Source organism: Chenopodium quinoa, unplaced genomic scaffold (assembly GCF_001683475.1).
Source record: "Chenopodium quinoa cultivar QQ74 unplaced genomic scaffold, ASM168347v1, whole genome shotgun sequence".
Taxonomy (NCBI): domain Eukaryota; kingdom Viridiplantae; phylum Streptophyta; class Magnoliopsida; order Caryophyllales; family Amaranthaceae; genus Chenopodium; species Chenopodium quinoa.
The window spans coordinates 545278-689456 of record NW_018743218.1 but is presented as its reverse complement, the minus strand read 5'-3'; positions in this window follow the sequence as shown (position 1 = coordinate 689456).

Genomic DNA, 144179 nt, shown 5'->3' with positions numbered 1-144179 from the left:
ACTCGATGAAAAACTACTAGAAGCGTAGTCCAATGCTACCAAAATCGCATGGCTAGAAACTTCAACAAAAAGGTTAAGACAAGAAACATCAAGGAAGGAGACTTGGTGTTGAAAGCTCTTAGAAAGAAGGTTCTAGACCCAAGGGAGAAGATTAGGCCTAATTGGTCTGGACCATATATAGTCAAAATCATCCTATCTAGAGGTTTAGTTAAGTTAACATATATGGACGGTAATGAATTCTCCAATATGGCAAATCATGACCAACTCAAGAAGTTCTACCCATGATGCAATGAGTTCCGTACTTAAGAGAGTTACGTATGGCCTGATTCCTTAACAAGGATACGTAGGCAACCCTTCCGAAGGGTGCATCCACTTTAAAATTTCAAAATTCTTCCTTTGAACGCAGTACAAAATTAAAATATCAAGTCGAAGCTTCAGTATCGTCACAAATCAGACTACAGTGCCCCGCGATAGGATTATCGCGCCGTGTTAGAGTTATCACGTCGCGATGGACCCATCACGCCGCGATGTAATTCGTTTTCCTCCGAGACAAGTTGCAATTAATTGCGACAGTTTCAAATTATTTCGAAAATTTTCCGACTTCCATACTCAGATTATTTTTGAAAATTTTCAAGTTGTTTTCATTGCTTGAAAAATTATTTCAATTAAAGGATTATTATAGAAATAAAGTTAATTTAATTAAAAGCTAAAATTGCATTAATAATTGAATTAATATTGAAATTACGTTATTGATGAGTTAAAAGCTTAACTTGAAATTAAAATTGGTCTAAAAATTTAAAGGCAAAGCAATATTCTAATTCTAATCTTCCTTTTCCTTCCAAGCCCTTTTCCAGTTCTTGTCTGTGTCTTTTGCTTCCGACAATTCCTTTACCAAGAGTGAACCCAAGTCTTCTTTTCTTTCTCTATAGGAGTAGCTTTTCTTTTCCCTTTGTCTTCTAGAACACCTTTTTTCTCAGGCATGATAGGAGTCTTGAATTCAACTCTTGAACCCAGATAATCTTAAAGAGAAACCTTCTTGTCCCCTAGGCGGTTTTTTATGTTGCTCTTCTCTGCACCCTTTCGAACCTTGTTCTTATCCTTTCAATCTCGAAAAAGTAACCAAGATACAATAGTCCATAAGGGTCTACCGTACCAACAATCGTCGAACCTTTCAATACTCTCTGATACGGAATATTCGTGAGGATGACAATTGTCACCAGAAGGGATGGTTTGGGTAAGACCATACTGCCTCATTACTCTAAAGGGGTAATAAAAGGTCAACTTTGATTAGCTTGGAGCACGATAAAAAACTTGAGTATTGACTCCAATCATTTTTTCGATCTCCCACCAAGGCACAACCCACATGATGGAGAAATTGTGAGCTTCAAATATTTTGCTCCACTCTCGGCGTCCCCTCTTTATGGAAAATCTCTTCTTCCTTCTCACAAGGCAATTAGACGTATATTTTTCAATATTATCTGGAGGATTGATTAATCCAAGCCTTTCCATTAGCCAAATCTGCAAGAATAAAAATAAATTGTTATTACACTACAAAATTAAATATTTTGATTTCTAAAATTAAAAGTATCGATTTTCTACCTGTAATAATATTGGAGATCCTCGAATTGTTGCTTCGGGATCCTTTTTCAATTTATCTAAACTCATCATTGTTTCTCCTAAAATTTAAGGCATTGGATTTCTACCAACATCAATTTGTTCCATAACTGATGCTAGTATAACTTGACCCGTATGGATACTACCACTAGTGAGCAAAAATTGACTAAACATGCAGAATAAGAAAGCTCTTCTTCTATACATGTGAAAAGAATTAGACTTAGGTCTATTAAAGAAAAAAGATGCAAATTTTCTTAAATCTACTTCTTTTCCACGAACTATGGATTTTAAATCGGTTTCCCTTATAATAATATTCGCATATTCTGGGGATTACGGCAAGATGTAAAGAGGGAAAGCCAAATTAGCACCAAATTCTTCCGGCATGGGGCTATTTTTATCGTTTCCTAGTCTAACGTAGTGAGTGTTGGGGTCCTAATATTCTATGGCAGTATGGATAAAATCACTATCAAAATATACACCCTTAATACCCAATGACCATTCATTTTAAGGTATTTAAATTATTTCCTCTCACTAAGAGTCAAAGACCAACACCACTCATGAGTGATTTCACAAAAATTCTTAGACATGATTACTAAATTATGAAACTAGAAGAATATGAAAGCTAGAGGTTCGAATTATGATGAAATATGACGACCTTAGGGGCTTTTTATAAACAAAATTGAAGAAGAAATTGAGTTTAATTCGGAGTTGGATTTCCTAGAACCATAGCGCCGTGATGGACCATCGCGCCGCGATGAGGCTGTCGCGTCGTGATGGTACCTGACGCTCGAGATATAAGAGCGCGTCATAATGATTCTTTGATTTGATTTTGTTTCAAATTCATACTTCGATCATCTAGATTTTTAGCCAACTTATTTTCATTTTTCTTACCTATCCAAAAATTATTCACCTTTTCTATGCTATTTCAACCTTTTAGTTTAAATCCTTATTTATTTGGAATTTCATTTTTTTAAGGAATTTCAAATTAATCAATTATAAACTTATGTTTTCCTCATTTTCTTATTTTCATTTTTCTTTTTCGGGGAGAAAGTCGGATACCCTCCAATGACAATAAAAATGACGAATTTTTTTTGCAAAATTTGTCACAAAATCACACACCCATATGCACATAAAGATAGTGTAAAAAAAATAAAGACTAAAAAGGGTACAAAAAATGAATAGATAGAGTCTAGTATATACATGAGTCTAATATATGTACATAAATTTCAATAAAATGTATAACGCATAAAAAGCAAAGTCCAAATAGTCTAGAAAAGAAGATATAATGCAGGTGGAGGACGAGGCTCTTGAGGAACTCTCATCGTATCATAGAAGTACACAGATTGAGGGGTCAACACCTAAGTAAAATTAGCACCGCCCGTCGTAGGGATCACGATCATGGGATCGGCCCACTGAGTACCCCCTTGAGAGACGTACTGAGGAAAGCTTCCACCAGCGAATGAAGTAGGTGCAGAATGTTGCGATGACAAGCTGACGTTGTACGTCCTACTACCAAACTAAGACGATGGACTGGCCCCTAACACGTCCGGATTCACGTGAGTTTATACCACCGGAGTGCTAAAATCGAGTAGGAACACCTCCGTCGACGAGGACCTGTGACTAGGGTTGTCGCCATCATCACCCTTTGCCTTACCAGGCGCCTCCTGCCTGCCTAGGATGTCCAACGAGGTGTGGCAACGCCTCGAATAAGTGCGTGACTGAGGATTAGTGTAATACCGTGGAAATTTCTTTCTTTTAAAATACTCATTTTACTAAAAAATAAAACCCTTTTTAGTGAAAGGAATGGTGTCCTTCCAAAAGTGTATTATTCCGATAGAGGGTTCGGAATTATTAGAAAGCTAGTTCTTTAGTGAGGTCAAGTGATTAGAATTCCTAGGTGGAGGCCGCTTCCGATTAGTAATATTAATGTATAATTAATATTACAGCTTAATCTTGACTGAACCCTTCGGGTCACACCCAAATCGAATAACCGATCCGAGGCTACAAATTAATCCGAAGGATTAAATGAGTCATTAGAGTATTACGAACAAAGACGTCGGATATCGAGCTTAGAGCGTCAAAACCGAGCGTCGTAAGTCGAGTCGAATTTAGAATTCGACGAGACGAGAAATCAAGAAAATGAAAAGTTTAAGCTAGCTTAGGGCACCAATTGCATACTTGGCTATGCCATAAGCCAAGCATGCATTTGCGTGCTAGGCTTGCTGGTCGAGCATGCTTGCGAGGGTTGGTGCACCTGGCGGCACACAAGCTAGCTGTTGGCACGCCATGCAAACTAGCGTGCCAGCGTGTTGGGCCACGCACACAACAACAACCATAGTAGCAGCTAGGCTGCGCTTAGTAGGAGCATCGCATCAGGGCCTAGCATAAGCAGTAGCGCGCTATGTGTGCGAGTGTTGTGGGTTGTCCATGCTTGCGTGCTGAGCAGTGCTTAGCACAAGCAGCAGTTTGCCAGCAACTGCTAGCCGCAATGGCAACCCACAAGCGAGCAACACCCAGCAGCAAATATGCGCGCCTGTTGTGCTTGTTGGCCCAGCTGTGTGCTCAAGGGCAGCCCACATGGCACCCTTGTTGCCCATGTCATAGGGTTACCGCATGGCGCATGATTAGAGGAAGAGCTTTTGCTTGAAGAATAAGGGGACATGTGGTCCTCCCTTATGGTCCTCACCTAACCCCTCCCTTGTGTGTGCCAAGTGTTGTTTTATTATTTGTCATGCTATTTGATTTAATTTGTAATTAATTTAATTGCTTACTTTTGTCACTCTATCATTTCTCCTACATGGAAAGATGATTGAATATTTGGGAGCCTTTGCCTATAAATACCAACTTTAGAAGTTGGTCTTAATCACTTGAGTTGAACTCAATAAGGCATCTCCTAATAGGTGAGAAAACCTTTAAGTTCGTAGTACTCTAGTATTATTTTGGTCTAGCCCCGGCTAACCTTCGGGGTATGGACCGTTCGGGTCAGGTCTCGAGGGTGAGAGTCGTTGGAGGCATACACATTTGCGGAGCTAACGCTTTCAAGTACGAGCTCTAAAAGAAGTGAAGCACGCGTCAAGGGTATGATCATCTTTCTCTCTCTCATAGTTAATTAATTATGTGATTGTTAATTAATATGCATGTTTAGTAAAATTAATTTGTGTGCGGATTTTTGGAGGGTTTCATTCCGTGTACTGTCGGACACTACGAAACCTAACATTTAGGAAATAACCAAAATATTACCGCCACCGTGATAACGGCTAAGGCTATTTTTCAAAGTCACACAGCGGAAGTCTAAAAATAAAAACTAACTTTCAAAATAAAATTTTAGTTCACAACAACAAAACAAAGAAGAATTAAATCATTCACAAACCAATTCAATCATGGCCCTTTTAAAAACCAATTCAAAAATAAACATAACAAAGTTAGTTCATAAACAATCAACCATCAATTCGAAACATAAAAGTAAGAAAGCATAACAAGTAGCTCTTAGCACTCATTCCCTTTATGCTCTTCACGCTTCAAGTACCTGTCACTTTCTCTATATTTCAAACCCTCTACTCACCATATAATGGGTCATAGTAGGGCCAATCCAAAGGAATGCCAAACACAAACAACAAAGTACGAATCAACAAAATCTGAGTACATATGCACCACACTAACTTATTTTTTTTTAGGGGAAAAAAATGAATATCCTAGGATCAACAAAATTAATTAAAGCATGCTCTCCATACAATCACAAGTCAACTTACCTTTGACTCATAACTTACAATATAAATTATTAAATAATAATTTTAGATTACACATTGAATGAGTTTCCTTCCTTGAAAATATAGCCCATTAAATATTAAGCTTCCAATTAGGGAGCTACCTCAATTGGCACCTACTATGTCACACTTGTGACGGAATTCCAGCGCATTAATAATAAAAGAAAGTACAGCGTCCTATACCTCTGTAGAAGCTATGGTTAAATATAAAATCCCATAATTCCCCACCATATGTTCTTACTCCAAGTGTATACGTTCCAAGAGTTTTGTTGCGTATCCTCTTACATTTTACGTGACTTACCAATTTAACATGTGATGACTCCAAGCAATCAATCAAGAACAAAAATAGCAACATTTATCTCATACTTCCATTTCATTCTTAAAGTAATTAGTGAGCACATACTATTTATTTAAATTAAGTTTCCTTGACTAGTTTTGTGTACAAGATTGTACGATTACTACCTTGGTGCATAAGATCACTATTAAAATTCCTTGACTCAAACTCAACTTACATGAGTGAGTAAATAAATAAACTAACTTGTTGACTCAACACCAATAATAAATGGGTGAGAAATAAATTCTTGAATCATGCTCAATAATTCTAACTTTACCTCTTTTAAACACAAATAAGCTTTGCTTATTAAATTCATGCTTTCTTGATACTTGAAAATAAAACATACTTCCATGATTCATACATCTTCAACTTGTATCATACCTCAAATAACATATTCACATGCTTACATAATAATTCATGCTCAACCAACAACAAATCCAAGCATATTGAAAGGAATGATGACATTCCAACAAGTGTATTATTTCGATAGAGGGTTCGGAATTATAGGAAAGCTAGTTCTTCAATGAGGTCAAGTGATCGAAATGCCTAGGTGGAGGCCGCTTCCAACTAGTAATAATAATGTATAATTTATATTACAGCTTAATCTTGACTGAACCCTTCGGGTCGCACCCAATCGAGTAACCGATCCGAGACGATGAATTAATCCGAAGGACTAGATGAGTCATTAGAGTATTACGAACAAAGACGTCGGATATCAAGCTTAGAGCGTCGAAACCGAGTGTCATAAGTCAAGTTGAATTTAGAAGTCGACGAGACGAGAAATCAAGCAAGCGACAAGTTACCAACCGTGGCCTCGTATTGGCCTCATGCGAGTGCTAGGCTAGCCTAAGCTGCCAATCGCATCGCAAGGCATGCCGCAAGCCTAGCATGCATTGCATGCTAGGCGGCATGCTTGCAGGGCTGGTGCTCATGGTCGCAAGCAAGCTAGCAGCTAGCGCGCCATGCGTGCTAGCATGCTGGGCCTCGCACCTAGTCTCTCGCAGCCTCGCCCAGCACTCGCGCAGCATAGCTCGAGCATCGCAAGCAGCATGCTATGTGTGCGTGTGTTATGATTGTGCGTGCTTCTTAGCATAGTAGCACCAGCCACAAGCAGCAGTTGGGCCTTGCTAGCACACGCAACACAGCAGCAGCATCCCGCATTGTGTGTGTGGCTTGCTTGCTGCGATCTTACGTATGTGGAATCACCTGTGCCAGGTGCCTGCTAAGCAGCCTTAGCAACGCATGGCAGGCTGACAACCAGCCATGTGTGAGGTCAGCACCGGTCATAGTGCGGACTGGTCTTGGTGGCCTGGCTTGGGGAGCAAGTGGTGTTTTGGTTCCCCCCCCCCTTCTTTTTGTGGTCCTCACCTAACCTTGCTCACCACATGCCACTTGGCTCTTGTTGATTTATTTGCATTTTATTTTGTTTTAGATTAATATAAATGGAGTAAAATGCAATTCTCCCACATTAAAGGGAGATGGGAAATCAAGACTCCCTTCCTTGTAAATACCAATGTTTTGGGTTTGGGAAGAAGCACTTGAGTTGAACTTAATAAGGCATCTCATTATAAGTGAGAGAACCTTTAAGTTCGTAATACTCTAGTATTTCCTTGGTCTAGCTCTGACTAACCTTTGGGATAGAGACCGCTGGGGTCAGTTCGAGCGTGCGAGCCGTCAGAGGCTTATGCACTTGCGAAGCTAGAGCTTTCAAGTAAGAGCTCGTAAGCGAGCGAAGCAGGCGTCGAGGGTAAGATCGTCTTTTCTCTTTCTCTCTCTTTTGTTGTTTAATTATGTGTTCACATGTTTAGTTACATTAATTAGCGTGCAAGTCTTGGGCGGGCTTCATTTCGCGTAGTGTCGGACAGTACAAAACCCAACAGCAGTGTCGATGACATATTGCTCACTGGAAACAACATTCCAATGATGGATTCTGTAAAGACTTGGCTTGGAAAGTGTTTTTCAATGAAGGACTTGGGAGAGGCACAATACATATTGGGCATCAAGATTTATCGGGATAGATATAAAAAGATGATTGGATTGAGCCAAAGTACTTATATTAATAAGGTACTGGCACGATTCAACATGGAAGGGGCCAAAAGAGGGCACCTACCCATGTCACATGGCATAACTCTCAACAAAAAAGCAGTGTCCGCAGACATCTGATGAGTGAGAGAGGATGAATCAGATTCCATATGCTTCGCTTATTGGATCGATCATGTATGCCATAATATGTACAAGGAATTGTGTCCTTCCAACAAGTGTATTATTCTGATAGTGGGTTTGGAATTATTAGAAAGCTAATTCTTCAGTGAGGTCAAGTGATCGGAATGCCTAGGTGAAGGCCGCTTCCGACTAGTAATATTAATGTATAGTTGAGATTATAGCTTAATCTTAACTGAACCCTTAGGGTTGCACCCACATCTAATAACCGTTCCAAGACGACGAATCAATCCGAAGGATTAAATGAGTCATTAGAGTATTACGAACAAACACGTCGGATATCGAGCTTAGAGCGTTGAGACCGAGCATCGCAAGTCGAGTTGAGTTGAGAATTTGATGAGATGGGAAATCAAGAAAGCGACAAGTTCGAGCTAGGCCGTAGCACCAAGGCTGGGCAGCCCAGCCAACCAGCACCCAACTAGCCAGCACACAGCCAACCAACACACGGCCAGCCAGCACAAGCATGTGTGCAGTAAGGAGACCACGCATACGTTGTTGCGATGCTGCGATGCTGCTTCTTAGTGCGTTCTGCTGCTACGCTGGCATTTACACATAGCATGATGCAATGGCTAGTGCTGCTTGGCTAGCAAGCATGCACAACCACATAAACGCATGCATGGCTTGCGATGTTTCGTGCTACGCAGTGAAACATCTAGCATGCTGCGATGCTCATGCTAGCCGCTGAATTCCTTGTAGCTGGGTGCATGGCCCAGCACACTAGCACGCTAGGCCTAGCACGCAATGCATGCTAGGCTTGCTGCATGCTTTGCGATGTGCTTTGTAGCTTAGGCTGTTGTGTTTCGTAGAGTCCGACTCTACGCTGAAGAGAAACCCGCCCAAGACCCGCCCACTAATTAAGGCAACTAAGCATGCAATCACAAATTAAACAACAATTAAGAGAGAGAAGGAAAATACATTCATACCCTTGGCGCGTGCTTCGCTCGATCCCGAGCTCTTACTTCAAAACTTAAACCCCGTAAATGCGAAGGTCTACAACGACTCGTACCCATGAACACGACTCGAACGATCCTAGTTCCGAAGGTTAGTCGGGACATGACCAATAAAAACTAGAGTTTTACGAACTTAAGGTTATCTCACTTTTCAAAGGATATGCCTTTAAAGTTCCACTCAAGTGTTCTTCCCAAATTCCAAAACTTGGGTGTTTATAGGGAAATGAACCTTGATTTCCCATTCTCAATCAATGTGAGAGATTTGCATTTTCCCTATTTTATTTTAATCAAAACAAAATAGAAATGCAAAATCAATCAACAAGTTACAAGTGGCAATGGGAGGAGAGGGAGAAGGTGAGGACCACCAAGGGAGGGGACCAACCCGCCTTGCTCCCCAAGCAAAACACCAACCATTGGTCCCCACATAAAAACGGTACACACTCTCACTTGGCTGGCTGGCAGACTGCCTTGGCTGCCAAGGCTGCCAGTTGGCGCCTAGCACCAAGGCTGGGCATCCCAGCCAGCCAGCTAGCACATCGCTAGCCAGCTCGCAATGTATGCGCAGCCAGCCAACACGTATGCGTCGCTGCTGCTTGGTGTGTTCTGCTAGGCGTTGCTACGCAAGGCTTCTGGCTGGTGCGTGGTGCTGTGCGATGTGCGAGGCTGCTGCTAGCTATGCCCCAGGCCCTAGCACGCTAGCAAGCTTGCAAGGCACCATGGTTGTGTTGCTTGCGATAGCAAGGCCTAGCAAGCCTAGCAGGCTAATGGCCTTGCGATGCTTACGAGCTACCGAAGGGGTTGGCCTAGCATGTTGCGATGGCTAGGGCTGCTATGCTTGAAAGGAATGGTGTCCTTCCAACAAGTTTATTATTCCGTTAGAGGGTTCAGAATTATTAGAAAGCTAATTCTTCAGTAAGGTCAAGTGATCAGAATGCCTAGGTGGAGGCCGCTTCCGATCAGTAATATTAATGTACAATTAATATTATAGCTTAATCTTGACTGAACCCTTCAAGTCAAACAAAATCGAACAACCGATCCGAGACGACGAATCAATCAGAAAGATTTGATGAGTCGTCAAAGTTTTAAGAACAAAGACGTCGGATATCGAGCTTAGAGTGTCGAGACTGAGCGTCGCAAGTCGAGTCGAAATTAGAATTCAACGACACGTGAAATCAATCAAGTTACAAGTTTGAGTTAGGCAGTAGCCTCGCATTGGCCTAGCCATGCAAGGGCTAGGCTATCTCGAGCTAGCATGCGCATCGCAATGCTAGCCGCAAGCCTAGCGTGCTAGGCGTGCTAAGGCCATACGTGCTAGCTAGCCATTGCCTAGAAATCGCAGCCACGCACCAAGCTTGAGCATCACACAACTCAGCACACAGCATCGCAAGCAATGTGTGTGTGCGAGGCTGTGCGTGCTAGCTGGGCCAGGCATCGCTCTAGGCTATGCGTGCTAGGCCTCGCATGGCAGCATCCTAGCACCTCGCAAGCAACACACATAAGGCAGTAGCATGCTAGGCATGCTCGGCTGTGCATGTGTGATAGAAAGCAGCACTACGCCACTCGCATAGTAGCATGCACCAAGCTGCAGCGATGTATGCGTGCTGGCTGACAATGTGCTGGCTGGTGCGCATGTGCATAGGCCGGCTGGCCAGCAGCCCAACCTTGGTGCTAGGCACTAGCTGGCTGCTATGGCCACCAAGGCAGGCTACCAGCCAGCCACTTGGAAGGGAGGTCTTGTTTTGCTAAGTGGGGACCAATGTTTGGTCTTTGCCTTGGGGAGCAAGGTGGGATGGTACCCTCCCTTGGTGGTGCTCACTTTCTCCTTCTCCTCCTATTGCCACTTGTAACTTGGTGATTGAATTGCAATTTTATTTTGCTTTAAATAAAATAAAATGGGGAAAATTGCAAATCTCCCATGTTGATTGAGAATGGGAAATCAAGGTTCATTTCCCTATGGATACCCAAGTTTTGGGATTTGGGAAGAACACTTGAGTGGAACTAAAAAGCCATCTCCTTAGAATAGTGTGAAAAACTTAAGTTCGTAAAACTCTAGTTTTTATTGGTCCTGTCCCGACTAACCTTTGGGACTAGGACCGTTCAGGTCGTGTTCGTGGGTACGAGCCGTTGGAGACCTTTGCATTTGCGGGGTTCATGTTTTGAAGTAAGAGCTTGGGATCGAGCGAAGCATGCGCCAAGGGTATGAATGTCTTTTCGTTCTCTATCTTAATTTTTGTTTAATTTTTGATTGCATGCTTAGTTGCCTTCAATAGTAGGCGGTCTTGGGCAGGTTTCTCTTCCGCGTAGAGTCGGACTCTATGAATCCCAACAACCTAAGCTATCAAGCACATCGCAAAGCATGCCGCAAGCCTAGCATGCATTGCGTGCTAGGCCAAGCATGCTAGCATGGCTAGTGCTGCTGGTTGCAAGCATGCTAGCGTGCTAGTGTGCTAGGCCACGCACCCAGCCGCAAGCAATGCATCAGCTAACATGAGGATCGCACAGTACAACACGCAGTATCACAAGTTATGCGTGCGTTTGTGTGGTTGTGCATGCTTGCTAGCCAAGAATCACTAGCAATCCAGCATGCTGTGTGTGGGTGCCAGCGTAGTAGCACCAAGAAGCAGCACGCACTAAGAAGTAGCATCGCAGCATCGCATAAACGCATGCGTGGCCTGCTTACTGCACGCATGCGTGTGCTGGCTGACCGTGTGTTGGCTGGTTGTGTGCTGGCTAACTGTGTGCTTGCTGGCTGGGCTACCCAACCTTGGTGCTAGGCGGCAACTGGAAGCCTTGGCAGCAATGTAGGCTGCCAGCCAGCCATGTGGCGTGGTCAACCCAGTTAAGGGAGGGGACCATTTGCTTAGTGTTTGGCTTGGGGAGCAAGTTTTTTTTGTTGCTTTGCATATTAATTTGTTTTTTATTAAAATAAATTGGTGGAAAAATGCAATTCTCCCACATTGATGGGATAAGAGAGATCAAGTCTCCTTTCCTTATAAATACCCAAGTTTTGGGTTTGGGAAAAATGACTTGAGTTGAACTCAATAAGGCATCTTATCATTAGTGAGAAAACCTTGAAGTTCCTAATACTCTAGTTTAATTTGGTCAAGTCCCGACTAACCTTCGGGATTAAGACTGCTCGGGTCGGGTCGAGGGTCATTTAAATGCACATTGAATATTTCATTCGAAAATTATCCCTAATCAAGGTTATTTAAATGATGGACGATTAATGACCAATTGAGATTAGTGTGTTAGTGTGTAGTATGATATATAGCAACGTTTCTTGTGCTACGAGGACATGATTGTCATAAATCATTTTCGCAGGTATTAGTTTAGAACTATACCGGATCGACCTATGAGAATTCTTTAAGAGATTTAAAATCGTCATAAGTATATTTCTCATTATAGCTATCGGAACCTTTTTTCTCGACCATGAGTATTGTAAGTTCTTTTTTTTAAGTACTAGTCCGTTTTGATATTATCAAACGTCTGCCGTAAAAGGGGATTATAACAGCAACACTCGGGCGACTAGGTCCTCTTAGTAAGGGAAGCTAAAAATACAAGACTGGGAATGTCCCCCTATTAACTATAGGGAACATGTATTTGTTGTTTACAAGGCCTCTCAAAGAGCGAGATTGTGAAAATGCATGGCCGTGCTCAGATTGATTTTAAAAATCATCTTCTTATCAACAGTCGAACCCGGAAATTGAGAAACACTTCTGGACGTAATGAGGATGACGAAGAATCTTACCTTATAGTTCATGAAGAGACATCAAGTGACATAGGAAATGGTCTATACACTAACTGCACAATTGTCCGGAAGGAAAAGTGGGAGATTGAAAGGAATGGTGTGCTTCCAACTAGTGTATTATTTCGATGAAGGGTTCAGAATTATTAGAAAGCTAATTTTTCAATGAGGTTAAGTGATCGGAATGCCTAGGTGGAGGCCACTTCCGATTAGTAATGTTAATGTATAATTAATATTACAGCTTAATCTTTGACTTAACCCTTCGGGTCGCACCCCAATTGAGTAACCGATCCAAGACGACAAATTAATCCAAAGGATTAGGTGAGTCATTAGAGTAATACGAACAAAGACGCCGGATATCGAGCTTAGAGCGTCGAAACTGAGCGTCATAAGTCAAGTTTAATTTAGAATTCGACGAGACGAGAAATCAAGCAAGCGACAAGTTCGAGCTAGAGCGTAGCCTCGCATTGGCCTAGCCATACGAATGCTAGGCTAGCTTAAGCTACCAACCGCATTGCAAGGCATGTCGCAAGCCTAACATGCATTGCGTGCTAGGCCGAGCATGCTTGCAGGGCTGGTGCTCATGGCCACAAACAAACTAGCAGCTGGCGCACCATGCGTGTTAGTGTGCTAACATTCTGCGCCCTGCACTCAGCTGAAAGGAATGGTGTCCTTCCAACAAGTGTATTATTTCGATAGAGGGTTCAGAATTATCGGTAAGCTAATTCTTCAGTAAGGTCAAGTGATCGGAATATCTAGGTGGAGGCCGCTTCCGATCAATAATATTAATGTACAATTAATATTACAGCTTAATCTTGACTGAACCCTTCGGGTCGAACCCAATCGAACAACCAATTCGAGACGACGAATCAATCCAAAGGATTTTGATGAGTCGTCGGAGTTTTATGAACAAAGGTGTCGGATATCGAGCTTAGAGCGTCGAGATCGAGCGTCGTAAGTCAAGTCAAATAGAGAATTCGACGAGACCTGAAATCAAGCAAATGATAAATACAAGCCAAGCCATAGCATCGCATTGGTCAAACCATTCGAGTGCTAGGCTAGGCAAAACCCATCGCAATGCTAGCCGCAAGCCTAGCATGCTAGGCATGTTAGGACTATACGTGCTAGACACCATTGCATGTGTGCGAGGCTATGCGTGCTGGCTGGACCAAGCATCGCTGCGCACCATGCGTGTGGGCCTCGCATGGCAGCAACACAATGCTTCGCAGCATCGCAAGCAACACGCACCAGCCAACAGCGTGCTAGGCATGTTAGGCTGTGTGTGTGTGTGCATAGCATCAGCGCGCAGCAACATGTGCTGGGGAGTGCTCTCGCATAGCAACATCTCGCACCCAACAGCAACATGCTAGGCATACTGGGCAGTGCATGTGCGCCAGAGAGTAGCACCAAGCACCACACCTTACTCATAGCATCGGCACGCAGCAGCATGTGCTGGCTAGTTGTACGCATGCTGCGTGCTAGGTGGCTGGGCAGCCCATCCTTGGTGCTAGACGCCAGGTGGCTGCCTTGGCAGCCAAGGCAGGATGTCAGCCAACCAAGTGGCAAGGTGGTGCGGTTTTTTGTGTGGGGACCAAGGGATGGTGTTTTGGCTTGGGGAACAAGGTGTAATGGATTCTCTTAAAGTCCTCACCTAACCTCTCCTCACCATGTGAAACTTGTTGATTATCTACTTCTTGTCATTTTATGATTGAAATGCATATTCTCCCACATTGGTGTGAGAATGGAAAATCAAGTAATATTCCCTTATAGATACCCAAGTGTTGGGCATATGGGAATCCACTTGAGTAGAACTCAATGAGGCATCTCCCTTAAGGTGAGAAAACCTCTAAGTTCGTAAAAATCCAGTTTTTATTGGTCGGGTCCCGACTAACCTTCGGGACTTGGACCGTTCGGGTCAGGTTCGTGGGTACGAGCCATTGGAGGCGTTCACACTTGTGACGCTCGATCTTTCTTTGTAAGAGCTCGATTTGCAAGCAAAGCACGCATCAAAGGTATAATCTTTTATCCTTTCTTATGCCTTAAATTATGTTTTGCTTGTTAATTGCATTTATTATGGGGGCGGGTCTTGGCGGGTTTCATTCCAAGTAGTGTGGGTCACTACGAAACCCAACAGTGGTATCAGAGCCACGCTTCTTTTAATTATTGTAATTCTGGTTTTGCTATTCTAATTAGTGTAGAAGCTCGTTTTAATTAATTTTAAAACTCATATTTTTATCAATTTGGCTGTCGAACACAGATTTTGGCTCAAAAATAGTGATTTTTAAGTGGAATCGACATTCTGAAACAGATTCATCTCTTTCCAGGACTGTCCAGAAGCCAAATTCGAACCAGAAACCCAAGTTTTTAGGGTTTTTACGTTTTTCAACGAAAATTTTAAATCTTTTTAAGCCATGATTAATGCAAGCATTACAAGGTGAGATTAAATGCATTATTGCATCCCTAATCTACTGCTTTTTTAATTATCCTTGAGCATAATTATGGAGTTTTAATTAGTGCTTGAGTTGATATGTTCTTTTTTCACATAAACTTGTTTTTCACAATTATGCAAATAAATTGCATTAATGTGTGAATACTTGTTGTGAATGTGTAATTTTAAGTTCCCAAGTATGTTAAAGTTCTAATTTTTAAAGGTTTAAATGATTGGAAATCTAACCCTAAATTCCATATCGAACAAAGTTTGGATTTTTCATTATTGGTTGATTAAAATCCATGAAGTTCAAATACTTGTGAGTAAAATTTTGATTAATCTTCATATTGGAATACGTAATCTTGGTATTTTACACAAGTATGAAAGTTGGAAATTTTTTTATCATTAGATGGTTAATTTATTTTTCCAACTCCCATTTGTCAAATCCATTATTAATTTATATATTGGTGAAAATAATTATGGACATAGCTCTTTCAATTTTAAGCATCAAGAAAGATCTAAAATGTTCCAAAGTAAGTTTGGAAAATTAGGCTTATGCACCGTTAAAATTGAATTTAATTAAGTTGGACTTGTTTTATTTTCAATTTTGCCCTAAATTAATTCTAAAATAAATTTAGATTAATTTTACGTCGCACGTTAATCGGGATTAAAATCCTGAGAAAAATGCACTCAAATCGAGGCAAAAACCCCAAGCGTCACCAAGGCCAGCCGGGCTGCTCAGTAGCCCGCATGTAGGCTGCCTAGGGTGCGCACAGGGGGGCCAAGCCATGATGCTGGTGTGCGATGCGTGCGAGGGCTGCTGTCGTGCATGGGCCTTAGGCTACTAGCGTGCTTGTGCTGCTGCTTGGCAGCGAGGCAACAAGCCCCAGCCAGCCAGCCCACTCCTGCCTACGCCAGATAGCAGCTAGCATGCGTAGCGTGCTGCTGGTACTAGCTAGTAGAGTAGGCTGCGCTAGGCGTGCTTGCTAGCAACCAGCACCACACGCACAGGCCATGGGCTGCCTGGCAGCCATGGTGCACAGCCCACTAGGATGCGAGTGGGAGGTTTTGGCTTAATTTTGAGCTATGCAATTTTGCGAAAAGTTGTGCCGTTTTAAATTATTCATGTAATTAATTTAACGAGGTTAGATATCGATTTTTCCGGCTTTTGCAAATTTTTTGTTTTGACAAATTATGGGTTATGCCGACTTAATTAATCGGATTAATTCGGTATGGATGCAGAATTTAGTGGGAGCTTAGTTAATTACGTGAGCACTTTGCTTTTAGAAATAATGAATTAAACAACTTAGACTAGTTTTAATTAGGCGCGTTAATTGGATTAACCACCTAAGTTACTGGATTTGCGTGTTTAATTATGTATTTCGTAATTTGCATGGGCCATTCACAAATAGTGAATGGGTGAATGGAAGATTGTTTTCAAAACAGGTTATTGAAAATGGCAGCTAGTGGGGCCCGACTAGAATAGAAAATACGGACTGCGCTCCGTTATGTATTTTTGTAAATCTAAATACGGTCTGCGAACCGTTAAGTATTTTTGTACTTTAGATTAATCTTAGTTGTACTAGCTAGTTATTTATTTTGGCCAAGATGTCTCCAGACGGCGTTTCGATGAAGACGAGCCAAGATGAAGACCCATGGAAATTGAAGATTTCAAGGGGTCATGCTAGTTGCCAAATGCATCTATTTTATGCTTTATATATATTGTGATTATATATATATATTTGAATGTTAGATGCATGTCTAGGATTTCAAATGTTTCGGTGATTAGTTAAGTTCATTTAAATCAACCGACATAGAAACCCTAGGTCCCTAAAAAATTGAGCTAAAAATTTGTCGTTCCAAGAACAACACTTACCGAACCAATGCGCGTATGTGATGGGCTACGCCAAAGCGAGGCATCACTACTTCCCTAGGAACGTAAGGTATACTAGGTATACAAGTTGTCTTGGTTAAGCTTAACGATATCAGTAAGGAGTCCTTAGATGTCGTGGCAAAAGAGATAAAATGTCAAGGATGCATTAGATGCGACATTTTATCAAACCGAGAGTAGCTTGGAGCTATTAGCAATTGGATTGCTTACCCTAAAATATTAAGTGTTAAGACAAGCCAAAGCATGCTTAATCACTTTCTGATTTTTGGGATCTTGGAATCGTCTTATTCTCGCCTAAAAGGGACAATTTTTTAATGCATGGATAAGACGCGTAATAAGATTGAAAGTTTGCATGTATGCTTTGAATTTCAAACTTATTATGATCTTGATAAATAGATAAACTTTGCACTTATATTTGTAGAATTCGTAATCAAATTATATTGTTTCCATTGATTGGTAAAAGAGATCTTTTGAGAATGGTTCTCAAAGAATGGAAAGATATTTTTAAAATACAACCTCTCATAATTGACTTTTATGACTTAAGTCCGAAAGGATGGTTGGATATCATGTATTAAAAATACTGGGTAGTTTTGATGAACATGAAATAATTGAGTTGAAAAATTCAAACTGTTAATAGTTGACAACCAACATATCTTTTCACTTCATACGATTATGAGTAGGACTCATTGACGAAGTAATTCAGGTACGAATTAGTTGAAAAGATAGAACTTTGTTTTGCGGCGCATTAGATGCTTAATTATGCCTAAAAAAGTGTAAAAGTCGAGGAACTTAAAGAAATGATTCTTAAAGTTATGAGATGAAGTACTATAAGAAATATAGTAAACAAGGAACAAAGAAAAGAATGAGATTCCTTTTCTACCCTCGAGTTCATAGCCAACTTAGCAACTCGTTAACTTCACAAGTATTGGATACTACTTGAGTGTTCCACTCTAAAAGTGACCTCAAACCGTAGAAGACAAGCTAAGTTTTTGAATTACAAGCTTAGAATGAAGCAAGTAATGCTACATCAGTTGTAAGGTCACTTGTTTTGTTTAAAGTCCTTTTAAAACTAATGCTGGAACAAATAATGGTTATTATGTTCCATAGTCAGCAAACGATCCGTTTACACACGGAAATACTCACATTCAAAAGTAAAAGCAATAGTTGCTAGGTTTACTTGAATGACATGGTCGCATGAGCCATGAGTCAAGAATGCTTGATTATAAACAAACATTTCACTGGCATGAAAACTCAAAAGTTCAAGTCATGAACATGATTTGTGTTCCAAACTTTTTTAGTAATGTCACATCTACAAGAACATACTCAAGGCTCTATTAGATAGACTCTTGATAGTTCGATTCAGAATCGTTCTAAGGCAAGCCAGTCTAACTTGTTGAAATTGACAAAAAAAGGAGCTATTGTGCTTGGCATAGACAATTGACTCCAAAAGCTAAAGAGGATTCCATTACTTCAACATCTCACAAGAATTTGAAAGAATGTGGCTACATTCATCAAATGTGAGCAAACTAGACCTTGAGTAGCTCAAATGTTCAGTGAAGTATAGAATCGACTTGGCAAGATATCACAACGTCTAGCTAGATTAGATTGAGCGATGTTTTCTTGAGCCAAGTGTGATCACATCAAAGTTATGGAATTGAAACTTCATAATTAGCTCCACAAAGAACATAGTGTGTCTTGACGGAGAACTCGATGCCATTTGGAAATGACTCGAATGATGATGGATCACATCCCTTCCTATAAAGTTCTTAAAGATTTGCACAAATGACTAATGTTACACTAAACCAAAGTGTCGAAGCTAAGAAAGGACACCATATTCAATTATGGATAGAAATAGTTTCTAGCGTCTTTTCAAGTATATGTCTAGGGCTCTTAGCTCAGTGGGAGTTCATTAACTCAGTGGGAGCTAAGTGGCTCAAGAAGGGCTAAGATAGCTCGAGAAGGAGCTAACTGTTTGTTTTACAACGAACTTTTACCCAAAGACAATATACATGTCTCTTTGTAAGTATTCAAGTGAGATTACGGGCATTACCTACACAACCTAATTGAGAACATAGTATTTGTTGCTCTAAATGATATCTTTCTGGAAAGTAACACCTTTCCAAAATGACAAGTGGGAGGAAAATCAAACTCAACGAAGTTCGAGAGGACGAGCAACCGTGTCAACCTGATAAAACTGACAATCAAAATGCTTTAGAAGAAGTTGATAAGATTGGTCAGAATCAAACAAACAATGTAAATGCTCAACCTATTACCCCGTATAGGTATAGAATTCACCAAACGCTTGGATTGAATCCTATATCCTATAAACTTAAGACTTACAAGCATATTATTCACCATCGGATGGTGAGGGAATATTGTCTTGTAAATTAGCTACGACAAATCCTAATTCCGAATAATGGTTAGAGGCCATAAAATCCGAAATAGACTCCATGTTTGTAAATCATGTTTGGAACTTGATTCATTTGCGTAAAGGGTGACAGACCCATCAATCGCGAATAAGTTTTGAAGAAGAAAACTGAAAAATGTGGAAATTCACAAGCATACAAAGCTAGATTGGTTGAAAAGGATACCGTTAATTCACGACGTTGATTTTAATAAAAACCTATTTCACCAATTGGAACGCTAAAGTCTTTTCATTATTGTTCTAGCAAAATTGCGCATATGAAATATGGCAAAATACAAAACCGCCTTCTTAAAATTGGATTTTGGAAGAGACTATGAAAATAGTCTAAGGTTTTTGCAATTCTAAGTAATGCTAGATTTGAAAGCAAGCTCAAGAAAGCCATTGTGGGATTAAATGAAGCATTGCATGAAGGAATTGAAACATGTATTCTCATAAAAGTCAATAAAAGGTTTGGCTGAAGGAGAACAATAAAATTTCTTATTAACAAGAAGTTTAGTGGGAGCAAGAGTCAATCCTGTATGGTCCAACAAGAAGTTTGTGAACTTGTGAAATGACTATCAAATGCTAAATACTTAGATTTGAAAGGATTTTCGATAATGGACCAAGCAAAAGGCGACACTTAGTACGTATGGGAATTAAGATCTATTGGATAGACTTAATGAAATGTTTAAACGAGTAAGGGAATTTACCGTGTTAAACATGAAGGACTTGAAAAGGCTTTCGACCCATATGTATAAAACTAAGTAAATGTTTGAACTAAGTATAAGCTGGGAAAATACTAAGTCAAACAAGAAAGACTCTGGTAGAGACTTTCAACCTTATCACATAGCAAACAGTTTAGCAAGACTCAGTGAAACAGGATGAGCTTAAAGGTCACGTGAATGGAACATATTAGGAATAATTCTGCGATTGAAACCATCATGTATGCTATGATATGGAGTCGTCACTGAACTTGCATGCTTAAAGCATGAGAAGTATAAAATACCTATCAATCTAAATCTAAGTAATGTATCGTTAGATTATGGTCAAGAAAATCCAAAGTGCTTTGATAAGTAAAAGGGGACAAGTTCTTGACGCATAGAAACAATTGCAATTTGAGAATTGATGTAGCAAGCACATCCTTAGCAAGGATTAGATCCTTAATAAGGAAGCCGTTTATAAGCACGAGCTAGAATTCGTCGTGGCTTTAGAATGGTAACATGGACACGGATCCATATATAATGTGCGGAAATTTAAGGTGAATTTCCATAATCACAAGTTATTAGGGCCTCCCAAATCATTGTGAGACATTCGGAATAAAATCCGAGCAAAGCAACGTCAGAATATCTACTTAAATATACGTTGAGAATATTGTTGCCTGGAAGGCAATAAAAGGAAAGTGTTCAATGGAAAGTTCGTTGTCGAACATTGATTGTAGGTTGTCAAGTTGGAAGATCTCAAGTCATGAAAATGAGTGGGAGCCATTACTTGGACAATAAATCCTAAATCACATATAATCCATAACACTCTCAAAATCTTGTTATCTTACTATGAAATTTTTCGATAATGGAGATGCTAAGATTTGCAAAATAATAGTGGCTAAACCTATGCAATAAGTGAACGACAACATTCGCAGTTGCATAAAAGAAATCAAGCATATTAGATATGGGTGTGATTTCTATAAATGTTCAATGAAGAGTATTACTCTTGAAACATTTGAAGAAAACCATTTATCATAAGATGAAACGTTGAAAAGTTTCATGGTGGAATAAAATTCTACTAATAAATTCCACAAACTATTTGATTTTGGTTTAGAATCAAACAATGAGTCCATTCAATTTATGGAAATATTCAAAACAGGGTATCAAGACCATGTCTTGGATAAAGAAACACCTGTTAAGTGAACACTAAATTTTTAAATCGAAAATTATCCCTAATCGAGGTCATCTAACTGATGGACGATTGATGACCACCATAGATTAGTGTGTAGTATGATTTACAGCACCGTTTCTTGTGCCGCAAAGACATGATGGTCATAAATCATTTGCACAGGTGCCAGTTTGGAACTGCACTGGATCGACCTATGAGAGTACTTTAAGAGATTCAAAATTGTCATAAGTACATTTCTCATTATAGCTATCGGAACTCGTTTCCTCGACCATGAGTATTGTGAAGTTTTCTTGTTCGAGAACTAGTCTCTTTGATGTTGCCTAACGTCTGCCGTAATTGGGGATCATAGTAAGAGAAACTTAATATGCAAGACTGGGAATGTCCCCCTATTAACAATAGGGAATATGTCTTCGTTGTTTACAAGGCCGCTCGATGAGCGAGACTGTGAAAATGCATGGCCGTGCTCAGATGGATTTTAGAACATCTGCTTATTGACAGTCGAACTTGGAGATCGAGAAACACTTCTGAACATAATAAGGATGATGATGAATCTTACCTTATAGTTCACTAAGAAACATTTATAGACATAGGAAATGGGCTATACACTGCATGCACACTTGTCCGGAAGGACAAGTGGGAAATTGAAAGGAATGGTGTCCTTCCAACAAGTGTATTATTCCGATAGAGGGTTCAGAATTATCGGTAAGCTAATTCTTCAGTAAAGTTAAGTGATCGGAATGTCTAGGTGGAGGCCGCTTCCGATCAGTAATATTAATGTACAATTAATATTACAGCTTAATCTTGACTGAACCCTTCGGGTCGAACCCAATCGAACAACCGATCCGAGACGACGAATCAATCCAAAGGATTTTGATGAGTCGTCGGAGTTTTACGAACAAAGGAGTCGGATATCGAGCTTAGAGCGTCGAGATCAAGCGTCGTAAGTCGAGTCAAATTTAGAATTCGACGAGATGTGAAATCAAGCAAATGACAAGTACAAGCCAAGCCGTAGCATTGCATTGGTAAAACCATTTGCTAGCCGCCAGCTTAGCATGCTAGGAATGTTAGGACTATGCGTGCTAGCCACCACATGTCACTAGGCACAGCCTATAACTGCTCGCAAGCAATGCGTGTGTGCGAGGCTATGCGTGCTGGTTGGACCAAACATCGCTGCGCACCATGCGTGTGGGCCTCGTATGGCAGAAACACAATGCTTCGCAGCATCGCAAGCAACACGCACCAGCCAGCAGCGTGCTAGGCATGCTGGGCTGTGTGTGTGTGTGCTAGCAAGCAGCACGCACTGCTCTCGCATAGCATCAGCGCGCAGCAGCATGTGCTGGGGAGTGCTCTCTCAAAGCAACATCTCGCACCCGTTAGCAGCATGTGAGGTATATTGGGCAGTGCATGTGCGCCAGCGAGTAGCACCAAGTACCACACCTTAGGCATAGCATCAGCACGCATCAGCTTGTGCTGGCTAGCCGTGCGCATGCTACGTGCTATGTGGCTGGGCAGCCTAGCCTTGGTGCTAGGTGCCAGGTGGCTGCCTTGGCAGCCAAGGCAGGCTGCCAGCCTGCCTAGTGGCAAGGTGGTGCGGTTTTTTGTGTGGGGACCAAGGGATGGTGTTTTGGCTTGGGGAACAAGGTGTAATGGATTCCCTTGTGGTCCTCACCTAACCTCTCCTCACCATGTGACACTTGTTGATTATCTATTGCTTGTCATTTTATGATTGAAATGCATATTCTCCCACGTTGGTGGGAGAATGGAAAATCAAGTAGCATTCCCTTATAAATACCCAAGTGTTGGGCATATGAAAATCCACCTGAGTAGAACTCAATAAGGCATCTTCCGTAAGGTGAGAAAACCTCTAAGTTCGTAAAACTCCAGTTTTATTGGTCGGGTCCCGACTTACCTTCGGGATTTGGACCGTTCCGGTCGGGTTCGTGGGTACGAGCCATTGGAGGCGTTCACACTTGTGACGCTCGAGCTTTCGAAGTAAGAGCTCGATTTGCGAGCGAAGCACGCATCAAAGGTATAATCTTTTATCCTTTCTTATGCCTTAAATTATGTTTTACTTGTTAACTGCATTTATTATGGGGGCGGATCTTGGCGGGTTTCATTCCGCGTAGTGTAGGTCACTACGAAACCCAACACCAGCCTCTCGCTGCCTCGCCCATCATTCACACATCGTAGCTCGAGCATCGCAAGCAGTGTGCTATGTGTGCGTGTGCTATGGCTGTGCGTGCTTGCTAGCATACCAGCACCAGCCACAAGCAGCACCTAGGCCTCGCTAGCACACGCAACGCAGCAGCAAAAGCAGCCCGCATTGTGTGTGTGCCTTGCTTGTTGCACTCTTGTGTATGCAGGCTGGCCTGTTTGCCTACCCAAGGTGTTTGGAGCCAACTAGGCAGCCTTGGCTGCCAGCCAGGCATGCGTCAGGTCGGTCAAAGTGGGGACTGGTCTTCTTGGCCTTGCTTAGGGAGCAAGTGGTGTTTTGGTCCCCCCTCTTTTAGTGGTCCTTACCTACCCTTGCTCACCATATGCCACTTGGCGCTTGTTGATTCATTTGCATTTAATTTGTTTTAGATTAAAATAAATTGATCAAAATGCAATTCTCCCACATTGAAGGGGGATGGGAAATCAAGACTCCCTTCCCTATAAATACCCATGTTTTGGGTTTGGGAAGAAGAACTGGAGTTGAACTCAATAAGGCATCTCATTATAACTAAGAAAACCTTTAAGTTTGTAATACTCTAGTATTTTCTTGGTCTAGCCCCGACTAACCTTCGGGGTATAGACCTCTCGGGTCGGGTCGAGGGTGTGAGACATCGGAGGCTTACGCACTTGCGAAGCTAGAGCTTTCAAGTAAGAGTTCGTAAGCAAGCGAATCATGTGTCGAGGGTAAGATCATCTTTTCTCTTTCTCTCTCTTTTGTTGTTTAATTATGTGATTGCATGTTTAGTTACATTAATTAGTGTGCGGGTCTTGGGCGGGTTTCATTCTGCATAGTGTCGAACACTATGAAACCCAACACATATAATCAACCAAACATGCTAACACCATAATTAAAAATTAGTGTATATGATTAAAACATCACTAATATATTAGGAAATCATATTTAAATCATTAAAGTCTTTTTCCCTTTTATGGGTAAACAAACCCTAATATCATAATTATAAATTAGTGTGTATAATTAAATTCCAGCATTAAATTGAGGGCTTTAAACTCATTACAAAGATGTTTAAACCATTAATTTAACAATCACAACAACTTAGGATCAAACCCTAACCATAAACATTAAATTCCCAAATTCTAGGGTTTGTAAATTGGGGTTTTTAATTAAATTAAAATTTAAAAATTAATTATAGGAATAATTTAACTATATCAAATACCCAAAATCAATACCAAAACATAATAAAAAATCATGCTTTAAAATAATAAAACAACTAGAATTAAATTAGGAGAAAGAAAGAGTTTTTTATATTTATTTTTAATATAAGAAATCTGATTCGAAAAACAAAAGAGAGAAGGAGGGTAGCCGGCTACTGTTGTTGGCCACTGGTGGTTACTGGTTGTGGCAGCGGTGGCTGTCGGCCGTGAGGGGAAGAGAAGAGGGAGAGAGAGACGTGGGAAAAGAGAGAAAAAAAAGAGAGGAAAAATAAAGGAAATAGGAGGAAAACTTTTGGGGGTTTTGTGAAATATGACAATTATGATTTTTGAGTGTAAAATTCTTGAGGTTTTAAAGTATTTATACTCCCCTTTTAAAACAAAAACACTTATTTACAAAACTGTCATTACTAATCCTACTCCCCCTTAACTTCTCCTATGAGGCCAGCTTGTTGGGGTCTTAAGTGTTATTGAATTTCCAACAAGTTGATCCATCAATTTAATTGATGTTGACCCAAATTAAAAACACTTTATTTCCTCAATCAATGACTCATATTATTTTATACACACTTACTTAATATTTAAATAATTAAATTCTTTTAAAATGAAATGAATCATTTTAATTTACATGTAAAATAAATAGTTTATAATTATAAAAATATTATAAAAATACCGAGTATTACAACCATGCTACAACAAACTCAAAGAAATATGAGTTAATAGTAAAAAAAAAAAAGCAAAATAGATAAACAAATAGAAATGCATAAAAACATACCGGCGCGACATCGTCCGTACGTCGACATGACGCCCAATGGCTCCACCTCGCTAGCTGATATCGACAGGCATCGACAATAACTGCCATCTGCACCATCACCTGTCTAGAGAACTACAATAATTAGATAAAGTTAGAAAATAGAATGATACATGCACGAAACTAAGGAAAGGATAAAAATTGACCTATCTCGTCGAGCGAGGGATGGATCGCTCCACCAACCGCCACTCCTCCGGGGCTGGAAGGATCGTCTCCACGATAGGACCGTGAACTCCTTGATAGCGAATAGACAGGCAAGGGGGCTCGAATACCTCAGGCTCTTTTTGCTCCTACAACAATAATTATTGTCGCTGGGGGTAAAGGAAAGATGAACTAAATGATATATGATCCACAAACCTCTTCGCCGTAAGGTGTACGAGCTAGTCGAGGGAGCAGTTCCTCCTCTTAAGAGCGGACAGGTTAGGTATGCCTCCAAAAATCCACACCTATGGCACCATCTAGAGAATGCAACCGGAGTCTCTCTTGACTCATCATCGAAGTAAGAGGATCCTCGGGAACCAAAGAAGCATCTGAGGAGTGATGGATGGCCACTCTCTCGTCCAGGTACCACACTATCAGGTAGGTACCCCATCAGAAATGCCTCTCAGCCGTGTATTGGGACGCCAGCCGCAAATTGTCCAAATCGATCCATGGATGATATCAAACATTTTGGCGTTGAAATGAAGGTATAAGTCAAGAACTCATGCTAAAACCTAGTGAAATTAGAAATAAGGAATATCCTTACGTTAAAAATAGCGGCCTTGACAACAGCTGAGAAAAATGACTAGCACGGCGGTCTTGCCAGCTGGAAACTGTTGGGAGCCCTCCAGCCCTAGGCCTTGCCGGAGCCAATGAAGGAGTGTACTCATAGAGCCAGACTTGTGAAAAATCAAGAAATCTAAGAACCAATAAACATCAAGACTTGAGCTGAAATTACAAGATTAGAGAAAGATAAACCTCAATGACCATCCAAAGGCGAGAATCGGAAATCTCTGCTCTGCTATGCTGTTGGCAGCGTCCCAGACGCAACCCAAGATGGAGGTCAGCGTAGCTAACGCTTGCCCAGTTAAATGTGTTGACCCGCTAAAGGTTGCGCAACGCATGCAAATAGCGCAGCAGAGCACGACTCCCCCTGTCAGTAGAGATGGTCCTCGACAGGAGTTTGAGAACAAAGATGCAAACCCACTGCTCTGGCGTAGTCGCATCATCATCGAAAGCATGAACCAACAGCCGAGTACGAATCGATCTCATACTTGAGGCTTTCTCCTTGGCATTAATAGCAGCCCTATGTATAATTGGAAACAAAAGAGCTGCAGTCTCTAGAGAAGTCAATGACAATGGCTTGTCCGCAGAAACTCGAGTCGGGCGGAACTCGAGCCCACTAATGTCAGAAAAGTAGAGTGAGGTGCTAGTCATATCACCCCACGGAAAATGGAAGGTGTTCGTGGCCCAGAAGAACTCCAGGGCATCACGAACAATGAAACGGCTCTCCCAGAAGGTCAGGAAAGCCTCATCAGCTCGTAGCAAGGGAGTCAACCCACATGACTCCTAAAGAACTCTCACCGCCTCAGCCCTTGCAATGTGGTTCCAGTACAAAGACAAGATAGTGTCGTTGCCCGAACCATGGCAACGCACATAATCCTCGGTCTAACCCAGAACCCGTTGGGAGATGTGATGAACAGGCTGAAAAGCCAGGGTGTGCTCATCCCAAAGAGTAAGAGACCACGTCCAACTGGTAGAGGTGCGTCCCTCATCGCCTTCACCATCTCGAACTAACTCATGCTCTCGGTGAGAAGAGCGAGAACGTGAACCGGAGCCTTGACGTCGAGCCATACAATTTATTGTTTGCATAAAAATAGTAAATTAAATGTTCTATAGTATCTAAGTTCGCCTAACCGCATGATACTATGTTCGTCAAAACCAGAGAACAAAAATGCAAAAACAAAGCATGATTTTGATTCACACAAAAACAAAGATTTTGAGTACCAAAAAAATTTCTTGCAAGTCTATGACACCTATGGAAAAAATTAAGCACAAAGAGTAAGAAAAATGACCAAGAACAAGCTACATTGTACCCACGAACATAGAGTGTTCAACAATGGAAAAATGCTTGTTTCTTAACCAAATCAAGCAATTATAGTCTTAAATTTCTCACAAACCAACGTACAAACACATACTAGAAAATTTATGACAAGAATTTCAACAAAAATTAAGCAAATAAAGAAAACCCATTTCGGAATTCCCAGAAATTCATGAGAAATATGCTCAAATTTCACCCAAATTGAGAAAAGATTGAGCAAAACTTACATATATCGATGTAGGTGAGTGAAAATGCAACGATTTGACGCAAATTTGAGTTCATTTGGTTGAGAAACGAAGGAGAACAAAATCCTTGAAGTTGCAAAAACGGGACGAGTGAAAATGAAAACCAGAAAAAATGAGGAAGAAGAAGGGTTTAAATCTGTGATATCGCGAATTTAACGCTGCGCGATAAGCCTATCGCCGCGCTATGGTTCTGATTTTGCCTACCTGAGCATTTTGTGGGTCCCACAAATTGATTTTTTGGTCCATGATTATTCACTTGAGCCTCTTGATGAGCAGATGAGCTTTGAGCCTCGTGATGAGCGATTAGCAAATAAATGATTTGATTAGTAGTCAGCCCGATTACAATTTTATTGATGATTGGCCTGGTGACGATCACCTTATTGATTGATTGAGTACATTTGAGTATTGATTGAGTAGTGATTGATCATAATCGCAAAGGATTCCTAAGATGAAAGATTTCTACGGAAATCAATTTGAAGCTCGGTAAGATTTTAAGGAATAAGGTTTTACGGTAGATTTTCTAAGACGCGAGAAACTATCACTTCTAAGGCGTGAAGACGAGAAGATTTGAAGACGGCTCAAAGAGAAATGCTCTTCGCTAGCGTTCCCTGATAATTTGGAGGTTGTCCCCCTTTATTTGATGAGATGGCACGAGGTGTAGCGGTCTTCGATAGTGCTCCCTGATAATTTGGAGGTTGTCCCTCCTTGATTTGAGAAGATGACATGAGGCGTAGAGGTCTTCGACGGCGCTCCCTGATAATTTGGAGGTTGTCAAACAAAAAAAAATTAATGTCAGCTAGAGACGTGAACGGTTTACAAGTTCCTAAAACTTGTTGGAGACTTTTTTATCTCTACCTCCTTTCCCTTTGGCTGCCACCATGCTTAAAAACATGTTCACAGTGGGGCTCAAAAGGTTGAGTTCGTAAAATTCCCTACAGAGAGGAACCTTTGTTAGGCATTTTTCCCGGCCATTCAATCTTGCCCTTTTTAAGGGCCGAGCTGCTATATAATTGCAAGCAATCTTTGTTCACTTTTTTAGGGGGAATTTCCACTTTAATGTTAGTTAGACGTACATAATGTATATGCGAAGAATTTAATAACAATTTTCTACTTTTTTAATTAATTTCGTCAAAATTACAATTTTTTTGGCTGTACGACTTTAAATACATTGCTCGGTCGTTAGACTTAGTTGTATATACAACTTTAAGGATAAGTACAAAAACTTTATACATAATCTTTTTCGAGATTGTTCGTATTCCACGTATGTGGAATAGGACGGTCATCCAATGCTTTAAGACAGTAGGTACCCTCTCGTACTTCTTCTTTAATTCGGTAGGGTCCTTCCCAATTAGGGGTTAGCTTACCATGTTCTTTTGCTTGGTCTACCGCTTCTATCATTCTCAAGACTTAAGCGGCCACTTTGACACTTTTCGATTATATGCCCTTGTCATTCCAAGACGATATATTCCGTGTCTAAGCACCGCGTTGCCCCTAGCTTCTAGAAGGAAGTCCAGGGCGGTCTTCATGGCCTCCCAATTGGCCGATTTGTCATATAACATCACCCGCAGACTGGGTTTGTACATTTCAATTAGGAGAAAAACCTGAACACCATCGACCAAATATAATGAAGTCTCTGCTGTTGAACTTTTTGCTATTGTTCGAATGGACCATAGAACGTTAACCAACTCATCAGCCCATAAATCGCCTGCTCTCTCAAGCTTCAGCTTGATGCCATTGGAGATTAATTTGTTGTAAGCTTTAACTTGGCCATTAGCTTTTGGCTGCCAACTGAAGCAAATTAGTGTAATATCCTTAGCCGGTAAGCCAATCTCTGAGATGGTTGGTCATGAATTGTGCCCCATTGTTAAACACCATTGATTGAGGAACACAAAAACGTGTGATTATTTTCTTCCAGATGAAGGTAGATACAGCTTTCCACTTGATTCCGGGGACGACCTCAGCCTCCTCCCACTTTGTGAAGTAGTCCACTGCTACTAGCACATACCGCCGTTGCCATGATGCAGGAGTATACGACCCCAAGATGTCCATTCCCCATTTTACAAAGGGGAATGGACTACCTATGGCCGATAGGCTATTTGCCGAATAGTGGATGAGGGTTGCGAATCTTTCGCACTTATCATATTTTTTCACCATTTCTCTTGCGTTTGAATTTATGGTCGGCCAGTAATATCCGAAGTAGGTCACCATTTTAGCTAAGGCCTGTCCGCCTATATATATATGATCCACAATGCCCCTAGTGGCTTTGACAAATGATCTTTTGAACAAGTTCTCTCCTTTCATCTCTAACCATGTCGCCTTTTTCTTCATCACCCAACTTTCCTTTTGGTCGTCCGGATGAACTCCATCTTTGAGATAGGGGATTATTCCATCCATAAATGTGGAGCTTCGGTCAATGATTTGCACAGGCTCGACATCAATGCTCCGATTTTCCTTAAATTCCCAGAACATAGATCTTAGAGTATCACATGATGCCGAGAAAGCTACCTTGGACAAGGCGTCCACTTTTTTTTTCTCGGATCGTGAAACTTGTTGCAACATGAAGTGCTCTAGGATCTTGGCCTCATCCTTCACCATTTTAAAATATTTCATTATTAACGGCTCCCTAGCTTCGTAGTCACCATTCACATGGCTGACTATCAGCTGGGAGTCCGAGCAAACATTTACTTTTGTTGCCCCGGCTGCCTTAAACATTTGAAGGGCGGTCAGGATGGCTTCATACTCTGCCTTGTTGTTGGAGGCTTGAAACTGAAATCTTAAGGCACATTCAAACTTATCTCCCTCTGGAGAGAGAAATATGATACCAGCGCCACATCCGGTCGCTGTTGCACTTCCATCAACAAAAACTTTCCAAATTTAATCCCCTACCGGCTGTTGGTCCGCCCATGTTATTTCTGCCAAAAAATCGTTAAAGGCATGACCCTTCATTGCTTTTCTGGGTTCGAATGTAATATCAAGTCCCCTCAATTTTAAGGCCCATCTGAGCATTCGGTCGCTGGCCTCCAATGTTGTGAACGGCTTCTTCAACTGTTTGTCTATGTAGACCACTATCGAATGAGCAGAAAATATGGCTTTAGCTTTTTTGATGCCATGAATAATGCTAAGCCGAACTTTTCAATGGGTGGGTACCTATGCTTGGTATTAGGCAAAATATGGCTGATGAAATACAAGGGGATTTGTTGGCCGTCTCTTTTAGCAAGTAGGATGACACTTAAGGAGTGATCAGAAATGGCCAAATACATGTATAGCTTCTCATATTTGAATGGATCCTGAAAGTTAGTGGGGTTAGACAAAGAAAAGAGTATAGCATTACGAATTAAAAGGTTTTCTCACCTATAGGGAGATGCCTTATTGAGTTCAACTCAAGTGGTTTTTCCCAAACCCTAAACTTGGTTATTTAAAGGGAAATGAGACTTGATCTCCCTTCTCCCATCAATGTGGGAGAATTGCATTTTTCCACCAATATATTTTAATAAAAAACAACTTAAAAAGCAATGCAATTAACAAGCTCCAAGTGGCAAAGGATGAGCAAGGGTAGGTGAGGACCACTTAAAGGGGGTGACGAAATTCCCCTTGCTCCCCAAGCAAAGCCACCAGGCATCGGTCCCCACCAAAATTGTTGCTGACCTCACGCATGGCTGGCTGGCATCCTGCCTTGGTTGCCAAGGCTGCCCAGATGGCGCCTAGCACCAAGGCTGGGCTTGCTGGCCAGCCTGCTATCGCATGCGCGCAATAAGCAAGAGACGCATTTTGGGCTTCTACTGCGATACGTTGCGTGGCTGCTGCTTGGTGCTGCTACGCTAGCAAGCAAAAATAGCACACGCACACACATCACGCTGCAACGTTGCATGTGTTGTGCGAGTGCGCTGCTTGGTGCAAAGCTGCGAAGGGCTTGGGCTAGTTGGCTAGCAAGCATGCACATCCACACACACGCATGCATGGCTTACAATGCTGCGTCCTGTGCTGTGCGATGCCAAACATGCTGCGATGGCTGGTGCTGCTTGGCTAGCAAGCACGCACAACCATGCATGCATAGCCACAACACACACACGCATGGCATGCAGCTTGCGATGCTCGTGCTGTACGATGTACATGTGCTTAACGATGCTTTGCTCGCTAGCATGCATGCGGTTGGTACCCTCGCCTAGCCTAGCACTCGCATGGCTAGGCCAATGCGATGCTACGACTTGGCTCGTACTTGTTATTGCTTGATTTCTCATCTTATTGAATTCTAAACTCGACTCGACTTATGATGCTCGGTTCAATGTTCCAAGCTCGATATCCGACGTCTTTGTTTGTAATACTCTAACGACTCATTTAATTCTTCGGATTAATTCGTCGTCTCAGATCGGTTACTCGAATAGCTGTGACCCAAAGGGTTTAGTCAAGATTAAGTTTTCATATTAATTACACATTAATATTACTGATCGGAAGCGGCCTCTACCTAGGCATTTCGATCACTTGACCTCACTGAAAAATCGCAATAATACACTTGTTGGAAGGACACCATTCCTTTCAATCTCCCACTTGTCCTTTCGGACAAGTGTGCAATTAGTGTATAGCCCATTTCCTATGTCGCTTAATGTCTCTTCATGAACTATACGGTAAGATTCTTCATCATCCTTATTACATCTAGAAGTGTTTCTCGATTTCTGAGTTCGGCTGTCAATGTACAGGTGATTTCTAAAATCCATCTGAGCACGTCCATGCATTTTCATAGTCTCGCTCTTCGAGAGGCCTTGTAAACAACAAAGACATATTCCCTATTGTTAATAATAGGGGGACATTCCCAGTCTTGCATTGTTAGCTTCCCTTACTAAGAGGACCTAGCCGCCCGAGTGTTGCTGCTATAATCCCCATTTACAGCTGACGTTTGATAAAATCAAAACAGACTAGTACTCAAACAAGAGAACTTGCAATACTCATGGTCAAGGAAAAAGGTTCCGATAGCTATAATGAGAAATATACGTATGACGATTTTAAATCTCTTAAAGTATTCTCATAGGTCGATTCGGTATAGTTCTAAACAAATACCTGTGCAAACGATTTATGTTAATCATGTCCTCATAGCAAAAGAAACGGTGCTATAAATCATACTAAACACTAATCTCAAGTGGTAATTAATCGTCCATCATTTAAATGACCTTGATTAGGGATACTTTTTTATTGAAATACTTAATGTTCACTTCCATTGAACACTTTCTTATTATTTTCTTCCAGGCAACAATATTCTTAACATATATTTCAGTGGACATTCTGATGGTGCTTTGCTCGGATTTCATTCCAAACGGCTCACAATGATTTAGGAGACCCTAATCACTTGTGATTGTGGAAATTTACCTTAAATTTTCGCACATTATACATGGATGCGCGTCCATATTACCATTCTCAAGCCACGACACATTCTAGCTCGTGCTTGTAAACGACTTCCTTATTAAGGATCTAATCCTTGCTAAGGATGTGCTTGCAACATCAATTTTCAAATTACATTTGTTTCCATACGTCAAGAACTCATCCCTTCTACTTATCCAAGTACTTTGGATGTTCTTGATCATAATCTAATGATCCCTTACTTAGATTTAAATTAATTGGTAATTGATATTTCTCATGCTTTAAACATGCAAGTTGAGTGACAACTCAATACCATAGCACACATGATGGTTTCTGTTTCGGGATTTTTTGATGTGTCCTGCGGGAGAGTTACAATTCCGAGAATGCCCTTCGCCGCCTGTACCTGCAAAACCACGAAGACTCCGGTTGGTTGGAGCTCCGCCTCTGACGATCAAGTTAGTTACGTACAGGAGGTAGATAGTGCGTAAAATAGTGAAATTACTTCTCGCGTGATGGGAGAATTCCGCAATTAATATTGCTCGGGTTGTGTGTAAGTATTTATGAATATTCTGCATGCCCCATTAATGAGGATTCTCCCACTATTTATAGTGGGGAGACTTGGTTCCCCATTTAGGGTATCTAGGACACGTGTCAGTAGGGGATTGGAGCCCTGCTGACCAATGGCTGGGTGCCACATGTCGCTTAGCCATAGGGCCACGTGCCTGGGGTATTTTTACCCCAAACAGTTTAAGTTACAAAATTATTCCCAATTTATTCCATTCATGTGACCTTTTAACTTATCCACTTTCACCGATTCTTGCTAAACTGTTTGCTATATGATACAGTTGAAATTCTCTCCTAGAGTCTTTCTTGTTTGATTTAGTATTAGCCTAGCTCTCACTTAGTTCAAACATCTACTTAGTTTTATACATATGGGTTGAAAGCCATTCAATGTCCTTTATGTTTAACATGGTAAATTCCTCTACTCGTTTAAACACTTCATTAAGTCTATCCAATAGACCTTAATTCCCACTATGTACTAAGTATCGCCTTTTACTTGGTCCATTGTAAAAATCCTTTCAAATTTAAGCATTTAGCATTTGATAGTCAATTCAGAATAGAGTTCGTAAACTTCTTGTTGGACCATACAAGATTGACTCTTGCTCCCACTAAACTTCTTGTTCATAATAATTTATATGATTCTCCATAAGCCAAACCTTTTATTAACTTTATGAGAATACATGTTCTAATTCCTACATGCAATTCTTCAGTTAATCCCACATTGGATTTCTTGAGATTGATTTCAAATCTAGCATTATTTAGATTCTCAAAACCCTTAGACTATTTCCATAGTCTCTTCCAAAAATCCAATTTTTGGAAGGCGGTTTCGTTATCTATTTTTTCATATTTCATATGCGCAATTTTGCTAGAATAATCACGAAAAGACTAAAGCGTTCCGATTGGTGAATAGATTTTTTTATTAAAATCAACGCCGTGAATTAATTGTATAACTTTCAACCAATCTAGCTATATATGCATTATGCATTTCACATTTGTCAGAATAATGGGTGGCCTCGTAGTCACCATTGTACAGGCTAATGATCAACTTAGAGTTTGAGCAGGCGGTGACTTTCCTTGCCCCTGCTGCCTTACACATGCGTATACCGGCTAGCAGGGCTTCATACTCTGCCTCATTATTTGAGGCTTGGAACTGGAACCGTAGTGCATATTCAAACTTATCCCCTCCCGGAGAATGGCATATAACGCCTGCACCACAGCCGTTCACTGTAGAACTACCGTCTACAAATAACTTCCAAACCTGATCAGGATTTTCCGGTTGCACCGGTCGAGTCATCTCGACAATGAAGTCGGCAAACGCCTGACCTTTCACTGCCCTCCTGGGTTCAAAAGTTATCTCGAGGCTCTATAGTTCAAAAACCCACTTGATCATTCTTCCGGATGACTCGATGGTAGTCATTGGGCGCTTGAGTGGCTGGTCTGTATATACAATCATCGGATGATCCAAAAAGTAGGGCTTTAACCGCTTGACTGCGATAAACAGGGCCAACCAAAATTTTTCGATCATAGGGTATCGGAGTTCAGCATTTTTAAGTACATGGCTGATGAAATACACCAGGACCTGATTACCGTCTCTCTCAGCGAGGAGAACGGCACTAAGGGCATGATCAGAGACGTCAAGATACATATAGAGGACCTCCCGGGGCAGGTGGCTCACTAGCCTTGGCAAAGAATGCAAGTGTTGCTTTAGTTTCTGAAATGCCATTTCCGCCTCTTCTCCCCACTCAAATCTAGACCTCTTCCGGATGGCCTGGAAGAAATAGAGGCACTTGTCGCCCGACCGGCTGAGAAATGTTCCCAACGCCGCCAGGCAACTAGTCAGCTTCTGGACTTCTTTTACAGTGCGGGGAGACCGCATGTCAATGACCGACTGTACTTTTTCCGGATTAGCCTCTATGCCTCTTTTTTCGATCAAATATCCGAGGAACTTCCCAGACTCAACACCAAATACACACTTCTTTGGGTTAAGCATGACCCGGTGCCGCCTGAGTGTGGTGAATGTTTCTCGGAGGTCCAGTAGGTGATCCGTCTGTAGCTTGGATTTGACTATCATGTCATCGATGTACGCCTCTACATTCCTGCCAATTTGGCTGATGAAAACTGTGTTTATCATGCGCTGGAATGTAGCCGGTGCATTCTTTAACCCAAACGGCATCACCTTGTAACAAAATAACCCCAGATCAGTGACGAAGGCCGTCTTTTCTTGATCTTTTTTCCATAGGGGTATTTGATGGAAACCTGAGTAGGCATCCATGAAACTCATCAGACCATGTCCGACTGTGGAGTCGACCAGACTGTCGATCTTTGGAAGCGGGTAACTGTCCTTGGGACATGCTCTGTTCATATCTGTGTAGTCTACACATATCCGCCAGGTACCATTCGGCTTTTTCATGAGGACAACGTTTGCTACCCAATCCGGGTAGTAGCATTGCCGGATGAAGCAAGCATCCAATAGTTTTTTGACCTCAGCCACTGCCGCCTGAGATCTCTCTTCACCGCGATCCCTCTTTTTTTGCCTGACCGGCTTCTTTTTAGGGTCCACGGCGAGCTTGTGGACAGCTAGATCCGGGCTGACGCCTGGCATCTCTTCCACTTCAAAGGCAAAAATGTCTTTGAATTCTTTTAGAAGTTGAAGCAGGTCTGCTCCCAACCGTTCATAAGCAAACGTCCCAACCTTGACGGTTTTGTCGGGACGGCTATCGTCTAGGACGACATCAAGGCAGTCACCAGTCGGTTGAGGTCACCAGTCGGCTAGTGATTGCTATTTTTCTCGCTTGACGGTTCCCGTTTGGTCCGCCATCCTTTTCTTACTGGCTGCCCTTGGAGCCGGGACTGCTGTATCGCAGTTATCAAGGTGTATGGGCTTGCCGTCTCCGGCTGCCCCCATAGTAGGTTTGACGTCAGAGATATAGCACTCCCTAACCGTCCTCTGGTCCCCTTTTAGGGAACTGACTGTACCATTGTCCTTTTAAAATTTGACGAGCATGAGTGAGGGGACGATGACAGCCTTGGATTCGTTGAGGGTCGGACGACCAAAAATCATGTTGTAGGCGGCAAGCTCTTCTACAACCAAGAATTTTACCACCATGTGGCGTCCTTCCTCCTTTTCACCCAGCCGGATGGGAAGATCTATGCTTCCTACCGGATGCACTACGCCTCCCCCAAAACCAACAAGCGGGTGAGGCGCCTGGTGCATGTTACTGGATTTGTACTTGAGCTTGGTCAAGCACTGATAGCTGATTAGGTCAGACGAGCTCCCGGTATCTATTAGGATCCGGCCGACCCTCTAATTGGCAATTTTACATTCGATGACTATGGGGTCACGGCCGCCTGACCTTGCCTTCGTCCTTTTCAGAAATAAGGACCTCAGGAAAAGTTGTCTTTCGATGCCTGGCTCTCATCAACTGAGTTGAGCAGCTTCCTGATGTTATCTTTGGTGCCCCTAATAGTGGGACCCCCTCCGGCAAAGCCGCCTGCTATGGTGAAGATTGTCTCTTCATCCGTCTCAGAGTTGGCAAGCACAGCTTTTGTCGTCTGCCCCTTCTTGGCCAGGTTGCTATTGGTTTTGGGCAGATAGGTTTTCAGGGCCCCCTCATCGGCCAGACGGTCTAATAGCCGCCTAAGGCTATAACAACCATTAGTGTCATGGCCAACATCTTCATGGTACTGGAAGTATTTGCTTCTGTCCCGGCTGCTTACGGGGCTTTTCATCATAGCCGGTTTGTCGAAAGACATCTAGTCCTTGATCTCCATGAGGATGGAGGGGCAGCCCTTTGTGAACTCGTACTCGGGTACATACAGTTCTGATTTCTGTCTGAGCTTCTAAGCCGGCTGACCAGATCGGTCTGCCGCCCAGACCTCTTTTCTCTTCTTTTCTTCCTTTTTAGCCGGCTGTTGCTGTTGCCGGCTGTCTCTCTTGTCGGATTTTTTGGAATCCGATGGCTGCTTTACAGCACAAAGCTCCGTCGCCTGTATATAGGCTTCAGCTTCCATTAACGCCTCTTAGAGGGTGGCTACCCTTTTCCGGACGAGATCGAACTTGAAGGTTGACCCATTCTTCAGACCCTTAAAGAAGTCTGTGTAAGCAACTTTGTCAGAAAGTCCTTGAATCTGAATTCTCATCAGATTGAACCGCCTAACATAGGTACGGAGCCCTTCTCTGTCACCCTGCTGTATTGCCCCTAGATCGAGGCTAGTCTTTTTGGCGGGGATATTAATTGAGAAATTTGACGTAAATAAGTACGCCAAAGTCTTGAAGCTGTTGATGCGGCCGGCTGGTAAATTACCAAACCACCGTTTGGCAATGCCTTTCAGGGTAGTCGGGTAGCATCGGCACCAGACGACATCATCCAACCCCTGTAGGTACATGAGGTTGGAATAGGCCATTAGATGATCTTCTGGGTTGGAGGTACCGTCATAGGCGCCTACCAACACGTTTTTAACCGCCGCTGTGCCGCTTGGGTTATCTCAGGGGAGAACGTCGTGGGCTGTTCTCCCAAGATCAGCAGGCGCTGCTGCCAGTCCATGAGCTGGAACGGCTGCTGCGCATTCCTGCCAAACGGACCTGTTTGGGTAAAAGGGGATCCACCCAGCCCATTTGGCGAACTCCCTAGGCTTGTTCTCGTGCGCCTGTTAGAGGTGTCACGGAAACTGTCCGGGAAGGTCGACGTTGAAGCCGACGTAGACGCCAGACTTCTCTTTTCTTGGAGAAATGTCTGGGCATCAGAGAAAGTCTTCTTGGTGCCATCCGGCTGTAAGTGCCGGATGGGTTTTTTGAGTTCCGCATGCGAGAAGTGGAGCCTGTTTTGATCAAACCTGATGCCATCCCCCTCCTTCGGCTTTGGGCGAGGGGTAGGGACCCGGTCTTTTATCGTCTTCTTCCCAGAAGAAGGCTTCCTGGCCGGTTGACTCATCTTGGGAGTAGCTGACCGAATAAGGTTCTGGATCTCGCCTTTGAAACTATTCATGAAGGTCATGAGTTCGTTCCTTGTGACGGGAGCAGAGCCTTCTGCCGCATAAGTAGCTCCAACCGGGTTGCCGGCTGGGTTACCTGGAGCAGTTTGGATGTTATCCCGTTCCTTCTTATCCCTGGAACGGGTGTGCTTTTTTCTGAAGGACCCGTCTGGGGCCACATAAGTGTCGATTCTGTAATCATCACCACTTTCATAGTTCCTCTAGACCTCAGGCTTGGCCGACGGCCGCCTGTCCTGATCCGGTGGTACAGGATTAGAAGTCATCTCAGAAGTACTCTCCCCACAAGCGGCGCCAAATGTTTTGGGGTTTTTTGATGTGTCCTGCGGGAGAGTTACAATTCCGAGAATGCCCTTCGCCGCCTGTACCTGCAAAACCACGAAGACTCCGGTTGGTTGGAGCTCCGCCTCCGACGATCAAGTCAGTTACGTACAGGAGGTAGATAGTGCGTAACATAGTGAAATTACTTCTCGCGTCATGGGAGAATTCCGCAATTAATATTGCTCGGGTTGTGTGTAAGTATTTATGAATACTCTGCATGCCTCATTAATGAGGATTCTCCCACTATTTATAGTGGGGAGACTTGGTTCCCCATTTAGGGTATCTGGGACACGTGTAAGTAGGGGATGGAGCCCTGCTGACCAATGGCTGGGTTCCACGTGTCGCTCATCCATAGGGCCACGTGGCTGGGGTATTTTTACCCCAAACAGTTTCAGTTACAGAATTTTTTCCAATTTATTCCATTCATGTGACCTTTTAACCTATCCAGTTTCACCGATTCTTGCTAAACTGTTTGCTATATGATACGGTTGAAAGTCTCTCCTAGAGTCTTTCTTGTTTGATTTAGTATTAGCCTAGCTTACACTTAGTTCAAACATCTACTTAGTTTTATACATATGGGTTGAAAGCCATTCAATGTCCTTTATGTTTAACATGGTAAATTCCTCTACTCGTTTAAACACTTCATTAAGTCTATCCAATAGACCTTAATTCCCACTATGTACTAAGTATCGCCTTTTGCTTGGTCCATTGTAAAACTCCTTTCAAATTTAAGCATTTAGCATTTGATAGTCAATTCAGAATAGAGTTCGTAAACTTCTTGTTGGACCACACAAGATTGACTCTTGCTCCCACTAAACTTCTTGTTCATAATAATTTCTATGATTCTCCATAAGCCAAACCTTTTATTAACTTTATGAGAATATATGTTCGAATTCCTACATGCAATTCTTCAGTTAATCCCACAATGGATTTCTTGAGCTTGCTTTCAAATCTAGCATTATTTAGATTCTCAAAACCCTTAGACTATTTCCATAGTCTCTTCCTAAAATCCCATTTTTGGAAGGCGGTTTCGTTATCTATTTTGTCATATTTCATATGCACAATTTTGCTAGAATAATCACGAAATGACTAAAGCGTTCCGATTGGTGAATAGGTGTTTTTTGTTAAAATCAACGCCGTGAATTAATTGTATAATTTTCAACCAATCTAGCTATGTATGCATTATGCATTTCACATTTGTCAGTTTTCTCCTTGAAAACCTATTTACGATTGATGGGTCATTCACCCTTCATGCAAATGAATTAAGTTCCAAACATGATTTACAAACATGGAGACTGTTTAGGGTAAAATTACCCATGACAATTTGACCAATCCGGACCTGCCATGTGTCCACCATGTGGGCCAATCAGCGTCCGACACTTATCACCCTGAGAGGTCCAACATGGACTAATCAGGCCACGCCATGTGGCCCATAATCTGCCAACCTGAAAAGCAGCCGCCAAAGGCCCAAATCCCGAGGCAAGCCCAATCAGTCCTATTTTTTCCCAGAAAACCTAGTATTGGGCATGTACTTCGAGGCTATATAAACAGGTCATTAGCCTCCATTAAACAACAGAATTAACTACTCTCACCTAGAGAAACCTAAACACACGTGCTCTCTGATTGCTAGACCTAACTTAGCAATTAATTGCACTTCCTTATCACTCCTCCCCTAGAGGAACTAGATCGCCCCTTACTTTCCGCACCTTTTTTACTCCACATACAAGTTCTAACTTTATCGTCGGAGGCGGAGCTCCCACCACCTGGAGTCTCCGTTGTTTTACAGGTACAGGCGCAAGGATACCTGTCCCGGAATCGTAACTCTCCTGCAAATCATCAAAAAACCCCGAAACATTTTGACGCCGTATGTGGGGAGAGTACTTTCGAGATTGAATCACAGTCTGTACCGATTTTAAGTGACAAGCGTCCCATGGACGACCCTTAGGTCTACACTGACCAGGATACGGATAATGATACCGAGGTCGAGACTCGCACGACCCCTGACGGGACCCTTAGAGCTCGACGCACTCGTCCCACCGAAAGGAGGGAACGGGAGGACTGCCTGGCTGGATCTAGTAAACCAGCTGGCCAGCCACTTGATCATCAACATGCGGTCGAGGGATCTGCCCCCATCACCAGAATCGAACTTATGACCTTTATGAATAGTTTCAAGGGGGAGATCCAGAAACTTATCAACAAAAGGGCGACTGATCCACCAAAGGAACAGTCGCCCAGAAGACCCTCCCAGTCTTGGAGGAAGAAGCCTGTAAAGGATCGAGAGGCGACCCCCTACCCTAGATCTCGGGCGAGGCAAGAGCCTTTGATCGATTTGACTAAGTATCGCTTCCCCTCACCAGGAAAGTGGAAGCCTATCTGGCATGTTCATCCAGATGGATCAAAGAAGACATACTCTAATGCTCGAATGATAATCGAGCAAAAGAAAAATCAACAACTATCGGAGTCGCCCTCAACATCCGAATTCAAGGACAGTCCCTGGAATTCCTCAATGAGGTGTTCTAAGCCATGTTATGAGGACCGGACGGGAGGCACCCCCTCTCGCTTGAGATCTTGAGATCATACGTGTCCCATGCTTAGACAGGAGGCACCATAAGCAGCCAGCCTCGTCTAAACCACCCCCAATTAGAGTTACATGTGCCTAGCATGACACTCAATGGGTATAGCCGGCAAGATAGCAGCCTCCCAGCATTCGACCTGACAGCCAAGTACTACAAGCATCGTACGGTCGGATGCCAAGAGTCGTATGGATAGGCTTGTAAGCTATTATTAATTATCAAATCATTATTATGATATTGATATTTAAAAAAAAAAAAGGAAAAGGGTGCCGCCTAACTACTGATTTTACGTTTACTCATTACAAGTAGCAAATGCCAGCCATGCTGCTTGGGCTATTATGGTGCGCCTAGCACACCTAGTGTACTTAGGCTTGCGCCTAGCCATTCTAGGTGCATGCTAGCTCGAACTAGCCTAGAATCCACATGGTTAGACCATTGTGGTGCTACGGCTACGCTCGTACTTGTCGCTTGGTGATTTTGCGACGCTCGATCTCGACGCCCTAGGCTCGATATCCGACGTCTGTATTCGTAAAACTCTGTCAAGTCATTAAATCCTTTCGGATTAATTCGTTGTCTCGGATTGTTGATTCGATTGGGTTCGACCCGAAGGGTTCAGTTAAGATTAAGCTTTAATATCAATTGTACCTCGATATTACTGATCGGAAGCGACCTCTACCTAGGCATTCCGATCACTTGATCTTACTTAAGAATTAACTCTGTAATAATTCTGAACCCTCTATCGGAAGAATACACTTGTTGGAAGGACACCATTCCTTTCAATCTCCCACTTGTCCTTCCAGACTAGTGTGCATACAGTGTATAGCCCATTTCCTATGTCTCTTAATGTTTCTTCGTGAACTATAAGGTAAGATTTATCGTCATCCTTATTACGTTTAGAAGTGTTTCTCGATCTCCGAGTTTGACTGTCAATAAGTAGATGATTTCTAAAATCCATCTGAGCACGACCATGCATTTTCACAGTCTCACTCTTCGAGCGGCCTTGTAAACAACCAAACATTTTTTCCTATTGTTAATATGGGGACAATCCTAGTTTTTCATTGTAAGTTCCTCTTACTAAGAGGACTTAGTCTCCTGAGTGTTCCCGTTATGATCCCCAGTTACGGCAGACATTAGAAAACATCGAAGAGTCTAGTACTCAAACAAGAAAATTTCACAATACTCATGGTCGGAGGAAACAGGTTCCGATAGTCATATAGAGAAATGTACTTATGACAATTTTGAAATTGCTTAAAGTACTCTCATAGGTCTTATCCAATACAGTTCCAAACTGTACCTGTGCAAATGTTTTATGACTGTTACGTCCTTGCAGCACATGAAACGGTGCTGTAAATCATACTCTAAACTAATCTATGGCGGTCATCAATCGTCCAACTATTAGATGACCTCGATTAGGGACAATTTTTGATTTAAATATTCAATGTTCACTTAACAGGTGTTTCTTTATCCAAGACATGGTCTTGATACCCTGTTTTGAATATTTCCGTAAATCGAATGGACTCATTATTTAATTCTAAACCACAATTAAATAGAAATGGAGTGAATGATAATTTTGCACAAAAATTAATTACTCTATAAATGAATGGTTTCATTACAATGTCTGACACTAAACATCGTATTTAATTAAAACACATGTACATGGAATTTCAAAGCCAGTCTCCAATGTGCTTGATTCCCATCGCCTCAATGTGCTTGTTGTGTTTCACCTGAGGCAGCGGTATAGTCAAAGGATCGGCCACATTATCATCTGTGCCAGTCTTACAAATTCTGATTTCACCTTCGGATTTCCATTCCCTTATCATGTGAAATTGCCTTTGCACGTGTTTGACCTTCTGGTGTTCTCTCGGCTCCCTGGCATGAGCGATAGCTCCATTGTTATCACAATAGAGGTCTATCGACCCCTTGATTAAGGGTACAACACCAAGTTCGCTGATGAACTTGCGAATCCTAACAGCTTCCTTGGCAGCTTCTAAAGCGGCCAAGTACTCAGCTTCAGTTGTAGAGTCTGCAGTGGTGCTCTGCTTGGCACTCTTCCAGCTGAACGCTCCTCCATTCAGACATAATACGTATCCTGACTGTGACTTCGAGTCGTCTCTGTCAATCTTAAAGCTAGCGTTGGTGTAACCCTCACCAACCAGTTCTTTGTGACCTCCATACACCAGGAATTTATCCTTGTTCCTTTTAAGGTACTTTAGGATATTCGTGGTCACAGTCCAATGCGCCTCTCCTGGGTTCGATTGCTATCGGCTCGTTGCACTCATGGCATACGATACATCTGGCCCTGTACATATCATGGCATACATGAGCGATCCGATCAGCGAAGCATATGGGATATGATTCATTCTTTCTCGCTCAACAGGTGTCTATGGACACAGTTTCTTGCTGAGAGTTATGCCATGGGACATGGGTAAATACCCTCTCTTGGCATTCTCCATGTTGAATTGAGCCAGTACCTTATCAATGTAAGTACTTTGGCTTTATGCAATCATCCTCTTAGATCTATATTTTTAGATCTTGAAGCCCAATATGTACTGTGCCTCTCTTAAGTCCTTCATTGAAAATCACTTTCCCAACCAGCCCTTTATGAACTCTAGTAATTTTGTGCTGTTTCCAATGAGAAGTATATCATCGACATACAGGACTAGGAATGCAATATCACTCCCACTGACCTTGCTAAAACCAAACTGGCTTGCTTAAGTCATCTGGATTCTTGATAAAACCAAACTTGCTAATGGCTTCATCAAATCGCAAATTCTAACTTCTGCTGGCTTGCTTCAGTCCATAAATGGACTTCTTCAGCTTGAAAACCTTTCTAGCGTTGCCTGGATTGACAAAACCTTCTGGATGTGTCATATACACAGTTTCTTCCAAAATTCCATTTAGGAAGGCGATTTTGACATCCATCTGCCATATTTAATAATCATAATATGCAGCAATCGCTAAAATGATCCGGACGGATTTTAGCATTGCAACTAGTGAAAAAGTTTCATCATAGTCTATACCCTTTTGCCACCAGTCTAGCTTTGTATATCAATACATTTCCATCCTTGTCTGTCTTCACTTTGAAGATCCATTTGCAACCAATGGGTGTATAACCCTCGGGCAAATTCACCAAGTCCCAGACTTGATTTTCATCGGATCTCATGGCCTCTTGCCATTTTGCAGAGTCGGGGCTCGTCATAGCTTGCTTGTATGTCGCTGGCTCATCACCATCACTGACTAGGATGTCCTGATCATCGGCTAAGACGATACCGAGGAATCTGTCTGGTTGAGATCTTTGCCGTTGCGACCTACAAAGGGTAATCGGTTGAGCATTTTCATTGTCAGTTTGATTTTGACCAATCTTCTTAGATGCTTCCAAAGCATCTAGATTGTCATTTTTATCAGGTTGACATTGTTACTCGTCCTCTCGAACTTCGTCGAGTTCGATATTCCTCCCACTTGTCATTTTGGAAAGGTGATCCTTCTCCAAAAAGACACCATCACGAGCAACAAATTCAAATGCAGTCTTTTCAACAGATATGAAGTTTGTAGCGCATGTCCTCAGAAAGAGATAGGGAGTTCACTAAGACCCATCATTGATCGAACCATGTCTAACAAGGTTCGATTCCTCCGTTCGGACACTCCGTTCCATTGAGGAGTTCCGGGAGGTGTCAACTCTGAAAGAATACCATTTTCTTTCAAGTGATCGTCGAATTCATGGCTCAAATATTCGCCACCTAGATCCGATCGAAGTGCTTTAATTTTCTTGCCAAGTTGATTTTCAACTTCTTTCTGAAATTCTTTGAATTTCTCAAAGGATTCAGATTTATTTGACAGTATTGTAGATATAGCCATATCTTTTGTTGTTAATGAAAGTGAATTCTAAGATGGCTTAGTTCATTTGGTATCTATCCATTGTCTTTACGTAAAGCATGCAATTTAATTTGAACATATGTTGAAAGACATTCTTTGAAACAACTACGTTAGAAGTCTTTCATTTCTACTCCCGACAACAAGAATCGCCTGAGCCAATTAGCCTGAAGGAGATACCCAACTTCTTTGGCTTTCGTTTAGCCAACTAGTTTCAAACATCTTGGTGTCCAACACCATCGATCAAAATATTTTTCAAACGGCATGACAAAACTAGGATTAGTTTCAATTACATCTCAAAGACAAAATAGTGCATGCAAGCACGGCCTAAAAAACATCTTCGTCGTCCACTTGTACATGCACCAACACTTGATAAGCTTCTCACTTGGTCCCTGAAAAGGCAACATAAAGTGAGTCATACTTGGTATCCAATACCTATGATAAGCTTAATTCACAAGTGTTTAGGAAGAAACCTGAGGTAGTCGGAATGTTCCCCTCTACCTTGAAGAGCATGCATTTTCTCTTGAAGTGGCCTTGCCCACCACAATAGAAGCAACGCATCTTAGCCTTAACCTTGAAATCCCTCCTTCTTGGCGGTCTTTTGGTTGCCTCAAATGAGTTGGCTCGGTGAAGTAGCTCCACCACATTCTTTAAGGAATGTGTCTCCTTCGATTCAGAAATATATGCCTTTAGCACATCATATCCTGAGTGGAGTGAAGTGAGCATAATATGACCAGCCATTCCATCTTCTAGTGGAATTCCGAGGAGTTCCATGTGCTTGAAGAGCTTAGTCATTCTTGCCCCATGGGGTCGGAGGGGCATACCCAGTCTCAACTTGGTGTTGCAGACTGTAGACCAAAGATGGTACCTCTCTTTCGCAAGACAACCTTGATCTGATGGCTTTACATTCATGTATGTAAGTGACCTAGTCACTTCAAACCAGAGTCCATCATTGTTGTCGTTGAAACTCTTAGAGAATCTCACACCGACAACATCCCTTAGTACTCCAAGGAACAAGTCCGGGAAAGAGAATGGAAGTTTCTCTTTCCATTCTTCCGGGATGGAGTTGGCCATGAGTTGTGACACTAATTTGCAATCTTTTGAACATGCACAATAAGTTTTGTCACTCAAGAGTTTCTTGGAACAGAGGGTTGGGAGGGAAGTATCCTGAACATACTCTTTGGAACAACTCTAGAGAGTTTTCCTGAGTTCTTCTTCCCATTCTTCAAGATTTGTTAAGTTAAGCTTGATAGCTAACTTTTCAGGGAGTTCTGGGCACACATGGTTGTTGTTGGAGTTACTTGCTGAAATTGTTCTACAATTGATGAAAAACCATTCAAAAATCAATAAGTTGAAATTTTTAAAAGCGTTCATGCATATTTTCAATCTTATTGAGCATTTTATCCACGCATTTATAAAATTGTCCCTTTTAGGCGAGAATAAAATGATTCCGAGATCCCAAAGATCAAGAAATGGTTAAGCATGCTTTGGCTTGTCCTAATCATTAAATATCTTAAGGTAAGCAATCCAATTGCTAATAGCTCCAAGCTACTCTAGGTTTGATAAAATGTCGCATCTAATGCATCCTTGACATTTTATCTCTTTTGCCACGACATCTAAGGACTCCTTACTGATATCGTTGAGCTTAACCAAGACAAGTTGTATACCAAGTATACCTTACGTTCCTAGGGAATTAGTGATGTCTCGCTTTGGCATAGTCCATAACGTACGCGCATTAGTTCGGTAAGTGTTGTTCTTGGAATGGCAAATTTAAACTCAATATTATTAAGGGACCTAGGGTTTCTATGTTGGTTGATTTAAGTGAACTTAACTAATCGTCGCAACATATAGAAATCCTAGACATGCATCTAACATTCATATATGACAACAATATATAAAACATAAAAATAGATGCATTTGGCAACTAGCATGACCCCTTGAAATCTTCAATTTCCATGGGTCTTCATCTTGGCTCGTCTTCATCAAAATGCCGTCTTGAGACATCTTGGCCAAAATAAAATAAACTAGATAGAACGACTAAGATTAATCTAATAGTACAAAAATACTTAACGGTTCGCAGACCGTATTTAGATTTAAAAAAATACATAACGGAACACACACCGTATTTTCTATCCTAGTCGAGCCCCACTAGTTGCCATTTTCAATAACCTGTTTTGAAAACAATCTTCCATTCATCCATTCACTATTTGTGAATGGCCCATGCAATTTTACGAAATACATAATTAAACACGCAAAACTAGTAACTAACTTAGGTGGTTAGTCCGATTAACGCGCCTAATTAAAACTAGTCAAAGTTGTTTAATCCATTATTTCTAAAAGCAAATTGCTCACGCAATTAATTAAGCTACCACTAAATTCCGCATCCATACTTAATTAATCCGATTAATTAAGTCGGTATAACCCATAATTTGTCAAATTTTGCAAAACAGAAAAATTGAAGTTTTAACCTCGTTAAAATAAATACATAAAATTATTAAAATTGGAAAAATTGCAAAATCATAGCTCAAACATTAAGAAAAACGTCCCACTAAAAACCCTTAGTGGGTGCGCACCATGGCTGCTAGGCAGCCCATGGCCCTGCGCCATGGTGCGTGGTGCTGCTCTGCTGTGCCCAACAAGCCTCGTTTCTTAGTATCAGCAGCCTGGTAGCATGCTGCGCATGCTTTCTAGCGTGCTGGTGCCTTCCAGCATATGGCGCGCTGGGTAGCATGCTGCCAGCAAGCATCCACAGGCAGCCCTTGCCCAGCCATAGCCCCACGCAATGCTGCGCCCAGCAACCTTCCTGCCACACAACCATACGCATCAATGCATGGCCCTTACGTGCACCATGGGCAGCCTACATGTGGGTTGCTGAGCTGCCCGGCTAGCCTTGGAGACGCTTGCGGTTTTGCATCGATTTGCGTGCATTTCACTCGGAATTTTAATTCCGATTTGTGTTTGACAAAAATTAATTCTAAATTACATTTTAGAATCAATTTGAGGAAAAATTAAATAAAATAAAAAAAAGTCTTAAATAAATTTAATTTTATTGGTGCACAAGCCTATATTATCAAAAAAAAATATTTTTGAACAAAATTAGGTCTTTCTTTATGTTTAAAATAAAATGAGCTATGTCCATAATTAATCTTGCAAATATGCAAATTAATAATGGATTTGACAAATGGGAGTTGGAAAAATAAACTAATCATCTAATTGTGTAAAATACCAAGATTACATCTTCCAATATGAAGATTAATCAAATTTTACTCTTAAGTATTTGAACTTCATGGATTTTAATCAACCAAACATGAAAAATCCAAACTTTGTTCAATATGGAATTTAGGGTTAGGGTTCCAATCATTTAAACCTTTAAAGATTAGAACTTTAACAATATAGGAACTTAAAATTACAAGTTCACAACAAGCTTTCACATTTTATTGCAATTTATTTGCAAAATTTGTGAAAAACAAGTTTATGTGAAAAATGGTATATCAACTTAAGCACTAATAAAAACTCCATTATTATGCTTAAGGATATTTTTAAAACTAATAGATTAGTGATGCAAATGTGCATTTAATCTAACCTTGTAATGCTTGCATTAATCAAGGCTTAAAAAAAAGAAAAACCCAAAAAAAATGGGTTTCTGGTTCGAATTTGGCTTCTGTACAATTCTCAAAGAGGGCTGAGACTGTTTCTAAAGGTCGATTCCACCCAAAATTCACTTTTTTTGAGCCAAAATCTTGGTTCGACAGCCAAATCGAGAATAAAACCGAGTATTAAAATTAATTAAAACGAGCATCTAATCTCATTAGAAGAACATGGCTCCGATACCGCTGTAGGGTTTCGTAGTGACCCGACACCACGCAGAAGGAAACCCCCCAAGATCCGCCCCTTAATTAAAGCAATTAACAAGCATAATAATCATAATTAAGCAAGACTAAGAACAAGAATTATACCTTTGTTGCGTGTTTCGCTCACGAAGAGCTCTCACTTCAAAATCCAAAAACTACGAGATCTCCGACGGATCTTACCCTCGTCCCGACCCGAGCGTCCGAAATCTTGAAGGTTAGTCAAGACCCGGACAAACAAAACTATGAGTTTTATGAATCTAATTACAAGAGTTGCCTTTTTAATTCCACTCAAGGTTGTTCATTTCCCAACACCTTTGAAGGGTATTTATAGGGAAATGGGTCCTTGGTTTTCAATCTCCCACTAATGTGGGAGAGTTGAAAAATCAATGATTTATTTAATTTCCAAATTAAATAAATAATCAATTAAATCATATTGCGACAAGTGGCACAATCACATGCTAATGAGTGATGGCCAAGGCTAGGTGGGGGGACCATTTTCCTTGCTCCCCAAGGCCCTTGATTGGTCCCCACAAGCAAGCAAAAAACCGGCATGTGGCTGCTGGGCTGGCAGCCAGCTAGCGCTGGTAGCTAGCACTGCCCAGTAGCATCCCAGCCAGCCAGTGTTTGCTGGGTGATGCTGGCGTTGGTGCTGTGTGCTAGCGCCTAGTGCTTCTAGCACATTGTGCTGGTCCTGGCCCCAACAGCCCACGCACTGGCTGGCAGTGCACATCCCACGCACCACACGCATCCCCGCTGCACCTCTCGCACACGCACATGCTTTGCATCATTCGCACAAGCCTTGCACCCCACGCACTAGCCTCGCACCCCACGCACCAGCCTCGCACCCACGCACCAGCCTCGCACCCACGCACATGCGCCACACGCATTGCTAGCCCAGCTAGTGCGCCTACGCAAGCAAGGGCCTAGCATGCGTGCTGGGCGATGCTGCCAGGCACCCTCGCACTAGCTCACACACGCCAGTGCCTAGCACTGCTATGCTTGGTGCGAGGCATGCACATACACACATGCACATGCGCCAGTGCCTAGCACTGCGATGGCTGTGTTTGGTGCATGTGTGGCTCTGCCATGCATACCCAGGCATCCAGGCAAGCACGCTGCTGTGCTGCCATTGGCTGCCTAGTGCTCCTGGTGTGCCTAGTTCTTGCAATGGGAAGCGATAGTGCCCAGGAATCATGCTAGGGCTGCGATAGCGCCTAGGCATGATAATGGTGCCCAACCATCCTAGGGCACGCATGGTGCGCCTAGGTATGCTGCTTGGGCTGCGATGTTGCCCAGCCATCCTAGGGCACGCATGGTGCGCCTAGGCATGCTGCTAAGGCTGCGATGGTGCGTCTAGAACACCTAGTGTGCTTAGGCTTGTGCCTAGCCATGCTAGGTGCATGCTAGCTCGAACTAGCCTACCATTTACATGGTTAGACCATTGTGGTGCTACGGCTAAGCTCGTACTTGTCGCTTGGTGATTTTGCGACGCTCGGTCTCAACGCCCTAGGCTCGATATCCGACGTCTGTATTTGTAAAACTCTGTCGACTCATTAAATCCTTTCACATTAATTCGTCGTCTCGGATCGGTGATTCGATTGGGTTCGACCCATAGGGTTCAGTTAAGATTAAGCTGTAATATCAATTGTACCTCGATATTACTGATCGGAAGCGGCCTTCACCTAGGCATTCTGATCACTTGATCTTACTGAAGAATTAACTCTGTAATCATTCTGAACCCTCTATCGGAAAAATACACTTGTTGGAAGGACACCATTCCTTTCACATCTGCACTCTTTTCCAAGGCTAGTGAGCCCCCTGTCCCATGAGGTTCTCTACATGTACCTAGCCGTCTCATATCACTCCCTTAGTTCTGTTCTTCTTGCTGAGAGGGACGGCAATCAGCTCCCGGTGTATTTCATCATCCATGTTCTCAGAAACGCTGAACTCCGATACCCAATGATTGAAAAATTTGGGCTAGCTCTTTACAAAGCAGTCAAGAGGTTGAAACCCTACTTTTTGGCACATCCGGTGATTGTGTATACTGACCAGCCACATAAGCGGCCAATGACTACAATAGAGTTATCTGGAAGAATGATCAAATGGGTTGTTGAAATACAGAGCTTGGAAATAACTTTTGAACCCGGGCGGGCGATGAAAGGTCAGGCGTTTGCCGACTTCATTGTCGAAATGACAAGGCCGGTGCAGCTAGCAAATCTGGATCAGGTTTGGAAGTTATTTGTAGACGGAAGCTCCACTATGAACGGATGTGGTGTAGGCATAATCTGTCATTCTCCAGAAGGAGATAAATATGAATATGCACTACGGTTTAAGTTCCAGGCCTCAAACAATGAGGCGGAATATGAGGCCCTGCCAGCTGGTATACGCATGTGCAATGCGGCAGGGGCCAGGAAAGTCAATTCCTGCTCTGATTCTAAATTGATCGTTAGCCAATTTCATGGGGACTATGAAGCAACCCATCCGGCTATGATCAAATATGTGCAGGCGGTCAGAGAGGAGGCTGCGACACTTGACGAATTCAATCTACGTCAAGTGCCACGGTCCGAGAACAATCAGGCGGATGCACTGTCCAAGTTGGCATCATCCGCCTCGTGTGATACGCCTAGGTCAGTCTTTTGGGAGGTCATGGAAAAAAGAAGTATTGAGCATGATCCCATTGGAGGTTTTGACCGAAGCTCGACCTGGATGGACCCCATCTGGGCTTATCTGACAAACAACACCTTGCCGGATGTCCCTACAGAAGCGGCTGCTCTTAAGAAACGAGCTTTGAGCTTTGTTTGCTCCGGTTATGAACTAGTGTGATTCCATTTATTGGCTACCCCTACCACCGTTTTAACCGCAACACTTGGGCTTTTTTCTAATAGTGTTAGTTTTTGAAAAATTATATTCTAACTTTGTTAATTGATTGGTAATACAGGGTGTACATGTACTTGGAAGAAGATATATATTCCAGACAAAGACGAAGACTTGATCAATTAGCACTTTAGATTATTTATAGTCATTTGAACAATTTCCCTCTGTAAACGTTGCATTTTATCCCGTATGTACTGTATCAGAATAAAAAGTAAAACAATTAATGGTATTAGAAATATACTAGATAGTGAATCATAAGTTATTTATTATGATTTTTAAGAGTAGATATATTGTGTAGTGAAATTTTATTGTATTTTGTTTTTTGGATTTTAATGAGTACACATGAATTTTTTTTATAAAATCAATTTTCTTCTATATTGATGTCATGTTTCCTATTAGATTAATTATTGTCTATTGTTAAGTTCACATGTTGATTCACCTTTATTCATTCAATATATAATTTCACATATAATCGCTTTTTAGGTGTTGCTTTTAAGATATTTGGCATCACTTTTGTATTATTACTAACAAATACAACAAGTGAAAAGGTTGTTGTATATTATGGAATAAGGTTACAATTTTAAATTGTCTCCTAAGGTGGCAACACTTTTAATTTGTTTCCTTTGTAAAATTGTTGCCTTAGGTATCATTATACCTTGACTTTTAAAAATGTTGCCTTTGAACTAAAAAATGTTGCCTTATGAATAGACAACGGGGGCATAAACTATGCCTCATATATGTTGCCTTAGCTATAAGTCAACACTTTTTTAATATTAGGCAATGGTTTTTCATTGTTACCTTTGCTTTGTTTTGTTGTAGTCCAAAAGTTCTTAAACCGGGTACCTTAGCATATAGTATCCTAAAATCAACCAATAACACTCTCAAATTGTGCACACATTAACCACATTGGAAGAAATACATTCAAGGATACAAGTCCAAAATAGTATGTCCAAAACAAGAACTAACAAAACACATTTTGCCAAAATTACCCTGAATGTAAACAAAAATCTTTTTGGATTTTTAAATATAAGAAAATACATGGAAATGCATAAACTCAAGTGCATGACATATATGAATCAACATCCCGCCAAACATAATAGAATACCCTCCCGCAAGCTTGAATGAGATATCATACTCAAACATAAACAAAAAAAATCCATGGGAGGGAAAAAGAAAGAAATCAATCCAATAAACCAACACATGTCCAACAGTCACAAACCATTAGAGAAAGAGCAAGGAAAGATATTACTAGATATAAGTGGGTGTAAATACCCGCAAATGACCTAATTTAACCTTTCAAAGCCAATTTCCTCCAAAGCCATGCCTCATATGCCACATGCTAGAATAGAGGAGTCAATCTTTCTTGATTCTTAGATCCAAACAAATGCAACAGAATATATCAAGTCATGTACCTAGCAAAGGGTACACAAACATTCCCATGAGAGAAAATCTATTCTAAAAAGAAAAGAAAATGAAAGCAGTAAAACACGGGTTACTTCCCGAGAAAGGCTTGCTTAAGGTCCAAGCATGACCGCCCTAGTAAATAATATTGCAACAAACGCAAGAGCTTGACAAATGCACTACTACACACTTCATAGGATAAACGGTAGGCAAATGACGGGAGGAGGACGTGCAACAAGATTATTGCACGCAAGTGAGGAGGGAGTTGCCAAAAGAAAGAAAAAAAATCAAAAGAAAAATTAAGAAAATAAGAAGAAGAAGACGAAGAAGAAGAAAAAAAAAAAAGAAGAAGAAAAAGAATAGAAAGGAAAAACCTCCTCAAAATCTTTTTGGGTTGCACAATCACCCAATTCCTCAATAATGGGAGGATGAGAAGGGAGAAGCTCATCAAAGAAGAGAGGGTCCTCAATAGGCTTTATGACAAAAGAAGGGAGGAACATAGGATAGTGGGGGATGTGGTCAAATTTTCTTGAAAAAGGGACATAAGATGAGGGTATAGGAGCAATGGTGTCACAAATGGTCTCATCTTCACCACCATTCCTTACATCACCAATGAGATAATGGACATCAATCATTAAGTCTTGTAAAGAAGAACACTCATGATCTCCATCTCCCACAAACATCCAACCTCCAAGAGAAACCGCATCTTCTCCTCTATCACAACGATGACCAACAATTCCCTCAATAATCTCAAAGCCCAAAGTATCAAAACCATGCATGAAAGGATGAAGGTTTCTCTCAAACGCATCCCTTTCCCATGAAGCATTACCAATGAACTCTCTCAAAAGACTATGATTTTTCTTTACACCTTCAATGAACACACTAGTCATAACCTCAAATGATTCCAAATACTCATAGATAGAAGGGTCACAAACATGCAAGGTAGACTCATCAAGATGAGGAAGGGGGTTAGGACCCACAAAATCAAGATTTTCTTCATTTTCAACTCCTCCACCATCATCCAAGGGACTCTCAATCTCTCTTAGTTTCTCAAAGTCATCATCATCATCCTCATGAAATCCCTCATTCAATATGAAAGATGGTTCACTTACATCCTCACCAAAGGAAGCTCTCAAAGGTGGTGAATAAGGGGAAGGAGAGCGCTCAAGCTCAAAAGGGGATGAAAAGGATCAAAATACTCAAAAATCCTCTCATCACAAGAAAATCACCCCTCGCCTTTACACCCTAAAACACTCTCACACTTCAAGTGAGGTTCCTGGCAACCATTTCAAACAACCCCTAGCACTCATAACTTGGGCAAGTCTCACATCTCTCAATTTTTGTTCCACTTGAAGTTCATGGACTTATTGAGTAAGATATTGTACTTGGGCAAGAATTTGGGCATCAATGTTATTAGGGTGAGGTTCATGGTAAAAATCAAATTCCATATAATCAAAATTAGCAAAAACCTTATCACAATGAGCATATAAGGGGGAGGGGTTAATATGCATAATAGGTTCTTCATTAGGGGCATTTGGCACATCAAGGGAGTTCATGCAAAAATTAGAAGAATTTTCAATATTCGCATCAAGACTAGAAACATGAGAATCCCTATCATAAGTATCCCTAGCAAACCAAACGATGAAATTCCAAGAATCATCCAAGGACAAAGCACAAAATTCACTATTGAACATACTTTCAACCATAACCCTATTATACTCATTCATACCCCAATAAGCTATTTCACATGCTTCCCAAAGAGAACACCCATAAAAACTAAGGAAACCATCTAGTCTTTCAAAGTAAGCATAGAAGGGTTCATCATCAAATTGAGGAAAAGATAAGCATGCCATTTTTTTATTACACAAAGCAAAGAAAAGAAAACAAAAATCAAAACTATACACAAGAATGTAGCTAATTTAATCAACACAAACTAATGAGCGCCTTAGTCCCCGGCAACGGTGCCAAAAATTTAATCGTCGGATAATAGATCTTGTCTACTATCCTAAATCAACTCAACAATTTATATTCCTAATCATACTCTATCAAGTTTACACAAGATAGTGGAAAGCTAGGGTCGAACCACAAGGACTAAGTGTATCAATTTGACCTAATTAAACTAGTAGGAAGGTTTTAAGATAGAGAGAGTACAAATAAAACACCACTTAAAGCAATTAACAAGATAATAGGGAAAGGGGAATCCAATTACATTAATGAATATAATAACAAATTGCAATTAGATAATCATGATTTCAAATAAGAACGATCAACACACTCAACTCACTCCCGCGCAATTAAGCATGCTAATTATCCTAATAAGATAATTCACTCCTGTGCAACTAGCCTAGCATAGGCATGGAAGAATCTAGACTCTCAATCAACTCACTTCTGTACAATTGATTGAAAGCACAATTAAAAACCTAGAATCAATTAGCTAAAAAGATTCTAATCAATGTAAGTATCATCCATACACAATAATCAAGAATCAATTGCATACTAATCATAATCAATCACTCAATTCATCAACATAACCTTCATCCATTTCCCTAGAACAAAATCTAAGCAAACACAAAGAAGAAAAACATGGAAAACAAGGTAAAACAAGAATTAAAGCGAGAATTAAACAAGTAAACTAATTATCTTCTCTAACTGACAAAGAATTAAGAAAAAATAAGAAGTAAACAAAGCAATAAAGGTGAGAGAAAGATAGGAAAGCTCATCGAATACATGAGAAAAGAATACATAAAATTGCTTCTTCAAGCTCTCAAATCTCCATTGAAATCCTAAGCTTTATCACTCTAAAACTACTCCAAAACTAGAGAGAGAAACTCCTAATCTAAGCCTAATCCTAATTAGAGGAGAGAGAAAATGTAAACACTTCCTTAGAGAAGTCTAAAGAAGTCGTCGTATTTAAATTACAAGAAGAGAAAGAAGGATCCGAAAATTAAGATAAAAAAAATCGAAGGAAACAGTCATCTCTGTAAATCATTCGATGAAATAATGCAAAAGGTGTAAGCCAAAAATAATAAATCATAAATTTCCAAAGCATCTGTACCACTCTGAATGAAATGGCTCTGGCTCACTGGTAGATTTTAAACTGAGATGGAATCTCCAGCTCTCTAGCTACTTCTTTTAGTATAGTTAATGTTATAAATTGAAATTTAAATTGATGATACACAATATGGTATAGGGCATTAGTTTGTAGTTAAAATTACAAATCTATGCAGAGTATCAATTTATTATTCAACCAATCTTCCAGGTAGAAGTCCATGCCACTCAAATGACAAAGAAGCAAACAAGTAAAAGAAAGCCAATAAGAGGGAAGTTCATTTGCAGTAAAAAAAATGCATGAAAAAAACATTAAAAAGGGCATTTCATCATCATTTAGAGTACATTATTAGAAGCCATTTAGCACATACTACCTTCACTACAGAAACCTTTGCCAACCAATTTGGTATCGATTTTTGTGGACCATACTACTTAGAATTTCACAGTTCTTCTAGGGATTTTATAGAACTTTTTTTTTACTATAAACTTTTATTTTCTTGAAAAATCCTACATGGGTTTCTCCAATAACTCAGAAGGTTAAACCCACACAAGATACCAAAAGGAGGTATAACATGAAAAATCCTGTGCAAAAGATGCACATACCAAACAAGTTCAACAAAAAAAAGAACAAGAAAGACATTTGCAGAGCTTAGTATGCAATACTCGATGATAACAAGGATACCTGTCCAAGCTTATCTTTGATCCTATCCTCAACGTTAGCAAACTTTTGCTTCTTTCTCTTAACAGTGACACACCATGGATCCCTCCTATTAGCTGCTTTCCTCACTTTTCTCTCTCTTAACCTCTGCATCTTGAGCCTCTTCTTCGTCTTCCACTTGTCTTTCTTTGGAGGATCTACTTCTTGAACTTCCAATCTAGGTTTTCCTTGAGATATAACCAAATTCACTGTGCCATAACTGAGATTTCGAGAAACTAAAAAGTGATTCAATGGGTTTGAGAAACACAATGATCTAGAAAGTCGAGGGTTATGCACTGTCAACCTGGATGGAGAAGAAAGAGGTTAGAAAACAAGGAAAGTAGAGGGTGATGCTTTTTGGAGAATGAGGGTTGAGAGGGAGAAAGTACCTAGGAGAAAGGTATTCCATTTGAGAAGAATTCAATAGTGACACAGAGAACCTAGCAGCCCGTCTGAGGCAGTGAAAGCAAGAGCTTGCCATGTGAGACATCTACTGCATAGTCATGTTCCTAATGAAGTAATCTTCCCATCCTCAAAACTTTATTAACCATCTACTGCATAGTCATGTTCCTAATCAAGTAATCTTCTCATCCCCAAAACTGTATTATCCATCTACTGCATAGTCATGTTCCTAATCAAGTAATCTTCCCACCATCAAAACTGTATTATCCATATACTGCATAGTCATGTTCCAAAGCATTCCTGTCCCTCTCAAACTTCTCACGCAACCATACTACCAGAAATCAATCTGTATTCAATTAAAGGATATTATCAAGGAAAAGAGACTTAATTTCATATTCTATTATCTTGAAAAATACATAATTTAAAGGATATTTCATTCAATAATCAAATTAAACTCATAATTTTCTTTTCTTTAGGATATGATGTTTCATACTCTAAGAATTAGGAATCCTAAACTTAAAGCACTAATAATTAAATTAGATTAGATCAAATATAAACCCTAGATTGTGAAATTGATGTGATGATAACAACAACAAACAACTTACCTTAGAAGCTGCTTCAATGGGGGATGCAAGAATTAGATTCAACGAGAGAACGCTTCAATGGAGAACTCTTCAATAAAGAACATTGAGTGCGCTTCAATGAAATAACTCAGAGACTTAGGAAATAGGAATGGAGGCCTTTAATGGAGAAGGAGATCGAAGAAGAGAGACGGAGTGTTAGGAAAGCTTATAAGCCCCTTCAATGGAGAAATTCGAGTACGCTACAATGGAGGAGAAAGAGAGGCAGATCAGATGAGAACTTTTGAGCCAAGAGTGCTCATATCAAAGTCATGAAATTGAAATTTCATAATGAGCTCCACAAAGAATATAGTATGTCTTGATGGAGACCTCGATGCCATTTGGAAATGACTCGAATGATGATGGATCACATCCTTCCTATAAAGTTATTAAAGATTTGCGCAAAATGACTAGTGTTACACTAAACAGAAAAAAAAATGTCGAAGCTATGAAAGGACACCATATTCAGTTATGAATAGAAATAATTTCTAGCGTCTTTTCAAGTATATGTTTAAGGCTCTTAGCTCAGTGGGAGCTAAGTGGCTCAATAAGGGCTAAGGTAACTCGAAAAAAAGCTAATTGTTTGTTTCACAACAAACTTTTCCCAAAGATAAAATACATGTCTCTTTATATGTATTAAAGTAAGCCTATGGGCATTACTTCCACAACCTAATTGAGAACATACTATTTGTTGCTCTAAGTGGTGTCTTTCTGGAAAGTAACACATTTCCAAATCGACAAGTGGGAGGAAAATGAACCCAATGACCATCGAAATTAGCAACAAACTAGAACTGAGAATCTCTGAAGACTTTAGAAGGGCTTCATGAGAATGATTGATCAAGAATACACAAAGGACTTTACAAGTGCCTTAAATGAGAATTCAATACTCACAAAACTTTAGAAGTGGTGGAGTAAGATCAATATAATCAAAGAGCTTTAAAAGTACCTTATTACTCAGTATTTGATGAAATTACCCCGTATAGGTATAAAATTCACCAAAGGCTTGGATTGAATCCTATATATAATAAACCTAAAACATGTATACTATTTCCCGTTGGATGGTGAAGGAATAGTGTCTTGTAAATTAACTACGACAAATCCAAATTCCGAATAATGGTAAAAGGCCATAAAATCCGAAATAGACTTCATGTTTGGAACTTGATTCATTTGCATGAAGGGTAAAAGACCCATTAATTGAAAATAAGTTTTCAAGGATAAAACTGACAAATGTGAAATGCATAATGCATACATAGCTAGATTGGTTGAAAAGGATACAAGTAATTCACGACGTTGATTTTAATACAATCCTATTCACCAATCGGAACGCTGAAGTCTTTTCGTGATTATTTTAGCAAAATGGCGTATATAAAATAATGCAAAATAGATAACAAAACCGCCTTCCTAAAATGAGATTTTAGGATCAGACTATGGAAATAGTCTAAGGGTTTTGAAAATCTTAATAATGCTAGATTTGAAAGCAAGCTCAAGAAATCCATTGTGGGATTAAATGAATCATTGCATGTAGGAATTGGAACATGTATTCTCATAAAGTTAATAAAAGGTTTGGCTTATGAAGAATTATAGAAATTTGTATCAGCAAGAAGTTAGTGGGAGCAAGAGTCGATCTTGTATGGTCTAACAAGAAGCTTACGAACTCTATTGTGAAACGACTGTCAAATGCTAAATACTTAGGTTTGAAAGGATTTTAACAATGGACCAAGCAAAAGGCGACACTTAGTACATAACTGGTAATTAAGATCTATTGGATATACTTAATGAAATGTCTAAACGAGTAGTGAAATTTATCGTGTTAAACACGAAGGACTTTGAAAGGCTTTCAACCCATATGTATAAAACTAAGTAGATGTTTGAACTAAGTATAAGCTAGGCTTATCCTAAATCAAACAAGAAAGGCTTTAGGACCAACTTTCAATCGTATCATATAGCAAACAGTTTAGCATAACTCGGTGAAACATGATGAGCTAAAAGGTCACATGAATGGAATAAATTGGGAATAATACTGCATATGAAACCATCATGTGTGCTATGATATGGAGTCGCACTCAACTTACATTCTTAGAGCATGAGAAGTATCAAATACCAATCAATATAAATCTAAGTTATGGATCGTTAGATTATGATCAAGAACATCCAAAGTACTTAGATAAGTAGAAGGGATGAGTTCTTGACGTATGGGAACAAATGTAATTTAAAAATTGATGTCGCAAGCACTTCCTTAGCAAGGATTAGTTCCTTAATAAGGAAGTAATTTATAAGCACGAGCTAGAATGCGTCGTTGCTTGAGAATGGTAACATGGACGCGCATCCATGTATAATGTGCGAAAATTTAAGGTACATTTCCATAATCAGAAGCGATTAGGGTCTCCCAAATCATTATGAGCAGTTTGGAATGAAATCCAAGCAAAGCACCACCAGAATGTCTACTGAAATATATATTGACAATATTGTTACATGGAAGGCAATAATAAGAAAGTGTTCAATGGAAAGTTTGTTGTCGAACGTTGATTGTAGGTTGTCAAGTTGAAATATCTCAAGTCATGAAAATAAGTGGGAGCCATCACTTGGACAATAAATCCTAAATCACATATGATCCATAACAGTCTCAAAATACTATCATCTTATTATGAGATTGTTCGATAATGAAGACGCTAAGATTTGCAAAGTAATAATAATTATACTTATGCAATAAGTGAACAACAACATTCACCAGAATTGCATGAAAGAAATCAAGCATATTAAATATGGGTGTGATTTCTATAAATGTTTTGTGAAGAGTGTTACTTTTGAAACATTTGGGAAAACCATTTATCATAAGATGAAACGTTTGGAAGTTTCATAGTGGAATAAAATTTTACTAATAAAATTCCACAAACTATTAAATTGTGGTTTAGAATTAAATAATGAGTCTATTCGATTTTTGAGAATATTAAAAATAGGGTATCAAGACCGTGTCTTGGATAAAGAAACACCTTTTAAGTGAACATTGAATATTACAATCGAAAATTATCCTTAATCAAGGTCATTAAAATGATGCACGATTGATTAGCACTTGAGATTAGTGTCTAGTATTATTTATAGTACCGTTTCTTGTGCTACGAGGACATGATTGTCATAAAAATCATTTGCACAGGTATTCGTTTAGAACAAACCGGATCGACCTATGAGATTTCATTAAGAGATTTAAAATCGTCACAAGTATATTTCTCATTATAGCTATCGAAACCTTTTTCCTCGGCCATGAGTATTATAAGTTCTCTTGTTTGAGTACTAGTCTGTTTTGATATTGTCAACGTCTGCCGCAAATGGGGAATATTGCGACAACACTCTGGCGGCTAGGTCCTCTTAGTAAGGGTAGCAAACAATGCAAGACTAAGAATGTCCACCTACTAACAATAGCGAATACAACTTTGTTGTTTACAAGGCCTCTCGAAGAGCGAAATTGTGAAAATGCATGGGCGTGCTCAGATGGATTTTGGAAATCATCTCCTTATTGACAATCGAACTCGAAAATCAAGAAACACCTCTAGACGTAATAAGGATGACGAAGAATCTTACCGTATAGTTCATGAAGAGACATTAAGTGACATAGAAAATGGGCTATACACTAATTGCACACTTGTCTAGAAGGACAATTGGGAGATTGAAAGGAACGGTGTCCTTCCAACAAGTGTATTATTTTGATAGAGGGTTCAAAATTATTAGAAAGCTAATTCTTCAATGAGGTCAAACCTAATCGATTAACCGATCCGATTAATAATATTAATGTGTAATTAATATTACAGATTAATCTTGAAAGAACACTTTGGGTCAAACCCAATCGAGTAACCGATCTGAGACGACGAATTAATCCGAAGGATTAAATGAGTCCTTAGAGATTTATGAATAAATACGTCGAATATCAAGCGTCGCAAGTCGAGTCGAATTTAGAATTTGACGAGACGTGGAATCATGTAAGCGACAAGTTCGAGCCTAGCCGTAGCCTCGCATTGTCCTAGCCATGTGTGTGCTATGGTAGGCGAGGTCACCAACCTATGCGTGCCTAGCATCGCCTATCACACGCACATCGCATGGCCCAAGCATCACAAGATGCGTGCCATGCGTGTATGCGTGATGTGGCTGTGCAAGCATGGTTGGGCGTGCTTGCTAGCATAGCAGCACCAGCCATCGCAACATGCTGGGCATGGCTAAGCACAACCCGCAAGCATCGCAAGGCCAGCAGCACGCAAGTGCTTGATGGGCCTTGCTACCGCAAGCAGGCAGCACATAGCACACGCACCGCAGCGCGCTATACGTGCTAGGTAGTGGCACGCACCAGCACCCCTAGGCATCACGAACTAAGCAGCAATGTTCTAGGCATGCTAGGGTGTGCATGCGTGCTAGCAAGCAACGCCAAGCAGCACGCCACTCGTACAGCCGCACGCACCAGGTAGCAGCGCATGCGTGGCTTGCTGGCTGTGTGTCCTGGCTGGTTGCGCATGTGCGTGGGCAGGATGGCCAGCAGCCTAACCTTGGTGCTAAGCGCCAGGTGGCAGCCTTGGCAGCCAAGGCAGGCTGCCAGCAAGGTTATTTGGTCCCCCCCCTTTGGTGGTCGTCACCTACTCTTTACCTATATGTGACACATGGAGCTTGTTGATTGCCTTGCATTTTTATTTTGTTTCTGATTAAAATAAAATAGAGGAAAATGCAAACATCCCACGTTGATGGAAGAAGGGAGGTCAAGTCTCCATTATCTATAAATACCCATGTTTAGGGTTTGGAAAATATCACTTGAGTTAAACTCAATAGGGCATTTCCTTATAGGTGAGAAAACATTTAAGCTTTTAATACTCTAATATTTTCTTGGTGTAGCCCCGACTAACCTTCGGGGTAGAGGACGTTCGGGTCGGGGCTTAAGGGTGGACTTCGTTGGAGGCTCTTGCGCTTGCGGAGTTAACGCTTTGAAGTTCGTGCTCTATAGGAGCGAAGCACGCGTTGAGGGTTATAATGTCATTTCCCTTTCTCTTTCTTTTGTTGTTTAATTATGTGATTAAATGCTTAGTTACTTAAATCAGTGAGCGAGACTTGGGCGAGTTTCCCTTCCGCGTAGCGTTGGACGCTACGAAACCCAACATCAGTATCGGAGTCGCGCTCATTTTAATTATTGTAATTAATAATTAATTAAGGTGATTTAAAATGGATTCAAATTCTGGTTTTGCTTTCTAATTAGATTAGAAGCGCGTTTTAATTAGTTTTATTCTCGTATTTTACTAATTTTGGCTGTTGAACTCAGATTTCGACTCAAAAATAGTGATTTTTGGGTGGAATCGATTTTCTAAATCGTTTTTTATCTTCTTTGAGAACTGTCCTGAAGCCAAAATTCACGCGGAAACATGTTTTTGGAGGGGTCTTTCGTTTTTTACGACAAATTTTAAATCTTTAAACCTTGATTAACAATGGCATGTTAAAGGTAGATTAAATGTATGGTTAAATCACTAATCTGCAATTTTAAACCTTATTAAGAATGTTTATGAAGTCATAATTGGTGCCAGATTTGGTAAGCTCATTTTTCATATAAAATTCAAATTTCACAATTTTGCAAATTAATTGCTTCAAGTGTGAATGTTTATGGTGAATGTGTAGATGTCCCTAATATATTAAAGATCCAATCTTTAATTTTTTATTTGGTTTGAACTTTGATTTCTAAATTCCATGTTGAACTAATTTTTCGATTCAATCATTTTGAGTTGATTAATGTCCTAAAAGTTCAAAATGTGTGATTGAAATTTAATTAATCTTCATATTGGAAGATGTAATTTTTCAATTAATTCACAAGTTAGTGTTGGAAATTTTTCATTAGATGAATGGGTTTGTTTTTCAAACCTCTTTAATTTTGTCGAATCTCATTATTTATTTATGTATGGTTAAATTATTTATGAGTATAGCCCTTCAATTTTGTAGCATCATGATAAACCGAAAATTTATTTAATGAATGGTTCTTGAATAATGTTGGTTTGTGCACTAAAATTGAATTTATTTAAGTTAGACTTGTTATATTTTCATTCTTGCTCAATGTTGGTTCTAAAGTAAATTTAGAATTGATTTTAGGTCACACAAATCCCGAGATAAATGCACGCAAATCTAGGCAATGACCGCCAAAGCACACCACATGGCTAGACAGGCTACTCTCGCAACCCACATATGGCTGCCATGGTGTGCATGGGCTGCTTATGTCTCAAAATGATGCTAATGTGTGGCGGTTTTGGGCTTGGTGCACGCATGTTGCTACACGCATAGTGCGGTGTGTGCTTGTTTAGTGCATCGAGGATGCAAAGGCGATGCGCACAAGGTGCTACAATAAGGATGCCTTTGGGCTGCGACGTGTTGCTAGGCAACATAAGCTCGCATGATTTAGGACCTTTGAGGCCATGTCTTGTGTGTGTGCAAGTGCGTTGTTGTGGCCGGTGTAATGACGAGCGCTAAATCGGTCGCACAATTTAGGCTCATTCAAACACATTTATAACAAACACCTCACTCAAACAAGTACAATGGCAAGCAAAGGTTCGGTCCACGGAGAACAGGAATCAAATGCTAAATAATCTTAATGCTCAAGCTAAATCGAAATCAAGGTATAAGTGGTGATTAACTAACAAACTACAACTAAAGGTTGAATTCAAGGGATTAAAACACTAGGGGAATGGGATTCACTCAACCAATAGAAATTAGGCAAATAGGGAGGAATGAGGGTAATGGAATAGCAAAGACCACATGTAAGATCAACATCAAACGATATGAAAACAACTCAGATTACTAAGCTTAGATCCCTCATTAACTTAGCAACAAAAGATACATAATCATATTGCAATAGGTAATGAAACATTCAACTCACATTTCCATGTCGAACCAAACATTTCATGCCATCAAGTTCAATAATCTAGGTTAATTACTCCTATCATGAAGAACTAACAAGCAATCCCATATAATCAAGTTTAGTCGCAATCCATCATCAAAATCACTCCCAAACTCACATAATCACCAATATGTTGAGTTTCACCTAACCCCTAGCCAAGAGGACTACTCACAATTCATTGTGAGTACATGCAAATTCCAAGTTTGGATTATAAGCGATTCTAAGATTTGGAAAAACAAGTGATTATCTATGGACAAAGCTAACATGCAACAACAACATATCAAGATTGAGAGAAAATCAAGTGGCTTACAAAACAAAAAATAAAATCAGAAAATAATGAAGGACAAATGAAAGAAGTTACTATTGAAACTTCAAAAATGTTGGATAATTGCTGAAATTCTTGAGATAAATCTTGAAATTTGCTTCTACAATGATTAGATTTGAGAGTTTCTAAAACTAAATCAACTAATTTAATGAAGTTGCTAACTAAGAGAGAGTATCTTTTTTGCTGAAAACTATTCTACTGTTTTTCTTCTCTCTCCCCGAAAAACGATCTCAAAAGGACCTTAAATAGTCCGTACAAAATTGGCTGAGATCGGGAAAAGGTCCGACCGAACTCTGGGTAGGTTCGGTCAGACTCAGGGTAGGTTCGGTCGAACTCAGTGTAGGTTCGGTCGAACCTCCCTGATCCTTGTTTGGTCGAACTTTTGAGGTTCGACCTCTCCTGCAAAATTGCTGAAAACTGGTTTGACACTGCCTTCACTGCACCCAGGAGGTTCGGTCAAACTTTTCAAAAGTTTGACCACACCTAGGTTCGACCGGACCTTTCAGAGGTTCGGCCACACCTCCTCTTGCACTTCCTTTTCTTGCTTCCTCTCCTTCCCTTTTGCTCCTCTTGCCTTTGTCCATGGCTTCCATACTTGGCCAAGGGGCCTCCCACCGTGCATAGGACCGTCATGGAACCTGCAGAAGATACCAAAGTTCACGAGAGCATGGGGATGATAAAATAATGCATAAAGATTATCAAAATAAGCGCAAATAAGCATTACTTTTCATCAATACATAAAGAAGCCATAAGAGGATAAATAAGGTGGAAAAAACTAAGAAAAATAAGAGGAAAAAGACCTAATGCTACCCCTAAGAGTGACATAAATGTCACTCATCAAACTGCCCCACGCTAAGCCTTTGCTCGCCCTCGAGCAAAGCAAAGGAAAATGAACAAGGGAGAAAGAATTAGTTATTCAAACATGCAAGGAACAAAAGAAAAACCGAAATTGCTTTTAGCAAAAGCAACAAGCCATTTAAACCCCAAGGTCGCCGATGAGGACGAGTTGTGATCTCGTGAGGGTTTCCAAAGAGCATACCCCACAACTCTTACAAAATTGTGTTCAAGACAAACCAAAAACAAGGGAAAGAGAAACAAAAACTCCAACACAAATCATAGCCAAGTCGAGCTTTTGGAGATAACAAACATGAATGAGTGTCAAACTTTCTGAGTAGTAGAAGTGAGCATGCAAGGGGATGCCGAAAGTTGATTGAAGGATAAGTCATGCTAAGCATAGAGAACTCAAACATGCACCACTCCCCCTGCATTCCATACAATCTTACCGCGTTCCCTCATCTAGATTCAAATCTGCCCTTGGAGATAGCATCAAGTGACTCCTCGAAAGAGCCGGAACAAAGATAAAACACTGCAAAATAGAGGAACCCGACATCTCACCAAGTTATGCCTTCTCCATATGCTTGAGTTCCAGCTCTCTCCACCGACTAGTGACTCAACCAACCTAGGTCAACAGGGCATTGAAAGGGTTGTAACGTTGACTAGGGGGTAAGGGTGTGGAGGAATTTGGAAATTGGTGCTTAGCCTAACCGTGAAGCAAAGGGTGATCAAGCCTCTTTTTCAAAATTAATCATCAACCAATTTTCAAACTACGTTGCCACAATCTTGAACTATAATTCCAAACACTTTTGAGCTTTCGCTTTCCTCTTACATCTTCATTCATCAACTCTTCGTTTGTCACATTCTCTCTATTTTTATTTTTTTTTTTATTTTTTTTTTTATTTTTTTTTTAGCTTCAAAGACTCTTTCTAGGATTTACATTTGCTTTTCTTGAACACATATTCACAAAAACACTGCTTCACTTTCCAAGTAGAACCATTCCCTTCCAAATTTCAAATCAAAACTACAATAAGCCCTCATGGCTTGAGCTTCACGATTCTAAGGGTGAAAGTAAAACAAAAAGGGCCATGGGCTTGCAATGTGCTATAATCAAGGAGGGGAAGACTCAACATGGTAAGGGCAAATGCAACCCAAAAATACAAAAGATAAAAAAAAAACTAATACTAGAAATCAAAAATAGTCACCGAATGAAGAATGCCTTTCTCATTCGTAGGTTATTTCGGTCTCGATCTCGGGAGCCAGACGCCAAGTTCTAGATCTAAGCATGCCTTGGTGAGGGTCCTACGCCGCTCATACAAGTAATGTTGGAGGCTTGAACAATAAAGCTCACATCGGGTTACAAAAACCATCTCTAGGGCTTCAAATCCCCTAATGAGAGCAACACCTTCTTACCACAAACAAGTGAATTTTGGTTCGATGGGCCTAACGAGTTCTAGAACAACTACCTTTGCATGAACATGTCCCAGAGTCAACCAATGGCAATCCTGAAGCATGCAAACTTATAACACTCAAGAAGCAAAGCATTCAAACACACGAGTCAACATTATTATGCTCGAAATGAAAATGAAACAACTAAGCTTTTCGTGGTTTGCCATGAATAAAAAGGAAAATCTTTTTCATTTTTTCACATTTTTCGAATATTTTTTTATTTTTTTTTTTAATGCAAGGAATACCAACGATCACCAGATTCCGTGGAATCAAATGCAAACAACCTCGAACAATCAACTCCATTCTAGTCTAAACTAACTATGCACACAAAGAAAAATAAAGGAAAGTAGGGAAAGATCTCACCAAATGCCGCTTGAAATAGAACACAAGGCAAAATTGCGATCTCACCAAGGTTTCCGGAGCTTGAGTTGCTCCTTATTCCATCATTTTGTGCTTTCGTTTTCAAGCTACAAGGAAAGTGAGCCAAAAGAAAAGAAACACTACAACTAAACAAAGAAAAGTTAGTGAACAAAAGGAAAAGACTAGAATTATAAACAAAAGAAAATGATTGACAAAAAGCTATCTACAAAATTTGGATTAAGGGATTTGGATTATGGGATCAAGAGAGAAGAGGGAAAAACAACTTCAATTTTTTTTTTTTTTTTTTTTTTTTTTTTTGAAATGAAGCTTCATAACATCATCATCATAAGAATATTACCAACCAAAAATCATCTCTAACTACAATAAATTCATTATCCCTGATGGTTCTCCATATGCACAAGCTACCATCCTACCACACTACCCTCCTATGTACACTTCAACCAAAAGGAACATCCTCCCCCACGCTAGTCTTTTGCACGTCTCGAGCAAAAGGAATAGGCATGAAAGTCCGGGGGGGAAAGGGAAGGAGAGAACCCTCATTGGGGGTTTCTATCCTCCCGTTCCTTAGGAGGGTTCATGAAATCAAACCCCGGGCGATCCATGAATGGATGGAAAGGTTGGTTAAAGTGCTCATAGGGCCACCCTTGTGTACCCCAACCACCATCAAAAGGATTCGGGGTTGATGGACTTGCCGGATCATAGGCGTAGTCACACCCACCCGGCCGATAAGGGTTGTATGGTGGGGTACTAACACGTTGGGATGGGTCGATAGGACCTTCCCAATAAGCATAGGTGTTGGGGGAGGGGTAGTTAGGGTCATAGGGATCCCAATGTGGAACTGGACCCTCTTGAGGCGGGTGGTAGGGATAGTTAACATAGGGCGTTTGAACGCCCGCTTGCACAAGACTATCATAGTTCATCCTTGCGTAGTACCCCCATTGTTCAATAGAAGCCTGATTATCATAACGAATACCATCGAGGGTACTACGCAGGGCACTCATATCAAAAAGAGAAGAGGAAGAAGAAGAAGATGTCTCACCTCCCCCACTAGGGGGGGGGGGAAAGGGATGCTCCACTTGGTAGACCGGTTGAGGGTGAAGGATTGCACCGCGGACTTGATTTTTCCTAAATTCATCGGGGATGAATTTTCGCGCAATCTTCCACCTTAGCGGGTTGGAAGGGTCTACCAAAGTGTGAGGAGGATCCGGGAGGACACACCATTCTTCTCCATTATCAACCAAGAGGATAAATTTGCGATTCTGGGTGGTGTAGTTGATGAAGCGTTGGTTGCGGAGAGCAAGAATAGAAAGAGCATAAGGAGGGTAGCCGACGACCTCTTCTTCTTTGTTTTGGAGCACATGGGGGAGCAAATCAATTTGGTCCTTGTAAGCTCCACCATTCAAAGAAAGGGCAATGAGTGTGATCATGCCCCCCATGTTTATCTCATCACCAAGCCGCCCATCTTGAGTGTCCAACAATCTCGAGATAAAAGTGGTGCAGCATTTGAACTTTAAACGCTGAGGATTGTCGGCCAAGTAAAGGCAAGCTACCTCATCTTTCACCATAGAGCCGAGGTTTGCCTTGAAGAATACAACATACTGAAGGAGCCGGGCAAAGTATCTCAAAGCAATATGGATGATGTTGTTGACCTTTGCGGTGTTAGTGCGAAAGACGGGCTTGGTGGAGATGCTCTGCCACCATTCTTGTTCATTATAGGGAATGCGACACATTGAGGTCATATCGGAAGGTCAATGCATCCCGGTTGCTTGCCAATGGAAGATCTCATTGAGCTCACTCTCGGTTAGGGAATGGTCTTCGTTGAACATACGAAAGTGAAGAATAATTTGAGATTCATTCCCTTCATCATCTTATTCAATGACTTCCTTGAGGAGGGAAGTAAGGAACTCCAATGTGACGCGCTCATAGGTGTGAGCGTGGAGGTCAATGAACTCGCCCCATCCAAAGTTTTGTGCGAGCCGGACTACTTTATCCATGATGCCAAGCTTTCTTAAGGTGTTCCCGCAGAAGAACCTTGTAGATCGTATGGGACGGTCTATGAGGGTTTTATAGACATCCCAAAAGTGTTTGTTTGGAGCGATGATGCCATGATCATAGATGCCGAGTGGAGGTGGAAAATTGGACGATGAAGATTCACCCGTCCTCTTCCTCTTGGACTTGCTTTTGCCAAAAAGATGCATTGTGAATCTACAAAATCGCCAAGAATTAACATTAGGAAGATTCAAGCCAAAAGGAGGCACAAGAAGCTCGCCGAGATAAAAAGTGTGTGCAATGAGAGTAAAAGCCATGAGTTGTGAAATAGATGTAGACGGTAGCAACGATAAAATTCAAGGCATTAATGGACACTTATAAACCAAGGCATGAGCTAAAAATCCTATGGCAATCGAATGCAAATCCTAAGAAAACCTAGGCGAAATTGGGCATGATGTCCCCTAAAATTCATGAAATCCACTCAAAACTCATCGAAATCAAACCGAGAACAATGAGTAATAGTCACAAAATTCCATCCAACTCAAGAATTTCTCAATCAAAATGTAGCATGAACAACCAAGTGAAAGATTAACACATTCAAGCAAACAAATTGAAATCATGAAAACCCAAGTCATACATGCATATTCATCATGAAACAAGTTCTACTAACAACAACCAACCAATTACAACAAGGAAATCCCAATAACTTCTTAAATCAAACAAGCCATGACTAACAATATCAATTATACCACATATCATACTTGAACATGTAAAACATGGTAAAACAAAGAGAAATTGAAGAAATGAGCTTGCAAAAGCTAGAATAACCATACCACAATTGATTGGAAGTAAGTAGAAATCAAGAAGTTTCAAGTCACTCAAACCCTAGAAATTGGGGAAAATTTAAGGAGATTGTAGGAATTGAGTAGTGGATGTTAATGAAGTGAGGAGGGAAAAAGATTGGAGTGATTTTTATGGAGATTTGAGGTTGAAGGAGGGGTGACAATGGAGTATTAGGGTGAGAAGGAGAAGAGAATGGAGAGAGAGAGACCCGAATGTATGAAGTAAGAGCGAGAAAGCAGCGGCTCAAGCCTATTAATTCTGGGCAAGCTCGAAAAAGGTTCGGTCGGATCTTATGAGGTTCGGTCGGACCATAATAATTTTGACCAAACTTTTGAAAAGTTCGGTCGAACTTTTGGATTTTCCAGAAACTCCCAGAATTCAGCCTAATTTGATTTCCAGAACAGGAGCGGCCGAACTTTCTGGGGGTTCGGTCGGACCAGCATAGGTTCGACCAAACTTTTGAAAAGTTCGGTCGAACTTTTTGATTTTCCAGAATCCGACAGTTTTTAGCCCATTTTGAGTTCTAGGGGAGGAGCGGCCAAACTCTTGGGTGGTTCGGTCAAACTTTTGCAAAGTTCGGCCGAACCTTGTTGCAGTTTGGTCGAACACCCCGAAATCTCTCTATCTGAAAATTTGCACAAAACTTCCCCTCAAGACACACTAAAATACAACACAATCATGCCTAAGGTATATGGAAAATGCATTCCTTTTTAAGGCAAGACAAACAAGAATACCAACACAAACCGAATACACGCAAAACCATCAATCCAAAGTTGTGAAAGAAGAAAAGAAAACATCAAGCAAATAGAATAGAGGAGGGTTAGAAACTCGGGTTGCCTCCCGGAAGCGCTTCTTTAACGTTACTAGCTTGACGTACTTCACACACTCAAAAGATGAGATTGCATTGCATTGACTCAATCAAACCAACATGAGCATCCTCGTAATAAAGCTTGAGGCGATGCCCATTGACCTTGAATGACCTCGATCCATCCAAATCATTTAGCTCAACGGCTCCATGGGGGAACACCTCCTTAACGGTGAATGGACCACTCCACCTTGACATGAGTTTTCCGGGAAATAGTTTCATCCTTGAATTGTAAAGCAACACCTTATCTCCAACATTGAAGGTCTTCTTTTCAATTTGTCGGTCATGCCACTCCTTTGACCGGGTTTTGTACAAGCTTGCACAATCATAAGCATCCATCCGTAGTTCCTCTAACTCATGCAAGTCTAGCCACCTTTGTTCACCCGCACTCGCCAAATCAAAGTTTATCTTTTTGATAGCCCATTGAGCACGAAGTTCAAGTTCAACCGGAAGGTGACAAGACTTACCATATACAAGCCGGTAGGGGGTAGTGCCGATGGGGGTTTTGAAAGCGGTTCTATAGGCCCAAAGGGCATCATCTAGCTTGTCCGACCAATCTTTCCTATTCCTAGCCACTGTTTTCTCAAGAATTACCTTGATTTGGCGATTGGAAACCTCCGCTTGCCCACTTGTTTGTGGGTGATAAGTCGTGCCAAAGCGTTGATGGACCCCATTCTTTCTCAGCATCTTTTGAAACACATTATGAATAAAATGAGAACCATTATCGCTAACCACTGCTCTAGGGATCCCAAATCTTGGAAATATAACCTTTTTTAACATCTTCATCACTACCTTGTGGTCATTAGTTGGGGAGGCAATGGCTTCAACCCATTTAGAAACATAATCAACCGCCACAAGGATGTATTGATTTCCATTAGATGAGGGAAAAGGTCCCATGAAATCAATGCCCCACACATCAAACACCTCAAGTTCAAGAATCGGTTGTTGAGGCATTTCATTTCTCATCGAAACATTACCGGTTCTTTGGCAAGAGTCACATGTTTTCACAAAACCCCATGAATCTTTGAAGATATGAGGCCACCATAACCCGCTTTGTAGTACTTTCAAGGCTGTTTTGTTGGCACCCATGTGCCCTCCACAAGGATCGGAGTGGCACATCTTCAAAACACTCTTCACTTCATCATTTGGCACACATCTACGGAGTAAACCATCTACTCCTCTTTTGAAAAGGATCGGATCATCCCATATGTAATGCCTTGCTTCCCTTTTCAACTTCTTCTTCTGGTTCCTTGAAGCATTTGGAGGAAACTCCCCACAAGCCAATTAGTTCACCAAATCCGCAAACCAAGGAAGATCTTTCTCGGCCAACAAGTAAAGCACATCATCTTTTAACTCATCACAAATTGGGACCCCATCGTCATTATCTTGCACGTTCTCTAACCGGGATAGATGATCCGCAACCACATTTTCGGCCCCCTTTTTGTCCCGAATCTCTACATCGAATTGTTGAAGTGATAGCACCCAACGAAGAAGACGAGGCTTGGACTCTTTCTTTGCCACAAGGTACCTAATAGCCGCATGATCAGTGTAGACAATAGTTTTGGAACCAATGAGGTAGTTCCAAAACTTCTCAAAAGCATGAACCACGGCAAGAAACTCTTTCTCCGTTGTGGTGTAGTTCCCTTGAGCTTCATTCAAGGTCTTAGACATGTAGTAAATCACGTGAAGCCTCTTCTCTACCCTTTGCCCCAATACTCCTCCAATCGCAACATCACTTGCATCGCACATAAGTTCAAATGGCAAATCCCATCTTGGCCCTTGCACAATTGGAGTTGAGATTAAAGCCTCCTTTAATTTGTTGAAAGCTTGGAGACACTCTTCATCAAAAATAAAGATGGCATCTTTTTGAAAAAGAGCATTTAGGGGTCTAGCAATTTGTGAGAAATCCTTGATGAATCTCCTATAGAACCCGGAATGCCCCAAAAATGACCTTACTCCTCTCACATTGATTGGTGGCGGAAGCTTTTCTATCACTTCAACTTTGGCCTTGTCAACCTCATTCCCTTTGTTTGAAATCTTGTGACCAAGGACAATTCCCTCTTCCACCATAAAGTGGCATTTCTCCCAATTCAAAACCAAATTGACCTTCTCACATCTTGTCAAGCACTTGCCCAAGTTGGACAAACAATCCTCGAACGAAAGGCCCCCTACCGAGAAATCATCCATGAAAACTTCCATTTCGGCTTCAAGCATGTCCCCAAAAATACTCATCATGCATCTTTGGAAGGTTGCCGGTGCGTTGCAAAGCCCGAAGGGCATCTTCCTATATGCAAAAGTTCCATAGGGACAAGTAAAAGTTGTTTTCTCTTGGTCATCCGGGTTTATAAGGATTTGACAGAAACCCGAATAACCGTCAAGAAAGCAATAATACTTGTTCTTGGTTAGTCTTTCAAGCATTTGGTCGATAAAAGGGAGAGGAAAATGATCCTTGTTGGTGGATGCATTTAGACGTCTATAGTCTATGCACATCCTCCAACCAGTCACCGTTCTAGTTGAAATGAGATTACCATTCTCATTTTCAACTACGGTCATTCCTCCCTTTTTAGGGACCACATGAACGGGGGAAACCCATCTAGAACTCGAAATGGGGAAGATGATGTCGGCATCATGGAGTTTGGTTATTTCTTTCTTCACCACCTCCCCCATTTGAGGATTGAGTTTCCTTTGCCTCTCAATGGAAGGCTTAGCACCCTCCTCAAGTGTTATGTGGTGCATACATAAAGCGGGGCTAATACCTTTGAGGTTATCTATGGTATAGCCTAAAGCACCTTGGTGATCTCTCAAAACACCACATAACATTTGAGTTTGGCACTCGTTTAAAGAAGAATTCACAATAACGGAAAAAGTTGAATTGGGGCCCAAAAACTCATACCTTAGGTGTGATGGTAGAGGTTTGAACTCTACCATTGGAACACCCTTACCTTCTATTGAGGTAGCTACTTCTAATGCATCATGCGTTGTGATTCCCATGCACACTTGCTCATTGCTTGATTCTGTACTTCCTTCAAGCATTTCTTCATACAATGCCATCTCTTTGCTTTGGTCACCTATCTTTTCCTTGTTCAAAAGGACATTCTCAAGGGCATCGTTAGTAGTGAGCAAGTGCTCATGCATAGAAGTTACAATAGAATCAATAGTATCAATCATCATGCAATTATCAAGACTAGAGCTTGGATATTTCATGCTCTCATTCAAATCAAATTATATCACCTCATCTCCTACTTTTAGTGAAATTTTAGCACTTTGAACATCTATTAAAGCACCCGAAGTAGCAAGAAAAGGTCTTCCTAGAATTATTGGAATGTTAACATCTTCATCCATCTCTAACACAACAAAATCCACCGGAATTACAAACTTTCCCACTCTTAGGGGAACATCCTCTACCTTACCCTTTGGAAATTTAATGGATCGATCGACCAATTGTAAGGTAATGTTAGTGGGTAGAAGTTACCCTATCTCAAGTCTTTGATATACCGAATATGGAATAAGGCTAACACTAGCCCCAAGGTCACACAAGGCATTATCAATTTGCATTTTATATATTGCACAAGGGATTGAAAAGTTACCGGGATCTTTTAACTTTGGTGGCATCTTATTCATGATAATAGCACTACAATTCTCGGTGAGATTCACCGTTTCCACCACATCATACTTTCTCCTTCCACTCAAAATATCTTTTAAAAACCTATTATAGTTAGGCATTTGCTTGATAGCATCGGTAAAAGGGATTGAAAGGTGAATTTGCTTCAGTGTTTCAAGGAATTTTCCGAATTGCACATCTAATTTGTGTCTCACAAATTTATGGGGATATGGAAGTCTTTGCAATTGTTTGGTTTCTTTTTCACTCTCTTTTTCTTTTTCATTCTCTTTTTCTTTTTCATTCTCAGAGGCTTTCTCTTCTTCATGCTCAAAATCACTCTCAAGGGGAGGCTACCTCATGTTCACTTTCTCATTGTTTTCCTTAGGGACACTCTCTTCCAACACTTTCCCACTCCTAGTTGATATAGCATTCACCGGTTTCTTGGGGTCAAGTCCTTGGGGTGGAAGTTTAGAAGTGCTAGCTCCCTCTTTTAAAGCATTGGCCAATTGAGAAATTTGTGTTTCAAGCATTTTGTTATGGGTCATTACTTCATTAAACTTCTTATCACTAGTGGCCATGAAAGTGTTGAACATTTTGGCTTGGCTTTCCATCATCTCTTCTAGGCTAGACTTTTGTGGAGGTGTTTGAGTGTAACAATTGTCTTGTTGTGCTCTAGGACCTCTCACATTGGAATTAGCATTTTGGTTGTTAAAGCCTCTATTACCATTATTATTCCAATTGTTCCGGTTATTAGAACTCCCCCCTTAGTGGTATTGGACTTGATTTCCATAGTTTCCTTGATTGTTATGATTATGGTTACCATAACCACTTTGTTGGTTGTAATTACCTTGGGGATTTTGGTCCCTTTGGTTTCTACCACCCCATTGGTTGTGGTTGTGGTAATCATAATCATTTCCTCTTTGATTGAAATTGTTCCCTTGCCCTCTTTGATTGGGTGGTAAGTATCGTTGGTTGTCATTCCTAGGTCTATTATCATAAGACAAGGCATTGACATGTTCATTTTCATGCTCATTACCATCATCATTAAGGGGTTGGGATTGGGAATCAAAATTACAAGAAGATGTATCATGGTCATAAGACCCACAATTATCACAAAATAAGCATCCACTGGGCATGTTATTAGATGTAGAATTAGAAGGGTTAGAACTCATACCTCTCCCCTTAGATTGGGAGGAAAAGTCTTGGCGCGAAGTGGAGGACTCAAGCTTAGCTTTGATCGATGTCATCTCCTTTCCAAGATTTGTAATTTGGGATGTCAAGTTGTTTATAGCATTGAGGTGATCTACCGAATAAGCCGCCCCCCCACTCTTGCTTGTGGATTCTCTTTCATTTTCTTGCCAATCCATGTGGTGCCTTACCACATCTTCAATGATCTCAATTACTTGATCTTCGGTTTTATTCATGATTGGCCCACCGGCTCCTGCATCCAAGCTTGTTTTGCCTTGAGAACTCAAGCCTCCATAGAAGATTTGTAAAACTTGGTATGTTGGGATTCCATGGTGAGGGCACTCTCTTTGTTACTCCTTGTACCTCTCCCAAGCTTCATATATAGTCTCACTACCCCTTTGCCGAAAGCCTTGAATTAGAGCTCTTGCCTCGGCCGTCTTCTTTTGAGAGTAGAATCTCCCTAAGAAAGCCGTGGTGACCTCATCCCAAGTCCTCAAAGAATTGGGTCTCACCTCCTTCTCAAGCCATTCGAGAGCCCTTCCTATTAAGGAGAAAGGAAATAGTTTTAGTCTCACAAACTCTTGAGTGACCCCATTCACCTTGATCGTGTTGCAATATTTCTCAAACTCGTTCAAATGTGCAAGAGGGCTCTCGTGTTTTGCTCCACTAAATTGTCTCCTCTCAATCAAATTTATCATTGCGGGCCTAATCTCGAAGTCATTGGCCGGGGTGTTTGGGGGAGCAATCCCACTTGAAGCTCTATAAGCTCCCGGAGTTCCCATCTCCTTCAAAGGTCTTGGAGGTGGTGGTGGTGGGTTGTCACCCATTGGATTTCTTTGTGGTTCCGGGTTGGATTCTCTTCTTGGGGAAGTGGAGGACCGCGAACGAGATCTCCTTCTTCTTCTAAGGGTTTGCTCAATCTCGGGATCGTAAGGCACCAACTCACAATGTTGAGTCCTACGCATACGCACTCAACAAACACAATTAGTAGCAAGGCTACAAGCGTAGCCAAAAAGGAAAACAACTCTTTTTGTGTTTTTTTTAAAGGTGAATTAGACTCAAGCAATCAAATAGCAATCAACAACACCGCTCCCCGGCAACGGCGCCATTTTGACGAGCGCTAAATCGGTCGCACAATTTAGGCTCATTCAAACACATTTATAACAAACACCTCACTCAAACAAGTACAATGGCAAGCAAAGGTTCGGTCCACGGAGAACGGGAATCAAATGCTAAATAATCTTAATGCTCAAGCTAAATCGAAATCAAGGTATAAGTGGTGATTAACTAACAAACTACAACTAAAGGTTGAATTCAAGGGATTAAAACACTAGGGGAATGGGATTCACTCAACCAATAGCAATTAGGAAAATAGGGATGAATGAGGGTAATGGAATAGCAAAGACCACATGTAAGATCAACATCAAATGATATGAAAACAACTCAGATTACTAAGCTTAGATCCCTCATTAACTTAGCAACAAAAGATGCATAATCATATTGCAATAGGTAATGAAACATTCAACTCACATTTCCATGTCGAACCAAACATTTCATGCCATCAAGTTCAATAATCTAGGTTAATTACTCCTATCATGAAGAACTAACAAGCAATCCCATATAATCAAGTTTAGTCGCAATCCATCATCAAAATCACTCCCAAACTCACATAATCACCAATAGGTTGAGTTTCACCCAACCCCTAGCCAAGAGGACTACTCACAATTCATTGTGAGTACATGCAAATTCCAAGTTTGGATTATAAGCGATTCTAAGATTTGGAAAAACAAGTGATTATCTATGGACAAAGCTAACATGCAACAACAATATATCAAGATTGAGAGAAAATCAAGTGGCTTACAAAACAAAAAATAAAATCAGAAAATAATGAAGGACAAATGAAAGAAGTTACTATTGAAGCTTCAAAAATGTTGGATAATTGCTGAAATTCTTGAGATAAATCTTGAAATTTGCTTCTACAATGATTAGATTTGAGAGTTTCTAAAACTAAATCAACTAATTTAATGAAGTTGCTAACTAAGAGAGAGTATCTTTTTTGCTGAAAACTATTCTACTGTTTTTCTTCTCTCTCCCCGAAAAACGATCTCAAAAGGACCTTAAATAGTCCGTACAAAATTGGCTGAGATCGGGAAAAGGTCCGACCGAACTCCGGGTAGGTTCGGTCGGACTCAGGGTAGGTTCGGTCGAACTCTGTGTAGGTTCGGTCGAACCTCCCTGATCCTTGTTTGGTCGAACTTTTGAGGTTCGACCTCTCCTGCAAAATTGCTGAAAACTGGTTTGACACTGCCTTCACTGCACCCAGGAGGTTCGGTCAAACTTTTCAAAAGTTTGACCACACCTAGGTTCGACCGGACCTTTCAGAGGTTCGGCCACACCTCCTCTTGCACTTCCTTTTCTTGCTTCCTCTCCTTCCCTTTTGCTCCTCTTGCCTTTGTCCATGGCTTCCATACTTGGCCAAGGGGCCTCCCACCGTGCATAGGACCGTCATGGAACCTGCAGAAGATACCAAAGTTCACGAGAGCATGGGGATGATAAAATAATGCATAAAGATTATCAAAATAAGCGCAAATAAGCATTACTTTTCATCAATACATAAAGAAGCCATAAGAGGATAAATGAGGTGGAAAAAACTAAGAAAAATAAGAGGAAAAAGACCTAAATGCTACCCCTAAGAGTGACATAAATGTCACTCATCATGTAACGTATATATGACATTCAGATCACTCCCATGTGCTTGGGCCATAAGCAGTTGTGCGGGTGCGGCCACGTAAGGCACCTAAGTCTCAATGCTAAGCATTTAGGGATCATAATGCATCTTTGGCCTATGTGTTTGCTATTTTGTCGTTTTAATTATATATTTAATTTATTTTACTGAGGCTAGGCCTTAGTTTTGCCGGCAATTGCAAAATATTTTGGCAAAATTTGGGTGAACCGACTTAATTAATTGGATTAATTAAGTTCGATACGGAATTTAGTGGGAGCTTCATTAATTGCTTGAGATAATTTATTGTGTTTAATCACACAATCGATAAACAACTTTGACTAGTTTTAATTAGGTGTGTTTATTAAATTAACCACCTAAGTTAGTTACTAGTTTTTGTGTGTTATGCATTGTTACTTGTTTTTGTTGTAAGATGCATGGGCCATTCAAATATAGTGAATGGATGAATGGAATGTATATTATTTCAAAGGTTTTGTGAAAATGGCAACTACTGGGGCCCGACTAGGATAGTAAATACGGATTGCGATCCGTTATGTATTTTTGTAAATCTAAATACGGTCTGCGTACCGTTGTGTATTTTTGTACTTTAATATTTAGATTAATCTTAGTTTTAGTAACTAGTAGTTGCATGTTTGGTGGAGATGTCTCAAAGACGATGTTTCTAAAACGACAAGCCAAGAAGTTGCATCGAAGACACTTGAAGATTTGAAGACTCAAGGGGTCATGCTAGATCTTATACTTATGATTTATATATATTGAGTTTATGTATGATTGAATGTAAGATAGATGCATGTTTAAGATTTCAAATGTTGTGAAGATGAATTAAGTTCACTTAAATCAACCAACATAGAAACCCTAGGTCCCTATAATATCGAGCCAAAAAAGTGTCATTCCAAGAACAACACTTACTAAACTAATGCGCGTGGTGATGGGCTACGCCAAAGCGAGGCATCACCGCTTCCCTAGGAACGTAAGGTAAACTAGGTATACAAGTTGTCTTGGTTAAACTCAATAATATTTGTAAGGAGTCCTTAGATGTCGTGTCAATAGAGATAAAAAGTCAAGGAAGCATTAGATGCGATGTTTTATCTAACCAAGAGTAGCTTGAAGCTATTAGCAATTGGATTACTTACCTTAAAATATTAAGTGTTAAGACAGGCCAAAGCATGCATAATCACTTTCTGATTTTTGGGATCTTCGAATCGTTATATTCTCGCCTAAAAGGGACAAATTTTAATGCGTGGATAAGATGCGTAATAAGATTGAAAGTTTGCAAGTATGCTTTGAATTTCAAACTTATTATGTTATGAACTTGATAAATGGTTATACTTTGCACTTATGTTTGCGGAATTCAAAATTAAATTATATTGTTTTCAATGATTGGTAAAGGAAATCTTTTGAGAGTGGTTCTCAAAGAACGGAAAGGCATTTCTAAAATAGAACCTCTCATAATTGACTTTTATGACTTAAAGTCCTAAAGGACGGTTGGATATCATGTATTCAAAGTAATAGGTAGTTTTGATGAACATGAAATATTGAGTTGATAAACTCAAATTGTCAATAGTTGACAACCAACATTTCTTTTCGCTTCATGCACAAATGAGTAGGACTCATTGATGTAGCAATTCAAGCACGAATTGAAGGAAAAGATGGAACTTTCTTTCACGGCGCATTAGATGCTTAATTATGCCTAACAAAGTGTAAAAGTCAAGGCACTTAAAGAAATAGTTCTTAAAGTTATGAGATGGTGTATGATAAGAAATATAGGAAACAAGGAACAAAGGAAAGGAATAAGATTCCTTTTCTACCCATGAGTTCATGTTAGTTATCTTCACAAGTATTGGATACTGCTTGAGTGTTCCACTTTGAAAGTGACCTCAAACCATTGAACATAAGCTAAGTCATTGACTTACAAACTTAGAATGAAGCAAGTAGTGTTACATCAGTTGTAAGGTCATTTGTTTTGTTTAAAGTCTTTTTGAGCCAAGGCTCGAACGAATAATGGTTATTGTGTTCCATATTCAGCAAACGATCCGTTTACACACAGAAAGACTCACCTTCAATAAATAAGCAATAGTTGCGGGTTTTATTTGAATGGCATGGTTTTCTAAGCCATTAGTGAAGAATGCTAGATTATAAACAAACATTTCCCTAACATGAAAACTCACAAGGTTCAAGTCATGGACATGGTTTGTGTTCCAAACATCTTTAGCAATGTCACAATCGACAAGAACATACTCAAGGCTCTATTAAATAGACTCTTGATAGTTGACCGATTCGGAATCGCTCTAAGACAAACAAGTCTTACTTGTTGAAATCGACAAAGAAAGGAGCTTTTGTGCTTGGCATAGACAATTGACACCAAAAGCTAAAGAGGATTCCATTACTTCAACGTCTCACAAGAATTTGAATGAATGTGGCTACATTCATCAAATGTGAACAAACTGGACCTTGGGTAGTACAAATATTCAGTGAAGTATAGAATCGACTTGGCAAGATATCAAAACATCTAGATTAGATCGAGTGATGTTTCCTTGAGCCAAGAGTGCTCATATCAAAGTCATGAAATTGAAATTTCATAATGAGCTCCACAAAGAATATAGTATGTCTTGACGGAGACCTCAATGCCATTTGGAAATGACTCGAATGATGATGGATCACATCCCTTCCTATAAAGTTCTGAAAGATTTGCGCAAAATGACTAGTTTTACACTAAACAGAAAAAAATTGTCGAAGCTATGAAAGGACACCATATTCAGTTATGAATAGAAATAGTTTCTAGCGTCTTTTCAAGTATATGTTTAGGGCTCTTAGCTCAGTGAGAGTTCTTTAGCTCAGTGGGAGCTAAGTGGTTCAATAAGGGCTAAGGTAACTCGAAAAGAAGCTAACTGTTTGTTTCACAACAAACTTTTCCCAAAGATAATATACATGTCCCTTTATATGTATTAAAGTAAGCCTATGGGCATTACTTCCACAACCTAATTGAGAACATACTATTTGTTGCTCTAAGTGGTGTCTTTCTGGAAAGTAACACATTTCCAAATCGACAAGTGGGAGGAAAATGAACTCAATGACCATCGAGATTAGCAACAAAACTAGAACTGAGAATCTCTAAAGACTTTAAAAGGGCTTCACGGGAATGATTGATCAAGAATACTAAAAGGACTATACAAGTGCCTTAAATGAGAAGTCAATACTCACAAAACTTTAGAAGTGGTGGAGTAAGATCAATATAATCAAAGGTCTTTAAAAGTACCTTATTACTTAGTGTTTGATGCAATTACCCCGTATAGGTATAGAATTCACCAAAGGCTTGGATTGAATCCCATATATAATAAACCTAAAACATGTATACTATTTGTTGTTGGATGGTGAAGGAATAGTGTCTTGTAAATTAACTACGACAAATCCAAATTCCGAATAATGGTTAAAGGCCATAAAATCCGAAATAGACTCCATGTTTGTGAATCATGTTTGGAACTTGATTCATTTGAATGAAGGGTGAAAGACCCATCAATCGCAAATAAGTTTTCAAGGAGAAAACTGACAAATGTGAAATTCATAATGCATACATAGCTATATTGGTTGAAAAGGATACAAGTAATTCACGACGTTGATTTTAATAAAAACCTATTCACCAATCGGAATGCTTAAGTCTTTTCGTGATTATTCTAGCAAAATTGCGCATATGAGATATGGCAAAATAGATAACGAAACCGCCTTTCTAAAATGGGATTTTAGGAAGAGACTATGTAATAGTTTAAGGGTTTTGAGAATCTAAATAATCCTAGATTTTAAAGCCAGCTCAAGAAATCCATTGTGGGACTAAATGAAGCCTTACATGTAGGAATTGGAACATGTATTCTCATAAATTTTATAAAATGTTTGGCTTATGGAGAATCATAGAAATTTTTATCAGCAAGAAGATAGTGGGAGCAAGAGTCGATCTTGTATGGTCCAACAAGAAGTTTACGAACTCTATTGTGAAATGACTATCAAATGCTAAATGCTTAGTTTTGAAAGGATTTTGACAATGGACCAAGCAAAAGGCGATACTTAGTACATAAGTGGGAATTAAGATCTATTTGATAGACTTAATGAAATGTTTAAATGAGTAGAGGAATTTACCTTGTTCAACATGAAGGACTTTGAAAGGCAATACTTAGTACATATATAAGTGGGAATTAAGAACTATTTGATAGACTTAATGAAATGTTTAAACGAGTAGATGTTTAAACTAAGTATAAGCTAGGTAGTACTAAATCAAACAACAAAGACTCTAGGAGAGACTTTTAACCGTAACATATAGCAAACAATTTAGCAAGACTCGGTGAAGCTGGATGAGCTAAAAGGTCACATGAATGGAATAAATTGGGAATAATTCTGCAATTGAAACCATCATGTGTGCTATGATATGGAGTCGTCACTCAACTTATATTCTTAGAACATGAGAAGTATCAAATACCAATAAATTTAAATCTAAGTTATGGATCGTTAGATTATGAACAAGAACATCCAAAGTACTTTGATAAGTAGAAGGGATAAGTTCTTGACGTATGGGAACAAATGTAATTTAAAAATTTGCGTTCCAAGCACATCCTTAGCAAGGATTAGATCCTTAATAAGGAAGTCATTTATAAGCACGAGATAGAATGCGTCGTTGCTTGAGAATGGTAACATGGACGCGCATCCATGTGTAATGTGCGAAAATTTAAGATAAATTTCCATAATCACAAGCAATTAGGATCTCCCAAATCATTGTGGGCGATTTGGAATGAAATCCGAGCAAAGCACCACCAGAATGTCTACTGAAATATATATTGACAATATTGTTGCATGGAAGGCAATAATAACAAAGTGTTCAATGGAAAGTTTGTTGTCGAACGTTGATTGTAGGTTGTCAAGTTGAAAGATCTCAAGTCTTGAATATAAGGGGGAGCCATCACTTGGACAATAAATCCTAAATCACATATGATCCATAACACTCTCAAAATACTATCATCTTATTATGAGATTGTTCGATAATGAAGACGCTAAGATTTGCAAAGTAATAATAACTAAACTTATGCAATAAGTGAACAACAACATTCACCAGAATTGCATGAAAGAAATCAAGCATATTAAATATGGGTGTGATTTCTAAAAATGTTTTGTGAAGAGTGTTTCTCTTGAAACATTTGGGAAAACCATTTATCATAAGATGAAACGTTTGGAAGTTTCATAGTGGAATAAAATTTTACTAATAAAATTCCACAAACTATTAAATTGTGGTTTAGAATTAAATAATGAGTCCATTCGATTTCTGAGAATATTTAAAATAGGGTATCAAGATTGTGTCTTAGATAAAGAAACACCTTTTAAGTGAACATTGAATATTACAATCGAAAATTATCCATAATCAAGATCATTTAAATGATGCACGATTAATTAGCAGTTGAGATTAGTGATTAGTATTATTTATAGCACCGTTTCTTTTGCTACGAGGACATGAGTACCATAAATCATTCGCACAGGTATTGGTTTGGAAACGGATCGACCTATGAGAGTATTTTAACCGTCTGCCGTAAATGGAGATTATAATGGCAACACTTGGGCGGCTACGTCCTCTTAGTAAGGGAAGCTAACAATGCAAGACTGGGAATGTCCCTCTACTAACAATAGGGAGCATGTCTTTGTTGTTTACAAGGCCTCTCGAAGAGCAAAATTGTGAAAATGCATGGACGTGCTCAGATGGAATTTGGAAATCATCTGCTTATTGACAGTCGAACTCGGGAATCGAGAAACACCTCTGGACATAATAAGGATGACGAAGAATCTTACCTTATAGCTCATGAAGAGACATTAAGTGACATAGGAAATGGGCTATACACTAATTGCACACTTGTCCGGAAGGACAAGTAAAGATTGAAAGGAATGGTGTCATTCCAATAAGTGTATTATTCCGATAAAGAGTTTAGAATTATTAGAAAGCTAATTCTTTAGTGAGGTCAAGTGATCGGAATGCCTAGGTGGAGGCCGCTGCTGATTAGTAATATTAATGTGTAATTAATATTACAGCTTAATCTTGACTGAACCCTTCAAGTAACACCGAATCGATCAATGTTAAATACAAAGTATAAATTGAAATGGAGTAAATCACAATCAACAGTTACTCCAATCTTGGCTCCAAATTTTTTTCATTATGAATCAGCAGTTACTCCAATTTCCAGTTGTTGATCTCATTATACAACACACTCATCACCTTAAAATCATCATATCCATCAATCGGTTATTCACCTCCTTTCTTTCGACTCAGGTGAGAGTTAATTAAGAGTATATAGTATCTGTTTTGTAATTAACTAGTTGTTTTGCTCTCTACTCACACTGCTTCCTTTGCTTTTATGATTGACTAGTTGGGTTTGATGCCGGCAAAGTTGTCGTTGTTTATTGAATTTCATTGTAAGTTACCATTTCCCTTTTCATCTCCCAAGTGAATTTAATCTTTATAACTGGTTGATTTGATGTTGGATCTGATTTTTAGAAGTTCTAAATTGTACATTTTGATTGATCCTGAGACTAGCTGTGTGTTTCTGGGGTACATTTTGGTTGATACGTTGGTTTCCCGATTGCACGACCATACCTTGAAAATTTTTGAAGGTCAATAATGTGTAGATAGGGGAATAACGACAAATAAGTGTTGGAAAAAGGTCAATAAGTTTTATGACAGTAATGCAGAGCTCAATTTAGTAATTAAAATAAGTTTACATAAGTGCCACTAAGTTCGTACAATGTAGGTAATTCTGGAGAAAGGCTAGTAGGTTTGGATAATTGTAATTTGGTGAACAGAATGAATTCATGAATCTGCGTGCTTCCTAAGGACCGTCCTACCTTCCCCCAACACACACACACAAAAATTTTGGGTTTTGAAGTTCATGCAATTACCTATTCTGATTTCTTGTTGCAGGTTTGGTTTATCCGTCTGTTAATTTTTTTCCATGTTAATATCTTCTGGGTTGTCTTAATTATGTCTTTTTTTGTTGTTTATGTTTCTGGGTTAGCTTTATGATTGATTGAATTACTAAAAATTATCTAACTTCTGGTTGTTGCTTGCGGTGATTATGCATTTGTTAAGGAGTAGGTATATATATAATTGCAATTAGTTGATGATACAATTAATTGTGGTGGTTTTTTCTTTTTGGAAAGATTTTGGATTTGGGTTTCAATTAGTTTATACAAAATACTCCGTATATGACTTCTTGTTATCAATCAATTTAACACTTGTTGATTTCTTTGACTTGCAATTATCTCCTTGCTTAGGTCATCTCAATTCAATTGGAGAGTGGAGACTAAAGAAAAGACTTTAAATTAGCTATAGCATACCTAGCCAATTGCCAAACAAGTACGATGTTAGTTTAATCAATTAGCCAAACTACTATTTTTAAAACAAAAATTAATCAACCAAACTTTGAGAAAAGTTTGATACAAAACTCTTCAAGCAACTGAAAAGTCATGTTATTATGACCACATTTTGAACTTAATCATGATCTTTAAGCAGTGATGAAGTTAAATTCGTGCAGACATGTACAAGTGTTTTGATTGTTTAAATTTGATTTGAATTTGATTAAACACATGGATTTTAAATATTTCCAAGGAAGCTACATGTATATGGGCATAATACTATTGTAGGGCCAACGTAACTTAGGTGCTTGATTTGTTTATGTGTTAAATTATTGACTACTACAGACTACTTTTTATACTCCTTGTGCAGAAAGAGGGAAGCTAGGTGTGTGTTAAAATGGAGTTACTAAGTTAGGGTGTGTTGAATTGTAGGTGATTTGTTATTAGTAAATGGGATGATACCAGTAAATCAAATTTAATATTAAGAAACCCAGATAATTGAATTTAGAGTGAAAATTTAATGGAGAGTTTGGAACAAAAGGGCTTCCAATGTATTCAACTTTATGCTAAATTGCTTGAGACTAGTAAAACACTTTATGAAAGAATTGTCCCTTTATGATGGCCTTTCAAAAGCAATAAGGTATGGTTGAGATATGTTAATTACAGTTTGAGGTCACAGCTCATCCCTTTTATTCCCTTTTATTAACTGATTAAACTATGTTAGGGGATTCAAGCTAAGGTCTGTGTTGCTAAAATCTGCTTGTGAAGCATCAATATATTTTTTTGATGGAGTTGTTGTGTGTCATTTGGTATAGACTGATATTTGAAGACCAAATTTGTAATAACAATGTAAGAAAAAAAATAAAGCTTGAGTCTTTTTATTAACTCTAGCAACAAGGGATGGCAACAAGGGATAACTTGACAACTTGAAGCAATCAGTCTCAACGATGGGTAACTTTCGGTTAACAATCTCTTTTACAAAATTCCTCACAATGCAAACAAAGTGACTACTACTGCCTTAATTCCTATATATACTCAAGCTTACAAGGTTACAAATAAACCTAACATTAAAGGATTTTGACACTATTATATTGAAGAATCAGCTCTGCAACTCCAATTTCACCTTGCTCAGCTCCCTCCTTGAGTGAAAAATTAATTGCATTTGTCTTGTGCTTTATTGCCCTGTTGGCCCTGCTGAGTGTTGTTTGTGCTTTCCCTCTTGGGCCTTCCCTTTATATGATCATTGTTGGTGTAAACCTGTAACTATGGTTTGAATATTGGGTCTTTTACATTATTTTTCTCCCATTACCGAAACTACGTTAATTCTTCAATGATTTCTTAATTGATTCTCAACTGAAATTGGAATTTGATATTCATGTTTTTTTATCCCTTTTTTTTTACATTGGTGAATATACTTATAGCTATTGTTTGGTTGTATAGTTCTTACTCTTGCTTTATGAGTGCTTATATATATGATTTTTCTTCTTCTGTATAATTGGATTTATTTTCAAAATTAATTAGCTCCAAGTATGACAAAGAAAAAATCCACTACGCTTGGAGCTATAGAAGGTTCAGGTGATGAGCATCAAACTCATGAACCAAGAATGGTAGAATATGAGAGGCTGAGAATGGAAACAATTAAAAAAAATTTGACAAAAATGGAAGAATTAGGTTTGAAGGAACAGGCTAAGTCACTGATGGCGCGAGTTCAAAATAATAGAGGCAATCAAAGTAAGAATTAAAAGAAAAAGGTTCCGGGAGACGATGAGCTTTATAGGCCTAATCAAGATATGGAGCATGACCTTGATTCCACCGATGAAGAGTTTCCCGTTCCACAGTCTAATAGTAAAGAAAAGTCCAATTCTATTCAATGGAAGGTAGTTGTTTCTATGCTATACATTTATCAATAAGCATGTCTCTTATTTTTACACATGTAAATTCTGTATGCATCAAAATGTGTTGTGCTGCTACATTTAGAAAAGGCAAACACCAATAATATATTTTTCCCATGTAGAGGAATCCACATTCCAGGCAACCTTAGATTGGAATAATAGTTTTTTTTACAGAATTCCACATGAATCACAACAGAAACACAACCCTATTCAAATTACTTACATAAATAAAACATGGGATGAGACACAATATGCTGCCAAAATCTTATCTTTGAGCACAGCATTTAAACCTGTGTGCTGTGGATGAGACACAATTTGTACAAGTTTCAATTTAGATTGGATGATTTATGATTAAGTTGTACTGTAATGTAAGTTTTTTTTAATTGTGATGTTTTGGTTTTGATTACAGTCACTACTGAGTACTTCAATCCCTAATATAATTGGATGTTTTGTCTTTTTATTTGCAAAAGTGTGAAATTATATAAGAATTGTGCTAACTGCCTAGTCTTTGTCTGTCTGATATACCTAAAGATCAGCTAAAATGCGGCCTAGTAGAGTATTGTATATCTTTCTTTTCCTTGTTTGTTCACATTTGCAGATTCGCAAAATGAAGGCTATAACTCGAAAAGCAGTAGCAACAACTTTGATTTTTTAGAAATGCCGGCAGAAAGTTGATTTGGCTTCTTCACATGGTGTCTTATCTACCCCTAATCATACATCGTAGCAACAATATTTAACCATAAGAGAACCTGACGAAACACTTGGATCAGAAGTCGAACACTTAAATCGAAAAGAGAATGATAAAGAAAATAGCAAGCTCTCTTTTGTTTTTGTATTTTAAAATGTTTACCTGTATGCACGGTCAATCCTCATATTTTTTACTTTTGAATTTCTTTGCTCATGTTAGGTGAAAAGGATAAGCCTAGAAGAGGACCTACTATGTGTTACAACGTTCATGGACGAAGCGAAGAAGAACGCTTGGAAATTACCTTGAATGAGCATGGACAACCTGTTGGTCCAGATGACAAAACATGTAATGAGTTCACTAGTTTCTTAGGAACAATAGCCCGAAAAGCAAATATTCTACCATTGACTGTCAAGAATTGGCCTATACTAAGGAACGAGAAGAAAGAAGAACTCTGGAATTATGTCTTGGTGAGCTTATTAAACAAATATGATAAAAATATTTTATAATTGCTTACGTTGTGTTATTTTCTCCCTCCTACCATCTCTTGGTGAGTTACTCATACTTTCTCTAAAGCTTAGTCGAATTATAGAGCTTTAATTTTAGTTCACTGTATATTGTGTTAGAGTGTCATGTTTAACTTTCTTTATTGGTACACCTTATTGTAAGAAAAAAAAATAATAATAAACCCCCCAACTATCATTATTGCTAGTAATCTACTACGGCTGTTAGGGGCGTCTTCCGGGATGCTCTGCTAGCTACTACTGCAGTCTGCTAGCTAGCTACTACTGCATTGTATTGTGACTTCATAATCGTTGAATGTACTAATTAAATAATGCTATAATTGTGCAACTGTATGGATGCAATAACTATTGTTTATAATTTTTTGTTCTAAGTGGAAGAATAGGTTTCAGTGAGTTGTTTTCTTATGTTCTTGATTTGTGATTAAGATTAAGTGGAAGTGAGTTGTTTTGCAATGCTAATTTGATCACTTTTATGTAATTCCTTTTAATTTTATTGTTTTTGGGAACTGTGTAGAAGTGCTTATACCCTACGATTTACGAGAATGTACTTAGTATGACAGTTGAGGTTGCAGTCCTGTTTTGTACTTAGTCCTTATACCCTACAATTTTTAATATGTTACTATCATAGAGCTAGTCTGTTTAGTGGTACAAAGGTGAGATGTAAGGTGTGCAACACTTGTTTTCCTTTATATGTTGTTGAACTTTGGTATAACTTACTTTTTTTGTATTGTGTAGAGACATTATATTGTCCCAATTGAGGCAAAAAAATGGGTTTTGCAAACCATTGGCGCTGCTTGGAGACGATACAAATGCTATTTGAAAAGAGTACACTTTAAAAAATATAACAATGATCAAAAAAGGATGATCAAACGACCAAAACGAGTGCCAAAAACAATGTTCAAGGATTTGTTAAAGATTTGGAATGATGACAAATATGAGGTATTTACATCTAAATATGTCTCTTATATTCCCCTCTCTTTATAACGAATGCATATTTCTTGTCTTAAGAAAAAAATTATTTATTTATTTCACCATCTTAATCTATCAGGAACGATGTATGCAAAATAAAGCAAATCGGTTAGTTGGAAAGGAAAAGAATATTATGCATACTTCAGGCCCAAAGAGTTTTGCTAGGGTTCGATATAAGTGGGTGAGTTTGTTTGTTTTCTTTTCTCCCACTCTTATTATTGGTTTTATTTTATTGTTAAAATGATGACACTCATCAATCTTGTATAGAAAAAGGATAATAAAACAACAAAAAATCCTACTTTAGCTCAAATGTTCATTGTAACACGCAAGGAAAAGCTAACAAAGCGAAAGCCTGGTGACTTAAGGGACAAATTGATTGTAAGATTCATTCCCATTTCATGTAGTTAATTTTTTTGCATTTATTTTTGTCAATACTAATTTTCTTTCTTTCTCTTTTTAACAATCTAGGATGAACTTCAAGATTAAGAGAAGGATGTTGAAAGTGTTATTTCAACTTTGACTGGTTCTAATAACAAGAAAAAGTCTCCATTAAATTTTTATGGAAGGGGTGCTTCATCAACTCAATTAAAACAGAAGGCTTTGATGAATGAAGTTGAAGAGAAGCATGCTCGGGAAGTTGAAACTCTACAAAAAGATTATGAGGACAAAAGGCTACAAGATAGAAGGGATATAGCAAATGGTCTTAACTCTCTCATTTCTCAACTTCAACAACAAAATCCTCAAATATCTTTTGATCTAAGCATGTTTGGCTCTTTATTTCTTGATAATCAATGTGAGAAGGATGGTAATACTGCAAAAAAGTTTTTACTTCATTCTTCGGCTTCTACATCTAAGGTATGACCCTAGTTTCACCCTTTGTCGGTCGAGTCGGTCTTTTCTGGTTCCTGGTTATTATTGTGGAGAGAAGGCAAGAGGAAAAGTATAGACTATTAAAACTTATTTATTCTTTCTTTTATTAGTTGTCATTGTTCCATCTCTTTTTCTAATTAAAAATATATACAACCCCTTAATGTCTATTGAACCCTCAATCTACTTTCTTATAAACAACTTCAACTACCACTAGTGAGTAAGCGATCCTCAGATGTAATGTAAAAGAGAATTGCAAATAGCTGAACAAGCACGAACAAGCACTTATAGGTTTTCTGTTGAAGATAAAAGTAAAGGAACTCTCTTATTTTTCAAATATACCAATATTTATTTTTCAGAATCATTTGACTATTATATGAACTCTATGGTTGAATAACCAAACTTTCAAGCCTCAGAGAGCACAATCTTTAAAGCTGATGAGAAAAAGCTACATGAATTTTCACTCTATTCTTTACCTCGAAAACATGATCCAGAGGGCATATAAAAGGTTGCCTTGTCATGGTACCCTCCAGGATACCAGGATAACCAAACCAAAGCCTATCCAACCTGCACCATATTGGAGGCATAACTTATAACTCACAACAGGTAAATAAGATATCAGCATATACCTTCACAAGGAAATCCAAAATCATGCTTTTCCAATTTCAAATGATGCCTCACAAATGCATACAGGAGGATTTACAAATTCTTATATTCAACATTTTCAGATCTTTTCTAATCCTACTTTTGATTTTTATATTATGCAAAGTAGAGGTAGATAGTGACTAAGGTCTTTATTATTTTTCTCTGTTTTTTTTTGGGTGCATTTGAGAGATATAACTAAGTTGGGAAATTCTCCACGACAGCTACAGACACATTAGAAGTCATCTTCCTTTCACAAAAAATTCATTGAATTTCGAATACCCTAACATTAGTATTTATTGCTAGGTTTGGTATCTTATATGTTTGTTTGCAGAGCTTTTTTAGTGTTGCACATTTATTTAAAGAATGCTTTTTTAGTGTTTACAGAGCTACTTAAATTTCCATTCTTGCATTTGCAAATAATTTGCTAAGGGAAAATCTAATTGAGTTGTATTAAAAATAAATAAGTAGTAGATTCCGAACAATGCTACTGTTGAGAACTAGTTTCTACTTGAATTGTGTTTAATATACTTATCATTTTCTATTAATTAGGTGTTTATTATTTATGGGTTAGCCATAAGATTAACTTAATAAGGTTACTATGTGTATTACTCCGTATTAATAAAGAGTAGAGTGCTACTTTATGAAATATATGTTTTGCCGTGCCATCATACGTAATTTTTAGAGCTAATGCTATTGTATAGAATTCTCATATTAAGTTTTGTTATTCTGTAAAAAAAAAAATCATCCAAGCATTGTATCTATTATTTTATACCTTTCTTTTTTATTATTATCATGTTATTAGTTATGTATTTACATTAGGACATTCGACATACAAGAAGTATTTTAATTCCCAACTTTTTTAAAAATTTTTTTGCAAGGAGTGAATAGTATGGAGGATGAACAAGATGAAGATGAAGGTAGCGTGTAAGAAGAAGAAGAAGAATGTGACGTCATTGTTCAATTTGAATTTGCTTTAATATTTTTATTGTTATTTTTTGTTTGGATTTATTTTTTTCTTATATTTATTAGCTAGACTAATATTATAGCGTATAACATACTATGAAACAATAGGTTATTGAGAATTTGAGATGAATTTGGTGTTGAAAACATGTTGATACTGCTTTTGTTTTTGTTTTTTTACTAATTAATTATATAAATTAGGGATCTCTAGTCAAATTCTTATTACATGTTTTATTGATCAACATTTTTCTTATATAACTAATTCACAAGAATACTACATATTTCACTCTTTCGACATTATATAGCAATGTATTATAATTGGAAAAAAATAGCCAATTTATTCTAGTTATTTAATTCTATATAACAACGTTTAAAGTGTTGTTTATAATATATAGCAACACTTCTGTATTATTACTAGCAAATACAACAAGTGAAAAGGTTGTTGCATATTATGACATAAGGTGACAATTTTGAATTGTCTTTTAAGATGGCAACAATTTTTATTTGTTGTCTTTATTAAACTGTTGCCTTAGGTATTATTTTACCTTGACTTTTAAAATTGTTGCCTTTGAACTAAAAAGTATTGCCTGATGAATAGCCAACGGGGGCATAAACTACGCCTCATATGTGTTGCCTTAGGTACGAGGCAACACTTTTTTAATATTAGGCAATGGTTTTTTCGCTGTTACCTTAGCTTCTTTTTGTTGTAGTGCGAGTAATCGATCCGAGACGACGAATTAATACGAAGGATTAAACGAGTCGTTAGATTATGAAAAACAATGACGTCGGATATCGAGTTTAGAGCGTCGAGATAGAGTATCGCAAGTCGAGTCGAATTTAGAATTCGACGAGATGTGGAATTAAGCAAGCGACAAGTTCGATCCTAGCCGTAGCCTCGCACTGGCCTAACCATTCGAGTGCTAGGCTAGGCGAGGTCACCAACCTATGCGTGCCTAGCAGCGCATAGCACACGCTCTACGCATGCCCTAATCAGCGCAAGATACGTGCCATGCGTGTGTGCATGATGTGGCTGTGCAACCATGGCTTGGCGTGCTTGCTAGCATAGCAGCACAACCCACAAGCATCGCATGGCAGGTAGCACGCAAGTGCTTGCTGGGCCTCGTTTCCGCAAGCAGACAGCACATAGCACACGCACCGCAACGCTATGCGTGCTTGTGCTATGGGCTATCCGTGCTAGGCAGTAGCAACGCACCAAGCACCCCTAGGCCTCGCCTATCGCAGATCATTACGCACCAAGCAGCAGCGTGCTAGGAATGCTAGGTTGTGCATGTGTGTGCTTGCAAGCCGCACCAAGCAACAGCTTGCTAGGCATGCTGGGTTGAGCGTGTGTGCTAGCAAGCAGTGCCAAGCACCACGCCACTCGCACAGCAGCACGAACCAGGCAACAGCACATGCGTGTGCTGGCTGGCTTCGCATGTGCGAAGGCAGTTTGGCCAGCAGCCTTGGCAGCCAAGGCAAGCTTCCAGTCAGCCAAGTGGCGAGGTGGTCCAGTTTTGTGTGAGGACCAAGGGTTGGTGCTTGGATTGGGGAGCAAGGTTATTTAGTCCCCCCCTTTGGTGGTCATCATCTACTCTTTCCCTCCATGTGACACTTGGAGCTTGTTGATTGCCGTGAATTTTTATTTTGTTTTTTATTAAAATAAAATAGAGGAAAATGCAAATCTCCCACGTTGATGGGAGAAGGGAGATCAAGTCTTCATTCCTAATAAATACCTTAGTTTTGGATTTGGGAAAAATCACTTGAGTAGAACTCAATAAGACATCTCAATATAGGTGAGAAAACCTCTATGTTCGTAATACTCTAGTATTTTCTTGGTCTAGCCCCAACTAACTTTCAAGGTCGAGGTCGTTCGGGTCAGGTCTCGAGGGTGGACTCCGTAGGAGGCTCTTGCGCTTGCGGAGCTAAGGCTTTGATGTTTGAGGTCTATAGGAGCGAAGCACGCGTCAAGGGTAAGAATGTCATTTCCCTTTCTCTTTCTTTTGTTGTTTAATTATGTGATTAATTGTTTTGTTACTTTAATTAGTGAACGGGTCTTTGGCAGGTTTCTCTTCCGTGTAGCGTTAAACGCTACGAAACACAACAGTGTATTATTAGTTTTCCTTACGAAGAGGACCTAGTTGCCGATTGTTCCTGTTATAATCCTCTTTTACGGCAGATGTTTGAAAACATCAAAATGGACTAGTACTGAAACAAGATAACTTACAATACCCATGGTCGAGGAAAAAGGTTATAATGAGAAATATACTTTTGATGATTTTTAAATTTCTTAATGTACTCTCATAGGTCGATCCGGTATAATTCTAAACCAATACCTATGCAAATGATTTATGACAATCATGTCCTCGTGGTCATTAATCTCAAGTGTTCATTAATCGTCCATCATTTAAATGACCTTGATTAGGGATGATTTTCGATTGAAATATTCAATGTTCACTTAACAGGTGTTTCTTTATCCAAGACATGGTCTTGATACTCTGCTTTGAATATTCTAAGAAATCGAATGAACTCATTATTTAATTCTAAACCACAATTAAATAGAAATGGAGTAATAATAAATTTGCAGAAATTTTAATTGCTCCAAAACCGAATGGTTCAACATAGTATTTTACATTCAAATCTCAAATTTAATTAAAACACATAACAGAGAAATCAAAGCCAATCCAACGTGACTGATTCCTATTGCCTCTACGTGCTTGTTGTGCTTCACTTGAGGCAAAGGTTTAGTGAGTGGATCGGCTACATTGTCGTCCGTTCCAATCATAAAAATTTTGATTTCACCCTCGGACTTCCATTCCCTTATCATGTGAAATTGCCTCTTGACAATTTTGACCTTCTGATGTTCCCTTGGCTCCCTGGCCTGAGAAATAGCTCCATTGTTCTTACAATAGAGGTCTATCGGACCCTTAATTGAGGGTATAACATCAAGTTCAGCAATGAACTTACGAATCCAAACTGCCTCCTAAGCTGCTTCTTAAGCAGCTAAGTACTCGTCTTCAATTGTAGGATCTGCAGTGGTGCTTTGCTTATAACTTTTCCAACTAAACACTCCTCCATTTAGGCAAAATATGTACCCTGACTACGATTTTGAGTCGTCTCTGTCAGTCTGGAAGCTCGCGTCGGTATAGCCTTCAACAACCAAATCATTACTCCCATCATAGACTAGAAATTTATCCTTGTTCCTTTTCAAGTAATTTAGGATATTCTTGGCCGCAATCCAATGCGCCTCTCCTAGGTCTGATTAGATTGGTATTGACTCGTAGCACTTAAGGCATACGATACATCTGGTCTAGTACGTATCATGGCATACAAGATCGATCTAATAAGCGAAGCATATGGAATTGGATTCATGCCTTCTCGCTCATCAGGTGTCTGTGGACACTGCTTCTTGCTGAGAGTTATGTCGTGTGACATGGGTAGATGCCCTCTTTTAGCCCCTTCCATGTTGAATCGCGCCAGTACGTTATCGACATAAGTATTTTGGCTCAAACCAATCACCCTTTTAGATCTAACCAGATAGATCTTGATTCCTAATATGTATTATGCCTCTCCCAAATCCTTCATTGAAAAGCACTTCCCAAGCCAAGTCTTTATAGACTCCAACATTGAAATGATGTTTCCAATGAGCAATATGTCATCGACATATAAGACGAGGAATGAGATGTTACTCCCACTGCCCTTCTTGTAAAACTAAAATTACTAATGGCTTCATTGAATCGTAGATTCCAACTTCTGCTTGCCTGCTTTAGTCCATAAATGGAATTCTAAAGATTGCATACCTTCCCAGCATTGCTTGGATCAATAAAACCTTCCGGTTGTGTCATATACATAATTTCTTCCAAAATCACATTAAGGAAGGAGGTTTTGACATCCATTTGCCACATTTCATAATCAATATATGCGACAATTGCTAGGATAATTCGAACAGACTTAAGCATGGCGACTTGCGAAAAGGTTTCATCATAATCAACGCCGTGAATTTACCTGTAACCTTTTGCCACCAATCTAGCTTTGTATATAGATACATTTCAATATTTGTCGGTTTTCAACTTGAAAATCCATTTACAACCGATAGGTAGGTAACCTTCGGGCAAATCAACCAAGTCTTAGACTTGATTTTCAAACAAGGAGTCCATTTCGGATTTCATGCCCTCTTGCCATTTTGCAGAGTCAGGGTTCATCATAGCTTGTTTGTATGTCATTGGCTCATCTCCATGCATTATTAGGATGTCTTGATCATCGATAAAGACAACACCGAGTTATCTGTCTTATTGAGATCTTGGCCGTTGCGACCTACGCAGGGTAATAGGTTGAGCATTTGCATTGTCGGTTAGACTTTTCACATTGTCGGTTTTACTCTAACCAATGTCAACAACTGCTTCTAAAGCACTTTAATTGTCAGTTTTGTCAGGTTGACTTTGTTGCTCGACCATTCGTACTTCGTCCAGTTCGATTTTCCTCCCACTTGTCATTTTGGAAAGGTATTCGTTCTCCAAAAAGACACCATCACGAGCAACAAACACTTTGTTCTCGGATTTTTTGTAGAAGTAATACCCTTAAGTTTCTTTTGGGTATCCCACGAAGACACACTTGTCTAATTTTGGGTGATGTTTATCCGAAATTAACCTCTTGACATATGTTTCGCAACCCAAAATCTTAAGAAAAGACAACCACGGAGGTTTCTTCGTCCATAATTCATATGGAGTCTTTTCGACAGCTTTTGATAGAGCTCGGTTAAGTGTTAGTGCCGCGGTTAGAAGTGTGTGTCCCAGAAAGAGATAGGAAGTTTTCTAAGACCCATCATTGATCGAATCATGTCTAACAAAGTTCGATTCCTCCTTTCGGACAATCCATTCCGTTGTGGAGTTCTAGGAGGTGTTAATTCTGATAGAATTTCATTTTCTTTCTGATGATCGTCAAATTCGTGGCTCAAATATTTGCCACCTCGATCCGATCGAAGGGCTTTGATTTTCTTGCCAAGCTGGTTTTCAAATTCACTCTGAAATTTTTTGAATTTCTCAAAAGATTCAGATTTGTTCGACATAAGGTAGACATAACCATATCTACTATAGTCGTCGGTGAAGGTGATGAAATGTCGATAACCTTGTCTTGCGGGTGTACTCATTGGTCCACATACTTCCTTAATTATAAGATCTAATAAGTCACTAGCCCTTTCTCCTAAGTTGGAGAATGGTTTTTGTAGGGTTTCGTAGTGACCCGACACTACGCGGAAGGAAACCCCCCAAGACCCACCCCTTAATTAAAGCAATTAACAAGCATAATAAACTTAATCAAGCAAGATTAAGAACAAGAATTATCACTAGGCGATGTAGGTAATAACTTACCCACATATGTACCTAGAGAACATGGTGATCGAGGAAATGCTAAGCCAAGATGTTCCTTAAAATCGAAAAAAGAAGACATACATTTACCACCTAAGTGAGAGTAAACGTTCAAGAAAAGTCCCAACCGGGGACTATTTAAGACTTTCTCCTAATGAGAAAGCCTTGAACGGGTATCTAGGCATATGATGATGCAAGCATTTATATATTATTGTATTTATTTGTCATTAAACAATACACAAGTTGTAATAGCATGAGAAAACTTTCATCATGAATCAAGAAAAAGAAACATAGACTAAGTTTATAATTCATACCACTACAGCTAAATTTGTATTCTTCAAGCTAAACTTGTGCTTCAATTCACATATGAATCTATAAAAAATCAAAGAGAAAAAACAAAAGTTAGTAAATAATTAATACATACATACATTGCTAAAGAATAACGCATCATTAATCAAACTAACAATTGCTAATTAATCATTTTTTATATAAGTTCAACTAATATGAAGTATGAGACTACTGTGTGAAGTTGGCTACCATTATAGCAAATCATACTAACTCTAAGTAGGCATTCAAGACCTTATATAACTTGAGGATGGCACAGAAAATATATATATATATATATATATATATATATATATATATATATATATATATATATATATATATATATATATATATATATAAGTGTTATCATTATGGTGTCAATGCATGGGTTATTTATATTATATACTATATAAGTGTTTGTTATTCAACACCATTACTCCCATTGTTGAGTTTGGTTGTTTGTTTACAACCGTTCATGAAGCTTTGTGAATTAAAATCACAACCAAAAGCATTCAATGACACAAGCTATACGATTGATAACTATTCTAATATGCACACAAGCAAGATTAATAGCCTTTAAAGCATCAACAATGAGGAAGCTGGTGTAGAGGTGGGAAATATATCGTTCGTGCAAATCATGTTTAAATGATCAACAATTTAATTCAATTTCAGGTCAGCTCAAGTCAGGTAATATATAAATCAATCAGCTTATAATAATAAATCAGTCAATACTAGTCATATTGAACAACGGTTCAATATGGGGTCTATTAAATAAATGTCAAAATTAAATAAGTGTCAAAATCAAATAAGTGTCAAAATCAAATAATGTAATTTCCATTACAACACAGGTGATTCAGTTTGTGTAGTGGGGTGCGGTTCAGTATTCATAGCCCTAATCCAATGCAGCAGACAAAAGCATAAATCTTAAATTACCCTTGACTATCAAATGCTAAATTTGTCCTACTGAGATGAATCACTCTTTTAAGTTACAAGAAATCTCCTCACAATCAGTACCCTTTTAACAATCTCTTCCTCTCCCCCCCCCCCCCCCTTTCCTCCTCTCAGCCAAAAAAAAATTAAAAAACCCCATTTGATGAGAGCTTCTACATCAACAAAGTTGAAAATGAAAGAAAATTGGAAGAGTATGCAAAAAAACAGGGGAAACAAAATTTTATTTAACATGTTTTCTTCTTTGAAAGGAGCAGATTTTTATTTAGCCTATGATTTCATTTATATGTTTGGCTATTCAAAGTAGGCTGCTAAATTTGTGCTTAGATCTAGAATTGAAGATTAGTTCAAGCTCACTTTTGCTAAATTTTGACTTTTTACAAAATCTATACGAAAAACTCACAAGTCAACTTGACTTACTAGAAGATAGTCATCATTTTGATTGTTTTGAATATCTTATGACGGCTGATTTGGATTTTGAGTTTTTTTTTCCTACTTGGTATTGTACGTTCAACATCGTTGAAACATTATTGGCAAGAACTATCACTGTAGTACCAATTATCTTTGAAAAATGTTAAATACAAAGTATAAATTGAAATGGAGTAAATCACAATCAACCCTTTTTTTCCAATTTTTTAAAGACTTGACAACGACAATGAGTCGATCTTGGATGAAAAATATTCAACTTAGACACTTCCATCACTGTAAACAATAAGCTATTTTTGAATTTCGAAGTTTAATTTTCATAAAACTTGAACATTGATATCTCTAACAATCAAATAATTTAGACGCTCATGCTAAATTTGACTACAAAAATACTTCATACGTTTACCCTTGATAGTTGATACATGATACATGATGTGTATAAGACACTCCTTAATGGAGAGACTATGAATATAAGATGTGACCTAACTATTCTTAATGGAGAGACTATGAATATACATTTCGTACACTCTAGAAAAGTGAACAGTGTGAGTATGTGACACGGTGGTAGTTTCAATCTATGGTTTGAATTGTGAACAATGTATAGAAGACCATGTCTAATCCCTTGACAATTCAGCAAATCTAAATTGGAGGCTTTCTAAGTCTAGCGAGAACATCTTAGGAACTCCAGCGCAGAAGCATGTATATGCTAAAATCCTTGCCAAAAAAGGAAAAATGAAAAAGGGTCTTTTGAATCATGGAGGGGAAACAATAGACTTGATATATATCAGACTCCCTTTTTGGAAAACGGCAATATTAAGAGCAATTGAAATAGGCATTTCTTAAGGACTGCAGTAAGCGACATTTTACAACTGAATACAACTGAACGCATATCAAAGACAACAACTTTACCTAATACAACATCAAGCTCAAAAGTCACAACAGCAAGCTCGAAATTCACAACAACAGCAGACTAAGACCAACCGCCCTTCAGCCTCCTACTGGTTCAAACCCCATTTTCTCAAAAGTCACAACAGCAGGCAAATTAACCCTAGAATTATGTAATTGCTAAGAAAATCAACGACTAACCCTATATTGCGAAAGAATTCAATAGAATAAGAAGACCCAAAATAAATCTTACCTCGAAGCTGCTACAATGGAGGTGAGAAAACCCTTGAATTCGCTTCAATAGATCGGGATGAGAAAGCTCTGAATGTGTTTCAATGTAGGAGGGCTATGGAGAGAAAAAAGAAATTGACCTTGGCGGCAATGGAGGTGAGAAAGCTCAGAGTGCGCTTCAATGAAGGACAGCCATGGTGATGCTAAGCGAGAACGAGAGAAGGAACGAAGAATTCAATGTGGAAAAGCAGGGGAAATGAATTGAAGGAAGAAGAAGGTTTCACGAAGTAATTAAACTTAGGCGGGTTTTTGGTTTAAATTGCGCACCGGTTCGAACCGGTCCTAAATAATATTTTCCCACCGGTTTACGCTGAACCGGTGCGAAATCTCTTCCTTCCCCCTTTTTTTTTTAACAAAACAATTTGGCACCGGTTCAAACCGGTGGGAAAAATAACATTTGGCACCGGTTTATAAGGAATCGGTGCGAAAAGTAATTTTCCAAATCCCGCCCATTTCTATTCCCACCAGTTTTAAAGAACCGGTGCGAAAAGGGGGGTGCGGTTTTCATTTTTTCTACCAGTGTATACCTTTGTTGCGTGCTTCGCTCCCGAAGAGCTCTTACTTCAAAATCCCGAAACTACGAGATCTCCGACGGATCGTACCCTCGACCCGACCCGAGCGTCCCAAGTCTTGAAGGTTAGTCAAGACCCGGACAAAACAAAACTATGAGTTTTACGAATCAAAGGTTTACTCTAATTGCAAGAGTTGCCTTTTTAATTCCACTCAAGGTTGTGTGTTTCCCAATACCATGCCTTTGGTATTTATAGGGAAATGCACCCTTGAACTTCATTTCCCAACCAATGTGGAAGAATGAATAATTTTGATAATTAATTTATTTCCAAAATAAATTAATAATTAAATTCAATCACAATGCAACAAGTGTCAAGGGGAGAGAGAAGGTTAGGTGAAGACCATGAAGAGGGGGGGACCATTGCCTTGCTCCCCTAGTTTTTACCCAAGCCTTGGTCCCCACCCCTCACAAAACCGCCTCAAGCAAGGGGCTGCTGCCAGCTAGCCCAGCCAGCACCCTCGCATCCCAGCCAGGCAGTGCATGCTTGGTGTTGGGCGATGCTTGGCGCTGGTGCGTGCTAGTTCTAGGCGCTGCTAGCTACAGGCGCTGGTGATGGCCATCGCCTCTCTCACACCTGTTCGCATAGCCAGCATTCGTGCTGCTTGCGAGCCACACATGCTGGCCCCTTGCCTTGCCATCCATACGCACCACCCTCGCACATGCACTCGTATCCCTCGCTGCACCTCTCGCACACGCACATGCACTAGCATCTCACGCATACCCACGCATCCCCTAGCAGGCTGGGTGCGTAGCGATGCTGGGCTGCTGTGCGTGGCCTAGCAATGTGCTGGCGCCCAGGCCCTCGCACATTCATGGTGCGCTGCTTGGTGCTATCATGCTAGGAAAGCACGCACGCACGCCAGCACCTAGTGCCAGCGATGGTGCGCCAGGTGCTTGCGATAGGCTGCCAGGTGCTCCTGGTGCGCCTAGCGCTTGCGATGGTGCCTAGGCATGATGCTAGGGCTGCGATAGTGCCTAGGCAAGATGCTAGGGCTGCGATGGTGCGCCTAGCACACCTAGTGTGCTTAGGCCTGCGCCTAGCCATGCTAGGTGCATGCTAGCTTGAACTAGCCTAGCATCCACATGGTTAGACCATTGTGGTGCTACGGCTATGCTCGTACTTGTCACTTGTGATTTTGTGACGCTCGGCCTCGACGCCCTAGGCTCGATATCCGACGTCTGTATTCGTAAAACTCTATCGACTCATTTAATCCTTTCAGATTAATTCGTCGTCTCGGATCGGTGATTCGATTGGGTTCGACCCGAAGGGTTCGGTTAAGATTAAGCTGTAATATCAATTGTACCTTGATATTATTGATCGGAAGCGGCCTCTACCTAGGCATTCCGATCACTTGATCTTACTGAAGAATTAACTTTGTAATAATTCAGAACCCTCTATCGGAAGAATACACTTGTTGGAAGGACACCATTCCTTTCAATCTCCCACTTGTCCTTCCGGACAAGTGTGCATACAGTGTATAGCCCATTTCCTATGTCTCTTAATGTTTCTTCGTGAACTATAAGGTAAGATTCATCGTCATCCTTATTACGTTTAGAAGTGTTTCTCGATCTCCGAGTTCGACTGTCAATAAGCAGATGATTTCTAAAATCCATCTGAGCACGGCCATGCATTTTCACAGTCTCGCTCTTCGAGCGGCCTTGTAAACAACAAAACATTTTACCTATTGTTAATAGGGGGACAATCCCAGTCTTGCATTGTAAGTTCCTCTTACTAAGAGGACTTAGTCTCCCGAGTGTTCCCGTTATGATCCCTAGTTACGGAAGACGTTAGGAAACATCAAAGAGTCTAGTACTCAAACAAGTAAACTTCACAATATTCATGCTCGGAGGAAACAGGTTCCGATATTCATAATGAGAAATGTACTTATTGACAATTTTTTTGAAATTTCTTAAAGTAATCTAATAGGTCTTATCCAGTACAGTTCCAAACTATACCTATGCAAATGATTTATGAATGTCAGGTCCTCGCAACACAAGAAACGGTGCTATAAATCATACTACACACTAATCTATGGCGGTCATCAATCGTCCATCTGTTAGATGACCTCAATTAGGGAAAATTTTCGATTTAAATATTCAATGTTTACTTAACAGGTGTTTCTTTATCCAAGACATGGTCTTGATACCCTGTTTTGAATATTTCCGTAAATCGAATGGACTCATTATTTAATTCTAAACAAGAATTTAATAGTAATGGAGTAAATGATAATTTTGCACAAAATTAACCACTCCATAAATGAATGGTTTCATTACAGTGTCTTACATTAAACATCCTATTTAATTAAAACACATGTACAGGGAATTTCAAAGCCAGTCTCCAACATGCTTGATTCTCATCGCCTCAATGTGCTTGTTGTGTTTCACCTGAGGCAGCGGTTTAGTCAAAGGATCAGCAACATTATCATTTGTGCCAGTCTTACAAATTCTTATTTCACCTTCGGATTTCCATTCCCTTATCATGTTAAATCGCCTTTGCACGTGTTTGACCTTCTGGTGTTTTCTCGGCTCCCTGGCCTAAGCGATAGCTCCATTGTTATCACAATAGAGGTCTATCAGCCCCTTGATTGAGGGTACAACACAAAGTTCGTTGATGAACTTGCGAATCCAAACAGCTTCCTTGGCAGCTTCAGAAGCGGCCAAGTACTCGGCTTCAGTTGTAGAGTCTTTAGTGGTGCTCTGCTTAGCATTCTTCCACCTAAACGCTCCTTTATTTAGGCAAAATATGTACCCTGACTGCGACTTGAAGTCGTCTCTGTCAGTCTGGAAGCTAGCGTCGGTGTAACCTTCAACCAGTTCTTTGTGGCCTCCATACACCAGGAATTTATCCTTGTTCCTTTTAAGGTACTTTAGGATATTCTTGGTCGCAGTCCAATGCGCTTCTCCTGGATTCAATTGGTATCAGCTCGTTGCACTCAGGGCATACGATACATCTGGCCTTGTACATATCATGGCATACATGATCGATTCGATCAGCGAAGCATATGGGATCTGATTCATTCTTTCTCACTCAACAGGTGTCTGTGGAAACTGTTTCTTGCTGAGAGTTATGCCACGGGACATGGGTAAATGCCCTATCTTGGCATTCTTCATGTTGAATCAAGCCAGTAACTTATCAATGTAAGTACTCTGGCTTAATCCAATAATCCTTTTAGATCTATCTCTGTAGATCTTGATGCCTAATATGTATTGTGCCTCTCCTAAGTCCTTCATTGAAAAGCACTTTCCCAACCAGCCCTTTACGGACTCCAGTAATTTTGTGTTGTTTCCAATGAGAAGTATGTCATCGACATACAGGACTAGGAATGCAATATCACTCCCACTTACCTTCTTGTATACACAAGATTCATCTAGATTCTTGATAAAACCAAACTTGCTAATGGCTTCATCAAATCGCAGATTCCAACTTTTGCTGGCTTGCTTCAGTCCATAAATGGACTTCTTCAGCTTGCCAACTTTTCCAGCGTTGCCTGGATCGACAAAACCTTCTGGCTGTGTCATATACACAATTTCTTCCCAAAATTCCATTTAGGAAGGCGGTTTTGACATCCATCTGCCATATTTCATAGTCGTAATATGCAGCAATCACTAGGATGATCCGGACGGATTTTAGCATTGCAACTGGTGAAAAAGTTTCATCATAGTCAATCCCGTGGATTTGTCTATAGCCTTTTGCCACCCGTCTAGCTTTGTATATCGATACATTTTCATCTTTGTCTGTCTTCACTTTAAAGATCCATTTGCAACCAATGGGTGTATAACCATGTCCCAGACTTGATTTTCAGACATGGAGGTCCATCTCGGATCTCATGGCCTCTTGCCATTTTGCAGAGTCGGAGCTCGTCATAGCTTGCTTGTATGTCGCTGGCTCATCACCATCCATGACTAGGATGTCCTGATCATCGGTTAAGACGATACCGAGGTATCTATTTGGTTGAGATCTTTGCCGTTGCGACCTACAAAGGGTAATCGGTTAAGCATTTTCATTGTCAGTTTGATTATGACCAATCTTCTTAGATGCTTCCAAAGCATCTAGATTGTCAGTTTTATTAGGTTGACATTGTTTCTCGACCTCTCGAACTTCGTCGAGTTTGATTTTCCTCCCACTTGTCATTTTGGAAAGGTGATCCTTCTCCAAAAAGACACCATCACGAGCTACAAAGACTTTGTTCTCGAACTTATTGTAGAAGTAATACCCTTTGGTTTCTTTTGGATATCCCACAAAGAAACACTTATCCGATTTGGGGTGAAGTTTGTCCGAAATTAATCGTTTGACATATGCTTCACATCCCCAAATCTTGAGAAAAGACAACCTAGGAGGTTTCTTAGTCCATAATTCATATGGAGTCTTTTCAACAGCCTTTGACGGAGCTCTGTTTAGTGTTAGTGCTGCAATTTGTAGCACATGTCCCCAGAAAGAGATAGGGAGTTCACTAAGACCCATCATTGATCAAACCATGTCTAACAAAGTTCGATTCCTCCGTTCGGACACTCCGTTCCACTAGGGAGTTCCGGGAGGTGTCAACTCTGAAAGAATACCATTTTCTTTCAAGTGATCGTCGAATTCATGGCTCAAATATTCGCCACCTCGATCCGATCGAAGTGCTTTAATTTTCTTGCCAAGTTGATTTTCAACTTCTTTCTGAAATTCTTTGAATTTTTCAAAGGATTCAGATTTATTCGACATTAAGTAGATATAGCCATATCTACTAAAATCGTCGGTGAAAGTGATGAAATATCGGTAACCTTGTCTTGCGGGTGTACTCATTGGTCCACATACATCCGTGTGTATTAGACCTAATAAGTCACTTGCCCTTTCTCCCAACTTGGAGAATGGCTATTTTATCATCTTGCCTAATAAGCATCCTTCGCAATTTTCAAACGACTCTAAGTCGAATGAGTCAAGAACACCTTCTTTGAAGAAGTTTCTTGATGTGTTTGATGTTAATATGGCCAAGACAATAATGCCACAAGTAGGTTTGATTCGACTCAATGGTCTTAGTTCATTTGCTATCAATCCTATTGTCTTTGTATAAAGCATGCAATTTAATTTAAACATATGTTTGCAAGACAATTTTAAAACAACTATTGTCAAAATTTTACAAGCAAAATAACTAGGTGTCCAACACCATGGATCAAAATATTGTTCAAAAGGCATGACAAAACTAGGATTAGTTTTAATTACATCTCAAAGACAAAATAATGCATGCAAGCACGACCGAAAAACAATCTTCTTCGTCTTCTTGCTCTTGCACCAATACTCGATAAGCTTCTCACTTGGTCCCTGAAAAGGCAACATAAAGTGAGTCATACTTGGTATCTAATACCTATGATAAGCTTAATTCACAAGTTCTTAGGAAGATACCTGAGGCAGATGCTCTATTCCTCTCTTCCTCTTCTCTAAAGAGCTTACATTCTCTCTTGAAGTGGCCTTTCCCACCACAATAGAAGCAACGCATCTTTGCCTTAACCTTGAAATCCCTCCTTCTTGACGGTCTTTTGGTTGCACCAAATGAGTTGGCTCGGTGAAGTAGCTCCACCACATTCTTCAAGGAATGTGTCTCCTTTCTTTCGGAAATGTATGCCTTTAGTGCATCATATGCTGGGTGGAGTGAAGTGAGCATAATATGACCAGCCATTCCATCTTCTAATGGAATTCCGAGGAGTTCCATGTGCTTGAAGAGCTTAGTCATTCTTGCCACATGGGGTCGGAGGGGCATACCCGGTCTTAACTTGGTGTTGCAGAGTGTAGACCAAAGATGGTACCTCTCTTTCGCAAGACAGCCTTGATCCGATGGCTTCACATTCATGTCTATAAGTGACCTAGTCACTTCAAACAAGAGTCCATCATTGTTGTTGTTGAAACTCTTAGAGAATCTCACACCGACAACATCCCTTAGTCCTCCAAGGAACAAGTCCGGAAAAGAGAATGGAAGTTTTTCTTTCCATTCTTCCGGGATGGAATTAGCCATGAGTTGTGACACCAATTTGCAATCTTTTGACCATGCACAATAAGTTTCGTCACTCAAGTGTTTCTTGGTACAGAGGGTTGGGAGGGAAGAGTCCAGAACATACTGACAAGGGTTAAATCGGTCGCTACAATCTAACTCTCAATCAAACAATACTTATATGAACACCCTATAACCAAGTACAATGGCAAATAAAGGTTCGGTCCACGAGGAACGAGAGTAATTGCAAATCAATCTTAAACCTAAGCTAGTTCGAAATCAATGGAAAATGGTGTTCTAAAATATTACTAAAAAGATGGGATAAACCAGATAAACTAAGACACTAGGGAAGACGGGAATTCACCAATCCATCGGTAACTACGCAACAAGGAATCACAGAGACAAACGGGATATGCAAAGACTATATGTCTGATCAATATCATGAGGTAGGAAGACAACGGGCAATATTAAGCTTGGATTTCTCATGCACTTAACATTACTCGATACATAATCAAACCACATTCAACAATGAAATACTCAATTCACAATCTCTTGTTCAAATCAAGGATATCATGCAATCAAATTCAAGATTCTAGGTTAGCTACTCCTATTATAACGAATTAACATGCAATCGCATATAATCAATTTAATCACAATCCGTTTATCAAAATCAATCCTCAATTACATAGGTTACCTAGGCCGGGTTTCATCCCGAAACCCTAGCTAGGAGACTACTCACACATATTCATAATCAAAGCAATAATGAATTCAAAAAGCATAATAGATATAAACATGAATTCTGATTAAGGAATAATAAAGCTTGATTAATAAACAAGAATGAATAATACCAATTGTATTGATGCGAATCAATGGAAAAGTTCAGAACTTTGATATCCGTCGTCAATGAATAATACAAAGAATCTTCACAAATCTTGCTTCAAATCAATCCAAGAAAACTAAAATCGCTAGAATAATCTCTAAGAAAACTAATGAATCTCTAATACTAAGAACGTTCTCCAATAACTCTCTACAAAGGCTCTCAAAAACTATCTCCAAAACTGTCTCTAAATCTCCCTCCTTAACCCTCCCAATAGGGTTATATATATATGTTTTAATTTAGAAAGAAATTGCGCAGGCTGCCCTTCGTAAATCAGCACGGCCGTGCTAGAAGTGGCACGGCCGTGCAAGCATGGCAGTAGCTGATCCGCAATATATTCAATTTTGGAAGCCATAGCACCACAATGGTCTAGAAGTGGCACGGCCGCGCAAGCATGGTGCTATGGCTTCCAATCAGTAATATCAAGGTGGAGGCCGCAATATCAGTAATATATTCAATAAGATTAAGATGTATTATCAATTGTACCTTGATATTACTGATTGGAAGCGGCCTCCACCTAGGCATTCCGATCACTTGATCTTATTGAAGATTTAACTTTGAAATAATTCTAAACCCTCTATCGGAAAAATACACTTGTTGGAAGGACACCATTCTTTTTAGTTTTTTATCATATTGCCTAATAGACATCCTTCGTAATTTTCAAATGACTCTAAGTCGAATGAGTTAAGAATACCTTCATGAAGAAGTTTCTTGATGTGTTTGATGTTAATGTGGCCAAGATGACAATGCAGGCACTTTAGTCTTCTTAAAATAGTCACAACTTCTTATCTAGAGCTCCGTTTGAGGCGTGCAATATATTGTTGGAAAGCTCTTCAAGTCTACTTTCTAATTAAATTGGAATCACTCCAATATCATTTGTATACCGAAAGTTATGAGCAAAATAGTGAACAGGTGTCATATTTGTGAACTGTTCTGCCTTGCCTGCTACTTAACTTGCCTTTCAAGGCCTTGAGAACCGCAGCAAAGTCTTAGCTTGGTGGACTAGGATCGATAATAGCCTGATTACGCACCAATGGTTCGGGACTCGACATAGCTTGGTCAACTATACCTGTTAACACACCAAAAACAGACTGAAACCCGTGAAGCACGTAATATGAAGGAAACGAGTGTAACAAGGCAATAAACGACCAAAACGGGCCTAAATACATCCAAAATCACCCATTTATATGCCTTAAAGCGCGCCCTAATGTGCTCTTGTCAAAATCCCCCAAGCTACACTTTTGCTAGTCCTCGAGCAAAACTAAGGGATACACACACACACAGGATCAAATAAACTATTGCCATTACATATAAATCCAATTTAGCATGGAATGAAGTCAATGGATCCTACTTAGAACAACCATGCACGGAATGAAAACTCACTCAAACAAGCAACGAGACACACAATCCAAGGTATCGTTGATCAAAATGCAAACAAAACCTAAACCAAGCATAGAGAACAAATAAGTCATGCTTCCCTCTAAACCCAACCAAACCGGCCACGTCCTCCCCTTTTGCTTCAAATCACCACCCTAATTGGCCCCTCGTGATCCCTCGAAGGAACCAGAAAAAGTGATATTTTGAGGAAATAACAAAGGTATCCCGACATCTCGATTACGCATAATCTTTCCATAGGGTTGAAAGGTATCTCCCTCCACCGTTTGAAAACCGAACACCTCTAAAGTCTAAGGGTCTTACAAGGTTGTAATGTGTTGGCAATGGGTAAGGTGGTGAAAACAATTTAAAAAGTGGAGTTAAATCCTGAATGAAGCGCAAGAATCACGATTCTCAAAAACAAAGCTCAAGAGATGCAATTCACATTCCACAATAAACATTGATCACACTGTTACACATCCCAAACTCTCTATGTTATACACACTCAAATCACCTTTTTCAAACTTCAAAGCTTTTATTCATATGTCTTCGCCTTTTTCACAATTCGGACGGCTTTTCTCCTTTTTTTTTATTTTGATTTTCTTTTCTTTTTTTTTCTTCTTTTTTTTTCAAAAACAAATTTTCATATTACATCTTTACAATTAAGCTCACTTTCAAACTTGCTCAAACCAACTATCGATCATTATTATTGATTTATACACAATAAGCTCAAACAAACCTTGCGAGGTAAACGCTTCACAACTAAGGGTTGGTAAAACATCGGCCATCGGGTTTGTAACATGGGTAACCAAGAATGGAATTAAAGTCTCAACATGGTTAGCAAGTAAGATGATGTAAAAAGAAAATTAATTTGTAACAAAACAAAAGGTACAAGAATAAGAAAAATGAAAAAGGTGCCCTCTTCCTCCCTTAAAAGTGTCAAGTCGGTCTTGGGAGCTACAAGTCAACACAAAGATCGAAACATGCGTAATCAAGGATCCAAATATGCCACTCAAGAAGAATGATGAAGGCTAGAACAATAAAACCTCACGGGATTCAAAAACAAAGCAACTACCAATTAAGGGGATCAAATCCACATGTGGGAAGCGACTCCATCTTACCACAGCCCAAAGGCATAGAGTTTCACATGACAAAAGTGTTCTAACCAACTACCTTCGCCTAGACTCGTCTACATTGATCAACAATAGACTCAAACTGTGTATTCATCACTGGCTTAAGTAGAAATAGATATTCCACACACATTCATTCACGTTTCGAATCCAAATATGAGCATTATTCCAAAAGTTTATGCAATTAGACAAGTTTATCACGATCCAAAAATATAGGAAAAGACTATGAGGCAAATCATATAAACTAGACTACACATTCTCATAACAGAAGCTTTTCCTATATTGCACACATATATAAACAACTAAGTAATCTAAACAAGCTAAATGGCTCATAAAGAGGCATGAAAATCACATAATAATCCCAATCGACAAACAAGTGATCAATTGATATCAACATCAATGATCCCAGGTTCTTTAGAACCGATCAAACATCCTCGAACCATTCAACTTCTTCCTAAACTAAACTATCCTAAGCACACAAAAACAAAAAAAATTTCACCAAATGCTTCTTGAAAACACACTGAGACAACATGAGATGTGGCGAAGCTCCTAATGCTACCTCCATGAGTCTTCATATCTGCATAGGTTAGATAGAAACAAACCAAAACGAAACCGAAAGAAACTCATTTTTTTTATTTTTTTATAGGAATATGAAGAAAAACAAAGGGAAAATCAACAAGGAAACCATTCCAGCCACTCTTGTTCACAGCATCTCGCTCGCTCGCCGTCTTCCCAATCCATGTGGTGTCGTACCACATCTTCGATAATATCTATGACTTCTTCTTCGGTTTTTTTCATAATGGGGCCACCTGCTCCCGCATCCAAACTGGTCTTCCCTTGAGGACTCAATCCTCCATAGAAAATCTGTAGCACCTGGTATGTTGGAATTCCGTGATGCGGACACTCTCTCTGGTACTCCTTGTACCTTTCCCATGCTTCATAGATCGACTCCCCACTCCTTTGCCGAAACCCTTGAATCAAGGCTCTAGCATCGGCCGTCTTCTTTTGAGAATAGAATCTTCCCAAAAATGCTGTCGTGACATCATCCCAAGTGTGTAGAGTATTTGGTTTTACCTCCTTCTCTAACCATTCGAGGGCTCTCCCGATGAGTGAAAATGGGAAAAGCTTTAATCTCACGAACTCCTGAGTCACCCCATTGACTTTAATAGTGTTGCAGTACTTCTCAAACTCGTTCAGATGAGCCAAAGGGCTCTCATTCTTGGCACCGCTAAACTGTCTTCATTCGATAAGGGTGATCATGGCCGGCCGGATCTCGAAGTCATTGGCTTGAGTGGTGGGTGGAGCAATCCCACTTGAAGCTCTATATGCCCCGGGAGTTCCCAACTCCTTAAGAGGTCGTGGTGGTGGCTGATTTTCTGTCATTGGAACTGGTTGTATGCTTAGGCCGGTTTCCTTTCCTTGAGAGTTTGATGATTTCGATCGGGATTTTCGATTTCAGGATTGAAGGGTATTAACTCTCCCTGTTTAGACCTGCGCATACACACTAACCAAACCAATCAAATAGCAAGGCTACAAGTGTAGCCAAAAAGAAAAATCTTTTTGTATTTTTGTTTGAAGAACTAGACTCAAGAAATCAAAAAGCAATCAACAAACACCGTTCCCCGGCAACGGCGCCATTTTGACAAGGGTTAAATCGGTCGCTACAATCTAACTCTCAATCAAACAATACTTATACGAACACCCTATAACCAAGTACAATGGCAAATAAAGGTTCGGTCCACGAGGAACGAGAGTAATTGAAAATCAATCTTAAACCTAAGCTAGTTCGAAATCAATGGAAAATGGTGTTCTAAAATACTACTAATAAGATGGGATAAACCAGATAAACTAAGACACTAGGTGTTTCGGGGTTTTCTGATTTCCTGCGGGAGAGTTACAATTCCGAGACTGGAACCGGACGCCTGTACCTGCAAAACAACGGAGACTCCTGGTGGTGGGAGCTCCGCCTCTAACGGTCAAGTTAGTACTTGATTAAGGAGTAATTAATGCGGAAATTAAAGTGATTGGTTCTCACTAGGTGAGAGTGTTTATTGTGAGTTTTTAGCGTAATCTCCCTTAATGAGGATTAAGGGAGGTATTTATAACCTTGGGAAACGTGCCCATCCTAGGTTTAGGTTAACCTAGGGCTGATTGGGCTTCCCTCGGAAGTTAGGCCTGGGTGGCCGGTTTCTCCATTAGGCATGGAGTATGCCACGTGTCATGACATAATAGGTCCAAGGTGGACGAATAAGCGTGTGCCACGTGGCAAGCCCTGACAGTTCCAACTGGGGGACACTTGGCAGGACCTGATTGGCCCACGTGGCGCATTACGATTGGTGGGAGCGAAATCCCCTAATCATTTGCCCCTCACATGTGGCACGTGACTGGTCACGTGTTACCTGTGACTGGTGTCGCACTGTAACAGGCGACGGCCTGCTACAGGTGTCACTCGGCGAAAGGCCGAGAGATTCTCCTGCCCAAATTTTGAATTCTGGAAGTGACCCTTCGCCTTCTCACTTCGCCTATATAAGGGAGTGTTGACTTCAGTCATTTTCACACTTGAGAACTTTGTGAGAGAACATTCGGACCCCTGAACTTGCTCTGACATTTTGGACCCTTTCTGCCTACCACCTGCTCTGTGCATTTTGTTATAACTTTTATTAACTTTGCTGTTTGTTTTTGCAGCGGACGCCATGAGCAAAATTACCGCCTCCAAGACTGCGACGGCCATGTTGCGGGCCTCCATCATGCAACAGTCTTCAACCGACTCCCCCAAGAAGGGGGCACCCTTGGTGGGCTTCGAAACTTTCACCCTCTTTTTGGAGTTTTGTTATGCATATACTAACTCTTTTCTTCTTTTTTAGACGGGCGCTCCAAGAGCTTCTTCTTCCCAACAGCCGGACCCCAAGGCCCGGAGGACGACTGTTGCGAGCTCTCCTGGTTCTGCCAGGAAACATGTGGCGGCTGAGAAACAGCCGGCCACTTCTTCTAAAACTCCAGCTGGGCCGCCTAGAAGTATGAAGTTGTCCTTGTAAATTTTAGACTTGCTCCCTTTTTTTACTAGGTCTAATCCGTTTGTTTATGCCTGATGCAGCCGGCCCTCAGGAGCCTGACTTGGTCGAGGTGGCCAAGTCTATGATCAAGGCCGTTCCTCTAGCTGAAAGGGAGGCGGTCAGGGGTGTCGGCACCCTTGACCTAGAAGGGATTGCAGGGGTCCTTGCTGAGGTACACTTAGCATATTTTTGAGTATTTGAATTCCAGGACGCCTGTTTTCTTTTTTGTTTAGAAACTGACGCCTGTTCCCCCTTTTTACTTAGGCCCTGCTCCGAGTGAACGGCCTTCGCAAGCCGCTTGACCGGAAAAACAAAGAGGTAAAGGCAGCAAAAGCTATGGCCGCCTCTGACTGTGATAAGGCAATGTTTCAAATTGCCCAAAATGAAGTTCTGACCATTGATATTCTTTATTATCAGGCGCAGGCTACCGCCGCTATCCGGGCTCAGTTAGAGGCGGCCTAGAAGAGGAATAGCGAGCTGGAGGCGACCATCAACAACCTCAAGGCCGAGCTGAGACCTCTTCGCCAAAAGATGTCCTCATACGAAACCTTGGAGAAATCCTTGGCGAGCGTAAAGGTACGCCTGGTGACCCAGGAGAAGAGTCTTACTCAGGAGCTCTCGGAAAAGGCCGAGCAAGAAAAGAAAGAGCTGGTCCGGGAGATGATGGAAGACTCTGCTCAAATCCAGCGCATGACTTGGGGCCGCCTCTTCCCCAATGTCGACTTTGCCTCATGGGAAAAAATTTACCGCCAGTGTTCTGATAGATATAATCAAGACATCATGGCGGCTGCTGAGGAAGAGGCGTTGGAGGAGGCGTTGGAGGAGGAGGAGCAGCCGGTAGTGGCGCTTGTGCCGCTTGGGGGTAATGCATCAAAGAAGGATGCAGCTGAAGCCGAGTCCAGCAAGAAGAGTGCTGACCAGGCGACAACTGCTAATATTGAAGATCTGCCCCCTTCTTAAGCTTTATGTCTTCTTTCCACGGCCTGCGTGCCGTTTGTTTGTATTTACCCGGCCAGGGCGCTTGTGCCGCTTGGGGGTAATGCATCAAAGAAGGATGCAGCTGAATATTTTGCCGGTCTTTAATGACCGGTTGAACCTTTGATTCGCCAATTTTTGTTGGTTATTAACTCAAGAGGTACCCCCTGCATTTATCCCAAGTAATACAAGCGGTCATCTGACTCTGATGTCAACTGCTACCACTGGTTTGGTTAGTGATAGAGTTATCCTTGTCTCAAAAACGGCTACGTGGTTGCCCTTGGGGACAGTCGTATAGGTGCCGTGTAATTAGTTTATAGAGCAATGTTCCACCCAAAAGGGAGCTGCTCTTTGCGACGAATTTCATCCGGAGGGATGCCGTCGGACGCCTGCTATGATGGTGGGACAGGTCGTATTAGTTTGAAAGATTGGATCAGTTGGCTTGGCGCCTGGTCTGATCATTCGGCCTGTGGCCTTTGTTAGTTCTTGGTGAACGTAGGTGCTAAGTAAAAGGAGGGTAGCCGCCTGTTTAGGCACAGGGTCGGCCAGGCCCTGATCATTTTTAGTTAAGTATAAGGGGGGTGGCTGTGTGTTTGGTACCAGTCGGCCCTCTTCTATGGAGAGTAGCCGAGTATATGTCCAGACAGCGTGCCCCTATGGTGATAGAGTAAAATACCCAATGGAGAGTAGCCGACTGTAAAGGTACAGACGGCATGCCCCTCTAAAGATGAGTAAAATACTCAATGGAGAGTAGCCGACTGTAAAGGTACAGACGGCATGCCCCTCTTAAATAAGAATAAAAATTAAACTTGGAGAGTAGCCGACTGTTTGTCAGTAGGCGTGCCCCTCTTAGTACCAAATTGAATAGTAAGTATGCAAACTTTTATTAAGTAGCTCTTGACTATTTACATCATTCAAAAGAAATATTTCTTAAGATTATCTACATTCCAAGTTCAAGGCAACGGTTGTCCGTCTGGTGTTTCCAGACGGTAGGTACCGTCCCTGACTTCTTCACAGATTCGGTAGGGTCCTTCCCAGTTGGGAGTTAGTTTTCCAGACTCATTAGCCCTACCAACTGCTTCCATTTTTCTAAGTACAAAGTCCCCCACTTTGAGTGGACGCCTGTGTACTTTTTTGTTGTATGATCTAGTCATTCTCAGGCGGTAAATTTCATGGCGCAAGACAACATTGCCCCTCCTTTCAGGAAGTGAGTCTAATTCCAGGCGCATGGCTTCCCAGTTTGCCTCTTCGTCATATAGCATTACTCAAAGAGTCGGCTCGTAGTATTCTATTGGAAGAACATCTTCCGCACAGTAAGTTAGGAGGAATGGAGTTTCTCCAGTCGCCCCTTTTTCAGTCGTCCTAATGGCCCAGAGACTATGTGGTAATTCATCTGCCCATAAGCCGCCTGCTCGTTCAATATTTTTCTTGAGACCGTCTGAGATGATTTTATTAAAAGCTTCTACCTGGCCGTTTGCTTGTGGACGGCCGACAGATGCAAAGTAGTTTGCAATTCCTTGGTCACCCAACCAGCTTTTGAGAACAGGCGTCTCAAATTGGGGACCATTATCAAAAACCATAGACATGGGAACCCCGAACCGAGTGATGACATTTTTCCAAATGAATGAAATTACATCCTTCGTCTTGATTCCCTTTACAGCCTCCGCCTCTACCCATTTAGTGAAGTAGTCGACGGCAACAAGTATGTACCTCCTTCCGCCTGTAGCAGGCGTATATGGACCCAGAATATCCATGCCCCACTTAGCAAACGGTAGTGGGCTATGAATAGTAGTGAGGTCAGTAGCCGGACGGCGAATTAGCTTGCCAAACCTTTGGCACTTGTCACATTTTTTCACCATCTCCATTGCATCTGCTTCTAAGGTAGGCCAAAAGTAGCCCTGCCGCCTTGCCCGTTGAGCAAGCGTCCTACCGCCTATATGAGAAGCACAGTAACCAGAGTGAAGATCGTCTAGTATCTCTCGTCCCTTTTCTGGAGTAACACACTTTAAGAAGGGTTGAAGGTACCCCCTTTTGTGAAGTTCTCCCTTTATTATTTCAAAACTGGTTGCTCGTTTTTTCAGTGCTGCCGCCTGTTTATGATCATCCGGCAGGGTACCCTTTGTCAGATATGCCCTGATTGGATCCATCCAGGTTGAGCTTCTGTCTAAGATTCCAATAGGTTCTTCCTCAATGCTTCTCCTCTCCATTACTTCCCAAAAAACAGTTCGAGGAGTATCACAGGAGGCGGATGATGCTAATTTTGAAAGTGCATCCGCCTGGTTGTTTTCTGATCTTGGCACTTGGGTCAGATGGAAATCCTCAAGGGAGTCGACTGCTTGTCGGACCGCCTGTAAATACTTGATCATGGCCGGATGGGTTGCTTCGTATTCGCCATTGTACTGACTCACTATCAATTGTGAATCGGAACATGCGTCTATTTTTCTTGCCCCTGCCGCCTTGCACATGCGGATTCCGGCTAGTAAAGCTTCATATTCTGCCTCATTGTTTGAGGCTTGAAAACTGAAGCGTAACGCATACTCGAACCTGTCGCCCTCTGGCGACTGACATATGACGCCTGCTCCACAACCATTTGAAGTAGAGCTTCCATCCACATATACCTTCCAGACTTGGTCTGGAACTTGAGAGTTAGGAGGACGAGTCATCTCAACAATAAAGTCAGCAAAGGCTTGCCCCTTCACTGCTTTTCTAGGCTCGAAAGTAACTTCGAGGCTCTGTATTTCTATGGCCCATTTGATCATTCGGCCTGACGACTCCATGATGGTTAGTGGCCGCTTGATAGGTTGGTCTGTATACACGACGAGTGCATGTGCCAAAATGTAGGGCTTCAATTTTTCAACAGCCATGAAGAGTGCAAGACCAAATTTCTCCACTAAGGGATACCTCAACTCGGCATTTTTCAGTACATGACTGACAAAGTAGACCGGGAACTGACAGCCGTCTCTTTCAGCAAGGAGAACAGCGCTTAACGCATGCTCAGAGACGGCCAGGTACATGTAGAGTACTTCTTTGGGCAAAGGGCTGACCAGCCTCGGCAAGGAATGCAAGTGAACTTTCAATTTCTGGAAGGCCGCCTCAGCAGCCGGCCCCCATTCAAACCTTGCCTTTTTCTTAATTTCCTGGAAAAAGTATAGGCATTTGTCGCCTGATCGGCTTAGAAATCTTCCCAAGGCCGCCAGAAACCTGTTAACTTCTGAACCTCTCGGATGGTACGAGGCGACTGCATGTCAATGACCGCCTGCACCTTCTCAGGGTTCGCCTCTATTCCTCTCTGATTGATAAGGAATCCGAGAAATTTCCCAGACTCAACTCCAAAGACACATTTCTTGGGATTGAGCATGACATGGTGCCGCCTGAGTGTGGCGAAAGTTTCTCGGAGGTCCGACAGATGATCTTTCTGAAGTTTAGTCTTGAAAATCATATCATCAATGTATGCCTCGACGTTTCTCCCAATCTGATCAAAGAACACAGTGTTTATCATTCGCTGGAAAGTGGCCGGGGCATTTTTAAGACCAAACGGCATGACCGTGTAACAGTATAACCCCTGATCAATGACGAAGGCCGTCTTCTCCTGATGTTTCTTCCATAAAGGAATTTGATGGAAACCAGAGTAGGCGTCCATAAAGCTCATCAAAGCATGGCCGGCTGTTGAGTCGACCAGGTTATCAATTTTAGGCAGAGGGTAACTGTCTTTGGGGCACGCCTTGTTTAAGTCTGTGTAGTCTACACACATTCGCCAGGTGCCATTCGGCTTTTTAACAAGCACCACATTTGCAACCCAGTCTGGGAAGTAACATTGCCGAATGAACCCTGCATCAAGTAATTTTTTAACTTCGGCGGCTGCCGCCTAACTTCTTTCTTCGCCATGGTTCCGCTTCTTCTGCCGTACCGGCTTCTTTTTTGGATCCACGGCCAGTTTATGTACCGCCAGATCAGGACTAATGCCTGGCATTTCATGGACTTCGAATGCAAAGATGTCCTTGTATTCTTTCAATAGTTTGTGAAAGTCGTCACCAAGGTCTCTCACAACAGTCGTCCCAACTTTGACTGTTCGCTCAGGACGTGATTCGTCTAAGATCAAGTCCGTATGCTCACCAGCCGGCTGAGGGCGGAATTCATCCGACCGCTCCTCTGCCAATGATTGCTATTTTTTGTCTTTTCTTGCGGCCCCTGTCTGGGATGCTTTTCTCTTCTTGCCGCCTGCTTCTTGAACAGGCGCACTCTCCTTGACATTGTCAAGGTCTGTTTTTCCACCACTTGACCCAGTGGCCATAACAGTGGGCTTGACATCCGAGAGATAGCACTCTCGGGCCATCTTCTGATCTCCCCTTAGGGACCCGACTGTTCCATTATCCCTCTCAAACTTGAGCAACATAAGAGATGGGATTATAACAGCCTTGGAATTATTCAGGGTTGGTCGTCCCAGAATCATGTTGTAGGCCGAGAGCTCTTCTACTACCAGGAACCGGACTACCATGTGTAAATCCACTCGTCCCAGTGGGTGGACGACTCCTCCTCCAAACCCTACTAAAGGGTGGGATGCCGAATGTATGCAATTAGTCTGATATTTTAGTTTCGACAGACATTTGCTACTAATGAGATCTGAGGAGCTTCCGGTATCTATGAGGATTCGGCCAACTCTCTGGTTGGCCACTTTACATTCAATAACGATAGGGTCGTCATGCGGCCCTCTTACCCCTCCTAGATCTTCTTCAGTGATGACAATCTCAGGAAATGAATATTTGGAGGGCCGTTCTTGGTGAACGGAATTTACATCTAACCGTCTGATGTTGTCTTTGTTGCCCCTAATAGTGGGGCCGCCTCCTGAGAAGCCGCCTGCAATGGTGTAGACGACTGCATCATCTGTATCGGAGCTGTCGGCCTGTTGATTCTTTTTGGCCGACTGCTTTTTTGAGGAAGTGTTCCCCGTAGATTTCTTGACATAAATGTCAAGATCACCTTGCTCAGCCAGGCGGTCCAGATACCGCATGAGACTGATGCAATCATTGGTGTGATGACCAACATCTTCATGATAAGCACATAATTTTTCTTGGTTCCGGTTGTTTGCAGAACCCTTCATGGGGACCGGCTTCTCAATTGAGATCCGTCCCTTGATTTCCTTTAGGATAAATTAGCTATCCTTGTTAAACGCATACTTTGGGGAGTATGGTTTGAATTCTTTTTTCTTTTTCTGGGCCGGCTGTTTAGAGGAATCAGCCGCCCAGACCTCTTTTCTCTTCTCGTCTTTGTTTGACGACTGTTTCTGTCGTCCTTCTCTTTTGTCGAACCTTTTCCCGTCCGACTTTTTTACCGTACTACAAAGATCAATCGCCTGTATATAGGCTTCCGCTTCAATCAAGGCCTCGTGAAGAGTCGCCACCCTCTTTCGGACCAAATCAAATTTGAAGGTCGACCCGTCCTTGAGACCTCTGAAAAAGTCAGTATAGGCTACTTCATCCTGTAACCCTTGAATCTGTATTCTCATCAGGTTAAACCGCCTGATGTAAGAACGAAGCCCCTCCTTCTCGCCCTGCTGAATTGTTCCTAAATCAAGGGTCGTCTTCTTTGCAGGGATGTTCATGGCGAAGTTGGAGGTGAATAAGTAAGCAAGCGTCCTGAAGCTATTTACACAACCAGTCGGCAGGTTGCCGAACCATTGTTGTGCGATTCCTTTGAGAGTCGCTGGGAAACACTTGCACCAAGTGGGATCATCCAACCCTTGAAGGTACATCAGGTTTGTGAATGCCATCAGATGGTCTTTTGGGTTAGTAGTGCCGTCATAGGCGCCTACTAATACATTTTTCACTTTGGCCGACTGAGCGGCTTCAGTAATTTCCTTGGAGAAGGCCGACGGCTGTTCGCCAAGTCTAAGCAACCGTAGCTGCCAGTCCATAGGTTGGACGTTTTTTGCTGCATGTCCACCAAACGGAGGTGGCTGTAAAAAATACTGTTGTTGCGGTACAAACGGTAAGTTTGGTACCGCCTGGTCGCTATGATAGCCGGACTGACGGGAGGTGCCGCCTGTCTGACTCTCATGATACGACTGAGTATGCCTCGTCGAGGTATTTCGCAGACTGTCTTGGAAATTTGAAGTAGAGGCCGACTCTGACAATCGGTCACTCTTCTTCTGCTCTAGCAGTAGCCGAGCGTCTGTGTATGTTTTCCTCGACCCGTCCACCTGAATATGACGAACAGGTTTCCTATTTCCTGGAGTAGGAAAACGGTATTTTGTGAAATCAAGGGCAGGTGGCTCCCGCTTCCTAGATTTAGGATGAGGAGTCGCCTCTCGCCCTTGAACTGGTTTCCTCTTCAGTGAAGTGGAGGGTTTCTTAGCCGACTGCTCCTTGTCCAGAGCAGGCGGCTTCTTGTTGATCAACTCTTGAATTTCTCCCTTGAAGTCCCTCATGAAGGACATGAGTTCACTCCTTGTGATGGGAGCAGACCTATCAGTCGGGCCCTTAAAGTCCCGTTCCCTCCTTTCGGTATGACGCGTACGTCGGGCCCTTAGGGTCCCGTCTAAAGCTGTGTGAGCTTCAACTTCAAATTCATTCTCAGTATCGTGGTCCGACTGAACTAGAGGGTCGTCCAGGGGACGTCTCTCTTCAGGAGTCGGTACAAACGTGGATGCCATCTCAGAAGTACTCTCCCCACAGACGACGCCAAATGTTTCGGGGTTTTCTGATGTCCTGCGGGAGAGTTACAATTCCGAGACTGGAACCGGACGCCTGTACCTGCAAAACAACGGAGACTCCTGGTGGTGGGAGCTCCGCCTCCAACGGTCAAGTTAGTACTTGATTAAGGAGTAATTAATGCGGAAATTAAAGTGATTGGGTCTCTCTAGGTGAGAGTGTTTATTGTGAGTTTTTAGCGTAATCTCCCTTAATGAGGATTAAGGGAGGTATTTATAACCTTGGGAAACGTGCCCATCCTAGGTTTAGGTTAACCTATGGCTGATTGGGCTTCCCTCAGAAGTTGGGCTTGGGTGGCCGGTTTCTCCATTAGGCATGGAGTATGCCACGTGTCATGACATAATAGGTCCAAGGTGGACGAATAAGCGTGTGCCACGTGGCAAGCCATGACAGTTCCAACTGGGGGACACTTGGCAGGACCTGATTGGCCCACGTGGCGCATTCCGATTGGTGGGAGCGAAATCCCCTAATCATTAGGGAAGACAGGAATTCACCAAACCATCGGTAACTACGCAACAAGGAATCACAGAGACAAACGGGATATGCAAAGACTATATGTCTGATCAATATCATGAGGTAGGAAGACAACGGGTAATATTAAGCTTGGATTTCTCATGCACTTAACATTACTCGATACATAATCAAACCACATTCAACAATGAAATACTCAATTCACAATCTCTTGTTCAAATCAAGGATATCATGCAATCAAATTCAAGATTCTAGGTTAGCTACTCCTATTATAATGAATTAACATGCAATCGCATATAATCAATTTAATCACAATCCGTTTATCAAAATCAATCCTCAATTACATAGGTTACCTAGGCCGGGTTTCATCCCGAAACCCTAGCTAGGAGACTACTCACACATATTCATAATCAAAGCAATAATGAATTCAAAAAGCATAATAGATATAAACATGAATTCTGATTAAGGAATAATAAAGCTTGATTAATAAACAAGAATGAATAATACCAATTGTATTGATGCGAATCAATGGAAAAGTTCAGAACTTTGATATCCGTCGTCAATGAATAATACAAAGAATCTTCACAAATCTTGCTTCAAATCAATCCAAGAAAACTAAAATCGCTAGAATAATCTCTAAGAAAACTAATGAATCTCTAATACTAAGAACGTTCTCCAATAACTCTCTACAAAGGCTCTCAAAAACTATCTCCAAAACTGTCTCTAAATCTCCCTCCTTAACCCTCACAATAGGGTTATATATATATGTTTTAATTTAGAAAGAAATTGCGCAGGCTGCCCTTCGTAAATCAGCACGGCCGTGCAAGCATGGCAGTAGCTGATCCGCAATATATTCAATTTTGGAAGCCATAGCACCACAATGGTCTAGAAGTGGCACGGCCGCGCAAGCATGGTGCTATGGCTTCCAATCAGTAATATCAAGGTGGAGGCCGCAATATCAGTAATATATTCAATAAGATTAAGATGTATTATCAATTGTACCTTGATATTACTGATTGGAAGCGGCCTCCACCTAGGCATTCCGATCACTTGATCTTATTGAAGAATTAACTTTGTAATAATTCTAAACCCTCTATCGGAAAAATACACTTGTTGGAAGGACACCATTCTTTTTAGTTTTTTATCATATTGCCTAATAGACATCCTTCGTAATTTTCAAATGACTCTAAGTCGAATGAGTTAAGAATACCTTCATGAAGAAGTTTCTTGATGTGTTTGATGTTAATGTGGCCAAGATGACAATGCCACAAGTACGTTTGATTCGATTCAATGGTCTTAGCTGTTTTGGTGGTATTATTAAAATTTGTTTAATCATATGTAAAATATGCAATTTTCATATAACGTATAAACAAGACATTCGAGAAACAACCATTGCTATAGTCTTGTGATCAAATAACCTGGCGTCCAACGCCATAGATCAAAATATGTTCAAAGGCATGATAAACATGGATTAGTTTAATTACAAGCCAATGACAAATTCTGTGCCTACAAGCTTGACGGAAAGACCATCTCCATTGTCCGCTCATAGTGGCACATGCATTTGTGAGCACTCTCACTTGGTCCATGAAAATGGGAGCATAAAGTGAGTTAAACATGGTATCTAATACCTATGAATAGCTTTATACACAAATGTTTAAGGAAGATACTTGAGGTAGATGAAACATTCCTCCCCTCCTCATCCCTTTGGAAGATCTTACATTCCCTCTTGTAGTGGCCTTGCCTACAATAATAGAAGCATCGCATCTTTGCTTTGTTCTTGAACTCCTTCTTCTTTGCTCTCAAGGGCTTTTTGGTGGCTCCATAGGAGGTGGCTTGGCGTAGTAGCTGCAGTACATCTCTTAAAGAGTGTATCTCCTTTCCCGCAGCTATATGCATCCTAAGTGAATCATAGCCAAAGTGGAGTGAAGCTAGAAATATAAAACCCGCCATCTCATCCTCTAATGGGATTCCGAGAAGCTCCATGTGCTTTAAGAGCCTAGTCGTTCTTAGCACATGAGGTTGGAGGGGCATACCGGGTCTTAACTTGGTATTTTAGACCCTTGACCAAAGCCGGTACCTTTCCTTAGCAAGGCAACCCTCTTCTAGTGGCTTAATCTTCATGATTGAGAGTGACCTAGTCACATCAAACATGAGTCCATCATAGTTGCCATTGAGACTCTTGGTGACTCTCACATTGACAACGTCCTCAAGTGCTTTGAGGAACATGTCCGGAAAATAGGAGGAGAACTTTTCCTTTTATTCATCCGGGATGACATTAGCCATAAGTCATGATACCTTTTTAAAATTGGAAGACCATTCAACATGAGCTTCATCACTAATGATTTCCTTAAAGAGAAGAAGCTTAGAATGGGAGTATCAAGAATGTACTCGATGGAACAATTTCGAAGAGTTTTCCAGAGTTCCTCTTCCCATTCCTTGAAGTTGACCATGTTTAGATTAAGAGCCAACTTGTCGAGGAGTTCCGGGGACATTGAGTTGTTATTGTTAGATGCAAACATGATACTACAATTTGAAAGAATTTGAAATGAAAAAACTATTCATAAAACCAATAAATTTGAAATTTAAAGCATACATGCAAATTTTCAATCGTATTAAGCGTTTTATCCACGCATTTATATTAGTCCCTTTTAGGCGAGAATAAAACGATTCCAACATCCCAAAAATCAAAAAGTGATTAAGCATGCTTTGGCTTGTCTTAACACTTAATATTTAAAGGGTAAGCAATCCAATTTCTAATAACCCTAAGCTACACTTGGTTCGATAAAACGTCGCATCTAATACTTCCTTGACATTTTATCTCTATTGCCACGACATCATAAGACTCCTTACTGATATCATTGAGCTTAACAAGATAAACTTGTAAACCTAGTATACCTTATGTTCCTAGGGATGTAGTGATGCCTCACTTTGGCGTAGCCCATCACTACGCTCATTAGTTCGTTAAGTGTTGTTCTTGGAATGACAAATTTCGCTCAATATTATAGGGACCTAGGGTTTCTATGTTGGTTAATTTAAATGAACTAAATAGATCATCGCAATATTTTAAATCCTAAACATGCATCTATCATACAAATCATTTGTATATAAACATAATTATATATAGACAAAACATAAGTAAAAGATGCATTTGGTAATTAGCATGACCCTTGAGTCTTCGAGTCTCCAAGGGTCTTCGATGCATCCTCTTGCCTTGTCTTCGTAGAAACGCCGTTTTTGAGACGTCTCCACCAAATACGAAAATACTAAGTATAATGATTAGGACTAATCTAAAAATTAAGTGACAAAAATACCCAACGGTACGCAGACCGTATTTATATTTACAAAATTACATGACGGATCGCAGTCCGTATTTACTATCCTAACCGGGCCCCACTAGTTTCCATTTTCACAAAACCTGTGAAACAATATACATTCCATTCATCCATTCACTATTTGTGAATGGCCCACGCATTTTACAACGTAAAACAAGTAACAATGCATAACGCACGCAAACTAATAACTAACTTGGGTAGTTAATCTGATTAACACGCCTAAGTTAAACTAGTCAAAGTTGTTAACCGATTATGTGATTAAAACACAATAAAATTAGCTCAAGTAGTTAACGAAGCTCCCACTAAATTCTGCATCCAACTTAATTAATTTAATTAACTAAGCCGGTTAACCCATATTACTCCAAATTATTTTGCAAGTGCCAACAAAACCGTGGCCTAGCCACGTTAAAATAATAAATTAATTAAAAGGCAAAAATTGCAAAACATATAGCCCAAAGATGCTTTACGAGCCCAAGTGCTTAGCACCAAGGCTCAAGGTGCCTTGCGTGGCCGCACCCACACAACCGCTTGTGGCCCAAGCACATGGGAGTGACTTACAATGTCGCTTTCGCGTTACACCGACCACATCAGCGCACTTGCACACACACAAGACATGGCCTCAAAGGTCCTAAATCATGCGGGCTTATGTTGCCTAGCAACACATCGCAGAACCAACACACCCTTATCGTAGCACCACGCGTGCATTAACTGCGCATCCTAGATGCACCAAGCACGCATTCACTGCACTTATGCGTGTAGGCAACAAGCGTGCACCTAGCCCAACACGCCACACAACAGCAGCACTTTGAGGCATGAGCAGCCCCAAGTGCACCTCGGCAGCCACATGTGGGCTTCGTGAGCAACCGGGCTAGCCGTAGGTGGTGCTCGGGCGATCTTTGCCTCAATTTGCGTGCTTTTTTCTCGGGATTTAATCACGATATATGTGTGACATAAAATTGATTCTAAGTTTATTTTAGAACCAACTTGAGCAAAAATGAAAATAAAATAAGTCTAACTTAAATAAATTCAATTTTAGAACAAACCAAAATTATTCAAGAACCGTTCTTTAAATTATTTTTTGTTCATCTTAATTGTTAAAAATTGAACGGCTATACTCATAATTAATTTAAGCATACATAAATTAATAATGAGATTTGATAAAATTAAAGGGGTTGGAAAAATAAACCCATTCATCTAATGAAAAATTTCCAACACTAACTTGTCTAAAATTGAAAAGTTACATCTTCCAATATGAAGATTAATTAAATTTCAATCACAACTTTTTAACTCTTAGGACTTTAATCAACTCAAAAATGATTAAATCCAAAATTTAGTTCAACATGGGATTTAGAAAGTAAAGTTCCAACCAAATAAACAATTAAAGATTGGATCTTTAACATTTTTAAGGGACTTCAAAATTACAAATTCTCCAAAATCATTCACACTAGAAGCAATTGATTTGCAGAAATGTGAAATTTCAAGTTTATGTGAAAAATGAGCTCACCAAATTAAGCACCAAATATGACTTTATAAACATGCTTAATAAGGTTTATTATTGCAGTAGATTAGTGATGCAACCATACATTTAATCTGCCCTTAACATACCATAATCAATCAAGGTTTAAAGATTTAAAATTTTACGTCAATAACAAAAAACCCCTCGAAAAACATGTTTCTAGGTGGATTTTGGTTTCTGGACAGCCCTAAAAAAGAGTCAAAAATGATTTAGAACATCAATTCCACCAAAAATTCATTATTTTTGGGTCGAAATCTAGGTTCGTGCGTCAAAATTAGTACAAATATGAGATTAAAACTAATGCAAATGAGCTTCTAGTCTAATTAGAAAGCAAAACCAGAAATTTAAATCCATTTTAAATCACCTCAATTAATTATTAGTTCCATTAATTAAAATGAGCGCGGCTCCGATACCGCTATTGGGTTTCATAGTGTCTGACACCACGCGGAATGAAACCAGCCTAAGACCCGCACACTAATTTATGTAACTAAACATGCAATCACATGATTAAACAACAAAAGAGAGAGAGAGAAAGACGATCTTACCCTCAACGCGTACTTCGCTCGCTTACGAGCTCTTACTTGATAGCTCTAGCTTCGTAAGTGCGTAAGTCTCCGACGGCTCGCACCCTCGACCCGACTCGAGCGGTCTCTACCTTGAAGGTTAGTCGAGGCTAGACCAACAAAATACTAGAGTATACGAACTTAAAGGTTTTCTCACTTAAAGAGAAATGCCTTATTGAGTTCAACTCAAGTGCTTTTTCCCAAACCCAAAATATGGGTATTTATAGGGTAGGGAGTCTTGATTTCCTATTCCCCATCAATGTGGGAGAATTGCATTTTTGCTCAATTTATTTTAATCCAAAAACTAATTAAAATGCAAAAACAAGGGTAGGTGAGGACCATTACAGGGGGGGGGACCAAAATCCCCTTGCTCCCCAAGCAACCCCATAACCGGTCCCCTCCTATTGACCATGAGCGTGCCTCCACGCACAGCTGGCTGGCTGCCCAGCAGGCGCCAAGCACCAAGCCTGCAGACCAGCTCGCACCCGCATGGGATGCGTGACGCAACCCATGCCTACAATGCGGGCTGCTGCTGCTGTGAGTGCTATGCCATGTGCTCGCGAGGCCCAGCTGCTGCTTGCTAGTGGCAGGTGCTGCTATGCTAGCAAGCACGCACATCCATAGCACACACACGCAAGGCACGATGCTTGCATGCTTAGTGCAGCCTAGCTGCGGCTATGCATGTGGCTGGGTACGATGCCCACCACTCTAGCATGCATGCGGTTAGTGGACTCGCCTAGCCTAGCACCCGCACGGCTAGGCCAATGCGAGGCTACGATTTGGCTCATACTTGTCGCTTGCTTGATTCCACGTCTCATCAAATTCTAAATTCGACTTCACTTGTGACGCTCGGTTTTGACGCAGCTCGATATCCAACGTCTTTGTTCGTAATACTCTATTGAATCATCTAATCCTTTGGATTGATTCGTCGTCTTGGATCAGTTATTCGATTTGGGTGCGACCCGAAGGGTTTAGTTAAGATTAAGCTGTAATATAAATTACACATTAATATTACTGATCGGAAGCGGTCTCCACCTAGGCATTCCGATTACTTGAACTCACTGAAGAATTAGCTCTCTAATAATTCCGAACCCTCTATCGGAATAATAAACTTGTTGGAGGGACACCATTCCTTTCAGAGTGGATACCTAAGCTCGGCACTGTGCAGAACATGGATAATGAAATACATAGGGATCTGATGGCCGTCCCTTTCATCATGCAAGACGACACTTAAGGATTGTTCCGAAATTGCAAGATACATATATAGCTTCTCGTGTTTAGGTGGAGTGACTAGCCAAGATAGGATACGCAAATGATTTTTTAACTGTACGAAGGCTTACTCGACCTCCTCTGTCCACTCGAACATGGATTTCTTCTTGATAGTCTTGAAATAATAACGACACTTATCCCTTAATCTTGATAGAAATCGTCTCAGAGCAGCGAAGAAGTCGGTTAGCCTTTAAACTTCTTTTATGGTTCTAGGCGATTTCATATCTAAGACGGCCTGGATCTTCTCAAGATTGGCCTCAATGCCATGCTGATCAATTAAAAATCTAAGAAATTTGCCCGACTCAACACCAAAGAGACACTTCTTTGGCTTTAACATCATCTTATGCTGCTGAGATCGGTAAATGTTTCTCAGAGGTCCTTCAGATGGTCAGCCGACCTCTTTAATTTAACAATCATATCATCAATATAAGCTTCCATGTTCCGACCGATCTGATCTCTAAAGACCGTATTCACAAGTCTTGAAATGTAGCAGGGGCTGTCTTCAAGTCGAATGGCATAACCTAGTAACAATATAGCCCTTGCTCGGTCACAAACGCGTTTTTCTCTTGATCTTCTTCCCACAAAGGAATCTAGTGGAATCTGGAGTAAGTGTCCATAAAGCTCATCAGGGAATGCCCGACCGTTGAATCAACTAGATGGTCAGTTTTTGGAAAGGGAAAGCTATCCTTTGGGCATGCCTTATTGAGGTCGATGTAGTCTACTCACATTCTCCAAGTTCCATTCGGCTTCTTCACTAAAACTACATTGGCTACCCAATCAAGGTAGTGACATTGCCTAATAAAACCGGCGTCCAACAACTTTTTGAATTCAGTTACAGCTGCCTGGCTCCTTTCTTCACCATGATTTCTCTTATTCTGTCGAACAGGTTTCATAGCTGGATTCACAACTAGCTTGTGAACGACTAAGTCTGGACTGATACCAGGCATCTCATGAACTTCAAAAGCAAAAACATTTCTGAATTCTTTCACCAGATTCCCCAAGTCATCTCCAAGCAAGCCCATGGCCATAGTGCCCATTTTGACCCACTGATCGGGCTGGTCTAGGTCAAGCACTATGTCTCTATGATCGCCGGCCGGCTATGGCCTTAACTCTTTTGGCCGGCCGATGGTCATTAGCTGCTATGCTTGCTTTTTCTTAATTGACTAGCGCTTTTGGCCGACCTGGTATGCTTAGAGTGACCCTTCTTCTGAGTTTTATTCGGACGCTTTTCCTCATCCACGAGTTGTTGGCTTCCCGGCCAGCTGATTGCATTCTCTTTCCATCTTTTGATTTCTTTTAATGGAACCTATGTTCCCATCCGATCGCTGAAACTTCATCAGCATTAAATGTGGGACGATCACTTCCTTTGATGATGTCAAAGTTGGGCAGCCGAGGATAACATTGTAGCCTGTAAGTACATTAACAACTAGGAAGCAAACAACCATATCCCTCCCCTCTCCCCTTTGACCAAATCAAACGGGCAAGTCTATCTGTCCGACCGAGTGAATAATGCTCCTACCAAAACCAACCAACGGGTGGGAAATATCCTTGAGGGCGTCCTCTAGAAAATTCAAATTCTTCAACTAAGCTAAACTGATTATATCAGATAAGCTTTCTGTGTCTATCAACACTTGGCCGACCTTCAAATTGGCAACCTTCAATATGAACACCATGGGGTCATTGTGAGGGACTTTGATCAGACCTTGGTCTGCCTCGTAGGCCGTCACCTATGGAAAGGGTTCCGCCTTCACCCCTTTAGTGTGCATCACATTCTCAAAAGTCCAAGCATATTGCTTAATTCCTTTCATGGTCGGGCCGCCTGCAGCAAAGCTGCATGATATAATTGCCATGAACCCTGAATAAGTGTTATTTCCATTATCTTTTTCTTTGTTTTTCTTCTTCTCGGATTGGTTGTCCGTCCTAGAGTAGGCGAACTTGGACTTTAGAACGTACGAGTTGAGCATGCCCTTGTCGGTAGCTGCTTAAGCAATCTCTTTAGATTGTTGCAGTCGTTCGTGTCATGCCCTACATCCTTGTGGTAATGAAAGTACTTATTCTTGTGTATTGCGGCGGCCCTCTCAAAGGCTAAGGCTTCTCGAACTCAAACTAGTCTTTGATCTCCATTAATATTGAATAACAATCCTTGTTATACTCATATTGGGGCTCGTACGTCTTGGTTTTCTTTTCTTTTGTCTATTGGCAGTCAGCCACACAGACTTCTTTTCTTTTGTTGCTTCCTTCCTTCTTTTTGCGGGCCGAGACTTTCTGAGAAGGTTCTTTCTTCTTGGTCCCTTTTGCCGGCTCTTCTGATTTCGTAAGAGAATAAAAATCAGCTGCCTCTATATATGATTCAGCCTCCCGCAAAACACCTGTTGTCCGAATCTTTTTCCTGACCAAGTCAAACTTGAAACCATTACGCCTTAAACCTCGAAGGAACTCCAAGTAAGCCTTTTCATCCGAAAGATTCTGAATTTGAGCTTCCTCCTGATTGAACCACTAGATGTACGAGCGCAACCCTTCATTCTTTCATTGGACAATGGTCTCCATTTTAGGACTAATCTTCCGAGATGGAATATTATAGGAGAAGTTTCCAGCAAATAACAGACTGAGAGTTGTTAAACAGTTGATGCATCCAGCTGGCAGACTGTTGAACCAATCTTGTGCCACACCTTTGAGGGTGGCTGCAAAGCATTTGCACCAAGTGGCATCATCCACACTTTGCAGGTACATCAGGTTTTTGTACGAGGTGACGTCCTCTTTTGGCTTTCCCGTACAATCATAGGCACCCACAAGTACGCTCTTTACTTTTGCTGGTTGGGAGAGTTGAGAATTTCTTGAGAAAACGAAGGCAGCTTGTCACCAATATTTAACAAGCGCAGTTGCAAATCAATGGGCTGAGGTTGTGCGGATGGACCAGCCAGGTATGTTGCATGGTTGTAAGCTGGCCATACTGCCCGTACTGTTCGTAGACAGGGGGAATAGGCGGCAGAATTGCATTATAAAAGGAACTAGAGTTGAAGTACGGTGAGCTTGACTTCTGCTAGTCCTGGTGGAGCCGGTATGCTTAGAGAGGGTGTGGTTTGAGAAATCTCCGGCATGGTAGGAGTGGAGGAAGTGTCCAAGTAGTGTGCTCGCTCCTGCCGCTTATAATAGAGATAATCCCTCGCATCCTTCTAGCATTGAGAGTGCTCGATTAGTTGCCTTAAAGGCTGCCCGATTTGCCCTACCAACTGACTGCGTTTTCTCAAGGAGCCTAGACAAGCTCGACCGAGGCACCCTTGGTGACCTTGCATGTTGTCGGAATGGGGGTTTTCCATCATCTTCAGCATTGACTGCCTTGCTCAGAGTTTTCTTCTGAGCACCTTCTCCTTCCCTTTTTAACGGCTATCTAAAAGAAGATGGGATCTTACTCTCAAGCTCCCTTCGGTGCTTGCTCAAAGCGGCCTTCAAGGAACCAGTAGTCACCTAAGGATCCTCGACCTCATGGAATGAAGCGGTTAGAGGATCATAGGTGTTGATTGTAGCAATGAGATTCTCTACCTGTCTGCCCTCACCAAGACCGGGGTGTCTGACCATCTTTAGTCATTTCAGACGAGTATCCCCACAGAAGGCGCCAAATGTTTCGGGGATTTTTGGAATCCCTCGGGATAATGGTCTTGAACTCAGCCGGATGGACGCGGACACCTGCAAAATAACGAATATTTTGTTTGACGGAATCTTTGTCTTCGACGATCAAGTTAGTGACCGAAAACGGAATAAATGTAGAGAGAGAAAGTAGAGAGGAGTTAAAATTTTTAGTGCTCTTAGAATGATATGTCTTAATTCACCCCTCCCATCATAAATGATTGGGGTATTTATAGGGGTGGAAAAGTGTTCCCCTCTAGGTTTAATTACCTAGAATAGTGTGCTTTGATTGGCGGCGCAATCAGGGGAAGGCACATGTGTCCAAAAGGGGGCGCCGTTTTGCGGCTTTTTCAGGATTTGGGCCTCTTGATGTAAGGAGGCCCTTTTCTCTCATTTCAGGTGCTCTTTATGTTTAACATGTGTCATCTTCCTATAGGGATACGTGTCGCTCGTTAATTGGGCCACGTGTCACTATGGGATTGGACCATGTGTTGGGGTATTTTTTTACCCTAAACATGTAGTTGAGTTTTATGGTTCGAATCTTCGCCCATGGTTTTTTTTAGGTTCAGTTCTATGTATTTGTTTGTTTTTATTTGTTTAAATACTATCAATGTTTTATTTTCTTTTAATATCTAAATTACTTTCCTATTTCTTGACATTTATATTCAAAAAGATTAGATAAAATGTCTTCCATCAAAAATTAATTCTCCCCAAATTACTTTTCACTTTTTTTTTAAAATTTATGTTCAATTCAAATAAATTAGATAAAAATAACTCCCATAAAAACTTGGTTAAGAACAATTAATAGTATGGAACATATATGTTTACATAATTTGTTCAATTCAAATAAATTAGATAATTTGTTCGTGAAGAAAATTAGTAATATCTTATTAATTTGACTAATTTTATTTGATTATAATACGAAGTATTTCGATATTTGTTGTACATAATTTTATCTTTAATAATAACTCGGTGCAAAATCTATAAACATATTTAAAAATTGGATTAATACTGTTTTTTAATCCCAACTTTTACCAATTTAGTTTCATTAATCCCAAATTTGGATTATTCCTCAATAATCCACTTTAAGGTGGCCTATCATTCTTCAATCCCAAAAACCGGTTGCCAGTTGAATGGGTTAATTTTTTATTTTTTTTATTAAAGTGACACGTGTCACAAATTAATTGGTTAAAAAATATTTAAAAAAAAAACCAAAATTTGTTAAAATTTTATTTTTTTGTTTAACATTTTTTTAAATAATAATAATTATTTTAATTCAAACAAAAATCTTAAAATTAAAATAAAAAATCCCTTTACCCAGCCCCCTTTCACTGGAAACCACCTACCCCCTCCACCAGACCACCCCCACCGGAAACCCCCTCCCCAGCCCCTATCCTTGTTTCTGACCCTATTCCCCTTCCCGTCCATGTTTTTAGTGCTCCCTCCCCTTCCGGTCCATGTTTCCGACCCCACCCCCCTCTTCCCTTCCCCTTTCCGTTTCAAGCCACCCTCCTTAAATTGAACTACGGTGGTTATGGCGACACTCACCATATTTCTTCCACCGTTTAGCACGCCCTTTCCTCCACCAGTACTTCCCTCAACCACGTCCCTAGTAGTATTTGATTTTATCTTGTTCCAACTTTTATTAATTTGATTATGAAATATTTTTGGGTATTAGTGTATTAATTTTTAGTTGTAGATATTGATTAATGAAATTATGTTGTTTATGAGCGCCCATGATTCCAACTTTCATACTATTATCTATTGTTAAGGTTTCTTTTTGTCTGAGCATAAAATCATTCCTGGTACTAAGTTGTGATTACTGAGCTTGTGTGTTAAAACATTATCGGTGGTTCAGGAGGTAGGGGAGGGGCGTCACCGGTGTCGATGCGGGGGAGGTGTCTAGTCAGCGGCGGGGGTGGGATTTCAAAAGGGGGTCGTGGCTGGTGGTGGGGAGGGTGGTCGTTCGTGGGGCTTGGTTTTTTTTTTGTTTACTTTTTTTTTTGGTTTTTGTTTACCAATCAGAACTTGACACGTATCAAGTGACCTGATATAACTGGTTTAGTTACCGGTTGACTATGAAGAATGATAGGCCACTTTAAAGTTGGGATTATTGAAGAATAATCCAAAGTTGGGATTAATGAAACTAAATTGGTGAAAGTTGGGTTTAAAAAACGGTATTAATCCTTAAAAATTTGATGGTAACTTTTTATACAAAATCTCAATCCATTAGGCAAAAATTTTTACTTAATGTGTTATTACCAGCTTAAATTTATCTTGTTTTTTTAGTCTCAAGTTAGTAGGTGTATACATTTTACCTATCATTTAGTGCTATCCCTATTTTAAAATCCTGGATCTTGCCACTAGTTGTAGCATGTACATACTAACTTGTTTTTGCTTGAGTATATATATATACTTCTTGACAGACTTAAGAACCCTGAAAAGGTATTAGGTTAATAGGTGCGTATTATTTTCCTAACAAAATAATTTCATCTCCTATAAAGTATAGTTGAATAACTTTACGTCGTACTAATCCATGTACAAAAAGTTTCAATTTGGTTGCATACGTACATGTCAATATACTTTATCGGGTTTAACAAATTCTATTAATTAATAATCTCTCCATATTCTTAATTTCTACTCATCACTTTTCACTTTCATCCGTTTTTCTGAATTTTACTCCCTTTTTTACTTCATTCCTTTTATGAAAATATTTTTAAATCTTCTAATTTTTAAATTTGTCCTCATTAAAACAAAAGTTCCTATTTGCATGGTCTCTATTATTCACTTTTTCATGGTTTCACAGTACAATAACCGAGTAGAACTCCAGAAAAAGGAGGGAGTAGTTCTATTCCGAATAATGTTAAATATATATACTTAATCTATGCTTAGAATCTAAAAACTCAAACCAGTAAAGACACATGTCTCCATCCTATTAGATTCCCCTATCTTTTTTCCAACTTAATGTGCCACATATATTCTTACATTTTTAATTCTTTATTACATTATCTTTTCTTAACTCTTTCATTAATTTATCATATCCCACCCACACTTCATCTTCATCTCCCCTCTTCAATTCAACCTTTTCCTTTTCTCTCTTTAACTTTAGTCCCTTTAACTTCTTTGTTTTTTAACCCTTATTTTGAATTAAATTCCCTAAAAATTAATTTCTTTTGATAATGTTTTCAATTACGCATTACTCCCATAATGATTTATTAGTTTATCCGTATTCATCTCTCAATAAAATTTTCTATGGACAACTCGTACATTGCATGAGTTAGAAGGCTAGTTATGAATAATATATTATACTCTAATATCGAGTAGTTAAAATAATATTATTATTTTTATTATTGTTATAAGTAGTAATTAGCTTTCAATTATTATTCATAATGATGTTGCTATGTTAAATATATATACTTAAATGTTTAGTAAACTAGCTACTTCAGTTCCTAAATTTTTTAGTGTTTTTAGATATACATTCCCTCCATCCTAAATTACTCCTAACATGTCATTTTGTATTATTTATACAACTCAATTTGCCCATATTTTTTTGTTCAAATATAAAAGCGATTGTTCGTATATAAGATGTTATTGAGTCAATCTTACTTCATATTATACATTTTCCAAATAATAATATTTTATAATATTTAGGATTTTACCGCCCTCTTGAAGCTCATTTTTTATATAACCACCTCTTTTTATTATTATTTTTATTATTATTATTATTATTATTATTATTATTATTAAACCACCTAAGAAAAAAAAATTATAGCTCACCCCCACTTAGCAACTTCCTTAAAGAAAACTGTTGAGTTCCAAATGATTTTAAAAATCATCGTTTTTCATGTCGATAACTTGCTTGATTTAGGTTTTAGGGGTTATTTTTTCCCTAGGTCCTGTTTAGTGGTAGTGTTTAAGTTAAGGGTAAGTATTTTGGGGTTATTTTGGCCCTAAGCCTTGTTTGGTGGCAGTGTTTGGCATATCAGTGGTTCTAGTTGTGGTTAGTAGTAGAGCTAGTGTTTAGGTAGTAGTTAGTAGCATTTAAAAAGCAATGAGTAGCATAAGTCAAATTTTGGTTACTTTTTAATACAATATCTATGGATTTTATTTTTTTAGTCCTGCAACTGATTCGGGGATTTAACCTCGCCACGTGGGCGAATTAAACTCTACCATGAGTCATTTACGTGGACCAATCACGGTCCGCCACGTGTCACTCCGTAAAGAGTCCAAAGTACAACACGTGGCAGACAGATTGCCAATTTGGACAAGCAGCCTTCCAAGGCCCATACTCTAAAGGAAACCTAGTCAAACCTAGGTTTTTTGTAAACCTAAGGCTGGCACATATTACGAGACCCTATAAAAGGGAGATGTTCCCCCTGGGGAACAACATTCAGAAACTATAAAACACACGTGTACGTTATTTGCTGAGCATTAACTCCAACTTTAATTGCACTTCTTTAGAGCTAAGGCTCGGATTTCAAGGTTATTTGAGATAGTCAAATGATTACTTCTCATCTAAGAGGAGCCTGATCCAATTTACATTCCGAACTTTTTTACATACGAACACGTTTTAAACTTGATCGTCGGAGGTGGAACTCCACCCAACCGGAATCTCCGTTGTTTTGCAGGTATAAGCGTCCAGAGGTTAAACTTGGTGTTGTAACTCTCTCTTAGGACATCAAAAAAACCCCAAAACATTTGGCGCCGTCTACGGGGAGAGTACTTCTAAGATGGCTTCACAAGAAGCTGTACCGCCTCCTAACAAGAAGCGGCCTATGGTCGACGCTCAGGACTATACGGACCAAGATACAGATGACGACTATGAAGTCGTTACATACGTGGCCCCTAATGGGTCACTAAAAACTAGGCGCATCCGTCCCGCTGAAAGGAGGGAACGGGGTGATGAACAGGCAGATCCTAGCAAACCAGTCGGCCAGCCGATTGGTCAACACCAGGCGGCCCCTGATGGGTCACAAACCATCCGCCCCAATCACTAGAAACGAGCTCATGACTCCCACGACAAGTTTCAAAGGGGTTATTAAGGACCTGATTGATAAACGGACGCGGTTTCCACTAGAGAACAGTCGGCCAAGAAGCCCTCTCCTTCTGGGAGGAACAAGTCGGTCAAAGACCGAGAGGCCACTCCTTACTCTAAACTTACACGTGTTGGGTTTCGTAGCGTCTAACGCTACGCGGAAGAGATACCCTCCCAAGACCCGCTCATTAATATAAGAAACTAAATATTTAATCACATAATATACAACATAAAAGAGAAAAAGAGCAAAGACATTCTTACCCTTGATGCGTGCTTCGCTCGATTCACGAGCTCTTACTTCAAAGCTCGAGTCTGGCAAGTGCGACGGCCACCTACGCCTCGCATCGACCCGACCTGAACGGTCCTAGTCTCGAAGGTTAGTGGGGACTTGACCAATTAATAAAAAACTTGAGTATTACGAACTTAAGGTTTTCTCACTCTACTAAGGAGATGCCTTTTTAGTTCCACTCAAGTGTTCTCCCAAATCCACAAAACTTAAGTATTTATAGGGAAATGAACCTTGATTTCCCATTCTCAATCAATGTGGGAGATTTGCATTTTATCTTATTTTATTTTAATAAAAAATAAAATAAAATGCTAAATCAATCAACAAGCTACAAGTGCCAATGAAAGATGAAGAATTAGGTGAGCACAATTTCAAGGGGGGGAGGGACCATTACCTTGCTCATCAAGCAAGGCCCTTGAAATCAGTCCCTACTCAATACCGGACCACACCGCCACTTGGTTGGCTGGCAGCCTGCCTTAGCTACCAAGGCTGCCAGCTAACGCCTAGCACCAAGGCTGGGCAGCCCAGCCAGCCACCCATCCCGCAATGCATGCACAGCAAGCCAGCCAACACATCACTAGCCAGCTCGCAGCACATGCGCAGCCAGCACGCACGCATGCATCGCGGCGATGTTGTTGTATGATTCTGCTTGGTGCCAAGCTGTGATGGGCTAGGCGCTAGGCCCTAGTACGCTAGCAAGCACGCAAAGCACCATGCCTGCGTTGCTTGCGATAGCAAGGCCTACCAAGCCTAGCATGCTTCTAGCCTTGCGATGCTTGCGGACTAGCAAAAGGCTTGGTGCTTGGCCTAACATGAAGCGATGGCTAGCGCTGCTATGCTAGCACGCCTAGCCACGCATGCACAACCACACCCCACACATGCACACATCTTGTGATGCTTGTGCCATGCGATGTGCATGGGTTGGTGACCTTGCGTAGCCTAGCACTCACATGGCTAGGCTAGTGCGAGGCTGCAGCTAGGCTCGAACTTGTTGCTTGTTTGATTTCACGTCTCGTCAAATTCTAAATTCAACTTGACTTGCGACGCTTGTTCTTGACGCTCTTAGCTCGATATCCGACGTCTTTGTTCATAATACTCTAATGACTCATCTAATCCTTCGGATTGATTAGTTGATTTGGATCGGTTAATCGATTAGGGTGTGACCCGAAGGGTTCAGTCAAGATTAAGTCGTAATATTAATTATTCATTAATATTACTGATCGGAAGCAGCCTCCACTAGGCATTCCGATCACTTGACCTCACTAAAGAATTAGGTTTCTAATAATTCCGAACCCTCTATCAAAATAATACACTTGTTGGAAGGACACCATTCCTTTCAATATCCCACTTGTCCTTCCTGACAAGTGCGCAATTAGTGTGTAGCCCTTTTCCTATGTCGCTTAATGTATTTTCATGAACTATAAGGTAAGATTCTTCGTCATCCTTATTACGTCCAGAATTGTTTCTCGATTCCCGAGTTTGACTGTCAATAAACAGATGATTTCTAAAATCCATCTAAGCACGACCATGCATTATCACAGTCTCGCTCTTAGAGAGGCATTATAAACAACGAAGACATGTTCCCTATTGTTAATAGGGGGACATTCCCAATCTTGTACTGTAAGCTTCCCTTAATAAGAGGACCTAGTCGCCTGAGTGTTGCCATTATAATCCCCATTTACAGCAGACGTTTGACAACATCAAAACGACTAGTACTCAAACAAGTGAACTTACAATACTAAAGGTCGAGGACAAAGGTTTCGATAGCTATAATGAGAAATATACTTATGAGGATTTTATATCTCTTAAAGTATTCTCATATGTCGATCCGGTACAGTTCCAAACTAGTACCTGCGCAAATGATTTATGATAATCATGTCCTCGTAACACAAGAAACAGTGCTACAAATCATACTACACAATAATCTCAATTGGTCATTAATCGTCCATCGTTTAAATGACCTTGATTAGGGATGATTTTCGACTAAAATATTCAATGTTCACTTAACAGGTGTTTCATTATCCAAGACATGGTCTTGATACCCTATTTTGAATATTCTCAGTAATCAAATTGACTCATTATTTAATTCTAAACAACAATTAAATATAAATAGAGTAATAATAAATTTGCAAAAAAATTAATTGCTCCAAAATTGAATGGTTCAACATAGTGTTTTACATTAAGACATCAAGTTTAATTAAAACACATATAAAGGGAATTCAAAGCCAATCTCCAACATGCTTGATTCCCATTGTCTCAACGTGCTTGTTGTGCTTCACTGAAGGCAAAGGTTTAGTTAATGGATTGGCTACATTGTCGTCCGTTCCAATCTTACAAACTCTGATTTCACCCTCGGATTTCCATTCCCTTATCATGTGAAATCGCCACTTGACATGTTTGACCTTCTAGTGTTCCCTTGGCTCCCTGGCCTGAGCAATAGCTCCATTGTTATCACAATAGAGGTCTTTTGGACCTTGATAGGAGTACACACCAAGTTCACTAATGAACTTACAAATCCAAACTGACTCCTTCGCTGCTTCCGAAACTACCAAGTATTCGGATTTAGTTGTAGAATCTGTAGTGGTGCTTTGCTTAACACTCTTCCAACTAAACGCTCCTCTATTTAAGCAAAATATGTACCCTGACTGTGACTTGGAGTTGTCTCTGTCGGTCTTGAAGCTTGCGTCAGTATAACCTTCAACAACCAAATCATTATAACCACCATAGACTAGAAACTTATCCTTGTTCCTTTTCAGGTACATTAGGATATTCTTGGCCGCAGTCCAATGCACCTCTCCTGGGTCTGATTGGTATCGGCTCGTAGCACTCAAGGCATAAGATACATCCGGCCTAGTACATATCATGGCATACATGACCAATCCAATAAGCGAAGCATATGGAATTTAACTCATCCTCTCTCGCTCATCATGTGTCTATGGACACTGCTTCTTGCTGATAGTTATGCCATAAGACATTGGTAGGTGCCCTGTTATGGCCCTTTCCATGTTGAATCGTGCCAGTACCTTATCAATATAAGTACTTTGGCTAAATCCAATCATCCTCTTAGATCTATCCCTATAGATCTTGATGCCCAATATGTATTATGCCTCTCCCAAGTCCTTCATTGAAAAGCACTTACCAAGCCAGCCCTTTACGGACTCTAACACTTTAGTGTTGTTTCCAATGAGTAATATGTCATCGAAATATAAGACTAGTAATGCGATGTAACTCCCACTAGCCTTCTGGTAAACACAAGACTCATCTGGATTCTTGATAAAACTAAACTTACAAATAGCTTCATCGAATCGGAGATTCCAACTTCTTCGTGCCTACTTTAGTCCATAAATGGACTTCTTAAGCTTGCATACCTTCCCAGCATTGCTTGGATCAACAAAACCTTTCGGATGTGTCATATACACAATTTCTTCAAAAATCCCATTAAACAAGGGAGTTTTGACATCTATTTGCCATATTTTCTAATCATAACATGCAACAATCGCTAGGATAATCCGGACGGACATAAGCATTGTAACTTGCGAAAAGGTTTCATCATAATCAACTCCGTGAATTTTTCTGTAACCTTTTTCCACCAAACTAGCTTTGTATATTGATACATTTCCACCCTTGTCAATTTTCAGCATGAAAATCCATTTGCAACCGATAGGTTTGTAACCTTCGGGCAAATTAACCAAGTCCCAGACTTGATATTCAGACATGAACTCCGTCTCTGATTTCATGGCCTCTTGCCATTTTGTAGAGTCAGGACTCGTCATAGCTTGTTTGTAAGTCGCTGGCTCATCACCATCCATAACTAGGATGTCTTGATCTTCGTTTAAGACAATACCAAGGTATATGTCTGGTTGAGATCTTGGCCGTTGCGACCTAAGCAGGGTAATAGGTTGAGCATTTGCATTGTCGGTTTGACTCTGACTAATGTCATTAGTTGCTTCTAAAGCACTTTGATTGTTTTTTTTTTCAGGTTCACTTTGTTGCTCAACCTCTCAAACTTCGTCGAGTTTAATTTTCGTCCCACTTGTCATTTTAGAAAGGTGTTCCTTCTCCAAAAAGACACAATCATGAGCAACAAACACTTTGTTCTCAGATTTGTTGTAGAAGTAATACCCCTTGGTTTCTTTTAATTAGCCCACAAAGAAACACTTGTTAAATTTTGGGTGAAGTTTTTCAGAAATTAATCTCTTGACATATGTTTCGAAACCCCAAATCTTAATAAAAAGCAACTGTGGAGGTTTCTTCGGTCATTATTCATATGGAGTCTTTTCGATAGCTTTTTACGGAGCACGCTTCAGAGTTAGTGTCGCGGTTAGAAGTGCGTGTCCCCATAAAAAGATAGGAAGTTCACTAAGACCCATCATTGATCGAACCATGTCTAACAAGGTTCAATCCCTCCATTCGGACACTCTGTTCCATTGTGGAGTTCCGGGAGGTGTCAGCTCTGAAAGAATGCCATTTTCTTTCATGTGATCGTCGAATTCATGGCTCAAATACTCGCCACCTCGATCTGATCGAAGTGCTTTTTTTTCTTGCCAAACTGATTTTCAACTTCACTCTGAAACTCTTTGAATTTCTCAAAAGATTCAGATTTGTTCGACATAAGGTAGACATAGCCATATCTACTATAGTCGTCCGTGAAGGTAATGAAATATCTATAACCATGCCTTGCGGATGTACTCATTAGTCCACATACATCTGTATGTATTAGACCTATTAAGTCACTTGCTCTTTCTCCCAACTTGGAAAATGGCTGCTTTATCATCTTGTCTAACAGACATCCTTCGCAATTTTCAAACGACTCTAAGTCGAATGAGTCAAGAACACCTTCTTGAAGAAGTTTCTTGATGCGTTTGATGTTAATGTGGCCAAGACGACAATGCCACAAGTAAGTTTTATTCTGAATCAATGGTCTTAGCTCTTTTGGCGGTATCATCAATGTTATAAGCCGTCTCCTTTTCAAAGAATGTCTTTTGAAGATTTGGAGAAATAGTGGCAAGCATGATGCACTTAACATCCCTATTGGAACTTTGCCATCGGTAAAGAGTAGCCCGAGTGACCTCCTCATAGGGAGTGTCGGGCATTTCCTCATCAAGGAAGTATTCCTTTTGCTTTTACATGAGAACAATACGCAAGTTCCTTTGCCAATCAAGAAAATTTTGCCCACTCAACTTCTCCTTGTCGAGAATTGAGCGTAATGAAAATTGGTTATTTGAGTTATTTGCAGACATGTTTCTATAATTGAAAGAATTTAAAATGAAAAACCATTCATAAACCAATAAGTTTGAAATTTAGAGCATTCATGTAAATTCTTAATCTTATTGTGCATTTTATCCACGCATTAACATTAATCCCTTTTAGGTGAGAATAAAATGATTCCAAGATCCCAAAAATCAAAAAGTGATTGAGCATGATTTAGCTTCACTTAATACTTAATATTTTAGGGTAAGCAATCTAATTTCTAATAACTCTTGGTTCGATAAAATGTTGCATCTAATGCTTCCTTGACATTTTATCTCCATTGCCACGACATCTAATGACTCCTTACTGATGTCGTCGAGCTTAACCAAGACGACTTGTATAAAGGTATACCTTACGTTCCTAGGGAAGCGGTGATGTCTCGCTTTGGTGTAGCCCATCACGACGCGCATTAGTTCAGTAAGTGTCGTTCTTGGAATGACAAATTTTCCTCAATATTATAGGGACCTAGGGTTTCTATGTTGGTTGATTTAAGTGATCTTAATTAATCATCGCAATATTTGAAACCCTACACATGCATTTATCATACAATTCAATCATATATAAACACAATATATATAAATCA